Raw genomic sequence first — 141,528 nt, forward strand, 5'->3', positions numbered from 1 at the left:
ATTTGAAAATGGATTTCCCAGAGAGGACAGAAGTGCCAAGTATTTCTGCAAGGCTACCAAGAGGTAGCTCTCTCCCCTGATATCTGCGGATGGGGGAGGGGGCAACAGGTGGCTTTTCAGTTCCCTCTTCTCCCCTGGGGATTGCTTACTTGCTGGGGCTCCTCCCAGTCCCCATGACTGATACTCAGGCCATGAGATGCATAAGTGTGCTTCAGTGCCTCTCTCACTCTGTCCCCAGGGCTCCATTCTGAGAACCGGGCCTTGGTCTCACACCAGCTCCACTTTTTGCCAGGATCCCTGAGGATCAGGCCTCTGTAGCTGACACTTCCTCCATTGCCATCCGCTCAGTGGCAGGCCCATAGCCCACCGTGGTGATGGCATTCTTCTGGGTCCTTGGCCCTGCCCCAGTCCTGCTGAGATTGGGTCTCTGAGGGATGGCTCCTTTGATGTCTCCCATTCCCCCAGTCCCACAGGAATGTGCCACGTTCCTGCTCCCTTAGAGCCCATTCCCCTGGAGCCTCAGTGTACCAAGGAGCTGGCATCAAGTGGTTGTAGATTTTTTTTTAATTTTTATTTATTTATGATAGTCACACACACACACAGAGAGAGAGAGAGAGAGAGAGAGAGAGAGAGAGAGGCAGAGACATAGGCAGAGGGAGAAGCAGGCTCCATGCACCGGGAGCCCGACGTGGGATTCAATCCCGGGTCTCCAGGATCGCGCCCTGGGCCAAAGGCAGGTGCTAAACTGCTGCGCCACCCAGGGATCCCCACGTGGTTGTAGATTTTGATCCATGCTGGCAGCAAATGCCCAGGAAGGACTCTGTCCGGGGAGGGGAGGGACTTGAAGAGACTACGGACATCAGTATGGGACAAAGGAGCAACTATAAGGCTCTAGACCAATTAGGAGACATGGGGAGAGTGGGAGGCTGACTATACCCAGCTAGAGACAGACATACCTGGTGAGAAGTAGGAGAAGACCACATGTGGTGGCTCAGGTCCACTCCCTGAGTCCAGAGTTATGGGTAGCAACAGGGGCCTCTTTGGGTTTGGGGTCCTGTGCTCATCAGCGAAGGGAGTGGTGTCATCTGCTATGTGCCTTTTGTATTTGGCTTTCGAGGGAGCCTGTGGGGCTCACAAATTCTCCTTTCTGAGCTGGGCTGGTCAGAGACCATGGCTTGTTAATTCTGTGTCTATTGCATATCGTATATTAGAGAACGATCAAGAAGATAAAAAATTTGGGGTCCATTTGTACCCAGGATCAGCATCTGGGCTTTAAGGCACCAGACTCTATCACCTGGGCCAGGGCCTGCCTGGCCTTGGCAAAATTATGTTGCCGGGTGAGGAGGGGCATGCAGTTTGCATTTGCTGTTCCCCCACTCCTCTTCCCAAGCCCTGTGTCATACCTGAAGTTCTCTCCCATCCCTGACATCCGGAGGCTGCCCCAGGGAGCCCATTGCAAGGATGCTGTTCACAGACCAAACAGGGGTTGCAAGTTCAAAAGGGATTAAGCGACCTGATGACAATGTAGACTCAGACAGCAGGGATTGATGCGTGAGGGCATGGGGTGTGTGTGGGGTGGTCTGTGGGGGACTATGGAATCTGTACCTCAGCTGAAATCATTCAGATGCAGATTGTTTAAAAATTGTATCTGGGGATCCCTGGGTGGCGCAGCGGTTTAGCGCCTGCCTTTGGCCCAGGGCATGATCCTGGAGACCCAGGATCGAATCCCACGTCAGGCTCCCAGTGCATGGAGCCTGCTTCTTCCTCTGCCTGTGTCTCTGCCTGTCTCTCTCACTGTGTGCCTATCATAAATAAATTAAAAAAAAATTGTATCTGCCGGACACTTGGGTGGCTCAGTGGTTGAGCCTCTGCATTTGGCTCAGGTCATGATTCCGGGGTCCTGGGATCGAGTATCGCATTGGGCTCCCCACAGGGAGCCTGCTTCTCCCTCTGCCTGTGTCTCTGCCTCTCTCTCTCTGTGTCTCTCATGAATAGATAAATAAAATCTTAAAAAAATTGTGTCAAAGAAGATATATCTGCTGCTAGAGTCTGGCAACTGCTCATGTTGACCTTTCTCTTTCGTCCTGCCCTTACCCTAGAAGGGAGCTCTCCAGGTCTGGTTCCTCTTCGGGGTTCCTCGCACACCCAACCGGGGACTCCAAGGAAGCGGCCTTCACTCACACTCCAGGCAAATACTCGACCTCTCTCCGTCTTGCTTTACTTATCTGTCAAATGGGTATAGTAACATGCTTCTAAATCCACTTTGAAGCATTGTTCTGAGGATGAGATGGAGTAGTATATTTTTAAAATTCACACCCTGTTTCATTCCACAGTGGATTTGAGGCAGCTTCTAAAAATACCTGCAATATAAAGGATAAAAATAAATAATATGTGAAATCATTTTGCGATTGTACTGTAAACACGTTTTCCTTATCGTTCCTGGGAGCAGTGCGAAAGTGATAATAGATATATTATTTCCCAGACTCATTTTCAATTTAACCTTGGCCTTCAGGGCCTTAACTGAAAAGCTGGGCTGTGGGGGTGGGGGGCTGGGGATCCTCAGACAGGGAAGCCAGCCATCTGCCGATCCCTCAGGCTGGGTTTGCCTGGGGGTGCTTGGGGGTGCGCTCAGTTCTGACTCTTCGGCCTCTTGGTGCTCTGTGCGGAGGCTTTCCTGGCGGCCCCGTTATCATCAGTGCCACGCCTTCCCTGAGCATCCCCTCTGCGCCCTGGCCCTGGCCTGGGTGTGCAGACGCAGAGAAGAAAATGACCAACTCCGGTCCTACCGGGGCTGGGACGGAAGGACCCTGGGAGGGAAAGTCACACTGGGCTTAGCTTGATTGGGAAAAGTTATTAATTCAATTCTTTGTCCCTATGATGGACACCATAACCCTCCTCTTCCTCCCTCGGAGCCATGCTGGAAAGATGAAATAGGAACGTGCTCTGATAAAACAAAATTGCTATGCAAATGTAGAAAATCATCATCTCTGTTCAGGGCTGCTCTGAAGTGATTTTGAAAATAACGGAGCTGTTAGGATTTTGGAGCCGACATGACCAAGGGGGTTTGCTTTAAACACTCTGCAGTAGAGTCTTTCAGGGACTGATGCAGGACTGGGAGCTCAGGCCGCAGAGATGAGCCCTTTCCCAGAGAAAACAGAATGCCTATCAACTTTGGAGCATGTTTTGAATATTTAATATGTGCCTGGCACTGAGGTAGGCATTATGAGGGGAGAGTTGTTATGGGCTGAATTGTGTCACTGCCCCCTCTCCCCCCAATTCCTACGTGAAGTCCTGACACTGAGGGCCTCAGAATGTGATTGTATTTGGAAATAAAGTCTTTAAAGAGGTAATTAAGTTAAAATGAGGCTGTTAGGGTGGGCCCTAATCCTATTTTATGTATTTTATGAGGGTGTCCTAGTAAGAGGAGGACGTTGGGTCACACGCAGAGGTACCATAGATGCTCACATGCAGAGGGGAGACTGTATGAGGACATAGAAAGAAGGCGGCCACCTGCCAGCCAAGGAGGGAGGCCTGGGCACAAGCCAACCCTGCTGGCACCTTGATCTTGGACTTCCAGCCTCCAGAGCCGTGGGAGAATTTAAGCCTCGTAGTCTGTGGCATTTAGTTCAGGCAGCCTGAGCAGACTAATGCAGATTTACAAAGAAAAGTACAAAGTATTCACTCCTTTAATGACTACTCAGTGAGCTGGGCACGATGTGGACAGGAGATACAAGTGTGAAGAAGAAAGATGTGGTGGGCACTCTCAGCAAGCTTGACGTCTGATGGGATATCCTGGCTGCCTTGCGATGGGGGAGACATAGACCAGCGCTCGGAGAAAATACAATGGCATCTAATTATATGTGTATACGTGAGGTTTAAATTGAGTGGTGCTAACTTCCAGTGGTGGAAGCACAGAGAAAATAAAACTGAAAGGAGATCATTAGGGGAGGTTTCGTGGGGCGGGGGCTAGAAAGGCTCAGGGGATGAACATCTAGGCTGCTCTGGCTATTTGCAGGGGACTTCCAGGTCCAGCAGGGGTGTCCTGTCAGCACTGCTTCCTTGGAAGGCTCCACCCTTGGGTGCTTCTCAGTGGGCGCTTCCCGTTTGTCCCCTGGGAGCCCCTGTCGCTGCCCTCGGGCCGAAGGCTCCTGCTCTCCGGCAGCAGGGGCTGGGCTGGCCCTCGTGCGGTCCTTCGCTGCCATTTCTCCAGGCAGATGGGGACTGCTGGCTGTTCATCAAGTTAGCAATTAACAAGTAATTCATTAGGCGCCTAATGAACAAATTATTAACCTGGCAAGCCATGTCCAGCTGCTGACTGGGCGGGGAAATGGCTATTAATAAATGGCAGCTGTGGTTTAGTGGTTAAGGCATGGGCTGGGCAACAGGAGCTGTGGGTTCTGGACGTTTGGGCCAAATTGCGTTGCCTCTCTAGGCTTTAGTTTGGCTGCTTACATGGTGGGAGTAATAAAACCCTATTAGCGGGCAAATGAAATGTCAGAAACAGTCTGTATAAACACAGGGCATTCAAGTTATATAAACTCCAAGGCCCCTTCATTCTAACTTCTTGTGATTCCACTTCCCCAAGCCAATGTAAGGTATGCCAGGACCATCCCTATAACCCCGTAACTGGTAAGGGTCGCACACAACTTAGTGTGTGCCTGGAGCCTTAGTATATGCAAGGACGATGCAGGGTAGGGCAGATGTGAATAATGGGTCCCTGCTCTCATGGAGCTTACAGTTTGTGGTTACCTGACATTCATACACAGCAAACTCACTAGAGTGCAAAGCAGTTTGTGATCGCGCCAAGAGCCACAGAATTTCAGGGGAGAAAAAGAAGTGTAAGCCCAGGTGAGGGGGAGCCTTGCAGGAGGGCAGGGACTTGAAGCATGACTTCATTGTGTTTTTCTGATTATAAAAATAACATGCACTCATTCTCCCAAATCTCCAAATAGAGAAAATTGGAAAGAAGAAGATAAAGATAATCTGTAATCTCATCAGCCAGAGATAACTGCTGTTGACATTTTTGTGTGTATCTGGGGAGGATTTTGACAGGCGGAGATGGTGAAAGGATATTCTAGGTGGAAGAAATGTCTTGAGTGAAAGCTCTGGGCTGGAGGAGGCTAAGACCTGTGGTGGGGGCTTTGAGAGATGGATGTGCGGACTGGGCAGGCTGGAGCAGGGGTCCTGGACCAGAATGGAATTGGCGGCCGGAGGCAGGGTAAAGGGGCGAAGAGGGCAGAAGGGGCCAGACTGCCGTGGGGGAGGGTGTGTGTGTGAGAGACGGTGCCTTGTGCATCAGACCAGAAGCCCCAGCCAGCAAGCCAGCCAGCCCTCTGCTCTTCAATCACACTCCTGATGCAATGGAACTTATTGATGTAGCTGTCCCACTTAGGAGAAATACTGCAAAAACCCCAGCAGGAAAAATAAACAAATATGAAGCTGTAGCAGAGCTGCCAAGGGGAGTGTGGGACCAGAGGAAGAGGCACAGAAGGCCTGCCTCTAGTGGGACTGGCTGGGGCTGTTTCCTCCGTGTGGGCACGTCTGCTCAGGGGATGAGGAGCCTGCCCTGCTTTGTCCTCACCCGGCAGGTGGGACCTCCCTTCAGACTCCTGCCTCATCCCCGGGAGACATCTGATCCACAGATGTTTTTTGTCTTGTAAGAGCAGAAGAGTTGATAGTTGACAAAAGTCTGTCCTCTGAGATACTTTAAAGGGTTTTGCAGGAGGCAGAGCTTTTCTTTGGCCCCCACGACAAAGACATCGATGCTCAGCACACACTCCACCTTTCTCCACATCTGCCGGTCCCCGTGCTGTCCGATGGGACTGCATATTTGTTTTGACCCATGGGCTGTGGGTGAAAGTGACCCGAATCACTCTGGCCAGCTGTCTACACTCCAGCTCTCTCTGCTCCTGCCTCAGGGACAGACAGAGGAGGTCGTTTTGTTCCGGGAGGAGCAGCCACGAAACAATAGCGTGTCAATCAGTCTGGATCCCTGAGTGACTGTGTGGAGCGGAGTCCCTGCAAACCGGAGCTGAGCGCTTTTGTGAAGAAGAAAGAAACCTTCGTGATGCAACCCTCAGAGCCCCTGCAGGTGTTTTCTGCTGTAACGTATGTAGCCTAGCTTAACCCATTTTGGTTGGCTGAGGGCTGACATTTTATCTTAACAGTACAACTAATACCTCGCACTGGACTGCTGTCCACAGTTCATTGTAGACCAGGCTCACGCCATCATTTCAGTCCTAGGAGCAATTATATATATGGGAATTGGCCCCCGGCAAGAGCTCAGAAAGCGTTAATTCTTTATGTAATGACTTCCTGACATCCCCACTGCTACACACATCCGGTTTTTAATCAATCTCTCTCTCTTCTATGCTCTAATTCTACCACTGTTCAGCTTCCAAATGATGTTACACTTCTTTGTTCTTACATCTGCCTCCCCACAATCAGGGGGGAAGCTCCTTGATACTGTCTTATTCAAGACAGACAGCGTTTGTCGATTTTGTGCCTCAGTGTCTACTATGGCAGGTGCTTAGATGATGGGTGAGGGGGCCACAGCTGTGTGAGGGCAGTATAGGCCCATCGTCACTGTTTTCTGGAGATGCAGCTAGGTGAGGGGACTGGCCCAAGGTCACGCAGCTAGTCAGTGTGTGAGCCAGTGGTGGGCCCCATCTTCACAGTGACAATCACAACCCATTGACTGAACAGGCCGTTTTGAGAACTGAATGAGATATTACCAGGGTGCTTTGTGAGGCATTCTCATTATATTTGCATTTTCTAATTTAAAGGCCAGCGTGGAGTCCCAGTGGCGGGGTCAGAAGCTGGAAAGACGTTGAGAGGACTGGGACGGGAGCCCCTTGGGGGAAGAGGCCTTGTCTGTGGTACCTTCGGCAGCAGGGCATGCCTGGAGCGAGGTAGATGCTCAATCCAGTGCCCCCTTGAACAAGTGGACAGGAACCAGCAGGTGAAGGGAGGTGAGAAAGGAGCTGCAACTGGAATTCTGAAGGTACAGATCTGTGATGGGGGTGTGCAGGATAGGGAATGCACGCAGGCCCCATTGCCGCCTGCCCTCCAGCTGCGTGCATCCCCTGGGGCTCACGTTGTGTCTGTCTTCTGCCCCTGCAGAAATGTCAGGGCTGGGTTGGCTGCCAAGCAGGTGATATTATGTGTCGCTGGTTCATTGTTGCACCTGTGTAGTCCATTTAAGTGCTCCCAGAACACTCATTAGCAAACAGTATCAGCCACGGGGACTCCCCTATTCCTAGCTCCTCAGTGGGGTAGAGGGGAGAGGGGAGGCCCTTTCTCATCCTCTGGTGGCCTGAATCCCATCCAAGGAGCAGATGGATGGAACATCCGGGTGTGGTGGTCCTGCAGGGGCTGCGAGCAGCACCTCGGGAAGAAATGCCTGCTCCCTCAGAGCTGACAGCAGGTGGAAGCTCTTCTGTGGCAGGGATTGGTTTTAATCAGTCATCAGATTCCACCAGGGGCTGGTTGTTTTTCTTGGCACAGTAGGTCTCTTCCAACAGACCCGTTCCCTGTCCTTTAGGGAGTGGAAAGGGCTTTCTCTTTTGAAAAGCCCTTTGACTCCCCCAGTGGACACCCCTGGCCTGGCTGGAAACTGTGGGGTCAGCTAGGGTGTGATTTGAAGGGTGAAGGGAGCAGCTTCCCAGACACCTCTGAGAACCCCAGATCTTAGGACCAGAGGGCATTCAGAATTCATCAAGCAGCACTTGCAAATGGATTAGATGAACTTGCCTGCCCACTGCAAATGTCTGGTTATGGCTGCCTGGAGCGCTGCACTGAGAAGTCTAAGCTGCGATCAATTAACAGAATCTGCCATGGTTAGGAGAGGGGAGTGGTGCATGAATGCAGCAGATTTGCCTTCTCGGGTCTCATTTGAATCCCTCTCTCCTAGTGCCTGATTTCCACCATTAGAGAACCATTACCTTACATTAAGGCCTTGTCTCTCTCTTCATATTTCTTTAAAATGCATATGTGTCAGAGAGGAGTACCGAGAAGGTATTGAAGAACTCAATGATTGATTGATCAGGATTGACTGCAAAAAAAGACCGTTATCAGTTTTGCTAGTTCTGGAAAATGCAACGCACTGACAAACTTAAAATACATGGATTATCGCTTGGGTTAGGATCTGTTTATCAGATTGTCTTCTAAAGTGGCAGCTGGCTGAAAGGAAATGGAAGAGCAGGTCATTTGGGTGGCAGGCAAGGTTGAAATCTGCAGGCCCTCCTCCCCGACAGGGTGCACACTGAAGGGTGGACACCAGGGAACCAGAGGTAGGGAGGCCCTGACTGCTTAGGAGGGGGCATAGACCAGCTCTACTCTTCTAAGTACACTCTGCTCAGAAACCCTTGGGAGAGACCCATGTTCCTGACACTGTTGCTCATTCTCTGTTGGCTAGGTCTTCATCACCCATTTTGGGCGGGGGTAGGTTTGGGGAGAACTGAGGTTGTAGCTGCTTCATATCTTCAGAGTAGGAATTATTAGGGTTGCTGGGCTGAAGTGCAGGGGGTGGGGGATTACATGCCAACAAGTAAGAGCAAGGCAGTTCATTGTGTCGATCGGGATTCTAATGAACTGTTAACGTACTAAGTCTTTATAGAATTAGACTTTAAAGCGAAGAGTATAAGCCAATCTAGCTTGAATTAAAAGAAGTTAAATGGCAAAAAAAAAAAAATTCTTCGGTCAGATTTATCAATTTTTCCTATGGAGAACAGAATGGGGGAGGAGAAGCATTCTATATGGGTCAGTTAGACCCCAGTGAGTCCAACAATAGGCCAGTAAAAGAAGGGTTTTTATTCAGGTCAGTGATCCTGGGCCTGAGCCTCCTGCTGAGCTTAGATCAGGGAAGGGGCATCATTCATTCATTCGATTCATTAATTCAACAAGCACTTACCTGAATACTGATTATGTGCCAGTCTCTGACCATATGGAGATGAAGAAGATGTAGGTCCAGTCTGCATAGAGCTTTGGGTGGGGTGAGGGTTTAGACAAGAAAACAGGCATTGTCGGTAGAGTATGGTAAGTGCTGAGCTTTGGAGGCCTTGGTTTTCATATCTGTGAAAAGGGGATATCCCTCTTTACCACGGAGCTCCAAGTCACTGGAGTAGCAAGGGCTGTCCCAAGCAGTGCACCAGGTGTGGGCTGCTCACTTCTGAAGCAGATGGGGAAGGGCTGCCCCAAAACATAGGGTGTTCTTCATGCACCCATAGAACATTGCCACATGCAGCATTTCATTGGATCTTTCTCCTCTGTATGGCTGGTGGCGTAAGGGATTATCATCCCAGGGGACCTAAGGTTGCACATGGAGTGGGGGCAGAGCTGGGGCTGAAACCCAAGTACACCCGGCTGGCTCAGTGCATGGGGTGAATAGGGTGGAAGATGGACTGGTGATTTTGGGTGGTGATGAAGAGAGGACAGAGATCCTAACAGAGACTTCTCAACTTGATGATGGTCCAACTTACAAACACTCAACTTTATAATGATGTGAAAATAGTATGCATTCAGTGGAAACTGTACTTTGAATTTTGAATTCAGAGCCTTAACTAGGCTAGTGACATAGCATAAGCTTCTCCCATGATGCTGGACAGTGGTGGCGAGGGCAGGTCCCAGTCAGCCACGTGATCATGAGTGTCAACAACTGATACATCGACAGCCATTCTGTTTCCATCCGCAGCACAATATTCAATTACGTGAGCTAGTCAACACTGTATTCTAAAATAGGCTTTGTGTTACATGGTTTTGCCCAACTATAGGCTACTGTAAATGTTCTGAGCACGTTTTAAGCTAGGCTGGACTGAGCTGTGATGTTTGGCAGGTTAGGTGCATTAAATGCATTTTCTCCTTATGATATGTTCAACTTAGGGCAGGTTTATTGGCTGTAACCCCATTGTAAGACAAGGAAGATCTGTAGTACAAAGGCTGCTCTTCCTTCTTTCCTTCCTTCCTTCCTACCTTCTTTCCTTCCTTCCTTCCTTCCTTCCTTCCTTCCTTCCTTCCTTCCTTCCTTTATTCCTTCCTTCCTTTTGTTCTTTCTCTCAGCTAGGAAATCCTTACTAAGGGCCAGTTGTGTGAACTGTGCTGCTTCCAAATAGTAATGGGTTCTTTTTTTGAGAGACAGAGAGAGAGAGAATGTGTGCATGTGTGCCCAGGAACCGGGGGTGGGATAGGTGGAGGGCAGTGGGGTTGAGAGGAGGGAGGAGGGGAGAGAATCATAACAGGGTCTATACCCAGTGTGGAATCCTATGAGGGGCTTGATCTCATGACCCTGAGATCATGACCTGAACCCAAACCAAGAATGTGGATGCTTAACTGACTGAGCCACCCAGGTGCCCCAATACTGGACTCTTAAAGTTGGAACTCTAACCCTAAGCTGGCCTCTTTCCACAGTGCCACACTTGCCAATTGGGGTGTTGCCCCAGGAGCCAGGTTGCAAGAGTATGGAGAAGTGGGACCACCCTAGGCCTGGGAAGATCTCAGGATCCTGAAGCTCCCACTGCTCTCAGTAGTGCAGATCCCCTCATTTGAGACCATCCAATTATGGGGAGGCCATGGAAGGTGAGAGAATTCACCTGGGGCAGAGCAAAGGAGATAGAAGTTTATTGAATACATTGCAAGGGAGCAGTGGGCAGGACAGCAAAGGATAGGCTGTCTGCCAGGAGCCAGTGGCGGGAGAGCTATAGCTAAAGGGGGGGGGGAGTGAGGAGGTGTGGGAATGTATGGAATTTCCCTTTTTTGGCACCTGTGTCTGGTGTAAGTAGCCCATTGGTCAGCGGTGGGGTGGGGGGGGCTATGGCTATTTCGAAATAGGTCGCCTAATGAGCCTGTTTGCACTCACTTTTAGGCCCTTCTACCTTACTCAGGTTCCCATTGCTCAAGCCTGCTGCCTAACGTCAGCCTCTACACCTAGTGAAGTCATCCCTCCCCCTCCAGGGAGCAAGGCCTCACCCATTTTTGGAGTAGGGAGGCAGCAGGTGCCTGGACCTCTGAGAATGGCCCAACCAGGAGCCTGCTTTGTGGATATGATGACGCCTAGCACATGATGACTTGGGCTAAGGAGTAGGAGGTGGGGACTACACCTGCTGGCTTTGATGGGAGAAGCCTCTGCATCCTCTGCTGAAAGCAGACAGCTCCCAGAAGAGGCCTGCTGTCAGGGAGGCTGATGGCAGCTGGCTGTCCATGGGTTTGTGCAGTCTGGGGTGGGGGAACTCCTCCACAGGTCCCATCCTTGAGGACATGGGAGTCTTGGGAGACAGATTCCATCTTGGCATAAGGAAGAATGTCTCAATTATCCAGGCTATTTAGGACTCGCAATGGGAGGAGAAATAAACCCCCTGGAGAAATGAGCACCCAGTTATGGGCAATGTTTTTGTGAAGTTGTCTTAGTTTTTACAACTAAAAAGTATTTTATTTTTATTTTACTGAAGTATTTGAGCAGAAGCCACCTCACAAATAGGAAGTTTGGAATCAGTTAGGTCTGGGTACAAGTCCTAGGTGAGCAACTCACTATGTGATCATGCATAAGTCACTTGATATCTTGACTTTAAGCTTTTTTATCTGAGAAATGCCCACCTCAGAGGCTGTTTGGGGGGGTCCAAGGGAGATGAATTTGCAGAAAAAAAATCTTTGTAAGCTGTTGAGTGCTATGCATTTTTGGCTTTTTATTCTGGTTGTCCTGCAGCTTTCCTTCAACCCTGAGCTCCTGAGGGCTCATGATGATTGAAATTCTACCAATAGCAATTCATTCTTTTGGGTAAAACATTGCCTCTCCCCTTGGGAGCAGCATCATCCTTTCAGATTTTCCTACTGGGGCAAGAGAGAGAATGTAGGAAAGCACAGTGCATGGGGGCAGTGGAGATAAGGAGAGATCATTTTGGATGATGACAAAAGAAGTTCCAGGATTAGAGGTCAGGGTGAGGAAGGTGGGCCATGAGGGTAAATGTGCTTAGCTGTCCAAGCTCTAGGTTGGGTCCAGGGAAGGCATGTCTGTTCAGAGAAGGACATTCTGGTCCTGGTTTTCTGTCCATAGCCGCTTGTGAGTTGCCTTCCAGCCCCCTGGAGACGGACCTGGGCCCTTCAAGTGACAGTCCATCTCAGACTTAGCTCTGGTGCTCCACCCACTTCGCCAGGCTAAGCTAAATAAAGACATAGTCTCTGTGGGGAGCTGCTGGGTCTGAGAGCTCTCCTGGGGGCCACTAGCCAGCAGGAGCCGGCTTCCCACAGCTTAGCAGAAGTAATCACTGCCCCTCTCCCTGGATTCTGCCTCTGACCTTGGGTAACCTGGCAGATGGCCAGTGCCTGAGAGCTGGGGTGGGTGTGCATGCTCAGGAGAGGATGTGGGGTTGTTCCAGGCAGTTGGGGTCTGCCAAGCACAGTGCTGGCACCAGGACAACTCTGGGGGCGTGGCCTGGATGGTGCCAACACAGGCGGCAAGCAGCACAGTCAGGGCCATTGGGGAGGAGGCTTGACAGTGAGCTGGGATATTTTAAGCTGACGGTAGCTCACCAGAAGGGCCATTTACCAGCTCAGCTCCTGCTGCCATTGGGGAGTTGTGAGGGGGGCAGAGGAGAAATGGGGTTTTGCAGTTTTTTTCAGGATATCCGTGACTTCAGGTGAGAGAGGACTTTAGACAAACAGTCCTTCCTAGATCTGTCCTGGATGAAAGAAAGACACTGCCGAAAATTAGTGGGTGCCTTCTCCCTCTCCTCCATGATCCCCTATGGTGGAGAAAGCAGCGGAGAGGAGAGGCCCAGCACCTTGGCAGGATGGATGAATGCTTGGTTTCCGTGTTAGAAGAAACTCACTAGGTAAGAGTGAACTCACTAGACGAGAGTGTGGAAGGACCTACTTTTGAATCCTCACTCTGCCACTTGCTGGCTGCATTGTGACCTTGACCACATCGTGGGACATCTTCAAGCCTGAGTTGGTTCACTTGGAAGGGAAGCTAATTTTGCTATGCCCTCCTCCCAGGGACGCTGTGAGGGCTTCATGACTAGGGAGGAGAAAGCCATGAAACTCGGAGGTGCTATATCCACAGAAAGTGATTCTGATAGTTCCCTGCCGGGAGTAACTTCCCATTTGCATTCCTGCATCCCTGCATGAGCAGCAGCAGCAGCAGCAGCAGCAGCAGCAGCATCCTCCCCCTCTAATGGGTAACCCCGGGGCTTGGGGACTCCCTGGCATGGGTGGGGCTGAAGAAAGTTCTGGGAGGCCCTGGGGAGAGGCTAAGTAGAGCCAGATTCCCACCTCTTGCGGTGCCTACCTCTAAAGACAATGATGAAGCACAGAGAACATTGACCAAAATCAATTAGAGAAATCAATACCCCAGAGCACAGCATGCATTTCTTCCCTCCTAGCCTGGTCCCACCCACCCTGCCCTGCAGCCCAGTTCACTCTTGGGGATCAGATGGTTTAGTTGAATCCTTGCTAGTCTCCATTCCCAGACTAGTTCTCTCCTTCTAGGCCAGGCCTTGGATCTGGAGTGGCCCTGTGGGAAGAGAGGCGGCTGGAGCAGAGCTGGGAAAGCTCATGGATGAGCTGGGCACTGTGCAGCTGGGGCATGTTGGACGGGATCCTTGCTAGGCTCTCCACTTGAAATCCAAGGATGAGGCCAGGCAAGGGTCACAGGAAAAAGAAAGAAATTTCAGTTTTTACAATGTCTTCACACTGGTTGCTGGGCAGGGCAGGGAGAACGGGGAATACTGAAGATGCTCTGAATTGGGATGGAAAAACTTACAGGCTGGAGAGCCATCACTTGGCTTATTTATTTAGGACCATAGGTTACCAGAGAGGAAGCCTGGATCCCAACTGCCAGAGTTCGAAGTATGTTTCTGCCACTTAAAATATGACTAAATTAAAAAAAAATATGACTAAATTTAGACAAGTTAAATCACTTTTCTTGCCTCAGTTTTCTCATTTATAAATGAGGCTCTTAATAGTTAACTACCCTACAGAGTTATTATAAGAATTAAAGAAATAACATGTATCTTGCCATAAAGCTGGTTACTTAAATTATTTTTTCCAATTGACAAAGCCTGAGAAGTCAGGGCTGGTCACCTTATCCTGGCTTGACCACTGAGTAGAAAGCGATTTCTCTCCTCCCGGGCCTCTGTGATGAATCTGTTACCAAGAGCTTGCAAGTTTATCTTTACATTGCCTTTGACACCTCCTCCTATCCCTGCCCATCACCACCTCCTTGGCCACGCCCACTGTCACCTCCTGGCCCCGCCCACCACCTCCTGCCCCGCCCACCACCACCTCCTTGTCCACGCCCACTGACGCCTCCTGTCGCGCCCATCACCACCTTGTCCACGCCCACCGTCACCCTGGCCCCGCCCACAATCTCCTGCCCCGCCCACTACCACCTCCTTGTCCACGCCCACCGTCACCCTGGCCCCGCCCACCACCTCCTGGCCCGCCTACCAACTCCTTGGGCCCCGCCCACCGTCACCTCCTGGCCCCGCCCACCACCTCCTGCCCCGCCCACCACTACCTCCTTGTCCACGCCCACTGACGCCTCCTGTCGCGCCCATCACCACCTCCTTGGCCACGCCCACCGTCACCCTGGCCCCGCCCACCACCTCTTGCCCCCGCCCACTACCACCTCCTTGTCCACGCCCACCGTCACCCTGGCCCCGCCCACCACCTCCTGCCCCACCTACTACCAACTCCTTGGGCCCCGCCCACCGTCACCTCCTGGCCCCGCCCACCACCTCCTGCCCCGCCCACCACCACCTCCCATCCACGCCCACCACCTCCTGTCCCTGCCCACCACTGCTTTCTGTCCACGCCCACCGCCGCCTCCTGCCACGCCCACACTACCTCCTTGTCCACGCCCATCACAACTTGCAGTTCACGTTCACTTTCTCCACCACCCTCTGTCCCGCCACCCTCTCTGTCCACGCCCACCATCACCTGCCTCGCCCACCACGTCCTTGTCCACGCCCACCTCCTTCTGTCCCTGCCCACCACTACTGTCTACGCCCATCGTCATCTGCCACGCCCACCGCCACCTCCTTGTCTAGCCCACCACCTCCTCCGGGTTGGTGAGACTGTTAAAATTGCCTCCTAACTGTTCTCCTGTCTCCATCCTTCACAGGGTTGTCAGATCAATCATACCATTTTCATTATGTCACTTGCCTGCTCAGAAACCTTCGCGGCTTCTAGGGGAGCAAGTTGGAAGCCTTCGCTAGCTTGGTCCTCCACTGTGCATCCCAATGGCACCTTCCAGATCTTCTTCCGACCTGTGCCCATGATTCCTCCTCACTCTTGGATTGTTTCTCAAACCGTTCTTACCACTGTTTTTTTTACCTTTGCCGCCCCCTTCCCAGAGCTGTCTCCTCTGTGTTCAGCCCAATCCTACCCATCCTTCCAGTCCAGTTCAAATCCTGCCTCCCCAGCCAGTGCTGAAATCCAGTGATCCTAATTCTTTTCTCTTACGTGGCCCCAATGTGCCTTTGGAGTGCTCACTCTTTTCATGGGTACGTGCCTTAACTCTATCTGTAAATGTTTCCATGGCAGGGGCAGTCTGTTGCTCTGCTGGGGACAGAAAAGGGGTCCAATAAATCTGTGCTGGTTGATTGATTTCAGGAGACTCTGGTGGGCTCCTGTCCCATGGTGGTTTCTGACATGCCTTAGCTTGTCATTCCTGTTGGTTTTATTCTTTTTATTCCTGTTGGTTTTCATCTCCAGGGCAAGGGAACACTCACTCAGCCTTCTTCCCTCCACTGAAAGAAAGGAAGGGGTGAGATTCTGCTGGGGCAGCATGAATCTGGTCAGCTGAGCTCTGTGGCTAATGCATGTGTGCACATGCCTGTGTATGCATAAGCATGTATGTATGTGCACATGTGTGTGTACTGCACGAGTGTGTACTGCAGTGGGGCTGTAACCCCTTATCCCAGTCCTTCTTCTCTCCCTGCTACTGCTCTTGCCCTCCAGTGAATCTACTCCACAGGATGAGTAGGTCTAGAAAGATGAGGCCAAAGGAAGAAATTGAAGCCCTAAGTGTTCTCTTTCCCTCCCCTTTGCACATCATAACTTCTGGATCTTTAATGGTGGAGGGACAGGCAAGGTGGGTGGGAGAGCAGGAGGCTTACCAGCTGGTTAGCTCAGGGCAGCTGGGTTGGGCCCTTGCAGGTGGTCTGAAGGATATAGTACCTGAGGGTGTGTGAAAGTGCATCAGTGAGCCCCAGGGGCTTTTGTTTACACCTGCTGACTCTCCTTTCTCCCATGACTCCCTCTTGCAAAATCGCCTATCCCTCATCCTCTACAAAGTAGTCTCTTTTTCCCTTGGATCCCTGTAGTTTTTTTTTTTTTTTTTTTAATCTTCTCTTCTCATTTCCCACTAAGTTTTATGCCTTGTCATAGGTTCTCAATTCTTTTTCTGGATCCCAGAGGAAAAGGGTGACATTTTATGAATAACTTCCTATGAACCAGGTATTTGATTAGCTTCTGTGTGCACAGTATCTCATCTAATTTCTTCAAGATTGTTATTGTTGTTTTTTAATTCTCACTTTATAGAGTAAAAATTTTATAGATTAAATTGCCTATGGCTAGGATGTGTTCATCTGTATGTCCTCTGCAGATCTTGGCCAAGGGGGGGGGGGGCTTACATATAGTACATGCTCAGGAAATAGTGGTATGGCCCTTGGACTCTGCATATCTAAGGGCGGCTCAGGTTGAGGGCTGGGGTCAGCAGAGGGTGGGCTGTAGTGGGAGAGGCTTGTATAGATAGGGAGGAAGAGAGGGCCACAAGAAGCCAAATGTCGATCTGGCTTGTGTTGCTCACTGTCTTTATGAAGGCCTGGTGGTTCCATGTCCTGAAGGGTCCCAGCCATTTACCTCTTGCTACCAGATGCACCATGAAGGTGAGTCAGTGGGAGCCATTCCTGGGTGTCCATTGCTGCTTTTTCAGCCCCTTTCACCCAGAAGGGGCCCAAGCAAAGCTTCCACATGTTTTAGAGTTGTCCTTTATATACCCAGCCAGGGTAAAAAGACAGCTCAACAAATTTTTGGAGGAGAAAGAGGGATATGCTAATTTGGAAGCCTGGAGTAGAGCCCCTGGAAGAGGGAAAACCCACAGAGGACACCTTAGTGTTGGGATGGTAGAGGGTATTTCATTTGGGTGACCAGTAGGCCCTGAAGTGGGGGAGCAGAGGGAGAAAGTTTATTTATAGCAGGCTCCCAAGCTCTAGCCTACAGTCCAAGCCTCCCCAGCAGTGTATTTCCTATCGGCCTGTCATCCTTCCACCTATACTTTTCTAAAGCTGATTTCTTAAGTCCCCGAATTTTGGAAAAGAGGCCGGGAGATCTTGTCAGATGTGGTCTTTTTCTAGAACTAGAGAAGCCCGGTGTAAAGGCAGGGCGGCCTGCCTGGAGGAGGCGTTCCCCAGCCCCTATGCTCTAGCTTTCTTGGGCCTGGTCTTCCACTAACTGGCTAGGGCTGCGCCTCCATCGGACATCACTTAGTGGCCCGGGGAGGAGATAGGGCTCTGGCCTACGCCCCAGGGTCAGCCAAACAGGAGAGGCATTCGGAGGAGCCCCGCGCTGTGCTTCCCGGTCTGGGGAAGCCCGAGTTCCCGCCTAAATCCGCAAGATGGAAGTTGCTCCCTCTAGCTTTTCCACTAGGGAAGGCTGCTGGTTTTGTAAGTGACCCCTCCCTTCGCGCCCAGGTCGATTTCTAACATCTACTCTTTTCTGGAGTCTTGTTCATTTAAAAACGCACGGTAAAACACCACCAGATATGCCTTAGATGCAGCCCAGATCCGGTTTTGGGGTAGCGCGTAAAGTTTACAAGGCACTGGAGGTACCCCACCCCAGCACCCCGGGTGCGCAGAGCCGAACACAGGGATGTGTGCACCGAAGCCGAGGCACGCAGGCAGCTCCAACGCTGCCGAGGATGTGTGTGTGCGCGCAGGGAGAGGGAAACTGGGGTGCCCGGCGTGCGCGGGCGTGCGCCCCCCGCGTGTCCGGGGCCCGCCGCCTCGCCCCCTCTTGCCGAGACATGCCAGGAACCTCAGCTCTCCTTCAGCCCTTTCCCAGCCAGACGCTTCCTTTTTGGTGCCTCTGGGCGTTTACTGTAAATTCCGTGACTAAAACACGCCGGTGAGCCCGGCCCATCGACAGATGGATCAATCGCCCCCTTCTCGGCTGGGGGAGGGGACCCCACCCGCAGCCTCCGAAGCGGGCGGCTGCCGGCTGCCTGGGGAGAGCTCGGAGCCCAACACGCCGCCGAGCGCCGGCCGCCCCGCGTGGCACGGAGCCCTGGCCGCTCGGTCTCGGGCGCTCCCGCTGGGGTGGGGTGCGAGCCCCCGGCCGGTGCCTCCCGGGCGCCTCGGGCTGCTCAGCGGCCTCGGAGGAGGCGGTCAGGCCGCCCGGGCACCGCGGCCTTCCTCCCGCGCCAGGGGAGGGGAGAGGAGTGGGGAAGGGGGAGTCTCGAAGGGCTGCAACGCCGGGGCGTGCGGGGGCCGAGGGCGCGGGGGGCGTGCGGGGAAAGTTCTCGAGCTGCGCGTGGAGAGCACACGTGTGTGCGTGATGGGGGCTAGACCCAGGCAGGCGGGCTGCGCGGGGGCGCTGGAGGGGGGTCCCTCCCCTTGCGCTTTCGGGGGGAAGCTCGGCTTCGACTCCCCGGCTCAAGGACGCACCCGCCCAGGGAGGGTGGGGCCCCGCCCCGCCCCGGCCCCCGGCCCCCGCCCCCAGCCGGGGGCTGTCGAGCGCCCCTCCCCCACGCCCCCGGGATGGCTGGGGGGTCCTGGACTCCACGTCCTTCGGCCTGGCCTGAGCCTCCCCGGGCCTCCGGGACCCGTGGGCCGAGGCGGCGGGGGCAGGGGCAGCGGGGGTGGGAGGGCGCAGCCTGCCCGCGGCGGGGGGCGGGGGGCGGCGGGCGGCGGTGGCGCGCTGCGGGGGGAGGAGCAGGGTGCGGAGGGTTCCGTGGGTCTGAGCCGGAGCTCGGGGAGCCGGTCCGTTGGCGGCCGAGGCAGCAGGTCAGTCCCGGGAAGGGCGGGCGGCGGAGCTCTGCTCTCGTCCAGCGTTCCCGGCGCCGCCACCAGCGCCGAGTGGCCGCCGCCGCTGCAGAGCGTCGCTGCTCCGCCGCGCCCCGCGCCCCGCGCCCCGCGCCCCGCGCCGCCGGCCGCCTGGGAGCCCGAGCGCCGAGCCCGGGGCGGAGGAGAGGGGCGCGGGCGCGAGAGCCGCGGCGAGGGAGCCGCGAAGGGGGAAGGGGGCGGGCGGAGGGAGGAGCAGGGAGGGAGGGAGGGGGGGAGGGAGAGCTGGAGAGAGCGAGAGCAAAGAGCGAGAGCAGGGAGAGCGGAGGGAGGGACCGAAGAGGGAACGACACACGCACGCAGAGACACACGGTCACTGGAATTCCAGTAGAAAAAAGTGAGCCGGGCAAGGGTTAGCGGGAGAAGATTTTTTTTTTTTTTTTTGAATCTTTTCTTCGTCTTGGTGCGAAAGAAGCGACTCCGGGCTCTGGTCCTCGAAGCTCCCACTGGATTGTTCTTGGCGCTCACGCCCGTCGGTGGATTTCTCTCCTATTTGCATTTTATTCTGACCCCCACCCTCGCTGCTTTCTTGCAGCCCTTCACTCTCCGATCGCCTCTTCCCCACCTCCCCAGCCCGCTCCTGGGAAGCGCAGGGGAATTGGACCCGCGGGGACTCGCGCCTTCCCGGACCGGCGGCGGGGAGGACTGAGGGAGCACCCGGCGGTCGGCTCGTAAAGCAGATAAACCCTCATATACGTGTGCGTTTGGTTTTAGTGGGCAAGGGGGGCGTTGAGAGGCAGCCCACCGCCCCCCCCTCCACCCCCTCCAGCCAGAGGCGAGCATCGCAGGACTCGGGATCTTCACCGGGCTGGACTCGCTGGCATCTCCGCATTGGATTTGGGGCTGATTATCACTGCTTGGCTATTATTATTGTTGTTGTTGTTGTTATTATTATTATTTTTTTTTACCCAAGGGAGAAAGACAAAAAAAAAAAAAAACACACACACACAAAACTGTGGGATTTATTTAACATGATCTTGGCAAACGTCTTCTGCTTCCTCTTCTTTTTAGGTGAGTACCTGCGAGCGGGGAGGGCAGCTCGCCCGCCGGAGCCTGGGGGGCCGTGCGGGGCCGCGCGTTGGGGCGCCGGCGAGAGCCCGGGAACGCGGGGGGCGAGCGGGGCGCGGGCTGGAGAGCGGCGGGGAGAGCGCGCCGCGGAGCGAGCCGGGCCCGGGCGCTGCCGGAGCGAGCGGGCCCGGGCGGCCAGGCTGGGGGCGCGGGGACCAGAACCGCGGCTGGCTGGCGAGGCTGGGGGGGTGGGGGGGCCTGGGAAGGAGACTTGGAACACCCAGACCCCCGCCGCACACACGCACGCACACAGGCACACTCGCTTACTCACGCACAATGATAGCACTCATTTCTCTTAAAATAATGGGTTCAAATTGCGGCAACTTAAAAAAAGAATTCCAACTCTTCATCTGGAAGGGAAGAGGGCGGGGAGAACCTGTGTGTCGCGGGGAGAAAATTCGTGCCAGTTCCATCTTTCTGGTCGGCTCCCGGATCGACCCGGTTGGACGGCGTGGGTTTCTCCAGGATCTCCTGCTTGGACATCTGTGCGGGCAGCGCCGGCAGCCATCCCCTCACCTGCCAATCAGCCTCTGGGAAATGCATCCCGCTTCCCGCTCCCCGAACCCTTTTCCAGTGGCCCCACTCCCGACAACACTTTGCAAGTTTCTCCCCACCCTTTGCCGAGCCAGAGGCTTGGGCAGGAGTGGAGGGCGGCGAGCAACCGTTGACTACCTATCCTTCACCACCTCTGGCCTCCTGGGGCCCCTGTCCTAGCTCATGGGAGGAGGCGGGAGGGAGGTCAAAGTTTTCTTCCTTGGGTGAAGAGGGAGAGGAGTGATGGAAAAAAAAAGGGATCTGAACAAAGACCACTGCTCATTCTGTAAGCCCCTACCTCCGAGGGCCGAGAGGAGGGGCTGCCTGGCGCTCCTGAACCCGAGGGCAGCCTCTTTCCCACCCAGAATTCCCAGCCCCTGGCCCCCTTTTGTGCTCTGTGAAATTTCAGCTGCTTGGGAAATGGGTGTATATAGAGAGAGCATTCTGGGAGTGGAGGTGAGAAAGAAGGTGTTTTTGAGGCCCTGTGCTGACCCGGAGTCCCTGGTGGTGAGGCTGCTGCCCCTGGTAGGTGCGCTGGAGAGGGAGCTGGGTAAGGAGTGTGTTGAGGGAGCACACATCTGCCGTGGATGCTGTTCCTGCCACCCTGGCCTGCTGTCAGCCTGTGGTGAGCCAGGCTGTCTCTCTGGGTCATGAGTGTACCCTTTTCCTCCTGGAGGAGGGGAGAAGGAAAGGCCTGAGGGGGTAGGTGTCCATCACCGAAAGAAGAGGTGGGTGGGCTACGAAGTGCTCTTCTGGCTGGAATAGGGGATTTGAGTCAATCCTGGTTGGGCGCTGGACCCTATGTCTACCCCTAGCCTCTGCCCTCTCCCAGAAGCGCTAGTTCTGGGGGGGGGGGTGCCCTGCCCTGCCCTAGGGTGTGGCCTTCACAGGTGCTGCCCCAGCTAAGCCAGAGGCAGCTTCTCTCCAGAGTGGGAGGGGCTGTGGAAGGAAGGAAGCTGGGTAGGTGCTCCGGGCCCACTAGGAGCCTGCAGCTCTTCCTGGCAACCTACTGCAAGTGGACTCTCATTCTGGAGGGATTGTTCTAAAACCTGACCTTTTCTCTCACTGCTGGTTTGAAAACCCAGCTTTCTGGGGCCAAGAAGAAAAGAAAATTGTATTTCAGGAAAAGCAGCCTTCTTGCGTGCTGCTGAGCTGTGTATGTACCCCAGAGGTGCTTTCTGATGTCCTAAGGTGGAGAAGTGCGGTATGGGCCCTTTGGTACTGGCTAGGCCTGGAACCCCATGTTGCAGGCAGGCTTTTCTCAGCTGAGATGCGGAGTGGACTTCATTCTCACAATACAGGTGTGTGTGTGTGTGTGTGTGTGTGTGTGTGTGATGCACACAGTGTCTGAGACCCTGGGGGCCAAGGTGAGAGGAGTCAGAGCAGGGTGTCAGCAGTCTTTTGGCTGAAAGCCCTTCAGTTTGCTTCCCTTGAGATCCCCCTTTCCAAAGCTGGGGGAAGGCTTAACTGAGTGACCATTGGATATTAGGAGACTCTAGGTCAGCTAGCCAAGGAGGAAGGGATGGGTTGGTATGAAGGGAACTTCCGCCTCGGAACCACTTTCCTGGCACAGAGCCTACAGCTGGGAGTTGGTTGGAGATTCTGCTTGGGGGGATTTTGTGGGGCTGGAGATTGGGTAGCAGTTGCAGTGTGTGTGTGTGTGTGTGTGTGTGTGTGTGTGTGTGTAGGGGACACGGTGAAGTGTGTGGCCAGGAGCATGGGTCTTCTGTGTGCTCTTCCCCTCACCTGAGTGAACTCTGGAAAGCAGGTGGCCTTTCTGGCCCAGTCCTCCTGACCTGCAGGGTTGACATACCCAGGAAGAGAACAAGATGAGATGGGGAAAGTAAGTGGGAGGGCGGGCCTGGTCAGAGGCCTGCTGCCCACTGGTGTCCTAATGTGCATCCTCACTCTTGTGGGGACGTTTGTGCAGTCTCCTAGTCCCCCTTGTCTCTAGAAACTGTTCTGCATGTCTTTTTTTGGATGGATCTGAGTTTTCGCCTGATTTAGAACTGGGAGGCAGCAGGATACCTGCTGACCTTTACTCTTTTAGAATTTAGAACAGCTCCCAGTAAGCTGTTTCTCTCTCTGGCCGGGCGTGATTGGTTCTGAGGGTCGTGACGCCAAGCAGAAGAGCCAAGGATGGGTGCAGCCTGAGAGTTTGGTGAGAGGATACACTGGCTCTCTGCAGTGTCTTCCTGCCCTGGTCACACATGCTGGCTGGCAGGATCAGGGAAGCTCTTGCTTTGGGCACAGGAGCCCAGGGCTCTGTGAGGAGGACCCCACCTGTGGGGCAGGCTGGGTAAGTACCCTATCGCCCCAGCGCCTTAGGCCGATGTGCTGACCTTTCCACCTGCCCACAATGCTGCTTTCTGGATCGGTCTCTGATGGTGCCGTCTCAGGCACAGTCAAGGTGGGAAGGGAGGAAGATGCAGGGACGCTGGGGGAAAGTCTGGAAGCCCCAGGGCTGGGTCCTTCTTGAGGTTCTAGCAGGCAGGCAGGCTGGCTGGCTCGGTGGGGGCAGCAGGTGCAAGTGAGGCTGGGTCAGCTCAGCTGCTCCTGGGTGGCCCAGATGCCCTGAGTCCTGCTCAGGGACCTAGGAATTTGCTGAAGCTAGGAAATAAAGCTGCTGCCTCGGCTCGGACGGAGGACACCTCTCCAGCTGGTGCCCAGGCAGATGCCCCACCGTTGGTGCCCACACCCCATGCCAGATTCTTCTCGGGCCTGCCCCCAGCCCTCAGCTCTTCCAGTCCCGAGGCAGAGGTATGCCCCATGGGAGAAGGAATATCTTTTGCTCCAGTCCTTAGGCCTGTTCCACTCCTGGCCTACCCCTTGCTCTTCCACTTCCTCTTCTTGTGGGGCAGGTCTCCTTTCTCCAGTGGTGGTGGAGTCCTTCCCCTTGGCAGCTGTCGGGAGTGACACGCTCTCGTTGCAGGGCTCTGCCTCTAGGTGTCGCTGTCTCCCTACGGTAGCTCCCCCCCTGAGCTGGGCCTCCAGGGGGAAGGATTGAGAAGTGGCCTTTCTGGGTAGGGATGGGGGGTGGGGTGGGGAGGGTGGATTCTGTGGGATTCTGGGGAGAGGACTTCTGGCCTAGCATCTCACTGTGCCTTGGGCTGAATGGAATGGACGGAGCCTTCCAGCCCAGGTCACTCCTGGGTCTTGGAAAAGGCAGTCTTGGCTCTGGCCTATGGAAGGGCTTTTTCTCGGGCAGGATCTGGAGTGGACAGGGAGACTAAGGAGATGCCTGTGTCTGGAGGAAACCATTTTGGGAGCTTGATTTTGATGGGACCAAGTGAGCCCCTCCCTACCCTTCACTTTGGACCCTTTGTCCCCCCTGAGCCCCTTCCTTCAGAGAGGACTGTGGGTTTAGATGCTCTGAGGGTGGTGGGTAAAAAGGGTGGCCCAAATCCCGCTTGCTCACTTTTGGAGAGATGAGGCTCCAGGTGCAAGGCCAGAGTCCGAGGACGGAAGCTCTTTCTCTTTTGCAATTGGCTTATTATTTGGCTTTTGGAAAGAAGAAGAAGAAGAAAAAAAGGAGAGACTGGGGGAGATGGTTTTAGAGAAGGGTGGAGAGAAGAGGTAAGAGAGAAGTAGGAGGTGCTAGGGGGAGAGAGAGGAGAGAGAGAGAGAGATACGGGAAAGGCCCATGTGGACATACACGGAGGAAATCTAGTTGCTCGGCAGGCTTGCCTGCAGCACTTTTTCTTTAGGCAGGGCTGGGGTAGGACTTGGCTACAGAAGGCACGTTTTCAGGTATCCACCAGGTGCAGTTGGACTGGAAGGTGAAGAGGGCTGGGCTGCAAAGGGGTGACTGCTCCCTTCTGGGCGTGCCTCAGGCCATAGGTCAGGCTTGTCTCTCGGGGTCTTCTCATAGAGTCTGAGAACTCAGGACGGACAGGCCAGGGGTCTGAGAGGCCCTTTCAGCCTGTGTGTGACCTTGAGTTGTCATCTCCCTTCTTTCGGTCTCAGTTTCCCCAGGGTAGAATGGGGGGCTGGATGCTGTGGTCCTCTAAGGTCCTAACAGACTAGGAAAGTAAAATTATTCTCGGCCGTTTTCCCAGTTGAACCCAGCATATTGGCTTGGACCTCTGGCTGGACCTGAGGTTGATGGAGGTTTGGGCAGCAGGAAAGCCAGAGTCCCCCTCCGCACCCCGGCCCCCAGCTCTTGGTTGAGGCTGTGGCATTCTTCTCTGGCCTCGGGGTGTTTTGAGCCTCTGTGCTCTTGCACAAGGGTCTGCTTTGCTGTGCTCCGCCCTGGGCCCGGGGCTGAGGGGTGGCGGTGTGGAATCCGAAGAGAAGCTGGTGGAGCCGGGCACAGGGACAGCTCCGGTTCTCCTTTGGGTTTGAGGAGGGCCATTGATGCCTTGGGATCCTTTCATAGCTCTTCCTCTGCTCGCTCGGCTGCGCCGTGGGGAAGGCAGCACTGAGTCGCCTTGGTGTGCTTTGGAGTGGAACGGGTGTGGAGTTCCCAGCAGGGCCCAAGCCCCAGGCCTGCAGCTTGGATCGGAGGTCCTGGCGGCCCTCATTCATGCTTGTCTTCCCTCCCCACCACCCAGACGAGACCCTCCGCTCTTTGGCCAGCCCTTCCTCCCTGCAGGGCCCCGAGCTCCACGGCTGGCGCCCCCCGGTGGACTGTGTCCGGGCCAATGAGCTGTGTGCGGCGGAATCCAACTGCAGCTCCCGCTACCGCACGCTGCGGCAGTGCCTGGCCGGCCGGGACCGCAACACCATGCTGGCCAACAAGGAGTGCCAGGCGGCCCTGGAGGTCCTGCAGGAGAGCCCGCTGTATGACTGTCGCTGCAAGCGGGGCATGAAGAAGGAGCTGCAGTGCTTGCAGATCTACTGGAGCATCCACCTGGGGCTGACTGAGGGTAAGCCCTGCTGGGCCTCCAGGGGGGCGCGGTGGGATTGGGGGGAAGACAGGGGAGTGGTGCGTGGGGACCTAGGTCCTGGGGCAGACTTGGTAATGGATGGAACTGGCCAGCTCTCCACTGCTCCCTGCCAGCAGAGCTGAGAACACAGAGGAAGTAGTTGGCCCACCTGGGAGGGCAGGTGTCGGAGGTGGCCAAGGGAGGTGAAGGAGGAGGCTGCATAATAGCTGGGGAGGTGAGAGGGCTGGTGAGGGGAGAAGGAGAACAAAGCTGGAAAAAGGAGGGGAGTAGGGGGTCCGAGAGATGATGGATGGATGGATGGACGGACTTGTGAAGTGGTAAGAGAGAAGGGGAGGCAGGAGTACCCAGGCAGCTGGTGTGGGTCACGTGCATGCAGGGCTGTGGAAGCAAACCAGCCCCCGCCACTCTCCAAAGGCCTGGGCTCTGAGCTGAGCCAGGCCCATTTCTGCTCTTCCCGTTGCCACGGGGCCTGCTCTTCAGGTGGCTTCCTGACCCCAGGGCTGGCCCAGATACCTTCTACAGAGCTCAGAGAAGTGTGTGGGCAGCAGGCTCCTTCAGGTCCCAGGGTGGAACCTGTAACCGCCCCCTCCGCTAACACCCCACTCCCCTGTATCCTCTCCCTTCAGACTTCAGAGGGAGAATTTGCAAACAGTGCAGGAGGATTGGCCACTTCGGTCGGATGCTCATTTATTGATTCAATGATGATTTATTGAGAGGTTATCATCTGCTAGGCATTGTGGGAACACTTGAGAGAACAAGCTGGGGTAGCCTCTGCCTTCATGGAGCTCCTAGTTGGAGGGGCAATACAGATAAATGAGGGGCTTTTTGTTGTTTGGCGACACGAGTGCTGTTGGAAAGCACTGGTGCTATGGTAGCCCCAAGGCAACTTCTTACAAAATCTGAAGAGCCTTCCTGGAGGAGGCAGCTTCTAAGCTGAGACTAAGGAGTTTGAGCTACAGTTACACCAGGAGAGAGATGGGAAGAGTGTGGGAGGTGGAGGGGGAGGTTGGGCAAAGGCCCACAGGAGGGAGTCAAACTCACTTGCAGACCTAGCAGTAACCCAGTGTAGTCAAGTGAGTGGGGGATGAGGTGGGGGCAGGACCTGGGGTGCAGTAGGGAGCCCTGCAAGGGGAGTCTTTGCGATCTCTGCTTCAGGGTGGTGTTTACGTGGTTCCAGTGAGGAGCGTAGATTGGAGGCTGCAGCTGTGGTACGGGCCAGGAGTAGTGGTGGCCGGCTGAGGACAGTGGCAGGAATGAGGGGGGCTCTCAGGAAGTAGAATCAACAGGTCTTGGTGAAGAAAGAGGAGTCAAGGAGGGCAGTTTGCTGTTTTGGGCAACTGGGTAGGCCATGCGGCTGGTTCACAAGAAGCAGAGAAGGTTTCGTATCACGGGAGGGCGGGGAGATGCTGCCTTTATTTTGGGGCATGTGGTTCTCGTTGGCCATGCCCCTCATACAGCGGGGCATGGGGCTGGAGCCCAGGTGGAGAAGGAACATGGGACATAGGGATTTAGGAGCTGCCATCAGCCAGCCTGTCCCTGGCATGGGGGCCAAGTGTGCTGGGAGACGTACACTGAGAGGAGGGCAGGGACAGAGCCCCTGGGGATGACTGACATTTAAAGATGGGTGGGTGGGGGAGGGGGACCTGCAAGGGTGTGTGGAGGGGGAGGTGCTGGGAGAGAGGTGGAGGGACAGCAGGAAACCAGGAAGGAAGGAGGGTCAGCAGTCCCCAGTCCATCTGGCGAGCAGGAGAGGGTGGGCAGTGTGTCCCTGTGCCCTCGTGGTGAGCTCTGCAGGGGTGCTGGGGGAGAGGCCTGCTTTGGGGAGGGAATGAGAGCTGGGGAGGGTGACTGTGGACAATGGCTAGAATTTTAGTGTGAAGAGGAGGAGAGAACAAAGGATGACTTTTTTTTTTTAAGATGTGAGAGGGTCAGGCAGCTTGAACTTGAAGGCAGGCGGGTAGTGGGATGGAAGTGCTGCGGTGAAGAGAGGGGCGCGCGGTGGCACCGGGCCCTTGGTTAGCTGACGTGGAGGAGCAGCACGGCCTCAGGATGCTGGGGGGAAGGAGGACACCGGGACCCGGTGGGGGGGCTCGGGGAACGAGGGTTTTCTGACCGGCGGCTAAGATGGTTCCAATATGCCCTGAATACGGGAGCAAAGCTGGCATGTAATTATGAACAGTGTCACCACCGTTAATAGCAAAGTAATTCCTCTGAATCAGTCTCCCGTTCCTAGCAACCTCGAGTCCTGGCAGCGGAAGTGAGCAAAGAGAGGGACACGGTGCCACAAAGTGCGTGTCCTTTATTCTCTGCTGGGTGAGGAGCAGGCCTCACGGGGAGGAGGCCTCTCCAGTGCATGAAAACCGAGGCCCTGAGGCCCCCCCCACCCCACCGTGGGAGGGAAGCTCAGGTGCAGGAGGAGGGTTGGTGGGACCAGGGTCCTTAGATTCTTATTTTCTTTCCCACGGCCTTCAGGTTCAACCCGGGGGAGGTGGGGCATTGCTTTGGAGTGGGCTTGCTGAGGGCTGCAGGACACACAGGCGGGGGGGACAGAGGAACTGCCAGCTAGAAGGGCCGGGTGGGCCACCTGAGCACCCTGTCACCCGAGTGGCTCCCTCTGGCATCACGGCGTCAGAGGCCGAGGACCTTGCTGGTCGGAGCCAGGCAGTGAGGCGTTTGGATGATGATGGTATGCGTAGTGGGCCTTAGGGTGCATACTGCGCTGTGGCCTTCAAGGCCCTTTAGACCAGGAATGCCGGACTGGAGAGGCCTGAGCTGGCTTGCGGGTTGAAGTCCACTCCCCCCCTCCCCCGTCCTTCCTCGGAATCCACCCCCATTCCTGGCTCTTGAGAGCTGGAGGTAGTTTTTGCCGAGGGCTGGCTAGGGGAAGCTGAGAGGCCTTTTAACAGCAGGTAATGTTCCTCTGAGTGACAGGATCCACCTGAGAGTTAATTATTCACGGTGTGGGATGAGTGGTCTCCCTGGGGGACGCTGTAAGCACTTCCTCCCTATTCCTTAATAACACTTAATAACCTGGCTTGGGCCTGGGGCGGGGTGGGGGGACTGTGGAGAGGAGAGATCTGTGTGGGTTTGGACTTTGATTGTGGCTTCTCCTTGGCCCCTGCCGACCCCTGCTGGCGGGGGTGATTCCCCTGGAGGCTTGGCCCTACCTTCCCCCTCCACCTGAGGCTGAGCTGTGTAGAGGCTGAGGACCTCAGCTGTGGACAGAGCTGGCGGTGGCAGGAATGTGGCTTTGCTGAGTTCCTAAACAGTCCCAACTGCAAAGGAGCTAGAGATTGTTCTGTCCCACTTTGATGGGGGAAACTAAAGTGCCAGAGAAGGGTTGGTGGGACCAGGGTCCCTGACTCCTTACCCAGACCCCTTTCCACTGCCCTAGGGAAAGCCTGTGGTCTGGGGCTCAGCTTTTCCTTCTGTCGCCATACCACAACCACCAGTATTTACATGGTGGCGCTGTCACTGACAGCTGCGCAGGGCACCGGAGACCAGGCTTCTTGCCTTCTCCAAGGGTGGCACTGAAGTTCAGGTCGTTCTCATACTGTAGATGTGAAGAGCAAAGGCCTCTCCCACAGGTCATGGCCTAGGGATCTGATATCCTAGCTTTTGGTCCGTCTGGTTGTGTGGTTGCCAGGATGCCTGGTGGCCAGGTGTCTTGATTTTCCACAGGTGTGTACTGCGCTGTGGCTTTCTCAGCCACAGCAGCAGACAGCATGAGTTAACTTAAATAAGGTGGGCCTTTCTCCCATCCCGTCCTGGAAGAGGCTGCTTCCCCCCAGATCATACTACAGTCAGCCCCCCAGTTGGTCATACTAGCTGATGGGCACCCAGTGCCTAGCTCTGCCAAATGCAAGAGGGAAGGACAGGCCCTAGCCTGGGGGAGCGGTCCAGCTAGCACAAGACTGCCCCTGTGGGAAGTTCAACAGCAGCAATACTTGTTTCGAAGTTTGGTTCAGTAACAAAAATTTTAATTTTAATTTTGGAGACCGTATTCGTGATGGTTAAGTATTTGGACTCGGAAGCCAACTGCCAGGGTTTGAAACCTGGCTGTGCCATTTACCAGCTGTGTGACCTTGGGCCAGTTACTTAACATCTCTGTACCACCTCAGGCCAGCTCTTTATCAATAAAACAGGGAGAGGAATAGCGCCTATCTCATAGAGAAATTAAGAGGATTAAGCGAGTTCATACACCTAAAACACTTTCAGTGGTGCCTGCACTTAGAGGGCTTGGTATAACATCATTTTTATTACAAAAATGTCTCCTAAGCTCTTGTATTATTTGGCCCCAACAGATAGCGGTGGCTGGTCACCCCACCACCCGGAGTTTGTCCAGTGCCTGTGGGTAGAATGGAGGACACTGAGATGGCACAGGCCTGGATAGTCCTGGGGAAGGTAGGATTGGAGAGTGGCCTGAAAGGATACGTACCATTTGGATGGCAGTCAGTGGGTGTGACTGGGGCACCCACTGTGCATAGTTCATTCGGTGTGCTGGGTGTTGTAGGGCATGAGGGGTGCTCATTCCTATGAGGTGAAGTAAAGGGTGGGGGTCATTTCTCCAGGGGGAGAATGAACATCTAGGGGTCTGTGCCATTTTGGGCTATACCTAGCAGACAGGGGCTTTGCTCTGAGAACCAGCAGAGGGCTGGATAAACCTTGAGTGCTGGCCTCTGGGTGACCTGAGCCCCTTATGGGCAGATTCCAAGTCCCCTCTTCCAGATGGCTGGCACCTTCCTGCAGGTGGCCCCCCCCTGGATGCCACCACACATGTGCGCTTCTTTAGGTGCTGGACCTGGGTGGATAGGAAATCAGCGTGTGAGACTGTGGGTCATCACTTGTCTCCCCCGCCCCTGCAGCGTGCACACACACACAGTCTGAGTGATTATTCATTGATTTCTCCTCACAGTAACGTCTCAAGAGGATATTTCCTCTCCCGCTGAGGTGTTGGCGGAAGGGGCGGGAGTCCTGATGAGGAGGTGGTGGGTCTCCAGGGCATGCCTGTGCCATTTATCTCCTGTCACTCGCTTGCTTTTCCATTCACCAAGGCTCTGATGCATCCCGAAGCCTTCAGGAGAGGTCTGAGAAGCAGCAGGTGGTGGGGAGGCCCGGCAGGGAGTGCAGAGGTGGGGATCAGTCAGACAAGCTGGGGGTCAGGCCTCCACTCAGCAGACTTTCGGCCCCTCCAATCAGACTCTTCTGATGACATGATGGGAAGCAAAGAGGAAGTTCTGTGCCCTTGGGTGGCCTGAGCAGAGCCAACCCAGTGTGATGGGAGAGAATGCTGGTGTGAGGGCCAACAGACCAGAGTCTGGTCTAGCTCAGCCGTGAGTAGCTGTGTGATTTCAGTCAGGTGGCTTTACCTCTCTGGGCCACCCAAGAGTCCTCTTGTGAAGTGGGGAAGTTGTACCAAATGGCCTCAGAGCGCCTTTGGCTTCGAATCCTGTGATTTATACCTGGCCTTCTGCAGGCTGTCCACCTCCCCGGTGCTTTCTTTCCAGAAGCATTTGGAGGGGCTTAGAAGAGGGCTAGACATGCAGGGAGGTCAAGAGAGGGATATGTTGGCAGTACTGAGCTGCTGTGGAAGACCGCTAGAGAAAGAACTCACCTGTATGAAATTGTCAGTATTTCCATGGTGGCTTGCTCTGGTCTAGCACCATAGGGAGGGTGAGCCTGTGCCTGACGCCGGTTCTCTCTTCCAGGTGAGGAGTTTTACGAAGCCTCACCCTATGAGCCGGTGACCTCCCGCCTCTCGGACATCTTCAGGCTTGCTTCAATCTTCTCAGGTAAGTGGAGTTGGGCTAGGGGCTCCGCAGTCCTCCTAGGCGCCCTGGCCCTCAGTTGGCTCTGCCTTCCACCAGCAAGCCCCTTGATGTTTCTGAGTTTCAGGTCTTCATCTGTAAAAGAAGAAACCCGTAATACCCCACCCCACCCCGAGGTTGTGTGTGGAGTGGAGCATTTCTGGGAATTGACTAGAATGTGCCTACCATGCAGTAGGTCTTGAGTCTGAAACCTGCTGTCATTCTCCTGTTTTGTCACTGATCTTGCCCTGTGGGTCCTCCTTTCCAGTTTTCAGCTCTTTCACTTTGGAGTTCTACTTTGATCAAGTTGTTCAACTTTTTTCTATGCCTCGGTGTCCTCAGTTGTGCAGTGGGATTGTCATGAGGTCTAAAATGAGCCAGTGGTTGTTAAGGGCTCAGAGAGCTGCTGGGCAGCACAGCACGGGGCCCCGACAGGAGCCCATAGCCGTGGCTGTGGGTGGTAGTATTACCACTCTCTGTTCCCCTTGGGGACTCCCCTTCCACCAAGGGCTCTTCTTCTTGAACTCCACTGAGAGGCCTCTGAGTGCCGGGCCACTCATGTCCCGGCCTGCACAGGGAGTGAGAAGGACTGTGTTGAGCTCTCACTTTGCTTGCCGTGGTCCCGCTTTAGGAGTCGGATGGGTTGGTTGGTTCTCTCTTCCTGGCTTGTTCCCTCTGGCATTTGGGAGACCCGTGGGCCCAGGGCAGCCGCCCCTGCTCAGGCCCTGGGGAGGGCCTTCCAGTCTTGGGAACTGGTCTGTGGGGCCTGGGGATGAGCTGCTCCTGAAGCCACCACTGGTGCTCAGAGGTGGCCAGGGGGGCCTGTTATGGTACAGGGCCCCAGACTTGAGGTTTCTAGGAAGTTTTGTGGCAGTATGTGAAGCCTTCTCAAGTTTCTTTTGCTCTAAACCATGGGTTCTCAATAACAGCACCGTTGAAGTTTTGATCCGGGTAGTTCTATCCTGTGGGAAGAGCTGTGGCCCATATACCGTCAGATGTTTAGCAGTATCCCTGGCCTCTACCTACTGGATGCCAGTAGCAACCCACTGAGTCGTGACGACCAAAAATGTCTCCAGACATTGCCAAATGTCTCTTGGGGGCACAACTGCTACCAGTTGAGAAGCAGCACTCTAAAACTGTGAAATGAAAGACTCTCCAGTGAGACCCTAAACCCTTTCAAATGAAGAATTCCCTAGGAGACTGTTTTCAAACTTTCTTTCCTGTTATTGCCCCCCTAAGGAGAAAAGTCAATACTCTGTAGAGAAATACTGTCTTCATCTGTTTTGGCAGCCATAGCAAAATTTCATGTTGGGGAGTTTCAACAACAGAAATTTATTATCTCATAGAGGCTGGAAGATGAAGATTAAAGCCTGAGAGGCTTTGGTTTCTGGTGAGAGCTCTTTTCCTGGCTTGCAGATGGCCACTTCTCCCTGTGTCCTCACAGGGTGGGGTGAGGGGTGGCACAGAGGGCAGGAGAGGGAGAGAGAGTGAGAAAGCTCTTTTTTAAAAATTTTTTTTATTTATTTATGACAGTCACACAGAGAGAGAGTGAGAGAGAGAGAGAGAGGCAGAGACATAGGCAGAGGGAGAAGCAGGCTCCATGCACCGGGAGCCCGACGTGGGATTCGATCCTGGGTCTCCAGGATCGTGCCCTGGGCCAAAGGCAGGCGCTAAACCGCTGCGCCACCCAGGGATCCCGAGCTCTTTTTTTTTTTAAAGACACCAGTTCTATTGGCTGTGGCCTTACCTCCTCACCTTTACAGCCTCATTTTACCTAATTACCTCCTAAAAGCTGTCTGCAAATACAGTCACATCGGAGATTAGGACTTCAGCATATGAATTTGGTAGGCACAATATAGTTAGTCCATAGCAAATGCCAAGGAATACCTAATTTTTTTTTTTTTTAGGCCTACTCAGGAGCCAATTTTTCCTCACTTGGTTCCACTGAGAGTATATGGGACTATATCTAAGGACTGATGTGGGAGGATACATAGGTACCTGGGAGGAGAAATCCTAGAACCCCACAAGAAAGGAGGCATTGGCCAAAGGGTGACCATCTAGATTTGCCCTTGGGCCCTGGTGGTGGTTGGGGGTGGTAGTGAATGAAATGGAGACTTCAGAGATGATCCTCATTGGTTTTGGGTAGAACTCCACCTTGGGCTACTCCTTTTGAGACAGCCTCAGGGCCCAGATGCAGGTTAAGAATATTCTCAGCACGTGATGCCATAGTGGGGATGCCCTGCCACCCCAATGTACCTGGTTCCCACTGTGCCGGCTGAGTACTGCTGGAGGGGTGGGAGCCATTGGATTTCTCTCCAATAAAGAAATAGTTTAGGCTTGCTCCTTGAAGGTTGAAGGTCAGAGGTCTGCTTCTTGGAATCCCACTAAACATCTTTCTAGCAGAAAATCTTTATGTGATGGACTAGATACTCTGTGGGATAAGGATATTGACAAGTGAGGAAATTATCAGGTCTCAGCTCACTGAATCAGCTTCCTTTACCTGCTGCCTAGATGAAACTGGGCCCCACATGACCCTGGATCCCTGGGCTCTGAGGGCCGCTCCCCGCAGAGAGGGCCTAGCTTCAAGGTCTGTGACAGCTCCCCCCTTATTGCTCCTGTTGACCCCACTCCACCCAGAGTAGCCCAGCTTAGAGTTGGTGCATGAGTGGCCATCTCTGGGAAGCTTGTGCACATAGCTGGGTGGAGGACCCTGGCCAGGCCACCAAGAAGCCAAGCGGGTGAGTGTGGGGCACAGAGAAGAAACAAGGCTGGATGCGGAACTGGGAGGCCCGAGTGCCATTGCATTCTCTGCCACAGACTTGTTTCTTTTCTGATAAAGGAAGACAGAAGCTTAGAACAGAGCTGCCTAATATTTGCCCATCAAGGCACACAGACAGCAGCAGCATTGTTTGGTGTACTAGGGTGAGCAGAGCGTCTTGGAGCTTAGGGGAACATGCATCCCTCTGTGGCTTCCCTGTGGGGTCAGCATCTGGGCCCCTATATCACCTACCTGTGGCTTGCTGGCTCAGAAGGCTGGGCTTGTGTGACCTAAGATCGGCACTGGTGCTTTAGGGTGGGTGATGAGGCTGCCACCCTGTAGGACTGTAAGGAGCCCTTCTGCACTTGCACATACTCATAGTTGTCTGTGCATTGCCTCCTCTATCATCTTTGTGTGGAAAGGCTGTGAGTGGGGACTATGTGGTCTTTTGCCCCTTCTCTAGGCCTTACTACCCCCACTCAGTCCTAGGGACTCAGAAGAGTGTGCTGTTCAGTTCCTACTGTCTCTTTAACATTTACTGTCTAAGAATTTGGGTCCCTGTCGTTGGGGCCTCCTGGAACATGTGTTCTTTATCTCTGGCCTCCTCTCTCTGTTGGGGTTCTCAGAAAGTCCTACTGGGATTCTATTGGCAAAAAAAGCTGCCAGAATTTCTCTAGCATTCTGATGCCAGAGGCCCTGGGGGAAGGGTAAGCCTGTTCCTTCTCTCTGCGTAGGCCCTAGGATCAGTAACTGGGTACATTGTACTAAAATATGTAGCTCTTTAAAACGTAGGGTGGATTCTCTAAGGGCAGATGACTGGCTGTGGCAGAGCTGGTCTGGAAGCTTCCATCTGGGAAATGGTTGCAAGGCTTTTGATGACACGAGGTTGCCTCCTACCCACGATGGTGCTTGGTGGGGGCTGGAGTGGGAGCTGACTGGTAATTTTCATGGGATGGTATACCCTGGGGACTCCTGCTGAGCCACCCTGACCTTGGTGAGCCATGCTGTGGGGGTGGTGGGGACACATGGAGGCTGGCAAGATGTCTGGGCCCGTGGCCTTTTGTGGGTTGGAAGAAGAAGCCATGGGCACTGTCTGCCTCAGTTGGCCAGTGAGCCTCTGGGATGGATGAGCTGTCTTGCTTGGATAGGGGTGGGAAAGGCCTAAGGATGTTCTTGTTTCAGGTTCCAGTGGTTCCGTTTTTGGGGGCTTAGGAGTGGAGGGTACCCTATCCCTGCCAAGAAGTCTGGCAGGTGGCCCCTGACAGATGAACACCACCCTTGCCCTTGGTACCACAGAAGTGTCATGGTTGTGGCATGTGTGTGATTGTGGGTGTTGGTGTCTGTGTCAGTGCATCTAGCCTCTCCATATTCCTGAGGGTGCCTTTCACTGCGCCGTGCTCCTAGTACATATCCACAGAAGATCCTGGAGTGGGCCTGCTAGACCTAGTTTGAATCTTGGCTTTGCCCTACCAGCTGGGTGACCACCGGGTGGGTCACTTGACCCTGCTGACCTGTAAAATGGAGCAATTGGGGCCTTCCCTGCAGGGGTTGGTGATGATGCATGTACAGCTCCTCATGTGGTGCTGGGGCACCCTGAGTGAAGGCCATGGGCAGTGCTGCTGTGGGCAGGAGGGAGCTAATGGCTTGGAGTGGGGTATTAGACCACATGAGGAAAGGTGTGAAGAGGTCCAGGCGAGTGTGAGGGGCCTGTGTGGGCTGCACCTTAGGAGCACCTGAGGTTTAGGGAAAGGCAGGGCTCCTAAGTGCTTCGTGGGAGAGGTGGGGCTGGGGCCCACCTGTTTAGTTCAGTAAACATTCAGCTTGCTGTGTTCCAGATGCTACATCAGACACTGCTTTAAACTGATGCAGACTCACGTCCTCACTGTCTGGTGGGGTGAGCAGACACCCACTTAGACACTCACCAGGAGGCTTAGTGGCGGTGGTGGTGGTGTAGACCAAGTGCTGCCTGGAGAGTTCAGTGCGCTTGGGTAGATCATGGAAGTCTTGGAAGGGGAGAGAGGGGTTCTGGAAATGCCATTCCTGGCAGCATCATGGCTTAGAGGCCTGGCCCAGCTGGGATAGTGAAGGAACCACACATCTTCTGGGCCTGGTGGGCTCCAAGGACAGTGAAGAGAGATCCTGATGTCAGACGGGAGATTGGCCTCTCTGGGGTCTCCTTGCCCAGGAGTCCTGCCCTGGACTTCTCCAGAACAGAGCTCACTCAGCATGATTACCTGACTGGGGAGGGGCTGAGGTCCTGGCCTCCAGAGCCAGGCCTGTGTGACAGTTGCCCGCATGGCCATAGGGGGGGCCTGGTTCAGCTCTGCTAGATGCCTCTGGAGGCCCCTTCCTTTCCCTGCTCCTCTGAGGGGGTGTCTGAGCCTTTCTGCCCCTAGCCCCTCCTCCCCTCAGGTTGCTTGGCAGAGACTGGTGAGCAAGGGCTTCACCGGCTTCAGCTGCTTGGCTGGTGAGTCTCGGAAACCTCCTTCTGGGGCAGCCCCTATGAGGAGGTGGGTGGGGGGGCAGTTTGGGGATGGAGGACAGGGAGGAACTGAGGAAGCAGGCGGCCTCTCTCCCTACCCCCCTGCATGGTGGCTTAGGCGATAAACTGCTTATCCTCAGGTTGTCTCCCTGAGCCGAATGCAGAAGCGTGTTATTTAAATTTCAAAATCACATTCTTCTTCTAACAGCTGTCAGAGACTCTGAGTGTCAACGAAAATTGGGCTTTAGCTGCAGCTCTATCACCTCTTCCTCCTCCCCTTTCGGGAAGAGCTCCTCTGATGGCCAGGGAGCGAGGGTGTGGGGTGTGGGGCCAGGGACTGTGGGACTGTGGGGACGGAGGAGGGGAGGTGATGGGTGGATCGGGTCAGGTGACCAGTGATTCTTGCCACACCGATCAGCAGTTGGGAGCACCTGGGAGGAGGCCGGCTTCGCCATCAAAGGGTGCCGAGGTGTCCCCCCTTCCTTTTTGTTTCCTGCTCTCTCCTAGCAGTGCTGTGATCTTGTGACCTCGGGCTCCCGTCAGTGGGTGGGAGGATCTGCTTGTGCTAAGGTGTGAGCAGGGTGTTGGTGACATCATGCTTCGTTGCCTTTGTGTCCAAAGAAGAAACTGCTGTGAGAAAAAAGGAAGGAAGGAAGAAAAGAACAGGAGAGAACAAAGTTTAACCCCAAAGAGAGGCTTTTTTAATGGTAGAATTTGAGATGTCATGGTTGGGGTGAGGTTTTTAGGGCGAAGACATTTTCTGGTACTTTTTATTAGGGGGGTAAGGGCAGAGGGAGAGGGAGGAAGGGAGTCATAAGCAGGCTCCACACCCAGTGCGGAGCTCGATGCAGGGCTGGATCTCAGGACCCTGAGACCATGACTTGAGCTGAAATCAAGAGTCGGACACTTAACTGACTGAGCCACGCAGGCATCTCTTCTGGTACTTGTAAAATAGCGTCTCCTAGGGGACTCCTACTTGCTTCCTCTCGGGTATGAAGACAGTCTCTGCCAGCAGCGTGGATGTGGGGTTGTTCTAGGCTGGGTCTCTCTGCTCTTGAGAGGCTCCTGAGATGGCTGCAAGATTCCGTCCCCCCGCGCATGCTCCTGGTTTAGCCATGCACTGTACTCACCTGATTTATCCCGGCATAAAGGCAGGGTTTGGGTAACTACCCTGGGGCTGCCCCTTCCAATCATATCTGTTGATAGACTCCTTTAGCCCCATGGCTGTGGAGAGAAAGGCATAGGTCTGACTGGGGTCAGAGTGTGTGGAGGATGGTATGTGTGGGGTGGTGCAGATGTGTGTGTGTGTGTGTGCTGTGAGCATGTGTGTGTATTTGTGTGTGAGGTGGTATGTGCATATGGCATGTAGGATACGTGTGTGTGGGTAGCACACGTCTGGTGTATATTTTTGTGGAGTAGCATGTATATATGAAAGTGTGTGTGCATATGGTGTGTGTGTGTGAGGTGATGTGTGCATATGGCATGTATGCTATGTGTGTGTGTGTGGCATGGGGGTGGTGTGTGTGGAGTGGTATGTATATATGAGGATGTGAGGTGGTGGTGGCGGTGGTGCATGGGTGCGTGTGTGTGCGTGTGTGTGTGTGTGTATGTGTGGCCTGAGTGGGCAAGTGAAGAGGGGTGATGGGGCCCTTCCCTCAGCAGAACAATCACTCTCTTCAGCCTTCTTTTTTACCGCCTGGGGAAACCCAGGGAACACTGGTCCAGGGCTAGATACAGAGGGGCATTTGAAGATGGGAAGTCCATTTTCACGTGATCAAGAAAAATAATTATTGGACTAAACCTTTATATGTATATTCTTGGGCTTCCTACAGTCTGGAGGCTTTGTCACTGAACTCTGGGCGCTTATGCCCCATCTTGCAGAGGTGGTGTGGGTGTGAATTCATCCTTCAACTCCAGGAGCGTCCTTTGCATGCTGTGCCTCGTTCTAGGTGCTGCGGATATGTTAGTGAACGAGACAAGGAAGTCTGTTGCTCTTATGGAGCTTATTTCAATTAGCCTGAGACAGAAAAACAGAAGACAAGCCAACAAACAAATTAACAGCACCGCCAACAAATAGATAGTGATGAGTGCCATGCAAGTTAAATAGGAGGATAGGACAGAGGTGGCTGGTGGGTCCTCCAGATTGGGAATGCCAAAATTGGACTCTCAGGAAGGATCCAGCCATGAAGTCCCCAGGAGGAGACACCATGAGGGAGGGTGGGACCTGGGAAGGCCATGTGGCTGGGACTCAGTGAATGAGGTGGATGTGGTGGTTTCGGGGGTGAGCACAGATGCAGGCAGGGGCCAGATCACTGGGATGCTACAAGCAAGTTAAGGACTTTGGATTTCATTTGAAGAGTGATGAGAAACCTTTTAGGCACTTGGGTAGCACTTAGGATTTTAGGCACTTGAGAAGCACAGTGTGATTTATACTTTTGAAAAGCTTACTCTTGAGCTGCGGGAGAGTGGATCATGGGGTGGGGAGGGGCACGGGTAGGAGTGGAAGCCGGAGAGCAGTTGGAGGCTGTTGCACAGGCTAGAGTCCTAAGACAGTAGGGGATGGAGAGGGATTTGTTGTGGGACGGAGCTAAGGACAACTCTGGTAATTTAGGCTTGAACAATGGTGGAACTGCCATATATTAGGATGGGAAAGAGGGAAGGAGAGGTTGGAGGGGCCAGTAATCTAGAGTTCTCTGTCAGACCTCTGCCTGGAAATGCCAAGTAGGCAGTTGGATGTAAGCCTGGACTTCTGAGGAGAGGTCAGGGTTGATATATAGACTGAGAGTCGTTAGCATATAGATGATATTTAAAGCCATGGACCCATGAGGTCACCTAGCAAGAGTGTGTGGACAAAAAGAGAGGGAGGCTGGGCTTCATGAGCAGGGGAGAAGAGTGAGCAAAGAAGTTGAGATGAGGGCCAATGAGGAAGGGGAAAGCAAGTCAAGGGTGCTGGGGGAAGCCAAGAGAGGTACAGGTCTCAAGAGAGAAGGGGTCAGCTATGCCCAATGTAGCAGAGGGGTCAGTTCAGAGAAGTTCAGACACATGACCATCGCATGTGGCAGCATGGAGGTCCCTAATGACCTTGACTACACTATCCTTAGTGGGGCCATGGGTTGGAAGGTTGATTTGGGGAGGATGGAAGAGAGGATGTGAGGTAGGAAGGTAAAAACAGCAACTGTAGATGGCTTTTTGGAACTTCTTTGTGAAGAAGGACATCTTAGGGTGAGAAAAGCATATTTCATAATCAGTAAAAAAATTTTAACTTATGTTTGGTGCTTCCAATCACGCATCCATTCACCACAAATAAAAAATGCTGGGGTAGCTCGGGTGGCTCAGCAGTTTAGCGCCACCTTCAGCCCAGGGCGTGACCCTGGAGACCTGGGATCGAGTCCCATGTCAGGCTCCCTGCATGGAGCCTGCTTCCCCCTCTGCCTGTGTGTGTGTCTCTCTCTCTCTCTTTCTCTGCCTCTCATGAATAAATAAATAAAATCTTAAAAAAAAAAAAACGCTGATAAAGGATTTAGGTGAATTGTATCAATATGAAATGCTTCAATTTTGTTTTTAATTGTTGTAAATACAAAATTAAAGCTGATGTGCCATTGTGGGAATTGGTGTGACCATGGTCAAAAACCTAGTTTAAAAAAACCCACTCCGATTACATTTGAGAAGACACAGAGCCCTCAAAAATGGCCGAAAAAGCCCCTTCAAATGTGAAATAATGAAATTTTAATTTTTAATTGCTTGCAACACAAATTAAGACTAATAAGCCCTTTGAAGAATTGGAGAAAGAATTCTGACAGTGGTTAAGGTTTGACAAAATATAAAATGATGTTTAAGAGCAATCGGTTTTTGGAATAGATTTTCAGTGAATTTGCCATTCATCAAATTAACTTTTGGTGTGTTGGTTTGCTTCCAAAAATATGGCTGACCCTGGAGGGTGCTGGGGTGGCTGTGTGCTGTGTGGGGCTGGAGGTGAGAGGAATGTCCCAGAGAAGGTTGAGGATATAAGGGAGCTTGGGACTGCTACTAGTTTGAGGAGGGCAGGCATCTGGAGCAGTGGGGATGAAGATTGTGGTCCCACTGGATGCCTGGCCCTTGAGTGAGGACAGAGGACTGGTAGGCGAGGCATGCTGGGATTGGCAAGGTCATCTCTTGGGGAAGCTGAGGCATTACTTCATGCAAATGGTATGGGGCTCCTGGCCACCACTCCAGTGGCGAGGAAGATTCTGGAGTTCCTGATCTCTTAGGCTCCTGGATGAGCAGAGAGCCTGTCTCTTGTTCACCAATGAGGAGACTGGGGATCCTTCTATCTTTTGGGGTGTGGTGTGTGAGGCTGGGGCAAGAGGTCCATGGGATGAGTCTCTTCTAGCAGAGTTATGTGAAAATGGAGAGATTGGGGGGGGGAAGATCTTTCCAGCTGGGGAACACATTCTTAAGCAAGCATTTATGGCGCATGTGCCGGGAACTGCGAGAGGCATTTTTATCTATATTATCCTGTCTCATCTTTAGCATCCGTCCTATGTGCGGGCAGCCTGGGTGTTTTATCCTCGTTTTGCAGATAAGGAAAATAAATGCGGCTCAAAGAGGTTGCATAACCTGTGACGCTTGCTCTGCTAGCTGGTGGCCCAGCTAGGTCCTCCGCCTCCCAGCTGGGCCGGAGTCCCTGCACATAATCATCAGCCCAGCCCCCAGCAGGGACGGGCAGGGAGACTTGTGAAGCTGCAGAGCGAGCTTCAGGCAAGTGTAATGTTCTCTTTGTTACTGGATTATAGTCTCACTCAAAGGAGAATGTAAGCTTCAGGAAGGCAGGGGCCTTTGTTGGTTTTGTTCATTTCTCCGGCTGGGCTCCACATGTAGTGGGTGCTCAGGATGCAAGTGTTGGGAATGTGAGTGAATCTTGGGCAACTGGGCACGGATGGCCCCATGAGGGTGAGGGGTATGGTGGTGATGGTGTGGGTGGCTACAGCCCATCGGGAAAGTGGGTTCCCTCTAGTTCCTCACCTGTCCTGCCTCCCATCCAGCCCCATTTAGGGTTGGTTTTGTCTGCATCTCATTGTCGATTGCCCCTCTGCTCACCCTTACATCCCTACTTCTTTGGACTGAGTTGATTGTCCTCTTTGGAGGTCTTGGCTTGGCTTCCATGACACCTGGCTTTCTACCACCTCCTGGTCCACTCCTTCCCAGTGTCTGCTAAATGATGGCATCCCAAGCCCATCCTGTCCTGAGCCCTTTCCTCTTCTTTGTCATCACCCTCAACTTGGGCCACCTGATTTAGTCCTCTGGTACCAAATAGCCTCCATGTCAGTCATACCGTTTTATGCCTTTAGCTCACACCTACCTCCTGCACTCATTTGTTCTTCTGCCCTTTCAGCATCTCCACTTGGACATCTAGTAGGCATCTCCAACTTCAGGGAAAACAGAATTGTGTGTTTAGTTCTGCCCTCCTTCTCCCCTCCAGGTCTTTCCTTTTTTTTTTTTTTTTTTAAAGATTTCATTTATTTATTCATAGACACAGAGGGAGAGAGGCAGAGACACAGGCAGAGGGAGAAGCAGGCTCCATGCAGGGAGCCTGATGTGGGACTCGATCCTGGGTCTCCAGGATCACACCCCAGGCTGCAGGCGATGCCAAACCGCTGCGCCACCAGGGCTGCCCCCTCCAGGTCTTTCCTGTTTTACAAAGTGATTTCACCATCCACCTGGTGCTCAAGCCCCAAACCTAAGAGTTTTCCTGGATTTCTCTTTCGTCCCATTTAGCATCCCACCTATCCTGTTGTTTTTATCTCTAAATTATATACAGAATCTTTGTAGTCACTACCCACCTGTGGCTTCTCTTCTCTCTTACTTCTGCTTCGTTAAGGAAGCTTCAGCCACTTTACTCTTCCTTTGGCACACACCAAGCTTATGACTGTCTCAGGGCCTTTGCACCTGCTTTTCCTTTTGCTTGGGATTCTCTTACCTTGGATTTTTTTGTGTGTGTTTCACTCCTTCTGCCCACCATTCTTTCTCAACTTGGATGTTACCTCCTAGGACAGAGCCTCCCATCCCCCAGTCATTCTCTTTTGAATTCCCTTAGTTTATTTTCTCTGTAGCATGTATTAGCACTTTAAATTACCATATTTATTTGATAATATGTTTATTATCAGTCTTTCTCTCACTAGACTGAAAGCCTCTGGAGAGAAGGGACTCTGTCTTTTCAGTTCATAGGTGGATTTCTAGAGCATGTCGTCAATACCTGAACATATTTGTTGGTTGACAGCTAGCTGTGTGTGACTGACTGCCAGCCGACAGGACCTTGGGGTCTGCGCATGGAGGAGGCAGGTGTGGCTGTGAGTCCTTGTTTATGCGAGTGTATTTCTATGCATATAAATGCTGTGTTTGCATGGGACCAGGGTAGACTCCTTTTAGCCTGTTTCTAAAGGAGGTGGGATGGGAATTTCCTCACTCCCTGCAGCCCTCAGAGTCTTACACTCTGTGTGTGTGTGTGTGTGTGTGTGTGTGTGTGTGTACCAGGGGGGTGAGGGTTAGCAAGAGAATCACAAAATATAGACCATATAGTTCAAAACCTGTCATTTTTCAGATGAGGAAGTAAGACCCAGAGAGGGTCAGGCTTTATCTGGGGATTGACACGTTGGGAGAGTCAGAGACAGAATTAAGCCTCCAGCTTCCACTTTAGTGGCAGAGCTGTGGAGTATGGCACAGAGGCCCAGGCTAGGCTTGGGGCTGGACATTGCAGCTAGAAGTGAGATTAGGGGCAAGTGACCAGGCTGGCAATTTCTTGGAAGGCCAGAAGGGGAATAGAAATACCAATACCCAGCACCCCATTGGATTACAAGTATCACAGAATGGTGAGCATCTTATTTTACTCCCACAGGGAGAGGCTTTTTGGTGGTTGGAGAGTCTACCTTGATGAAGCTTCCAGTTGGGTTGGGGGTGAAGCCTCAGGGGGTGTGCAATAGAGACCCATCAGTTGCCTTCTGCTGAGGGTGGGTTTGGTAAATATGCTGGATCAGATGTGTGTGTATTTGAGGAGTGGGCACTGGCAGCTTAGCCTCTCCTCCAAATCACTGGTTCTGCAAGTTGGGAAGGCAGCCTCAGAATCATGCAAGAGCTTGCAGAATCCTGATTCTCAGGCACCAGGCATAGAGTTTTTGACAAGGAGGCGTGGGGCCTGTGCATTTGCATGTAACAGGCACTTTAGGTGACTCACAAACGCACCAAAGTTGAAGAATCTCGACTGTAAATCAGTTATTTCCTTCTGACTGCACGCACCCTGCTGCTGGAATGGGAGATGGGCGTAGGAATAAATATTTTTATTTTAATAGCAGTGTATTTTAACACATATTAGAAAAATTCAGAACTAACATAGATATTATCATTTAGGATAAATCTGGTTAGGTATTAAAGAATTTAAAGGGGTGCCTGGGTGGCTCAGTTGGTTAAGTGTCTGACTCTTGGTTTCTGCTTGGGTCATAATCTCAGGATTGTGAGATAGAGGCTGAGGGCATGGAGCTTGCCTGAGATTCTTTCTCCCTCTGTCCCTCCTCCCACTTGTGCCTGCATGCATTTGCTCAGTTGCTCTCTCCAATCAATCAATCAATCTTAAAAAAATTTAAAAATTGACAATTGAAGACATTTAAACATTTTTAAAAAAAGATTTTATTTATTCATGAGAAACACAGAGAGAGGGAGAGGCAGAGACACAGGCAGAGGGAGAAGGAGGCTCCATGCAGGGAGCCCGATGTGGGACTTGATCCCGGGTCTCCAGGATCACACCCTGGGCTGAAGGCGGCACTAAACCGCTGAACCACCAGGGCTGCCCAAAATTTAAACATTTTATTTAAAAATTAAGAGATTTATTTAAAGGAGAAATTAATTCAACGTTCATATGTGTGGTACTGGTAACGTGCCAAAATTGATATAGGTGGACCAAGGTGACTGCGTTGTGATAAACCCAACTTGATATAAGTGTCACACAGATATTTCAGGATTAGCAGTTTGAAGATCTAGGGACAGATGGTCATTGGCTCAGGGCAGCACCCCAGGAGGGAAGAGGGGAGGCAGGGGAGGCTTGGCTGGGGTGAGGGAGCCCCTCTACAGTTGTTCCCTGGCCCTGCCTCATGGAGGGGCATGAAGAAGCCAGGGTGTGTACCCAGGGGCTGGACCTGGGAGGCTGAGTTCCCTGAGGTTCTGTAAAGTATCAAGGTGGTTAAATCCCCCCTCACCCTCCCTTGGCCCATCTGGGCTCCTCACAGCAGACCTGAGAGACCTGTGTAGGGAGGAGCAGAGTGAGTGTGGAGAGTAGGCTGGACCAGGCCTATGTGGACTTCTAGCTCCTGAATTCTTAAATATATTTTTTTTAAATTTATGCATGAGAGACACAGAGAGGCAGAGACACAGGCGGAGGGAGAAGCAGGTTCCATGCAGGGAGCCCTATGTGGGACTCGATCCCAGGACTCTGGGATCACGACCTGAGCTGAAAGCAGACGCTCAGCCACTGAGCCACCCAGGTGCCCCTAGCTCCTGAATTCTTTGCAGGTCCTGTGTGGTCTCTGCTGGGTGGTATGGGAGGCGGGTAGCAGGGGCCTCCCTCCCTCCCTGCCCTTTGGACATTTTAGTCAAGGGGCTGAGCCCCTCGCTGGGTGAGGCTGCTATTTGCAACCCAGCACTTTCCTCCCTCCTCCCCAAGTGGGGTCTCCTGAAGAGAAAAGCAAGCCTTCCGGACCCAGGGGAGAGGCGGTCAGTGGTGAAAGCGAGGGGGTGGTTGTGGGAAGGGGCCGTCTGGTGGGCCTGCCCGTCTCGGCCCCGGGCCTCCTGGCTTGGAAGGAGAGCTGAGCCCAGGCCAGCCTCCGGGGCCGAGCTCCCCCAGGGTGGGCATCCGCCCCGGGAGGGTCGGAAGGGGCATCATCCCTGTAACCAGGCAATTGCTGTTACTGTTGCCACATTTATTGTTTTTTTTTTCTAGGAAATTTACCAAGTTTTGGCCCAGGGGTTTACATTTCCCGCCCCCTAGCACAAGCTCTCACTATTCAAGTTCCAAATGGAAGGCACTGAGGCTGTAATTACAGCGGCATTAGCTCAGAACACGCTGAGAGGAGCAGGAACAGAGCACCTGGGGAACCTAAAAGCAGCCACAGGCCCAAATTAGCTGCTGCTCGGCGTGCGGCGTCGCCCCGCGCCTCTCGGGGGCCTGGCCGTCCTGGCGCTCCTCCACCTCCGCCCCAGGCTGCTTCGCTCGCTCTTCCCTTCCGCCCGCCAGCGTCCTGACAGGTGCAAGGAACGTGGAAGAACCACCTGGCTGGCGGGGGAGATGCCCCCAGAACAGCCTTTGTGTCGACAGGCATCCTTGGATCCTGGCCCTGGCAGGATGGTGTGGCCACAGCTCGGGGGTGCGGTGGGGACGGCCTGGGAGGCCGCACCCCATTGTCGACAAGCCTCTTCTGTGCTCCCCTGGGCTCCTCTTTCAGTTTCCATGTCCTGGCATCCTGAATTGCCGTCGGCTCCCCCCCAGCTTTTGCCCCAACTCTTTGTTCACTCGGCCTGGGGACCCGCTTTGCACTCTTTTTGCTTCCTCTGACTCATCCTGTAGGTTCAGCAGAGATGTCACCGCTGCTGCGACCCCTGGGCTGGGCACGATGCTTTCCTCTCTGCTCCTACAGCAGCCTGACTTCGCTGATGCAGAGTTTAGCACTGCCGCAGCCTGCCCCCTTGTTCCCAGCTGGGGCTCTGAGGAAGTGCTTGGCACCTAGTAGGCCTTCAGTAAAGATTTCTTTATCCAGTGAATGGGAAAACCATCCTCGATTCCCTCTCTGCCTTAATCCCCTTTTTGTTTTCACAAGAAGAAGAGAGGGAACTTCTCTTTTTCCACCTTTGTAGGGCTGTTGTTGGCAGGGTGTCGGGGTGAGGCCCAGTCTTTGTCCCTTGTCTCCTGACTTTCACATCTGAGCCCTTCTGGACCACATTGATACTTGACTAGACATGGCCTTGCATTGACCACTATTGTTGGCTCCACGTCAGTTTGGCTTCTTTAGTAATATTAGCCAACAGCTTTCGAATACTTGCTAGGAATTAAATATCGTCCAAAGTACATTTATTCTTTGACTTGTTAAATTTGTCTGCAACACCTACCACGTACCAGACATTGGGAAATATGGGTACTGCAGTGAGTACAACCAGTAAAGCCCCTGCTTTCACGGAGTTTGTATTTGACACAAACAAACAAATGACGAAGGAAGTGTATACTATGGTAGATGGTGATGAGTTGTGGGAAAAAGAGATCAGAGTAGAGGTAATGGGCGTGGCTTCTTATTATGTATAGTGGTTGGGAAGGATTCACAGATTTGAGCAGAGACTTGAAAGAAATGAGGAAAGGTAATGGGGAGGAGCATTCCAGGAAGAGGAAGCAGCAAGTGCAAAGGCCCTGAGGTCAGGGCATGGTCCAGGAAGAGCAAGGAGGCCATTGTGGCTCAAATTGAAGAAGTAACCAGGAGGAGTAGGAGGGGAAGTCATATAGAGCAGTGCTGGCTAACAGAAATATGAGTCACCTATATAATTCTAAGTTTTCTAGTAGCCACATTAAAAAAGTAAAAAAGAAGCAAGTAAAATTAATTTTAACAATACATTCGTTTAAAATATTTCCATAATATTATTGTTTCAATATGTAGTCAAACTAAAAAATTATTAATGAAATGCTTTACATTATTATTTTTTCTTAGTAAATCTTCAAAATCTGGTGTGTATTTTCAGAACCTGGTATGGACATCTCATTTCGAGCTAGCCACATTTCAGGTTCAATGGCCACATGTGAGTAGTGGCTACCATGTTGGATGGCACAGATATAGAGCCTTGAAGACCACCCCCAGGCCTGAGTGAGATGGGAATCCACTGGAAGCTTTGGGGCCCAGGAGCGTGATCTCTCTGCCTTAGGTTCTAGAAGGTTCACTCCAGCTGTGATGAGAGAGGATTGTTTTAAGGTAGAGGGTGGAGTGGGTGCAAGGACAGGGAAGGGAGACTAGGAACAGAGGCTCTTGCCAGCATGTGGTGATGATGGCTTAGACCGTGGGGGTGGGGAGCAGGGGTGGTGGGGAGAAGTGGTTGGATTCTGGATGTTTTTTGGAGGTGGAACTGCCTGGTTTTCCTGACGTAGTGTGTGAATACAAGAGGAATCATGGAGGTACTGAGATTTTTGGCCTGAGCTACTGGGAGGGTGAGTTATTTTCAGAGGGAGGAGGAGGCCTGCGCTGGGGAAGAGCCTCGCAGGGAACATATGGGCTTGATTTGGGGCATGTTAAATTTGAGATGCAGGTGTCAGCCTTGTAGGTAGAGTGGGCAAGCAGACAGTTGGACATACAGATCTGGGGTTCAGAGGGAGGTCTGGGTGGGGGCCAGCCATGAGGGCCATAGAGAGTGGGTGCATATAGGAGGAGGCTGAGCCCTGGAAAAGGTGGAGACTGCTCAGACAAGTGCAGGGTGGCTGCAGGAAGACCACAGAGAGGGCAGGCCATGAGGAAAGGGAGCCATAGGGGGCCACCCACTGTGGCCAGTGTCCTGATGGGCTGAGGAAGAGGATCACTAGCAGGAGGGGGAGGTAAATGCCAGGCTGCAGCAGGTCTAGGTGAGACCAAGAGGGGAGAAAGAGACTGCTGGTATGCACAACTCCATTGAGGGGTTTTGCTTTCAAGGAAGCGGAAAAATGGGGTGGTACCTTCACGGTGGGTCATGAGGAGGCTTTTTTTCTTAAAGATGGGTGGTGTAACAGCTGATGAGGATGATCTTGTAGACGGGGCAATGTTATCATGTGGGAGAGAGAAAAAAGTGAGCCATCTCATTCATACTTACAAGAATGCTATGTGGTAGGTACTGTTTTGCAGGTGGAGAAACTGAGGCAGAGGAAGTTGTTGTAGTTTTTTTTTTTTTTTTTTAAGTCACTTGTCCAGAGCCACACAGCAGGGCCATCCAATGCAGATGGCTCAGTTCTAGAACACCCAGTCTTAACTGCTGTGCTCTTCTGCCTCTTGCTTTCCTAGCTAGATTTGTGAGCTCTTCAAGAATGGGACCACCTCTTACACATTTGTCTCTGCCCCAGCACCTAGCAGAGAGAGGGCTGTGCAGAGGTGGGGTTTGACAGATGGTTAATGACCCAGAGACCTGAACACAAGCAGTGGTATTGGTAATGCTCAGGCACCTGCGCTGGCCATGGGAGGGGGGCATGGCATCAGCCTTCCTCATTCAGTGTCCTTTCCACCACGTTCCAGGACCTTCTGTAAGGTGGGTGGTACTCACTAAGTATTGGCAAGCATTACTGGGTGGATGAAGATTGAATAAAAAGGCTGTGGCTCCTCCATCCTAAAAGCTAAGCTGATGTTGTACACAGTGCTGGCATGACTGGGTTCCTGCTCTGGTTTACCAGCCAGTGTGCTGGGGGACCTTGGGCAAACCCTTGCCCACTTAGTGCCTTAGTTTCCTTATCTGTAAAATCAAGAGGTAGGATTAGGTGATCTCCCATCTGGCTCTCACCAGAATGTCTCAGGTGGGCACGTGCAGACTGGATTCCTGTCTCCCTCCTCTGTCATCAGGATGGACAAGAGGCTCTCTGTAGGTGAGGGTCAGCTGGCGGTGGAGGATCAGGTGGTCCTTAGAAGAGCTGAGACTTGTGGGATGATGGAGTAACCACCACAAAGGGAACCCCACAATTCCTGAGAAGTCTGCTTTTTGTCCAGGACATTCCACTCCATGGACAGTGGTGCAAAACTTAGAGCCATGGCACTAATGCCAAGGTCACAACCTCCAGCACATATACCCTTTGGCTGATATGTGCTCAGCCCTGTTAGAGTCCGAGGCTGACCTTTACCCTCCACCTCATGGTGCCAGGGCTTCCGCCTGGCAGAAGAAAGAAATGGAAGAAAACCTTTCCGTTTTCGTGGTTCTTTGTACTAACTAGCCACTGTAGAGCCCCTGCCTTGGGACAGTTTGAAATGTGTAGGGACAGTTTCAGTGGCCATATGGTGGGTGTGAGGATGGTGTAGTGGTGCTATTTGTGCTCCGGCTGCTGAAGATGCCTTGATGAGAATTGTCCCTCCCTAAATGCCAGCAAGACCCTTGACCAGGAGCCTGCTCCAGTGTGCTGCTCCTGGGTGCTCAGGGGCCTGGGAACCCAGCCTGCCATAGGTTGTATGATCTTGAGCCAGTCATCTTATTTTCCATTACTCACATTTATGAACATGACTATGAACGCCTAGTTGCTTGCCATTTTGGTTGTTATAAGTTTTAAAGAAGACTGAATTAGCAGTCCCCATCCTCATAGCTCCCTGCAGGTATACCAGGTGTTGTCCTATAAGCCCATTGTGGACCTGCTTATTCGGTCATTTAAATCCTAACTGCCTATTAGGTGTCCCCACTTCACAGATGAGGAAACTGAGGCAAAGGGCTTTTTGAACGCTGGGAGGTGTTCCCAGGGAGCAGGTGCTATGGTCTTCCCATGCTTGTGCCGGCCTGTGACCTGCTCGCTCCTTCCCCTCCAGGGACAGGGGCAGACCCGGCGGTCAGCGCCAAGAGCAACCACTGCCTGGACGCTGCCAAGGCCTGCAACCTGAACGACAACTGCAAGAAGCTGCGCTCCTCCTACATCTCCATCTGCAACCGTGAGATCTCGCCCACCGAGCGCTGCAACCGCCGGAAGTGCCACAAGGCCCTGCGCCAGTTCTTCGACCGGGTGCCCAGCGAGTACACCTACCGCATGCTCTTCTGCTCCTGCCAAGACCAGGCATGTGCCGAGCGCCGCCGGCAGACCATCCTGCCCAGCTGCTCCTACGAGGACAAGGAGAAGCCCAACTGCCTGGACCTCCGCAGCGTGTGCCGGACCGACCACCTGTGCCGGTAAGCCTGCCACCACGCTACCGCTTTGCAGCTCGCGGGCCCAGCAAAGAGGGGATTCAGGTATCCGCCGACTGAATTGCCGGCCACTCATTCATTGGGTGCAGGTTCATGGTTTCTGTGCCTGCTCCGCGCTCTGCTCATGCTTAGCACTGTGGGAAGCTGCAGGGAGCAAGCCCAGGAGTGTAGAATTTCAAATCCTAGACCTCTAGAGCCTGGACTAAAGGGACCTTCAGTGGATTCCATCCCACCTCTGCAGGAGGCCCCCACCTGATGTCCTCGTGAGGTCACGTGGCCATCAGGAAGGGGCTCTCAGAAATCACAGAGGTGGCTCTTTGCACCCTGGTGGCAGAGCCAGGCTGGTTCCGGCCTGCAGCGCGGGTCCGGGTCTGGCTGCCTGGGTTGGACTTTTCCGCTTCCTAACTGCCTGGCTCGGAGAGAGTTGTAAACATTTCTTGAGTTGCCGTTCCTTCACCTGCAGACAGGAGTACAAATGCCCACATCACAGGGTTGTAACGTGAGGATTAGATGAGGTGACGTGTGCCCGAAGCTTGGCACAGAGCCTGGCCTAGAGGAAATGCTTAGTGAGTGTAGCCTAATCATTAGGAAGGTTTTTTTGATCGTCGTTACAGGGAGTTGAAATTTGCTTCTTTACAGTTCTTGTTTGTTGTTAAGCATTTATCAAGCGCCTGTTGCACCCAGCACTAAGTTGTAAGGCCTGGGCATGCAGAGGTGAACATCGTGCTCTGCGAGGAATAGCCAGTCCAGGGGGTGGAGACAGAGAAGACAGTGATCCCTGTGCAGTGGGGCGAGGGCTGTGGGCTCTCAGATGAGGCACTGCAGGTGGAAATCGTGGAGGGACATCTGCCTGGGGGTCCAGAGGAGGGGGCGTTGAGCTCAACCTTGAAAAATAGGAAAAAGAAAGCCAGAGAAGGTTGTCAGCTGGAAAAGCATATGCAGAGGCTGGAGGGTAGGGGAGAGCCTGGCCTTATGGAGAGCTGCGGAGGGTGGGGGCATGTGGAGGGAGGGCTGTTGGGGTGGGGGGGGGGAGGCCACAGGCGGGGCTGCTGGAGGAACAGAAGTCACGGTAGTGCAGATATTCAGAGATTGCTTACTGTGTGCTGGGCGCTGGTTTGTTTTTTAAATTTTTTAAAAGATTTTATTTATTCATTCATGAGAGACACACACAGAGAGAGAGGCAGAGACACAGGCAGAGGGAGAAGCAGGCTCCATGCAGGGAGCCCGATGCGGGACTCGATCCCGGGACCCCAGGATCACGCCCTGGGCTGAAGGCAGGCGTCAAACCACTGAGCCACCCAGGGATCCCCTGGGCTCTGGTTTATTATATGGTTTATCTAATTTAACTCTCACAATAAAGCTACGAGGTAGATAACTATTATCATCTTTATCTGTCACACAAGGAGATCGAGATGCAGAAAGTACATCGCCTAAGGTCACACGGCTCACACGTTTCAGAGCCGGAATCCATCAATACTGCTGCTTACCAGTGTAGCGTACTGGCCTGGACTAAGCAGCTATAGGAGTGGAGAGAAGTGTATCATTTCAGATATGATTTGTAAGTAGACTTGCCCGGACTGGGTGATTGGGTTGAAAGTTCCCTGGAGGCAGAAGTCATTTCTGTTTTGTTTACTCCACGCCTCATCCTGCACAGAGAGCCTGGCACATGGTGAACACTCCACAAACATTACTTGAATGGATAAATGAGCGGTGACCGTCATGTTTCCTAGTTAAATACTCATGGGACGAAGGACCCATTCAGTGTGGGGGGCGGGTTTTGGATGTGCAGCATTTGTGGTACCTGGAGGACCAATGCCATCCCCTTGGCAATGTCTGGGGGCATGCTCAGTAAAGGGGCTGGGGTGGAGAAATGGGCTTGGGAGTTGTTGGGTGCCTCGTTGGTGATTAAAGCTCCAGCAGTGAGTGAAATGGTGCAGGGTGGGTTGGTGGAGTCTCGGCTGGAGATGCCTACAGACTTGGGCATCCTCAGTGTTTTGGTGATAAGAGAAGCCATTAATGTGGACAGTGAGGTGGAACTCTGCCGAAAACACAAGTTCTTTGAGGAAGTGCAGAAGAAGGGGGGCTTGTGACAGAGAGGCTCGCAGGTAGAGAGTGAACCAGAATCCAGAAGAGACGGGGGTTCCTGAGGGAGGGAGGGTGGGAGACATGGCGTCTCATGGTGTGTGTGTGTGTGTGTCCATGGGAGGGAGTGTGTATGTGTATGTGAATGCAAGAGTGTATGGAAGTGTGTGTATGCTGTGTATATGTGAGGCGGTGTGTGAATGTAAGTCTGTGTGAGTGAGTGAGTGAGTGGAGGCGGAAGCTAGTTGCAGTTGATCTAGGTCTGGCAGGAGGCAGAAGTGGAGGCGAACCTTCTTGTTGGGGACTTGCATGAGAGGGAGGGAGAGAGACAGAAACAGAGAGAGAGGGCAGCCTGGGTGGCTCAGTGATTTAGTGTCGCCTTCAGCCCAGGGTGTGATCCTGGAGACCTGGGATCGAGTCCCACGTCAGGCTCCCTGCATGGAGCCTGCTTCTCCCTCTGCCTGTGTCTCTGCCTCTCTCTCTGTTTCTCATGATTAATTAAAAAAACCTAAAAAACAAAAAACAAAAAACAAAAAAAAAAAACAGAAACAGAGATACTGAGACAGAGCCTGCAGAGGGAAGGGAGGCCTCTGTGCCATGGGAATATGGGGGCCATGCTGGATGAAGGGGAAGCGCTTAGTTGGGTTTGGAAAACAAGCCCTGCCTGAGTTCAGAGATGGGCCTGATCCCCAGAGCTAGCTGCAGGCTCTGGAAAGCTGTGTAGAAGGTGGGCCTTTCTGTTTTGCTTACTTAAAAAAAAAAAAAAAATAGGTGTCTTATCACCTACAGACACTGCTTGAGGCAATTTAAAAGAAACTATGCGGGGGCACCTGGCTGGCTCAGGGGCACCTGAGCGGCTGACTCTTGATCTCAGCTCAGGTCATGATCTCAGGGGCCTAGGATCCAGCCCCGTATTGGGCCCCATGCTCAGCAGGGCGTCTGCCTGAGGATTCTCTCTCACTTTCCCTCCCCCTGCTTACACTCTCAATCTTTTTCTCTCTCAAATAAATAAATGAATCTTTAAATAGTAAAATACAATAAAATGAATCATACATACACAAAGAGGATGGTCAGAAGAAGAAACCAAGAGCCTTGTAAAGGAAGTTGGGAGCAAATGCTGCAGGTGTCGGATCTAGCAGTCACTGAGCGGAGCTCTGAGCCTCGGGTAGCTGGGATAGAGCAGGACCTTGGTGAGCCGCATGAGTCCCAAAACACGATGGAAGGGAGCAAAGCAGTTCTTGCATGGAGATGCATTCTCTCCTTCTTCTAGGTGCTAACATGACCTGCCAGGCCGCCTCACACAGTGTATTTGCAATGACAGCAGTGACCACAGGACCCATGAACAGTACCGTCTCTAGATGTTTGAATTGGGTCAAGAATAGAAATTCTAGGTGCTCCAGGATGTGATAGGGTTGCCTGCATCCAGGATGGGGCTAGTAGGGCCTGGGGCATTAAACAGCATGGCCAGGTGTCCTCTGTGGAACTTTGCCCATGACTCAGAGTTGAGGCTTAAGGCAGGGTTGGGGAGGTGCACGTGGGTGAAACAGACTGATAGGTGGTGGATGGAAGTGGTTGTCGTGGACACCCTCGAGCTAGAAGACATACTCTTGGTCTCCTGGGTGGTCCTGGATGGCCCATTTCACTCGTTATGCCTTCCTTTTCTTCACTGATCACAAGGGGATGCTCACCCATCTCCAAGGACCCCTCCACAGTTCTGAGTCTGTTGGAGCAGCCTTCTCCCCCTGCACCTCCCCTTGCGGTTCTGTTCTTGGAGAGAGGAGCTCTTGGCACAAGAGGACACAACAGAGACACCTCCTGAGAGGGCCTGGGAAGGCAGATTTGAAGGACCTAGGGGCAGGCCTGGAAGGAGAGGGGCTCATTTCCCCCCCATGCTCTTGCAAGCCTGACATACTGACCCATGGACCCTTCCCCATGTCTGCGGAGGAGCCCAAGGAGGTGACGGGTGGCAGGAGGGGGCATGTGGAGAAGAGGCAACCCAGGCTTCATTCTGCACTCTGCCCAGGAAGGAGCGCCCTCCCTGGCATTGGATCTTTTTAGGTTTCTGCCCTCCAGGGTAGGCACCGCAGGTGGAAATCTTCACTGTGAAATGGGAGAGCCCATTGCTGTGGTGTTTGGGCGAGGAAATGGAGACTTTGAGTCTTCCTTTTCTGGATACTTTAATGGACAAAGCTGGCTTTGATGGGGGTCATGACAAAGCTTCTTTGAGCTAACTCTTTGGGAATGAGGCCCTTGCCTGCAGGCATCTCTCAGAACATGCCCTGTGCTCCAGTGCTCTAGCACCCAGTCCTCACTTTGCCAAGCCTGCCTCACCCCCTTCACTTTCCTGCTGGGGGTGTTGGCCTGGCTATGCTTCTTCCTGAGTGAATCTTGGCCCAGGGTTTCTGGCAGGGGGCACGGGGGTGGGGGACAGCTCTGCCAGAGTTCACCTCACCCGGCACTACATTAAAGCAAGTTTGTTAATCTGCTTTGGGGCATACCCCGGGGCAGGCCTTGTACATCCCCAGTGTGATATTTAACAGACTCTTCTGTGCCATCTTATGAAATGTCACTAACCACAAGGTGTTGGGGTTTGAAGAAGCCTTTGGTTAAGCAAAGACATCTCCTTACGGGGCTGGGGTTCTGGGCAGCACTTCAGAATCTTCCCCTGATTCTTTGGATCAGGATCAGCATGGAAGCTTCCTACTCCAGCCATGTCTCTAGCCTTTGTCTCGTTCATATCCCATGAGCCTTCAGAACTGTAAACTTAAGACAAGGGGAGGCTTTTCCTTTTAAAGTCTCCTGATACGGAGTCTGAAAAGCCCGGAGAATCTCTTGGAATGAATCCATGGAATTTGGTCGAATTCTCTCACCCCAGCTCCACAATGGGCCATGACCTACTTTTTTCTTTTCTTTTTTTTCTTTTTTTTTTTTTTTTTAAACCTGATCTTTTGATTGCTACCCTCCACTTACACTCATTATGAGGATGGTCTGGACTATATGTGTGTGTGCATGGGGGCAGGGTATATGGGGCTGGAAAGTTCTGGGAGGATGATTCCGTTGTCTTGTAAACCGTGTCCCCTCTCAGGCCTTGTTTGGAAGAGGCTGTCTGAAATGCCGTATTCCTCTTGGTCTCCCGAGAGGACATAAATAACTCGGTGCTGGCCCTGTGCCATATCCTGGGCTGTAATTTAACCTCTGGATGCTGAGGATGGGTATAAATAGATTCCAGCCTGGGGCTACCCTGGCTGCCTGGGTTCCTTCATGCAGTGGATGCTGTCCTGGTCTGGGAGGAATGCTGGGAAGGCAGAGGGATGGGGTCCTCTCCATCAAGGTTATCCACACGGAGTGGGGAGGAGTCCCTTCGGCAGGCTCGCCCTCTTGCTTAGCTTGGGGGCATGTCTGGTATCTGCAGGCAGGCAGTATATTTGGGCAGGTCTGGATTTGATTGGTGTGGCCCTTCAGCTTCTTTTGGATTCTTTATAAAATCTGTTGGCTGACAGTTTTAGCGGGCTATCTCTACACAGCAGCAAATGATTATTTGCAGGGGGTGGTGGGCTCTGGGGCTTCCAAGCCTTTACTTCTTTTAAAGGAAAGAGTCTGGAATATCGTGAAATCATATGCAAAATTTCATGTGTATGTTTGAGAGGGAAGTACGGTGCTTTCATTAGATTCTCGAAGGATTTCTGGACTCCTCAAAGCTCTGTCTTTTCTAGATGTCCAGCTTGGATTGGCTGCCTGGAGGACTGTGAATGACTGACTGATTAGTGATGTCTGCCACAGGCATGGGTGAGGCAAACTGGACGCTCTGCGGGAATCCAACCAGTGTTCCAGGGCCCTGTGGGTCACCTGGAGCGGAGGAATGTGGGTCTTCAGGACTTTCCTTTATTCATTTGACAGCTATTTATTGATCATCCACTGTGGGCCTTGTGCTGGGATTAGAGTTAGTAAAGTAGGTGGAAGTCCATGCCCTCAGGGTGCTTACGAGTCTAGTGCCAGCATGCTGTCATTATTGCCTCTGCAGCGAGAAGAGAGCCACACAATCAGCTAGATGGTAGCATTTCTGCTCAGGTACTCTTGACATCACAGTTCTGGTCTGCTACCTACCAGGTCTTCCCTGGGTCACTTTGGTAGCACTGAGGGCAGCCCTTGTGAAGAGGAGCCACATACACATGAACCTGGCTTAGGGCCTGCCAGGCTTGAGCAGAGCTCGGAGCCCCAAATCCCAGTCTTTCTCCAGGAGCGCCATGGGGTAGAGAAGTCACCATCTTCCTGAAGAAAACCTAACCAGCAAGGTTGCTAGTGGATGGAGACTCTACATGCGGGCAGCATTGTGGGATCTTCAGCCTTGCCAGAGACCCCCAAACCCATCTTCCTACTGGGGATCCCATGCTGGCTCCTGCTGCTGGCCTCAGTGAGGGTCCTGCTTGCCCAAGGATGCCCAAATGACTCCTCTTGGAATTTCCTGTGGCACATTGAGACCAAGCTGGAATGTTGAATGTCATTTTAACTGAAGGCTCTGGGAAAATAAATGCGGTGGGAAGCCACTGCCTGCATATCTAGTTTACATCTTCCAGCTCTGCCCACTGCAGGGGTCTTAGCATGGCTGGGCAAAGAGTGCCTTAAACCTTTATTGTCCAGGCTTGCTGCATGGATATCTGGGCTCCGTAACGCTCACACCCCACAGAGATGTGGTGGTGCACCCCTTGTCTAGCAGAGGCTCCCACTTGTGGCATTCTGCATGAGAACCCCTCCATTGCTGGATGAGCAACAGGAGGAACGACCATTTGGAGGAGACGCCACTAACGCAGAGAATCGGAGTACAAGTCATTAAGGTTTGTCCACACCAGAAGCATCACCTCCACTTGTATGTGTGTTGCTTACATAGGACCAGGGCACACTTTCAGCTGCTATCATCTTGCATCGTTCACTGAGCTCCTTTTTAAATAAAGGCACAAATTCCATCATGGGGGCTCTCCCCTCATAACCTAATTACCTTCAAAACCATCACACTGGGGATCAGGATTTTAACATATCAGTTTGGAGGGACATGAATATTCACTCTATAGTACGAAAACTTACCTTCCTTCAAAGCCTGTGTGGTCCTCATCTCCTAGCTATATCTTTTACTGATACTTTCTAGAACTTGTCTGTATCCTTCATGTGCCACTGATCACATGACCTTCCTTTAATACTTTATTGTCCCAGTTAGGTCTCTGGTTTTTTCCATTCTTCTATTACTACTGTGTTGACTTATATATTTATCAAATATTTACTGGGTGCTAGGCACTGTGCTAGACATGAGGTACTTACTGGAGGATATAGTTGAGATGGTCCCTGTTCCCCTGGAGCTTATTGTCTGATGGAGGAGATAGTAAACAGATAAATATATAACTGGCATTTGCAAAATGAGTGGGACATAGAAATAGAGGAGCTACTTGGACAGCGGTCAGGAATAGTTTATCTGAGGATGTGATATTTATATGGAGACCTGAAGAATGGAGAAGCCAGAGGTAAGGCAGATAGGATAGGAGAGAACATTTCATGCAGAAGGAATAAATAGCATGTGCAGAAGTTTGGAGCTGGGAGGGAGCCTGGCATTGCTGGAGAAAATTAAAAGAGGCCAGTGTGGCTGGAGCGAGGGGGCCCCAGGAGGGAACAGGAGGGGGAGGTGAGAGGAGGGAGGCAGGGCCAGCTCATGCAGAGCTTGCTGGCCACTGCAAGGAGTTTGGATTTAGTTGTAGGTTGAAGTATAGTTGACATACAGTGTTTTATTAGTTTCAGGTATGTGACAGCGATTTGACAATTCTATACATTACGCAGTGTTCACTAAGATAAGTGTAGTCACTCTCTGTCACCAGACAAAGTTATTACAATATTATTGACTCTGTTCCCCATGCTGTACATTACATCCCCGTGACATATTTGTTTTATAACAAGGAATTTGGATTTTTTTTTTTCTGAGCACAATTAGAAGGAAGCTTTGAAGCCAACTAGGGACATTATTAAAATTAAGATTACTTGGGCTACTGTGTGGAGAGCCACGGGAGGAGGCAAAGAGCCCGGGAGGAAGTTATCCTACTATCGCCAGACCAGAGGTGATGGCAGCTCAGTCCAGGGGGTGGCCGTGTGCAGGGAGATAAGTGGGCAAATGTGAGATATTTTGAAGATGGAAATGATATACCTTGATGTGGGAGTGAAGAGACGAATTGAAGGATAACCTGCTGGCTTCTGGCTGGAGCAGCTTGGTGTGTGATCATGCCATTTTCTGAGATGGTGAAGGCTTAGACAGGGAGATAAATCAGGGATTCCATTTTAGGCATGTTAATTTTGAGATGCCTTTGAGACATTCCTATCTGGAGCTTGACGGGGGTTATAAATTCTGGGGGTCATTAGCATATTTCTGGTATTGAAAGCGAGGGCAATGGGCAGGGTCTCCTGGGAAAGGCTAGCCTGGGCAGAGGCACTGAGAATGTACCTAGCACCTATAAGTGCCTGGTAAGGGGTTGGGGGTGGTGTTATGGTGCCCCAAGGTGTCTGAAGGAGATTTGTGAGAAAGAGGGAGAGGACAGCTGTGTCAGATGCTGTGGAGAGGTCCAGAAAGATGAGGGCACACAGCTAATTATTGGATTTGGGAAAGTAGAAGGCACTGGTGACCTCTTCCACAGCGGTTTGGGTGAAGAGGTGATTGCCGAAGCTTGATCAGACTGAAAGAAATGTTTGTCAGTTGGTTGGTCAGAGCTTCTTGGGAAAGATCCTCCAGGAAAGGAAGCAGGTGCAGCATGGGGAAGTTGCTCCTCTGTTCAATGGAGAAATGGCCAAGGGGACCCCAACCACTGGCTTGGCTTTGAGAAGTATAGGGTGGGAGTCACTGCCACCATGGGCATGCTCAGGCACTCCCATGGCACTCTGCAGGGCCACACCCTGGGCCAGAGTGAGGCTGTGATTCTGAGGCTGCTCAGCCTTGGGGAGAGCCCGTGTTGTGAGCTCCATTTGTGTCACGGTCTCTGATGCTGACTCTCACACTGCAGTACGATTAGGACTCTAATCCTCACCTTGCATGTCCTCCCTGGGCTCTGAGGGGCTGTGATATGGTTGCCATTGACTCAGTTTTTCTAGCTATCACCAAAAGCGTCCTTAAAATACAAGAAGAGACCTTTCTTTAAGCCCCTTGCCCTTTTGAAAAACCTACATGAACACCCTCCCAGAGAAGACAGGCTGGGCTGCCCGAGGAAACTTGCTTTTTCAGCCTTCTTCGGCAAGGAGGTACATGCTACAACATTGAGGAACGTTTGAGAAGTGCCTCTAGGGCTACTGCATGGGAATTCCTCTCTGTGGTGCTCAGGGGTGGGATGTGACTTTTCCCATGGTCAGCTGGGATTTGTTCTTTGTCTTCTTGGGGTGATAGCCACAGGGGTGAGGCAGCCCTGTTCCCCTTCTTCCTGGTATCCTAGAGCTGGATGTCCACATGGGGGCCCATGGAGGCTTTTATGGAAGACTCACAGCCCTCATGCAGGTGGCGCAGTCAGCCCAAGGTTTCTGAGGTGAGGAAGCATAAAACCATTGGTGCCCTTACCTGGAGTAGAAGCAGGACAATGAGGTATGCATAAAGAGTAAGATATCCACTCTTCATTTTGGAGCAATGGGGAATCTTGGGATAGTGGTTCACAGCTTGCCTTGCCCAAGGTGCATTGCTTTAGTCTGGCAGGGGTCATCTCAAGCGTGTGACTCCTCCACCACTTGGCCTGTGGCGGGTGCTCTCTGAGCTCTGTGACTTGCTCAAGAAAAGATTCCCCAGATTATATTCTTCAAAGGGTGGAATGAAGCAGCTGGAGTCACAGTCCTGGCTTCAGATCCTCACCTTGGCAGTTGTGTGAGCTTGGACAGTTTCTTTAACATCACAGAGCCTCTGTGTTCCTCATCAAAATAAGGGCAGTAACATGATGCCACGTTGAAGCCTGGTAACCCATTCAGTGGAACTATTGTGAATGCTTAGCACCCAGGACACTCAGGTAAACCACAGGCCTGCCCTGTACTGGATGTGAGATGGAGGGCTTGCCTCACTGAGGCTGGCAGGGGCCATTGTGGAGGGCAGCTTTGGGTGGGGGGAGATACCTGAGGCAAGTTTGAGGGAGGAATAGGGCCTACACAAGGAGGCAGGCCTCGTCCTTACAGGGGGAATGAGTATGTTATGAAGTGCAGGCTGAGAGCCAGTTTGATTTTCTCCAGAAGACACTGGGAAGTCATGAAATGTTTTAAGCAAGAGACTAACATGATCCCGCCAGTGTTTTGGAAAGATTTCTTTTGCTGCTGTGTACAAAGTGGTTTGAGGAGAGTGAGGCTGGAGACAAAGAGGCCCCACTGGGACCGTGTTGCGATGGGGCCTCTGGTCAGGCCAAGGCAGAGGGCTGGTGCGGAGAGACCGGGTCAGAGACACTTCGGAGATGAGGTCAGTCCCAGGAGACCTACAGGATAGGGACTGGAGGGAGGGGGGAGTCCAGACTGATGCCATGGTGTCCGGTCTGGTGGTCTCCTGATTGGTAAAGCCATCACCTGAGAGAAGAGAAGAAGACGAGGTCTAGGCCCAGAGGGAAGATGCCTGGGTTTCAGAGCTGTTGTCGGCAACAAGTGGAAATCCAGTGAAGTGTTTGTGTATGTGGGAGTTCCGGAGGGAGGCCGGGGCTTGGGATCAAGATTATGGAATTAAGGGAAGTAATGCAGGAGCGCAGTGAGCGTGGGACCTGGCACACAAGCATAAGGTAAACATTAGTTCCTTCAAAGAGCATGTAAGCTCATTTGGGGAGACAAGTCTCACACGTGTGAAAACATTAAATATGAAGAGGAGGCCCCACTTAATTAGGTGTTACAAGGATTAAACTGCATGCCGCAGGCATTCAGAGAAGAGGAGCCTTGGGGCTTGAAGGGCCATGGAAGGTGCTGTGGAGTCAGGGTCTTACGGCTGGGGTGGGAGGGAGGGCAGGGTGCTGTAGGGGCAGAGGCTTCCAGGGGAGGGGGACAGGAGGGAGAAGCAGGTTTGGGCTTGGCTTGTTCTGGGCAAGGAGAAATGTTCTGTTTGGAGCAGAAGGTGCTGCAGGTGGAGGGAGGAAGGGGTGTGTGTGTGTGTGTGTGTGTGTGTGAGAGAGAGAGAGAGAGATATTGGAGCTTTGAGATGCCCTGGGGAGACATAGAGCACATAGGGTCTCTCCCAGCTCCTCCCAGGCCTTCCTCTGTTGATCCCAATTTCAACAGACTCAGGGTTTTCCAAACTTGTTGCTTAGTAAGGGGAAGAAATAGAGTCAGGTGAAAAGCGTCCTGGATTAGGAGTTATATCCTAATACTGTTGCAGTCCTAGTACGACGTTTTGCAGACACTAGACTGTGATCTTGCTGAAACTGGGATGGGTTGCTTTTTTAGGTAGTGAGTTCCCCATCCTCAGAGGTACCAAGCAGAGGCTTGAGCTCCCTCGCCAGGCTCAGATAAGTATCAAGTTTGATGGGCTTTGTAGGTTCCTTCTGAGCAGGTGTGACACAGATCTCCTGTCTCTTGGGGCCAAGTGAAGAGAATGGATTATTTGAGCCAGGAGGCTCCCTCCCTTCCCTTTTCTTTCTTCTTTTTTTCCTCCTGATTTTTAAAATGGAATTTGCTTTACCATTTTTGCTGATTATAAAAGTGATATGCACTTGCTATAACACATCGTTCAGGCAAGATAGGCATACTAAAGAAAGTAGGAATCATCTTTGACTCTAACACCCTGAAATAAGCCATGGCAAACATTTTGGAGAAAATATACTTCTAGACTTTTTAAATATGCATACACATATTTTAGTAAAAATGATGTCATGCAGTACATGCTGTTTTGTAAGCTATTTTTTTCCTCTAAATATATTGTTAACAGTCAGCCTTTGTTAACATCTCCATATATGCAGGTTTACCCAATTTCGATGGCAGTCTGGTTTTCCCCATGGGTTTGTGTCCCTGGGGATGACATGCCCCCTTGGTTCTTTGTACACGTGTGCATTCACTCTTATTATGGGAGAACCTTGTGTCCGGATCCAAGCCTGCGGGACGGTAAGGGACGGCACATTCTAGGCCCTTGGAGAGGAAGGGGTACCAGACAGCAAGGCCCTCAGAGAGCTCTTGGGTCCTGGACTCAGGACTTCCTCAAGACAGAGGGAGGGACTGGTTTGTGGCTCGTTTCTCTTTGTGGGTTTGGGTTGCGTTCAGCTGGAGTGGGTCACTCATGAGAGCGTGGTCTGTTTCCTCTAACTTCTCAGAGGCAGTATGTAGGGTGAGGACTGTAATGGAGCAGTGAGTTTTAGAATGGAATATGTGAAGGCCTCTTTAGCAGCTATCCAAAGACAAGGAAGCATGATGCCCAAGGTGGAGAATTTTAGGAGTCGGTATGGGTGTTGGCACCATTAAAACGTAAGCTAGCTGGTGGTGTTGAGAGTGAGGGTGGTGGGGCCCACCAGTGAAGCCTGGACTGGAGAGTACTGGCAGGCCGAGCCTGGAGGGAAGGTCTGGGGCGGTGGCATATTTTCTCCACTTGGTTTTCCTAAGTGCTTTGCTTCTCTGGGGGAGTTTTAAGTAAACTAAGCAAGGATCATTGCCTGCTGCTCGCTAATCCTCCCCTAGTTCCAGCAGGGATGATTGGAAATCCCTGAGAAATCAACTAGTAGCTACCGAGTGGTAACCAGTGAGCTCAGAAGACCTGGGGGCCCCAGCAGCAGAGGCAATTAAGCTGCCAGCTTGCCCTGCTAATGGACCGAGATGCAGAGCTGTGCTTGGAGCACAGGTGGGCTCTCATCTCCTAGAAGGTAGGCAGGGCGAGAAGAAAGCTGGGCAGGTGAACAGGTCTGGGGGGGCCCCTGCCTCCTTCTTCCCCCTGCTAGGAATGTGTCCACAGAAACCCTGGGGGTGGAGGAGGCACTTGACCACCTCTTCTGCATGTTCCTCCTTTTGTATTCCAGTTGCTTTAATTAAGGTCTATGTCTTTAAGGAAATTGGGCTGGTAGAGGGGTCCTCAGAGAGAGAACCAACCCCAAGCACCTTCACTGGCCCAAAGGTGGGAAAGGGAGAGCCCTGAAGGTCCCTGTCCACTGGCCTGAGCATCCTCCTCCCTTCTGTGCTGCTGGAAGGAGGGGTGGCTTGGAGGAACCCTGGTGTGATGGTGTATAACAAGGGGATTGGCAGGGGTAAGGCCTTGGTTTCCATGTCTTTAGTGTTCCTCAGCCTTATTCCCGATGGGAGAATGGTGTGTTGTCTGGAAGGTGGCAGCTACAGGAAGAATAAGACATTGTACCTGAAAATGTGTTTTTGTAGAGCCCCATAAGATCTGTGAGTTCAGGGGATCCCTGGGTGGCTCAGCGGTTTGGCGCCTGCCTTTGACCCAGTGTGTGATCCTGGAGTCCCGGGATCGAGTCCCGCATTGGGCTCCCTGCATGGAGCCTGCTTCTCCCTCCTCCTGTGTCTCTGCCTCTCTCTCTCTCTCTCTCTCTCTCTCTGTCTATCATAATAAATAAGTAAATGAATCTTTAAAAAAAAAATCTGTGAGTTCACTTGGAAACAGAGCTGTAGGAGCTCTTGAAGCTTATCTCAACAAAATTTCATCTCTGGATAAAGAAACTGAGGTCCAGGGAGGTAAAGTTATCTGCCCAAAGCCACACAGCTCAAGAATGGCAGAGCCCAGGCCGAAGGGCAGGTCTTACCTCCCCGGGCAGGGCAAGGCATCTTGGCCTGGCAGTGGGTACATTGGACAGGGAGTCAAAAACCGGGGTCCCAGGCTTCAGACATGGACCATTTCTGAGCCTCAGCTCCCTTATTTAAAAGAGTGTCTCCCTTACAGGGCAGTTGTAGAAAATAAGAGATCAGTGAAGGTGCTTGTAATGCTGCAGAGAATCCAGCCCCGATAGCCCCTCCCTGCATGTCTGAAAGTGTGATGTGGGGGTGTCCAGGTGGCACAGGCGGTTGAGCTACTGACTCTTGGTTTCAGGTCGGATTGTGATCTCGGTGTCATGAGATCGAGCCCCACTTTGGGCTCCTTGCTCAGCGGGGCGTCTGCTTAAGATTCTCTCTCCTTCTGCCCCTGTCCTCACTCAAGTGCACACATTCTCTCTCTCTCTTTCCTCCCTCTCTCTCTCAAATAAATAAAACTTTTTAAAAAGTGTGCTGTGTTCACCCCCACCCCCAGACAGAGCCCTGGCCTCTAACCTGGGGAGGAAGGTGGGCAGGGATGGAGACACTGGGCAGATCCCTCAGACCTGGGAAGGGGTGGAGTACAGGGAAGGCTTGGTGCCTGAGTACTTGCAAAGCCCTGAAATCGCTTTTGGCTTCTGGCCGTGGACAGAAGGTCGAAGACCAGTTGGATCATGGGCTAGACCAGACCTCTGCTTCTTTCCTTTTCCTTTCAGTTCTTTCCCAGGGAGCCCATCAGACAGTCCGGAGCCCCTGTAGTCCTGCCAGAAGCCCAGCCAGTCCATGGGGGACTACAGGCTGAGCAGGAAGGGCTGGTGGGGGGGTGTCCAGTCAGCGCCCCCTTCACCCCGCCTTTCCGCATAAGGACTCATTCCTACATTGCTCATGTCCCCCGCCCCTCTCTCCCCTTTGCATCAACATCCTAGAGGTCAATGGCAGAAAGGAGGAGGGAGAAACAGAAACGATGATGACTTGGATTTTTTTCTCCTGTCGGAGCCTGGGGAGGGTGGTTGTTTTGCTTCCTGGACCTCAGCGGAGAATTCTCTGCCAGACAATCATCTCGGCGCTTTCATTGCTTTCTGATGCTCCTCTAACTGCACAGGGTCGGCTATTAAATGGTCATCAAACCTCAGCCTCTATCCCATCAATAGTCATAAAGTTGGGGAGATAAAAGCCATGAGTTTTCCATTATAGCTGAAAGCAATGCTGTAGATAGCTATTTTCTGAATGCTGCAGATAGATGTATTTTAACTAGAGCAGGGTTTCCAGTGCCCCCCAGCTCAGCCGTGGGCCCTGCTGGGCTTGGATAACCTGCCAGGTAGTTAGAATGGGGTGGGGTGGGCTGGGGGTGGGGGGAGCCAGCGTGTTCTCTCTCTTGTTTCTTTTCTCCTTGGAGACTTGAAAGGGCCCATCTTCAGGTGTGGGGTGCTGAGCAGAGGTCACAGTGGTGGGCCTGTGGGCTTCAGCCCTTCATTCTAACCACATGCTGTGGGTAAATGCAGGGGTCATCATCTGCTCATTCTAATGACGAATGACGCTCCTGAGCTTGGGCTGTGGGCAGGCCAGGTGCCTGGTGATCTGTGGGGCTTCTGGGGAGGGGCAGACTGGGTCGGTGTGGAACGGGAGTGGCTGCTGCCCGAGGAAGCTGGGAGGCGGGATGGGATGCGGAACCTTAGGAGGATGGCCGTTCCTGATATACAGTCCTTGTAGCTTCTCACAGACGAGCAGGCCATTTGGAAATGGATTTTGCAATCAAACACCTTGGCAGTGAGCAGCCATCAGATAAGTCCTCAGAATGAACTTTTCGAAGCACTCAAAGCCCGGGCCCCTCCTGCCTCACGTTCCCGAAGAGTCTAGGATTTGAGGCCCCTGCTTCTGGTCCCTTTCATGGCACTCCTTCTGGGCACCTGGGCTCAAGCCTCCCTGGGCATGTAAGTTGTCTCTGGGATCTTGCACGGGTGGGCCCCCCTGCAGAGGATGTTCTCCTGTGAAATGGAAAGTGCTCATTCATCTCAGATGACCCTCGGAGGTCATCACCTCTTCGAAGCTTCTCCGCCTTCCAGGAAGCTGTGTTCTGTTGCCTGTGTTCCAGCACTACTTTGTCCCAACCAGTCAGAGCTATTCTTAGGATGCATTGTACTTGTAAAGTGTGTGGATTTTACTCCGCAGCACTCTGGGGTCAGATCACATTTCCTGATCTTTCTAAACCAGCTATAGCTCCCCCTTCCCCCCACCATCCTGGTTGGCAGGAAATGCAGTCCCAGTGAATTGAGCTTCCCTTGTCTGTGGCATGCTGGGGCCCCCGGCCACCGCAGGTGGGGGAGCCTCAAGGGGGGGGGAGGCTGGTCTGCGGCCTGTGGTGCTGCTCCTCCTGCCAGCCCCACTGACCATGGGTCCTTCAGCATTGGCTGGGTAGCCCTGGGCCATCACCCCTGTGAACTCTGCTGACTCCAGACTGGCCCAGAGAGGCCCTGCAGGTACTTCCCTCAAGGCTGTGGGGTTCCCTGACCCGCTGCCTCAGCTGGGCCCCGGGGCCACGGCCCCAGGTTTCTTCTAGCCCGGGGAGGTGGCCTTCTGTCTGGCGCCGCTCACCAGGCCTGGGCACCTCTGGCTCTCAGCCTGCTTTCGCAAATGAAAATAAGGCCTTCCAGTGGCAGGGCCACCCAGGCCTCCTGGCCTCCGAATCCTGCTCACCTTCTAGAAGGGGCACGTGAGCGTGTGGGGAGGAAAGGGAAACACCTCTCATCGTCATCATTCATACTGTGCTGCGCCTTCCGTAAGGAACGTGAGGCCCAGCTGCCTGTTCCAGGGCTTTCACCTGCGTGCACGGCCCACCGAGTGCGTCTCTCGAGCTTGTGCCGGCGCTTGTCCGTTTACCCCGGCATCCAGCCCAGGGCCTGGCACGGTGCAAGGTGCAAGAAGTACTTGAGTTCTTGAATGCTCTTTGTCTCCTGAAACAGAGATTGTAGAAGGTAACTTAACCTTTTCTTGATGACACAGTGCTCTCGTTGACGGGCGGTGACGTCGTGCAGATGGCACGCGCTGATGCCTTCAGGTGTTCCTGACTTGGAGACATCCGTTTGCCCCTGCACTAATTAGCCCCAGATACTGTGAATTTTGAGTCACTGTGTTTTGCTTTTCTAGTAGTTCTGTCTCCTTCTTCGTGTTTGCTGTCATTTCCTGCTGAAGGCTCTGGCTGCCCCTGGGAGTTTCCTTCTGTCACCCTTTCTCGTTCTCGGGCTTTCCGTGGAAGAGAAAACCAGATCACCTATGTTTTAGAATTATGTATGCACCAGGACCGATTAGACTCTAAGTGAAGAGATAAAGGATTTTCTTAGGAGTAAAATATCTGTTTCAGTGTGCAAACGTTATACTCCATGCAGGCGGCTTCCTTGTTCCTGGCAGGCTGCCAGATGAGTGACCTACAGAAGTGCTGTTGTGCTGGGGCCCTTCCAGATTAAAAATATATATTGTAGGATGACTTTGGAAAAGGGACAAGAGAGCATATTAAGACCTTTTGGAATTAGAGTTGGCTATGGAGATGGATAAGGATAAGCAAATTCTCTGTTTTCTCTGCAAAAGAATGTGACCAAATCCTCATTGTTCTGTTTTCCCTGATGACCTTGGGTAACAGCACAATTTTCCCCTTTTTGTCACTGACTGCAGGCCCAGGGATTGGGATGAGGGCAGGTTTGGTCTCCCGTGGGGTTGGTACTTGCTTAGGCATCGTGGAGCTGTTACTTCCTTACCCTGTGACAGTGAGCACCATGCTGGTGACTGGGGCATTACTGCCCATCCTAAGCCGGGGTGCTGTGAGGACCAGATAGAAATAAGGCATGGTGGGCAGCCCGGTGGCTCAGCGGTTTAGTGCCGCCTACAGCCCGGGGCGTGATCCTGGAGACCCTGGATCGAGTCCCATGTCGGGTTCCCTGCATGGAGCCTGCTTCTCCCTCTGCCTGTGTCTCTGCCTCTGTCTCTCTCTTGATTAGATAAATAAAACCTTAAAAAAAAAAAAAAAAGAATAAGGCATGGTGAGGGCTTCTTTTCAAATATGAGGGAAATGTGAGTTAGGTTGGTGTCAGAGGCTTACTGGAAGGGACCAGGCCTTGGCCAGAGTTCCTGAGTCCTAAGCCGACATCAGCCCTTCATGCTGGGAAACCTCAGGGATGTTATGTAACCTGCTGGGGTTTGCGCCTTTATCTGAAAACAGAAAGGCTGAATGAAATGACACTTATCCCAGCTTTTGTGTTTCGTAAATTGGTATGCATTATTTCTAGAATTGAGGGCAGGGGGCAGAGGGAGTATGTGATCTGAGGAGAACCGTGGGTTCAGGGCGTTAATAAAGTTTCTGCCACCAGTGAGGTAAAAAAAAAAACAAAAACAAAAACCAAGGGCTTTGCACTGACATCTGTCTTATGATTCCGTTACTTTATACGAGAAGATGTGGGTGGTTAGTGTTTATGGCTACTGTACATGTGGTTATGTGAGGTGTGGGGGGCAGAAGAGAGATCTCGAGGGCATGTGAGACTGCGCAGGAGCTGCTGAGCCTTTGGAAGAGGGCCTTGAACCTTGGATTGTTCTACAAGGCTCGGAGTTTCAGCACACCGGCACACACACAGGAGCTGGAAGAGGGGCCTTGGGTTAGTGGCTGGCCCCTCTGGGCAACAGCTTCATTTCTGGAGTGAGGGGAGTGGGCTCACTGGTCTCTACGATCCCTCTTGTGCCACAACGCTGACAATCCGAGAAAATGCCTTTACAGCCCCTCCTCCTCCCTGCCAGGGTTCTGTCCCTGGGGCCCTTCCTCGAGTCCTCTGGGTGGTGTGGCCCGTGACAGCTCATCTCTCCAGGGCACCGTGGCTGCTGCATCTCTGAGTCTAGGTTTGCCGGCTCTGAAAGCATGTCTGTGGGCTGTTCTGTGTAGCATTTGGGCTTCCCGGACTCAGAAACATGTGGGCCGGACAGGGCAGGGTGGGAGCTGGCCTCCTCATTCTTGGAAGAGGAAGAGCAAAACAGAGTCATTCCCTGGTGACTCTGCCTGGGTCACTGTGCTCTTCGGGGGTGGCAGTGGGAGGGAAGAGGACTCACTGTGCGTGTTCTCCGGGGGATGCGTGTGTAGTCACACGAGGGGCATGAGGGGATGAATGTGTGTGTACGCAGTCAAGAGGAATTCCTTCTGTGAGTGGGTCTGTGTGCTGTCTCTGGGTTTTGTCAGCATGCTCCCCCGAAGTGTTTCTGCACGGCAGGGGCCACTTCTGTAAAGAATTGCTTTCTTCCATAATGGTAATGAAACCCACGCTTTCCTTTCCGCTTTCCATGGTTGTAAAGTGGGGAGATCTGAAATGCGAGAAGGAAAGGCAGGTGGGCCTGTAGGCCCCACCCTTGTCTCCTGCGGCTCTTTCCCTGGGAGATCTTCCCTGGAAGGCCACCGCCCCTCCCTCGGTGTGGAGGGGCTGGACAGGAGTGCCTCTCCACGTGCGGTACCCCCCGGTCACAGGGATACGGCTCACATGTTCACTGACACCGAATGAAGCCTCAGAGAGGCAAAGAATACACGTGGGGGGGTCCCCCACATTGGAGTTACTGCTTTTTGGGCTTAGCATGCGCCTTGGGGCTAGCCAACGCCCATCCTGCTCTGGTCTTGGTCTGCCGTACGTGGTGGGCACCACTTGGGATCTACCACCCGGACGCAGGCCTAAGTGCCCCAGAGAGCAAGGCTGCCAAAGGGACTTATCCGTCCCCCTGTGGTTGACGCTGGATGGCCACCCCTTCAGGGGGCCAGCCTTGCCCAGAGGGATGTGGGGTAGGTGAGAGGCACGTGACACTGATGGAGCTCTGTGTGTTAGGCACCGGGTCACTGTGTTAGGAATTTTCATGCCCAACCTCACGTGTTCTTCATGACCAACCCTTTGTGGCGGACGCTGTTGTTTCTCTCTGATCCGGTGGGGGACACCCAGACCAGAGATTTTAAGCCACTTGCCCAAGACCACATGGCTAATATGGTGAGCAGAAGCCTGAAGCAGGCTGGCTCCAAAGGCTGTGCTTTCACTCTGCTGCTGTGTTGTCTCCCCAGAGTAGCCCCTACTTCAGTCAACGGTGGTGGTTATTAAAACACCGATTCCTGGGTCCCTCCTAAAATCTATTGAAACAGAATTCCTGGATTTGGGGTCCAGAAATCTGGTTTCACCTGGCTCTCCCTAGATGATTATCTTCCCAGTAGGGTTAAGAACCAGTACCTGTAGGCACACCGTGCCGATGGTCCGTGACGTATGGGGTCCTCTAGAGAAGGTCCTGGGACGTGCAGTCTGATGAACCTACTTCCGAGATCCACCACTGAGGGGCTGTTTGTTTGCCCGTGTTTTCTCCTTCTCTGCCTTCCCTAGAGCTCCCTTCCAACGGCAGATGGAGTATGCTGGGGCGACAGAGTGGTCCGGATGTATCTGCTGTTTACTTGTGTGGAGCATCCAAAAACTTTTGTTTTAATATCCAGCTGGCATTTTTACTATTAAAATGACCTCTGTTTGTTTATTCTCTGGAAAACAATCCAAGTGTTTGCCGTGAGCCCAGACAGTCATTGGAAATGGGATGTCGGTGCAGAGAGACACTGTGGTGTGAATGGAACAGATGGATGGGCCCGAGCCTCCAAGACTGAGTTAGGCTGAGTGTGGAGACTAGTGCTTGTCGTCAGACAGAGAGTGGTGGTGCTTCTGCATGGGTCTGGCTGACCCATTACAGCGAGTTGGCTGCCAAATGGCATCCTGCATGGTCTGTCTGACTGCAGTGCTGGGGTGCACCTGGCCCTTGGAGGACAAGGATTGGAGTCTGAGGCCCTGAGGAAGGAAGTGAGGTGAAGGCCTGTAGCTGTCTTTCCCTGGCAGGACACAGAGAATGGGGAAAGCACAGTAAGAATTGCTCCCTTGGGGTGTCGCTGTAGCATGTGGGTCCTGGGGACCTGGTTCTGGATGGGGCTCTGACCCTCTAGGACAGCTCCTGAGGGCTTCCCAGAGATGGCCCTGAGGAGGGAGAGAGGAGCTGGCTGTCCCTGGGTGGGCAGCAGAGTCTGAGATCCTGGAGAGTCACAGCTGCCCTTGGAGGAGTGGTCAGCCAGGCTGGGCACTCGGGAGGCTCAGCCTGCATCTGAAGTCAGCTGGGGGGCGGTGGGAGATGAGATGAAGCATCAGCCACAAGGGGAAGGTGATTGATGAGTCTAGGTGGGTTGAGCAGCGTCCCTCCAGAAATTCATGTCCTCTTGGAACCTAGAATGTGGGCTTGTTTGAATAGGGCCTGTGCAGAGGTAATTAGCTGAGGCCATCCTGGGTTAGGGTGTCCTTATGACAAGGGGAGAGCTACCCTAAAGGCATGCTGGGAAGAAGCCAGTGAAGACAGGCAGGGGCTGGAGAGATGGAGCTACAAGCCAAGAAACACAAGGACTGCTGGGAGCCACCAGCCCCTGCAAGAGCTGAGAAAGCCTCCTCTTCTGGCAGCCTCAGAGTGCTGACCTTTGACCTCAGATGGCTAGCATCCAGAACTGTGAGGGAATTAATTTCTGTCATTATAAGCCACTCAGTTTGTGGTGATTTGTAACAGACTGAGGCAGGGTCTCCCACACTTTTCCGGTGTGGTCATGAGGCAGGGAGAGGCTGTCTTGCTGCTGTCATTTGACCCTCAAGGCTGGGGGACCCTGGCAAAGGCCATGACAGCTCATATCCCACTAGAGGCAGAAGGAGGGGGACTCAAATGGGCAGCTGTTGTTTAAGAAAGGCTGGGAAATTCTGAGGGAGTGGGAGTGAGATGGTGGGTGCCAGGTGGGTGCTTGGCTGGGCTAGGTTCTGTTTTGGGGTGAGGTGTGGCCTCTGAGCTGGAGAAAGACCATGATTTTGAGGCCAGAGACCAAGAGCAGGTGTGCTGTAGCCCTGTGAGGGGCACGCCTTCCTCCTGGCAGCAAAGCCCAGTGCCCTCTGGGTGGAGCCTGGGTATGACTCTTGGTGGGGAAGGGGGCAGAGTGTGTTCAAGCTCAGGCATCATTGGCTCTGCCTTTGTGACTGCCCTACCCTGGAGCCTCTTTCTTGGATTCTACTGCCACTCTAATACCTACCCCCGGAGGACAATGTCCACCCCACATGGGAGCAGCAGCCAAAACCCTAGGAAGACCCAGAGCTTCGGGCTCATCTGGGTTCAAGTCTCCACCCCAGCACTTCTCAGCCATGCCTCGAGTCATTTCATGTGTCCAAGGCTGGGTTTCCTTCTATGGAAAGTGGGGTATTGCTTTTAGAGGTGCTTAGCAGACACGTAGTAAACACTGCAGATTGTTAGCTGTTACTATGTACTATTAGTTTGGTAGGCCTCAGTAAATGCAGAGGCAAGACTGAAAGGAAGTAATTATAGAAAACATAAACAGCATAAAAATATAGGTTTCCAAGGTACAGGCAAGTTTCAGATTTCGAGTGCCTGGGCTGGCTTGACACTGTCCTGGCTCCTTCTTTCTCTCCCTGGGCTGGGTGCTGGGCTTCTGTGTAGTGATCTGGCCCCTGACCTGGAAGCCAGGCAGCCTCTTCAGGCTCCTATTGCTGGTCACAGCAGCCCCTATCCATGTAGGGGGAGCAGGGCTGCTAGCTCTTTGGTGGGAACTGGATTAGAAGGACCCAGCTCTGAGGTCTCAGTTTTGGGAGAAGCTCAGAAGTCTTCTTTGGGGTGACCTAACTGGTCTTAACCCTTGACTCTTCAACTTCTCCAAGCTGGCTGGCTCTGCTCTGAAGATGGAAGCTTGGGTGGCATCCTGTTCTCTCTCGTGCCTCTTGCTGTCCTCCTCTGCTCCCTTTCAGAGCAGGAGGGCTCAGAAGGGATGGTTTTTGAGAAGATCTGCTCTAGGAAGGTGAGTGGGAGCATCTTCTGGCCTGGAAGGCTGGCGTCCAGAAATTATGTGTGGGCCATGGCCCCATGGCAGCTGGCCATTGCAGCCTTGTCAAGATGTTGACTGTGTCACAGGGACATACCAGAAGTGATGCTCTGCGTGATGCCATCAGATGTGCTACCTGTATTTGAGCCTAGAGGGGGTTGGAGGGCTAAGGAGACTATTGGATCCTGTAAACTCCTAAATGCCTTCTGGGGTAGGACAAGTTTTTATTTCATTTATGTTCAGTTCTGTGCACTTACTAACCATTGTTTGAGCATCCTGGACACCTTCATTAAAATAGCAGCTTGGGGATCCCTGGGTGGCTCAGCGCTTAGCGCCTGCCTTTGGCCCAGGGCACGATCCTGTAGTCCCGGGATCGAGTCCCGCATTGTGCTCTCGGCATGGAGCCTGCTTCTCCCTCCTTCTGTATCTCTCTCTCTCTCTCTCTCTCTCTCTCTGTCTATCATGAATAAATAAATAAATAAATAAATAAATAAATAAATATTTTTAAAAAATAGCAGCTTATACCCTTTGCAGATCCTTTGCCTACAGATCATCAGCCACCTGATCTTAAATTGCCATTCCCAGTTTACTTCCTGGTTTGAGAAGTCTCTGTTGAAGGCCTTCAATAGCTTGGGTATCACTAAGTATCCACTACTTCAACTGGGTAGTCAACTGTAGAGTCAGCTCTACAACTGGTGTACCTTCCTCATTACCATAGACCAGATATATCAAAACTCGTTGTACCCCATTCCAGTGCAATGGTAGGTTGTACTCCCTCTTTCCTTTCAACACCAGCAACATCACTAGCAATATCCAGATGAAATATAGGTTGCCTGTAAGGATGTCCAGCTGGCCAAGTGATAGCAAGAAAGAACATAGTGAAGCACCATGTCCCCCTGGAAGACCATCCGTGGATGGACACCGTCAGGCTACTGGGAGATGCTGCGTTCCTGTGCAGGAAGCTGGAGGACTGCTCCCTAGGGCCCGGGGTCACATGTATCAGCCTGATTGACTTGTGCCCCTGTGGTGTCGTTCTCTTGTAGCTCTCCCGGAGCAGAACCTGACTGCTCCCGGCCCCTCTTGTTTTCTGTTAGGTATGGGCGGTGGTTTGTGATGTGTCACCAACTGTGCCTCACCATCCTAATGCAGTCATACTGGGCATTAAGTTTCGACATACACATTTTGTGATGACCCAAACACTCTTCTGTAGCAGACCCCTCAGGGGCTTCCTTCTGTGTGGGCTGGAGCACAGGTGGTCTGGAAAGCCCTCTCTTTGTTACATCCAGACTCTGGGACCTCACTCGAGAATCCACTCATTCACACTCATTGCGGGATCCAGGTCCTACGCTGCATCCGCCATAGGCTGTGATGGCCTTCCCTTCCTTTCTGGTTCTGCCCTTACGTGTATCTCATTTTTGACTCAGGCTTTTCTTCTCTCTGTCCTTTGTACTCCTGTGCCCTGTCCCCCATCCTTTGAAACTCAGCCTTGGCAGAGCCCTGCAGGGTATGTGTAAGAGACTCACTAGAAGCAGTGAGGAACTTGACTGGGCCCCAGAGGCTGCTTATTCTAAGATGAATTCATTTCGATGCTTGATGAGCTCACGAAAGGTCTTCTCACTCCTCACCTGGCATCGTATCATCACATAGGAGTCACCATCTTTTTCTTGCCACATGGGAATGTCTGTCCACACACTTTATCTTCTCAGATGAAGCCAGAGGCTTCCGTTCAAATTCTCAGACGCTCCAGGGTCTTGATATTTCATTGATTTTCAGTAGGGGTTTTCAGGGTGCCAGTGACTAGCCCAGGGATACCCAGTGGCCATCTGCTTCCCTGAGCAGTTTGCCGAGTCCTCTCTGATTTTTGTCCTGCCCATTCCCTGTGGGAGACATGGATATGTGCTGATCCATGGCAAGCCTGCAGCTCTGTGGGCTCAGCACTGATGCACGGCCCACACAGGAGGGCATGGCTCCTGGCTTTCTGATGTCAAAGGGAAACTTGAGGTCACTTGCTTTGGACTCGGAGGGCAGCAACAGGGAGGACCCACACAAGTCAAGGCATAGGGGAAGGGCCTGTGGTTGGGGGGATGTGGTGTGCACCTGTCATGGTGGCAGGGCCCTCACATGGGTGCGCACGTGAGGATGTGCATGGTGAGAGTCCTGTTGTGGGTGACTCAGATGGCCTGTGTTCTCTCCTCCCTGGATGCTGCATTCTGTGTGCTTACCTTAAAACTGACAGGTTGGAACCCCCTAGTTTATAGATTTTATTTTTTTAAAGCCCTTTTTGTAAAACACTAACCTCAGCGAAGGAGAAAGATGGAAGAAAGAGAAAAAGAGCTGAGTTCAGCAACTACAGTTTGCTGTATTTTTCATCTTGCCTCAGCAAGTTGGGACCACAAATAATCTGGTCTTCTATGCTTCAGTGATGCTGCTGCTCAAGACTGCGCTCTCCTCCTAAGGCAGGGTATTCCTGGGAGCTGGCATTGGTCTCCTTCCCCAGCCTGCTGGCTCCGATGGTGGTGGTGGTCCGGTGGTCTGGTTGTGGGTGGCCAGGGCAGGGGTTCCAGGGGGAGGCAGAGCACAGAGGGATCCCTGAGCAGCGAGAGGGTAGGTCATTAATTTCAGAATGATTTCTGGAATCAGCTAAACATTTCCTTTTAACCAGTTTCCCCAGCCTCACATTCTTTGTTAGTTCAGGAAAAATGTCATTTATAATGGATGTTGCCTTGATAAATTGCTCCCGAGAAGCATAGCGTTCTCATTAGTCTATATAATGAGAAATACTCTTGGTGGTGACATGACTGCCCAGATATTTGCCTGATTGGAAGAATATTTGCCTATGCGGTCCTCCCTGGACGGCCTAGAATTGAGGGCCGGTGGGAAGGGGCTCAGGGCCCAAGGCTCCCTGCAGGCTCTGTGGCTCCAAGGGTGCTCTTCCAGCATTCTCTAAGAGCAGACCCCAACCACACGGGGTCCTTCCTGCTTCCTGGTGGGCACAGGCTGTGGTGTGCAGGTTCCTTACCTATGTTGACACACCAGCCCTCTCCTGTCCCCTGTTCTGGCTGCCTGCATGGGGAGCTGGTCTTTTGAGTCAGCCGAAGAAGAGAGTTTGTATGCTATAGTCCTGCCTTCTTTTTTTTCTTCTTCTTACTATTCTGAAAGAAGAAAAAGAATATACATATATATAGTGAATTCTGTTTTTGCGAAGTACTTTTGCATATGCGGATATGCAGTTTCATTCCAACTACTCTTCTGCGTAGGTATCAGAGCCACTTAGGTACTGAGAGATTGCAGTGAATTCCAGGGTTTATGGCTCGTAAGCGGCGGCATTTTGACCCAAATACTCTGCTCTATCACTGATTCCTTTTGCCCTTCTGCTTGTTTGAGAATGGACAATTTACCCAGCCTTTCTCCACAGGGACCCATTGTGTTTTTCTCTCTAGGTCCCCAAGGCACTTCTTCATCTTAAGAGTGGTACTTAAGGATGTGTGTTAATTCTTGCAGGCCACTGGGGCCTCCTTTAGCAGATGGCTATTACCAGAGATAGCAAAGATACTTTTCCAAATTCCTAACAACCACCAGGCAGGATTAGAGGAGGAGGAAGACAGACCCACCGAAGGGCATTTTGGGGAACTGCGGTATCTTACTTGGTGCCTAAGTAAGATACTGATGCTGATGCATTTTGCTATGCTGTCAGCTAGGAGCTGCTAGTAATTTTATTTTTCAAGACAAGCTATTAGGAGAGTTCTTGGCTCTCCTCCTACTTTGAGGAAAGTCTTCAAGTCCTCCACAGTAGTCTCATCCATCCATCCATCCATCCATCCATCCATCCACCAACTTACCCATTCATCCACTCACCCACCCATCTAACCATCCATCTGTCCACCTAACCATCCATCCATCCGTCTGTCCATCCATCCATCCATCCATCCATCCATCCATCCATCCATCCATATTTTCCTCCCTCCTTCCCTTCCTCCTTCCATCCAGGGGCTGTTGAGTCACCATTTGGTGTCAGGTACTACTCTGGGCATTGAAGATTCAAACATGAATAAGGTTGTTTCTGTTCTGGGATCCCTGGGTGGCGCAGTGGTTTGGCGCCTGCCTTTGGCCCAGGGCACGATCCTGGAGACCCGGGATCGAGTCCCACCTCGGGCTCCCGGTGCATGGAGCCTGCTTCTCCCTCTGCCTGTTTCTGTTCTGAAAGAACTCATAGTTTAATGGGAGAAACAGATATGAAATGTATACATTATGATATACTTGATGGTGCAAACGAAGTAATTGGAGTTTGTGAAACATGTTTGGAGTTGGAGCAGAACATTGACAGAAAGTGTTCTGGAAGAGCTGGCACCTGAACTGGGCTTAGAGGTTTAAGGAGGACATGGTTGGGGGATGGCATTCCTGGTAAAAGAAGCTCCACAGGATAAAGATCCATGAAACATCATGGTTGGGGAATGTGTGCTCTTTGATATTGCTGCAAGGCTTGGGTGGGAGAGAGGAGTGTGAGGAGAGATGAGATGATAGACATTAGTGGAGTCCGGATTATGGGTGGGGATCAGGGTGGTACATGATGGGCTGAAGAAACCTGGGTCATGAGTGGGTCTGTAGTCGTTCGGGTCAGAATGGACCCTTCATAAAAGCCAAGGCTAGCATGCAGGGCACAGCTGTAGGTATTAGATGGGAATCTTGGTTATCTTCTCAGAAACTACTAGACTTTTTTTTTTTAATGGGTTGGGAGGCTCACAGAAGGGAGAGTGCTTGCCCAAGATTGTGCCCCTTGTAATTTGCAGAGTTGGAGTTTGAGGGTCATTTTGCTCTTAGTCATGATGCTGTCCTGCCTCTTCTGTGGCTCTGAAGTTTAGGTGAAGCATCCTAAAAAGGAAATAGTGGATTTTTCTCATATGTTATGTTTCAGGAAATGTTATTTGATGTAAGAATCTATCTGAATATAACAATATGCCATGGAATAATAGGGTTTGAATGGATTGCAAAGGCTGAGAAACACATTTTTTGGAGAGGAAATGCTGAGAATAACAAAGATGGGGAGGGATCTGGGTCTTTGAGTAGGAGGTCCTCATTGTCAGGAAGGGGAAGAAGAAAGGTTGGAGCTGCTAGAACAGAGAAGAGAGGAAGTGAGCTAATGGGACTTCAGGTGTCAGTGTCTCAGGACTGATTCCTGTGGTTAGGAAGACCATGTGAGTGGCTGGCCACTGGGAACTGGGACCTTGCCTGCTCCCTGGCATTGCAGGATCCCCTGCTACCCCCAACTGGAGGGAGATGGACCTGGAGCTTTTTGCTCTGGAGTAGGAGGGAGGGCGGTGGTGGGAAGAGAGAGAGATGGAAGAAACGTAACCTCATACCACCAACGAGAACCATATCAGCATTCAGAGAAAGTTGAAAGAAATCTTTCAGCTGGCTGGCTACCTAGCTCAAGGCTAACCACACTCTTAACACAATAATAAGTCAATCCTCACTGAATAATTAAATAGAGAGCCTTCATAAGTATTGACTTAATGTGACAGCAAGTCTATAGTGACTCGGGGTTTGCTTATGTAAACACAATCTCTTGTTCAGCTTACTTAGCAGTTCAATGAAATAGAACAGTCCTTCAATTAAAATCAAATGATGCATATGTTTAATTCTTTTCTCTTCTTACTGGATAATAATAGGTTTGGAACATAGGTGAAGGGATTGGGGAAAAAATGGAGAAAAGGGTATCTGCCCTTCTGCTTGTGTGTTTAGAGGCCAGTGGTGGTCTTGGGAAGAAGGATATGGTCTTGGCTCCCATGTCTGGGCCCTGGGTGGGAGGTCCATCCAGACCCTGCTGATCCTCTCCCAAAGCAGCCTTGGTTGGCCACTGTGGTTGGTGTAGCTGTCTCTTCATGGTGGACTGAGACTAATTGCTTTCTTCTGGTCAGTTGGAGGTGTGGCGGCTCCAACCACAGAACTCTCCAGGCCATTTCTTGTGGATGCCCTCATGGCTCACCTGGAGGGGAGAAGGGGATGCTGTGCGATCTCTAGGCTGGATGGCAGGGGGTGGGGGCCAAGGAGCAAGGTGACATGCCAATGATTCCCTTGGGTGACACCAGAGAGAAATAAACCTCCCTCGTTCTGTGGCTTCAGAATGCTGGGAGAAGGAGAGGGGGGCCGGCTGCATAGCAGAAGGGAAAACCCATTGGCTTCGGAGCAAATATTTGAAGCTCAGTCTTCTGGCTTTGCTTCTGAGATAGTAACTGAGTTAATTAACCTCTCTAGGTCTTTGTTTCCTTATCTGTAAAGCAGAGGTAATAATGCCAGTTTCAGATAATTGTTGTCAGAGTAAAATGTGGGGATGTTAGTAGAAGTACTTCGTGTGACACTGTACAAATGCAGGAGATGCTTGTTAATAGATCAGAGATGTTATGTGGCTGGGCCTGAAGGGAAAGGGCTCATGCCTTCTACACTATGTTCCATGCTCAGGAGTGGATAGTGGGGTCTTGTGATCTCAACAATAGTGCAGTGAGTATGGCTGGGGCATCTGCTACACGGCAGACATTGTCCAAGAACTCACATACCCTTGCTCGTTGGACATCTCATTCCGTCCTTGCCATGACCATATGACATAAATACTGTTACTACTTCAATTTTCCAGGTGAAGAAATGGAAGCCTGGAGAGGTTTAATGACCTATTCAAGGTTACACAGCTAGTGAGTAGCTAAAGCCAAGCCTCAGACCCAGTCAGCAGACAAGATGTCAGAAATTGGACCTTCCAGCTGAGTGTGCTTCTGGCTGGGTGGAGGGGAGAGGGGCTCTCGCAGAATTCAGGACCTCCTGTGGGAGGACAGCAAACATTTCCACTTGTGGCAGCTTGTGCTGGGGTCGTGTTCATGTCCAGAAGGGCCTGGTCTAAGTTTCCCAGCTTGGCACCTGTCTTCGACCTGTAAGCTCCTAGGTATTGGAGCTGCTCTGGAGTAAGGAGCCGGTTCCCTGAGGTGGTAGCTTTTCTCTCTTTGTCTTGGGACAGAGGGACAGTGAAATTTGCTGATGCTCCTGGAACCAGTAACACATTCTCTAAGCAAAGGCTTAGAAAAATCATTGTTTATCATAGCTCAGGATTCATGAGGCCTCATTCAATTAAACTTGAAGAAATAATTACAATCTTAAAGAAACTTTATTAAAAGAGAACGAAGTGAAGACTGTATTCTATTAGTATCTTTGAAATTTACTTCTGGATCTCGTTGGTTTATATATTTGCCGTTTTTTCCTGTTTGCAGCCAGAGTGCACAGACTGTATTGTCTCCTGATTTTTAATCCCTTCACGTGATCTCATGTTTGAATTTTCATATGTTGGCACAATCCACATCCTTGTCATTTTTAATAGCAATGCAGCTTTCCGTGGCTCATCTGTCTGAGCCATTCCCCTCTAGTTAAGCAGAGGAAGGAATCCAAGGCCAGGTCCATCTCCCTTTGTGAATTTTGTTAGCATCTGTTTCCTAAGTTGCTCTTACTAAGGTGCTCCTGCAACGCTGGCTTTTTCACATGGGTTATCAGACCTTTTGGGGTTTGGTTTTTGATCTGTGTCCTCTTCAGCATATGCCTTTTTTTGATTGCTTTGAACTTGGGCAGAGAAGATCCGATAAAATCAGAGAGTAAAGCTAAACGTTAGTTAAGAATTTTCTCCTTTAAGTATCAGAGCCCCAACTACCTTAGGAAAATTAGAAAGGAATTTATTGGCTTCCAATAAAATATAGAAAGGGCAGGAGTATATTCCAGGACTCAGATACAAATAGGCCTGTCTCTCCTTGTCTCTCGTTCTGTTTCTCTCTGCACGGTAGCTGCATGTTTATTCTTATTGTGACCAAGAGGCTATAACTGTGGTCCTGATTTATCTGGGCTCACATCTATGGTGTCTCATAACCAGAGAGAAAAGAATGTCTCCTTCCTTGCTGGCTCCATTAGGAAAACCTCAGGGAAGGACCGTGTCTAGCCTAGCTTGTGTTACTTTCTTCTCCCTAAACTACTAGTCAGTGTGGGCCAGGGACAGAGATGTATGGCTGACCCAGCCCAGGTCATGTGTCCACTTTTGGCCCAGGAGGGTAGAGTACCATGGTTGACAGCCTTTCCTAGAACTACCTGGCTGGAGGAGGAAGTCCCTTCCCTCAGTCCATCCCCAGGGGAGTTGCTATTCTGGGCAGATAGAATAAATATTCACTACACACTTGAAGAATAAACAGAAGGGCAGGAAGCCAGGCTGGTACTTGAGTTCATGAATAAGTGGTGGCAGTGTCCTGGAGAAGAGGAAAGGACAGAGGATCAGGCTGTCCATGGTGAGCTCTGGAGGTGTCAGAAAGCAGCCACATGGGTGAAATCCATTTTCCCCTTTCTCAATGTCACATAATTGTGAACCCACTTAACCAAGCTCTGCACTGCTGGAGGCACCTCAGAAAACCATTCCAGAGGCACTTGGGTCTATTAAAGCCATTTTCTTGCATTCCCATAAATTGTCTATGAGGTCTATCATAAGTAATTTGCACTTCTTGGGAGCCCCTTTTCCCCTCTATGAAATATTCAGGTGCCCTGTTCGTTTGCATGAGGCAGTGCTGGTGGCTGCCTCTGGAATCATCCTCAGCAGTGGTGGATCGTAACAACAGAGCCGAGAAAAGACCGTGTCCTTGTTAGCAGGTGCCTGGTCTTGGTGTGCTGGCTGTAGGGTATATAGTTGTGCGGCCTACCTCTCAGAGCTGCTGTGTCCTTGCTGGGGAATAAGTCTACTTTGTAGGATTGTTCAGAAAACTAAATGAGGTAACAGTTTTTGGCACATAATAGATTCTCAATAAATATTAGCTTCTTTTTCTCCTTCCCCACTTCTAAGACCAATAGAAACCTGTTGGTTTCTGTGGCAGCAGCATAACAGGTATGATCTGATAAATGGGAACTTTGGGAAACTGACAAGAACTTCAAACCATAAAGCCACATACTGGCTGGCATTGGGATGCTTTGGGATTCTGTGGAGCAATTCTCCTTGTATTATTTTAGGGTAGACAGATTTGAGAAACTCTCTGTGTTTGGGAAGGTATTTATAATTTGGATCAAGGGTGATATGGTGCCTATATTTTCTCTTGGCTAAGACCAAAGTACAGAACTGAAAGGCATGTATCGTGTAGATGTATGGCTGTGTGGGGATAGGTGAGTGTATGTGGGTATGTGTATAAACACGAGCACTCTTTGCCTCATGACCACGAGCCTTCTCAGGCCATGGTCCAAAGCATCACTTTCTTCCCTGGCTAGGTGGGGATAGTCAAAGCTGAGATCAGACCAGGGAGTGGGGTCTGAAGGGCCCCCCAGAAGCCCAGCTCTGCAGCCTGTGCAGATTGCCACGTCCCCAAACTTCAGTGTGCCTCACAATCACCTGGAGGGGTTGTTAAAGCACAGATTGCTGGACTCTCCCTCTAGGATGTCTAGAATGTCTGTCTCCATCTTGTATGTCTGGGGTGGGCCTGGAGAATTTGCAGGTTTTCTTTTTTAAGATAGATAGATACATAGATACATAGATTAATTAATTAATTAATTAATTACACAGGGAGAGAGAGAGAGGGAGAGAGAGGCAGAGACATAGGCAGAGGGAGAAGCAGGCTCCCTGTATGGAGCCCGATGCGGGACTTGATCCCAGGATCCTGGGATCACGACCAGAGCCAAAGGCAGATGCTCAGTCACTGAGTCACCCAGGCATCCCGAAAATTTGCTGTTCTGAGTTCCCAGTTTATGCTATTGCTGTTGCTCTGTGGACTATACTTTGAGAATCACTGATCTATAGGTCTACCCCACCTCTCTAGTCTGGGTGATTTCTTCTTGTTGATCTTTGCATGTCCAGCCTTGCCTCTTTTTCCCTCTGCAGGAGCACATCTGCCTGTCAAATAGGGTTGCCAAATCTAACAAATAAAAATTTGGGATACCCACTGAAATTTGAATTCCAGATGAAGAGTGAAAACCTGCGTAGTACTAGTATTGGTTACATTTAGCTTAACATTAGTATGTCCCAGATATTGCATGGGATATACTTACACTAAAAAATTTATTGTTGACCTGAAATTCAAATTAAATAGACATCCTGTATTTCATCTGGCAACTGTTTCATCAGAGTGGGGGTCAAGTGTCTCTCTGTGCCTCTCCTGCCACTTCCCTGTGATTGAATAGGCTACAGCTGCTGGTGAAACCAGCCCAAAGAGGGTTTGTGTTTTTCGGACAGAGCCACCTGCTGCCCCTGAGCTCATTTGGCAGTCTTCACTTGGTCTCTCTGGGATGGACTTGGCTTGTGTTCATATTGGTTCTCTTGCTGGCTCTCTCTGCTTTTCTTTGTCTGTCTCTCTTTCTCTTATACTTTCTTTTATGCCAGCCTGCTTATGGGGGTTCTTAAAGGCAGAAATTTGTAAAGTGATGGGGATGGGCCAAGGAAAAAGTCTGTTCCTAGCAGTGAGAACAGCGTCTGGAGAGCTGACCTCATGGTATCTGCAGGGAAGAGCAGCAGAGGGCCCCAGCTGGCTCGCCGTGCATTATGAAAAGGATAACATTTGCCTTGGAGAATGCACCTCCCAGGGCCGGGTAGGGAGTGCTTGTGTGGCTGGTTTGCATGGTGGTTGGAGTCCAGGATGTTGCCAGCTTGATGGAAGTTGACATCACTTGGTCTCCGATGCTGACAGAGGGAGCCAGTACCATGGACATCAGCCTGTCTTGAGGGGCAGAGAGAATCTGAGCAATCAGAGGCCTTCTGGAGACTTGGATGCAGCATCCCCAGGACTGGCCCCATTTGGCTCTCCTCTTGCCAAGGCCACTTTGACGCTGAGAATGGAGGAACGGTGGAATGTAAGGCCTAGCCATGGCCCTTCCCTTACCTGCCCCACTGCTGGGCCTGCTCCTCTCTTCCCTTGCTCTGAATGGAGCCAGTGAGTCTGCTTAATAGGAAGTAGGCCACGGCCTTCGAGGGCTCTGGCAAGGGAGCCTTGTGTATGTGGCCTGGCTTCGAGGGCCTGTGCTCCTCCTCCTGTGTCCTCAGAGTGATGTGGAGAGTAACAGTGTGGCAGGGAGGCCATTGCACAATTGGGACGAGGGACAGGGTGAGGGGGCCATCTCTCCTGTGTTGCCTTGTATGGGATGCAGACCCACCTTAGCAGGTTGAACAGGTATTTTTCCTTCTGGACACAGGAAAAGCTGTTTCTTGCTTGTACTTGCCGGTGCTTGGCAGGCACAGTGCTGGGGACGAGGTGTCCAGATAGAGAAGGAAGAGAAGGTGACGCCTTCTGCCAGTGCCCCAGCTAGCATACAAATCCCTGCGAGGAGGATAGGCAGGCACGGCTCACCCAGTTTGCTAATTGGGGCCACCAAGCTCAGAGACATGACAGGCCTGCCCAAGGTCACACAGCCGGTGAGTGAGAGAGAATGGCCATGGGACAGATACTCTCTCCTTTCCCAGCAGCTGGATCTGCCCTTCCCCCCCCGCCCTCACTTGGAGCTCTATCACCGTCACCTTCCAGGTCCCAGCTTCCTTTTCTCTCTTTTGTCCAATGGCCTTATCTCTCTTTGTGGACAGTCACATTCTCCTTGCTCATGCTTTGTGCCTTCTCTAGCCTGTGGGGTCCAGTGACGTTTTGGGGCCAGGCAAGATCCTCAAGGTTCCTAGTGCCAGTGAATGGAGAACTTACCTTGCAGAAGGGAAGGAGGCCCCATGTGCCCCGCGGGGAGTGGAGTTGCCTGGAAGGCTCCCCTCTCATCTGCTGCAGTGGGCCCTGTGGTGCTGCAGGAGGGTGAGCCAACACTGACCTCTCATCAGGCCCTGGATCCTGGCCTGGGGGACACTCTACCCTGACCCTGTTAGCTGGGATTTCCTATCTGACATTGCAGTGACTTGCAATGCAAGGGTATCCTTCCCATCCTTAGTCTGTCAGTCACATGGCAGGGGCTCAATCTGTGTTTAGAGGAAGGATGAAGTTGGTAAAGTCTGCCACTGTGGGAACACACGTTTCAGTTGGAGAGGCCAAATGGAGCAATAGCAGTAAGTCTCTATACAATTAAGTATGAAACTGCATGGTCCAGACTTTTTGTGTAGCTGGAGTACAGGGGCGGGAGAGATCCACACAGCTGGGGTGGCCAGAAAGTGCTTCGTGCAGGTGGGTCTTGGGGAGGTACTAGGAGGGGGTCAGGCCTTCGGGTGATCAAATGGCATAGGAATGCTCTCCTGTATTTTGGCTAAGAGATGACTTGGAGGCCTCTTTGATGGGGAGGAGATGGAAACAAGGGGCTTTGCTTGTTATCTAGCAGCTTCCTTGCTCACAGCGTGCAGGAGCTCCGTTCTGGTTGTGTGCTGCCCATCTGCAGTGCTCCTTAGTGCTGGGCCTGACCTTGTGCCCTTGGCTCCTTCTAGAGGGAGGCAGTTGGCCAAAACGAACAGTGAAGTCTCTGGAGGGGCTGGATGAGTTTCTTGTGGCCGCTGAAACAAAGTCCCACCAGCTGGGAGACTTGGAAGAGAATTTTATTCTCACAGTTCTGGAGGCCAGTAGTCTAAAATCAAGGTGTCCGCAGGGCTGTGCTCCCTTTGAAGGCTTCAAGGATGAACTTGAAGAAAGAACCTGTTTCATGCCTGTCTCTTAGCTGCTGGTGTTGCCTGCAATCCTCGGCCTTCTTGGGCTTGTAGATGCGTCACTCCAGTCTCTCTCTCCGTCTTCACATGTGTCCTTGTGATGTCTTTCCCCCTTTTTATAAGGACAGCAGTCATCGGTTTGAGGGCCTTGAGGGCCCACCCTAATCCACTCTGACTTCCTGCTGGTCACATCTGCAAGGAGCTCATTCTGAAGTCAGGTCCTATCATGGACACTGGGAGTCAGGACTCAATTCAGCCCACAGCCCGTGCCTGGAGCTTTTGTGTTGCTTGCCTCCAAGACAACTGCAGATTTCCTTTCCTCGGGGATGCTGAATGTTGGCTCTGGAAGGACCCTTCCAGGGCCTTTGCTCCAGAGCAGTGAGACCTGCCAGAGAGAGCTTCCACCCCGTCGTTAGTTCCGGAGCAGAGCCCTGGCTCTGCTGCTCAGGAGCTCTGTGACCTTGGGCAAGTTATTTAGCTTCTCTGAGTGTCTGCTTCCTGCTCTGTAATGTGGGACCGTAACGTTGACTGCTTGTCACAGCTCAAAGAGTCGGATCTCAGTGTGAGGATTGAACGAAAGACAGATGAATGTGCAAGTATCTCTTCTTAAATCATTTTTTATTGTGGTAAATTATGCATTGCGTAAAACTTACCATTTTAACCGTTTTTGAGCGTGCAGCTCAGTGGCATTAGGTCCATTTGCATTGTCATGCAGCCAGCACCACCATCCCACTCCGGAACTTTTCATCTGCCCAGACTGTGAAAATGCCTTTTACAAAGAGCACTTTCTACTCATTTGATAAATAAGGAACCCGAGTCCCTGAAAAGTAAGAGCTTGAGTCGCCCAGTGAATTAGGGGCACAACTGAAGTGAGAACCTCAGTCCCCTGCCACATAGTTTGTGGTGCTCATCTTCTTCAGTCTCCCACCCCTCTGGGCTGCAGGGTCTGGGGACACAGGAGGCATTACTGGGGTTGAATTCCTCCAGAGAGCTTCCTTTGCCCCAAACCACATCCCCCCCATCCCCCCAGAATGTGTCCCGAGGTGGGACACACACAGCTGCCTCCTCTCAACCTCTTGACTCTCTCTACCTTTGTCTCCTTTGTCAAGTGGGACAGAGCTCCTCTGGAGGACTGGGGGAGCTGGATTTGGGGCAGCCTTTGGGATGGCTTCGTGAGGTACCTTGTGACATGGAGAGAGTAGGGGCAGGGAGTCAAGGGCTGGGTTCTGGCCCTTCCGGTAGCTACCACAGTCTTCTCACTGACCATGTATTGGTTGAGGGCCTACTGTGTGCCCATCATTGGGGAAATACCAGTGAATAAGACCCTCCTCGCTGCTTGGAGCTGCTGTGAGACACAAATGGTATGATACATGACAACCCCATGGCAAAGGGCACTCACTACAGGAGGTGATGACGAGGGGTGGGGGGAGGTGAGCTGGCCACTCCCAGCCCAGGCCGATGGGAGTCTGGGTGCTGGGACAGGTTAGACTTGGGTGCCTGGGGTTCCATGTGACCTTCCACATCAGGTACTGGAGACAGACCCGGGTCACAGAGCATCCTTGACCTTGATGTGGCTCAGGGTCGAGGAGAGAGGTGCCCAGGTAGTTATGAAGTAGTATCATGGGTGCCAACAGAGGGGAAGGGGTGATGACACCAGGGGAAGAAACAGCAGACTCTGCCCTTATGGGACAGAGGAGGAAGTGGAGGGACGACAGCCGGGGTGGGGGTCCTTTGCTCTGACCCAATCCAGAAAAGGCCAGTCAAGAAAGCCCTCAGGTGTCTCCTGGTAGGGGGACTCTTTGTTTAGCTGCCTGGGGGCTGGCTCCTGTGGCCCTCAGTGGATCCTGGGAGGTGGCTGGGACAGGGATTATTGTACACATTTTGCAGGCAGGTAGAGTGATGTGTTGAAGGCCTTGGGCAAGGTCACCCAGGAGCGGGGCCAAGCAGAGAGCAGAGCCCACTTTCCTGCCTTGGTCCCAGGCATTCTTGGCAAACCCACCCCAGATTCTTTCTGTGTTCCTCAGACTCAAGATCCATTCACAGCCTGCCATGCCTCAGCTGTGTCCCTGGTCCTCCAGGAAGTCCTGCCGTCAAGGAGCTCCCCGCATGAAGCCCCCAAAGGCTTGAGGACTCTCCTTTTCCTCCTCTCCATCTTCCTAGCTTCCTCCCGGCCTGGGAACCTGTGGGGAGGAGCTGCTCTGCCGCAGAAAAGGTGGGAAGGCCGCCAGACTAAACCGTTCTCTCTGTTGGGTCTTCTCCTGACACCAGGTCCCGACTGGCAGACTTCCATGCCAATTGTCGTGCCTCCTACCAGACGCTCACCAGCTGCCCTGCCGACAATTACCAGGCGTGTCTGGGCTCCTACGCTGGCATGATTGGTAAGCCGCCCCCGCGCACCTGTGCCCACAGTGGCACCTGGCTGTGGGTAGGGGGCCTGGCTCGGGGCCAGAGGGTGGACAGTCTGAGCTCGCTCCTCTCTTCAGAGAAGCCAGAGGAGAGGCCAGGCCTTTATCGTGGGGAGAGCAGGGCCCTGGGAGCCTTATAAAGCTTTTGAAATGAGAAAGTAAGATTTATTGCATGGTTTGGACATTCCAGGCACTGCCCTGAGCGGTAGACGTGGACTGTCTTAATTCTCACAACAGTGCTTCCTAGGGAGGGGTTGGTATCTCCATTCTACAGATCGGGACACTGAGGCTTAGAGAGGCCAAGGAACTCGCACAGGTTCACCTTGCTAGTAAATGTTGGCACTGGGGTCTAAATGCTGGATGTGAACCTCTGTCTCCCTGGCTCTAGAGCACACGCTCTGCTTGCTGGCAAAGGAGGCAAAGGCCCAGGCTCCAGGAAGCAGGGGGCAGGGTGGTGGCCCCCGATATCTCCTCTGCTGTCTGGCTCTGTCCTCGGTGTCCGTGTCCTTCTGTCCCATGTGGTCACTATCCCCTGGTTGCTGGGATAGTAATGCTCAGACTTTGTGAGTTGGGATGTATGTGTGTTTGAGGGGGCAGTTGGGAGGGAGGGGGTGTTCCCAAGCTGCTTCTCTTCCAGAGAGAAGGCCTTACTGTTCCTTCTCCTTTGCCTTCCCCCTGCCCAGGGTTTGATATGACACCCAACTACGTGGACTCCAGCCCCACTGGCATCGTGGTGTCCCCTTGGTGCAGTTGTCGTGGGAGTGGCAACATGGAGGAGGAGTGTGAGAAGTTCCTCAGGGACTTCACCGAGAACCCGTGCCTCCGTAAGTCCCACCAGTCCCTCCCCGAGATCCTCACATCCCACAGGGGCCCCACATCGGGAGGTCCCATGGCATCTATGGGGCTTCCCCAGCAACCTGCAGAGACCTTGGGTTTTGTGTTCTTGGAGACTCATGCTACTGAATGGTCAGTAGGCCAGCCTCAGTTTACCACTGGAGACCTTGAACCTATGTCAGGGCAAGGTCAAAATTTTCTGGCCTGTTGTCCTGACAGCTTCAGCCAGGTTCCAGCTGTCACCTGTCCCTTTAAGGATCCATTCCCCTTTAGAATTGGTGACTTTCTTTTCAAGTCATCAGACTGCTATTCAAAAGGCTACAGAGAGAGCTGAGCCACAAATCCTGCCTGCCTTGATCTGCTCAGTCTGATGCTCTTGCCTTCCACCCACTTGAAAATCGCCTCCCTCCTTCCCTGTGTCCTGTCTTCCTTCCATCCACCCTCCCTTTCTTTATAGCACTGGGGATTCAGAGAGATGAGCGACAGTGCCTGTCATTGAGAAGTTCGTGGTCTGATGGAGGGACGCTGTCAGGGGGTTGCTGCGATCATAGTACGGGGTGAATGATGCTAGGGTGGAGGTCTGCGCAGGGCTCTCCTGTCAGCCTGGAGAAGGCCCTGAAAGCTTCTCACACCCTGGCCCATTGAGGGACAGTGGGCGTCTGTCAGCTGATGAGGCAGGGAGGGCATGCCAGCCCACCCGGGCAGAGGTGCTTGTAGGAACTGTAGACTACCTAGTCTTGCTATAGGGCGTGAGGATGCCTGGAGTTACCTGGACAGGGACGGAGAGTCCTCCTCCTGAAGGACCTCGCAGTCCTGAGGATGTTAGGATCTTACGGTCCTGCTGGTGGTGGATGTGGGCCACTGAAGGAGTGTCAGCAGGTGGCATTGTGGGCGGACCTGCATTGCAGAAGGCCCGCTCTCTGGTTCTGCTGTGGAGGGGTGGGGATGTGGGTCTGACAGGTGGCCCGACAGAAGTCTGCTCAGGGGGCGGAGAAGCTGGTCATGGAGAGGATGGTGTGACTGAACTGAGCAGCGGTGGGGAGGGGAGAAGAGGGAGGGGGTGGACAGATCTTTAGGAGGCTTAACTGGTGGCAAGTGGGCAGTTAGAGAAGCATAGTGGGGGACCTGGGTGGGGAGAGATGACCCCCTTCAAGACTGGAAACATGGCCAGAAAGCAGTGATGCAACGGAACGGAGCCATGCCTAGTTGGGACGTAGATGTGATGACCTGGAGATACGTCTGGGACTTGGAGTGGAGGTTTCTCTAGGCACTTGGTTCCAGCGCCAAGTCTTGAGGACAGTTTTGTTCAAGAGGTCCCATTATTTCATCCTTAGTGCATTGGTGCTAATGGTGTGGGAGTGGGTGAGGCCACCCCAGGAGAAGAGCTAAGTCTGGGGCTCTTGGAATGCCGGGGGCGGGGGGGCCTGGCACCTGTGCTGGAGGGCGTGTGGGAGGGGTGGGGGGGTCGTCGGTGTGGAGGAAGCCTCTGGAGGGGGAGTGGTCTGCAGCACGGGATGCCCTGGAGACACCAGCACCCGCCGCCCTGGGCCTGCCCTGCTGCCCCCTCCCGGCTCTCCACATGCATGTCCCCTCTTCCCTTTCTCTTCCACATTTCTTTCTATTATGGTTTCTTTTCCAACCTCCCTCTTGCTGTTTTCTTCTCTACGTGTGAGCTGTCAGTAGCATCTGGAAGGAGCTGCAGAGAAGTTGAGTTTGGACAAGCCACACCCCGTCCTCAGCTCTAGGTTGATACAGAGAAGGCGGTATCGGGATGTGAGGGGCAGACGTGATGGAGGCAGCCCCTGGTTTCTCTGTGACCACCTGCTCTCTCCCCCCACAGGGAATGCCATCCAGGCCTTTGGCAATGGCACAGATGTGAACCTGTCCCCCAAGAGCCCCTCATTCCAGGCCACGCAAGCCCCTCGGGTGGAGAAAACACCTTCTTTGCCAGATGACCTCAGTGATAGCACCAGCTTGGGGACCAGCGTCATCACCACCTGCACATCTGTCCAGGTGAGGGGATGTGTCTCTGCAGCCGGGGAAAAGGAGTTGGGGGTGGGCTGAGGGTCTAGAGAAGCACCACGACACCCCAGGCGAGTATGGGAGATTAGGTCAGGGATGGCGCACGCAAGGTCCTTCCTTTGGATCGGGATCCAAGAGGCAGGGAGGAGCTGTTGGGGGTTAGTTTTTTTGTGCCTACGTACCCTGGGCATTCACCTTACAGGTACGAAGCACCCGTCCTCTCAGAGGATTGTGTTAGATGCCATGGGGCACCAGAGAAATGTAAGGGGTACCATTACTAGCCATCTGCTAATTACCAGGTATATGCCAGTGACTGTCTACCTACTGCATCGAATTTTCACACAGTAAAGTGTTGGTCTTCTTGTTCTACGCATAGGAAAATGGCCCGGGAGGGTTAGGGAGGCTACCCAAGGTCACACAGCTGGCTGGTGATAGAATAAGATTACAAACCTACGTCAGACTCCAGAACCCATGATGTTCATTTGTTTGTCCATCTGTCCATCCATCTATCCATCCAGCATGTGTTATGTTGCGTTGTGTGCCAGGACTACTGTGGGGTGTGCAAGGGAGATCTTGATGAATAAAACTGACACAGTCCTGGGTTTTGAGGTCCTTATGGTCCTTCCCAAGATCAAACATTCAAGAAGCATCGGGCATGGACTGTGGTCAGGGCTCCCCACTCAGCCTTTCTCTGCTGAGCTGCCCTCAGGCCATCATGCCATTGGCTACAGCAGATTCTTGGCTCTAGTTAGAACACACACACACACACGCACACGCACACGCACACACACACACACACTCTCACACCTATACTACTCTTACGTAACACACACAACACACCCACACACTCTTACTCATGCACTCTTCACATAATACAGTCACTCTTTCTCTCACGCACACATGTGCATTCTCATACACTCAACTTACATATATACGTTCTCTGTGTCACACACACATACACACACACACTTTCTCTCACGCATACACCCACCCACCCCTAGAGCGAAGTGTGAAATAGGACCTCATTCCGAATATCAGAGCAGAGCAAGGGGATCAGTGAGATTGAGGGTGTGGGGTAGAGTGGGGGTGGCCCTGGAGTTACCAAGAAGGTTGGGGGGCTCTGAAGTACCTTTCATGGGGGGGCACAACCTAAGGAGAATGGGTGAGGAGAACAAGGCCTGGCTGTGTGTGTGGAGGGGGGCAGTGAAGACCACGGTCTGAGTGGGGCAGCACGCTCACGGCACCCCCAGTGCACGTTCTCCACAATGTTTCAGTCACTCTGGACAAGGCCCTTCTGGAGGACCAGTGTACAGCCGTGTGACTATAGCTGACATTGTTGTGCTCTGTGCTTGAAATATGCTGAGAGGGTAAACCTTAGGTGTCCTTACCACAAAAAGGGGGGAAAAAAGCAGAAAATGGTAAAGATGGGAAGTGATGGATACGTTGATTGGCTTGTGAGCATTTCACAAGACGTGTATACGTACATTGGGTCATCAGATTGTACACTTTAAATATATATGATTTTAATGGTCAATTATAACCTCCATAAAGCTGGAACAAACCCCAGTGTGAGGAGAACTAGATCAGGGACGGGGCCTCAGGGAAGCGTTCAGGTCCCCTGGACCTGTCATACTGGAAGAGCCGGTGGGGGTGCCCGTCCTGGTTGGGAAGCTGCTCTCCCTTCCGTCCTGGCAGGCTCCTTTGTGCCGGAACAGCTGACCTCCGAGTACCCTCACGTCAGACTCTGCGTGGACCCTTCCATGCCCTGCTCCCCTCCATTAGGTCACCCCTCCAGGTCTGGGCTGAGGTGCTGGTGTCACCCTTGGGCAGCTCCTAATTACACTAGCCATGCTTGAGTGACTGCCGGCGGGGGCTCGGGGGCCTGCTGCACGATTGCCAGCTCAATTTCATGCTAGAGTGGCAGGCAGCTCGCCGGTCGGGGCTGTGCCACCTGTCAGGTGACCATGCACTGGCACGGCCCCCATGTCCGTGGGCACCTCCCCCCACCCACCGCCTCCCTGAGTCCCTTGAGGCCCAGCTTACTCAGTAGTGGGGAGGGGGGGATGCTGATTTAGCAGGTAGCTGCCGACCTTTCCCAGACCCTTTATATGACTCACCGCGGGTGTGGACGAGTTCAAGGCCACCGCCTCTTGCCTCACTGCGGCCCACTCAGTGCCTGATGGCTCTGATTCCTTCCTTTCCCCTAGTTTCCCTCAGCGGTCTGCTAAACTGTTGCCTGGTTTCTTTTAGCCTCAGCCTGGTTTTTCTGCAGACTCACCATCTGGGGGCTTGTCTTACACTTGGTTTGATTCCAGTGGAGTTAACACGATCTGTGAGTGAGCTGATGTATGGGAAAGTGCCTGCAAGCCGAGTGGTGCTCCGTGTGTGTTAGGTGTTACGAATGTCGGGGTGCTGGGCTGGCAGGGGGCTCCCCGCGCCTGACCTCAGTGACCACCCACTCACAGTCTAGGAGCCACTCGGGGCAGCACAGCTGAGAATGGCCATCTCAGGAGCAAAGGAGGAGATGCAGGCCCTTGGTGGGGCGGGGGGGGGGGGGGCGCTGAACGTCACTCCTGGTTCCTTCTCACTGAATCCAAAGGGGAAGGGCCCCCCTTGCTTCTGTTTTCATCACGGTCTTTAGTGAGCACCGCCTCCTCCGTGCCAGGTGCTGGGAGTGCAGAGTCCAGCTGGAGGCTGGTGTGGGTGATTTGCCCCCTCCCCAGCTCATACCCTCTCCTTCAGCTCTGCAGGCTTGGAAGGGCTCCATGGTGGCCTTTGTGGGGGCTTTGGGAGTGACAGCCACCCATAGCTACAGACGGAGGGCCCTGTTGAGGGCAGAGACAGGAGGCTGAGGCCCGGGTGGGGTCAAGGGGACTAAAAGACTTGACTGATTTCTGTCCTGCCCCTCAAAAGGCCCAGGTCCTCGGGGAAGCCTCAGGGACCCCCTTCACTGACCCAGAAATGGCAGCCAGTTGGGGACCCCACATAAGTGATTGGACATCAGGACCAGAGGGCCTTCTGAGATCTCGTTCTCAAACCCCAAAGGATGGAAGCTCGGCGAGGACAGTTACTTGTCCAGAGCCCCCGGCCGCCAGCTCCTGGACAGTTTCTTCTGCGGGGCGATGGATCTTCCACCCCAGAGGGCTTTCCCACGATGGGGGGCAGGCTCTGCAACCCGAAGAACTCTTGTCTACATCATGGGGCTGCTGAGCAAAAACATGGGTGTCCACAGAGGAGCCAGGAGCTAGGAGACCCCCGAGTTGGCCCTGTGTCTGGGCATCCTCAATGCTGTTTTGAGTCCTGCCCTCATAGGCTTCCATTCCTGGCTGGGCCCCCACTCCAGGCAGCCCTGCCTGCCTGGAACTCTCTGGAACTTGGAGAATTCATGGCAAGATCTGCAAAATGGTCTCTCCCTGTCCCTCTGGCCTTGCCTGTGTGTATGTGCACACACACCCCCCTGTGTGAATTCCCTCCCTGATCTGGAGGCAGCAGGTCAGCCGTGGACTCTCCTCCAGGGCCCTTTGTTTCTGAAGTGCAGTCAGCCCCTCCCCAGGTGTAGACCCGAGGACGGCGGTGAGCAAGTTGCTGGCCCGTGCACCCGTCAGCTCCTTGGAGTGAAGTGCCCATCTTTCTTCTCTCTGCATGGCAGATCCTACTTGGATTCACCTTCCAGAGTGTTCCCCTGGCTCTGCTCCTGCTTCGCCTCCCTTGAGCCCCCATCATGATGTGTTCTTCTTGCTCTCCCAGCTGAGCATCCCCAAGGATAGGGGCTGTCTCCCCCCTCTTAGTTGCTCTGTGTACCCCAGGGCTCAGTGTGTGGCATTGAGTAGGTGCTTCAGAGATGTTGGGGGGAAGAACCCAGAGTCCCCAGTTCATTGGAACATCCTGCTCTCTCCATTCTAGAACAGGCCTTGTGTGCTTTCTTGCTTGTGGGCCACTCTGCTCGGCTTATGTCCTTCTCGTAGATGCTGCCTGTGTGCCTGCCATGAGGGTGGGTAGGTGAAGCAGTGTTTCTGTGGAGGATCCATGAAAATTGGGTCCAGGCCCCACCTTCTGTCACATGATGAGGACTGGACCAGGGTGGTGCAGTGGCTGTGGAGGCTGGGAGACTGGCAGCTGGTTCTTGCTTCCTCTGGTGTGGTTTGTTTCCAGCGTCCTTGGCATTCCCGGTGGTTTTTTCTGGGCCAGTTTGCAGGGACCCATCAGATCAACTGGAGTCTCGCCTTTCCCAGGGCTGCAGGGCCCTGGCAACACAGTCTCCGTTGCTCTTTTTGTCTCTACCAGCTAATTTTGCTCTTATCCTTGGACTTCCCATCACATCTGGGAGAATTTGAAATGTATTTGGAGGGGTTAACGCAAGCCCCCCTCACCACACACCTGCAGTAGGCCTGGCAGCCTGCAGATGCTCTTGTCTCCTCCTCATCCTGCCTGCTGTCTGGCTGGATCTCTTACCTAGTGCACAAGCCCGTGGGCATCAGATTGGGGTGCTGAGAGGCCTTTCAGTGGGTTGTATAGTCCTGATTTATAAATATGGCTCATTTCCAAGCTTCGAAAGATTTGAATACATTCCCTCTTTTCTTCCCTTGGTCTTGGCCCCCTTGTAGTGTTCATTCATTTGTTCATTAGTGGCTTTATTCAACATAAGTCCTCACTCCATGTTACTCTGTTCCAAGCTCTGAGGCTGACCAGCTCACTAGGCCCATACCTTGGTCCCATGCAGGTAGGATGGACAGGATGCATGCCAGATAATTGAGGGGGGAAGCCATAGGCACACTGGGAAAACCGATAAAGTGATGTGGGATCCAGGGGTTGGACGGCTGCTTTGGATGGGAGCGGAAGCAGAGGACTCTTGTGCAGAGTTAACCCCGCTGCTAGGCCTGGAAGAACAGGGAAGGCTGAGTAGGTGGCGATGTGGAATGGAGTGGAGTGGGTGAGGGTGTGGGTGACGGGCAAGTAGGAGCAAGGGCACACAGTCAGCATAGCACAGAACAGGTCTGGTAGGGAACCTGCTGGCCACATCTGGCCTGCTACCTGTTGGGATAAATCAAGTTTTATTGGAACACAACCACGCCCCATTGTTTACATATTATCCATGCGCTACAGGCAGAGTTGCCTAAAATCCTTACTAACCAGGCCCTTTGTAGAAAGTGTTTGCCTGCCCCCTGGTCTAGAGAAACAGCAGGCTCTGGGTTGGGTGAGAACGCAGGGTACTGCCATGGGGAGGATGGGTGGGAATACAATCCGATTAGCAGGCTGAAGTGGGGAGTGGGGAGGGGCCACCAAAGGCCTTTGACCGGGGAGTGTGGTGATGGGAAGATGGGTGCTGCAATTTGGGAAGATGCTGATGACAGATAGAGATTGGTTGGCAAGGGAGATGCCCTTGCAGACCTCTGTGCTCTCTGCCATAGTTGACAGTCACAGGTAGGCAAGATAGGAGGGCTGGATGAGGGGATGGCGAGGAATGGAGGGGATGAGGAGTGAGTTACCAGGCGGGCCTGTCAGGAGGGAGGCGGCCAAGGACATTGAGATTTGGAGCTGGGGCTGGGACCAGAAGCAGAGGACGCAGTGTTCCCACAGATGCAACGCTGGGCTTGGCCCCTGGGACCCAAGCCACATGGGCAAGGTCCTGGGACAGCCAGACCTAGATTTGGGAGTAGGGACAGATGTGGGCAGGGAAGAAGAGGAAGATAATAATTCCTTCCAACTGTCTGGGCAAGAACCCCCCTGGGAGAAATTTCTAGAAGGATGAACTTCGCCTTTGCTGCCATTTTCCTTCTTCTGTGTCTGTGCCCCTTTCCCGGGTGAGGTCCCTAGGGCCACCTGCTCCTTCTAAACTTCTGGAGGCAGCCTGCAGTATAGCCAAGAGCCTGCCTCCATGTCTGAGGGCTTTACTCTTAAAAGCTCTGCTCCCTGCCACCCTTGCAGCCCAGACCTGTGCCCTTTGAGATACATAACCCCACAGTCTCAGGGCTTGCCTTGAGGGAAGGAGAGGCTCAGGGTTGGGATGGGGATGGGGCAGGGGTTGGAGCAATTAACCTCTGTTCCCCTGAACTTCCTACATAGGAGCCCAAGAAGATTGGGTGAGATGGGCCTCAGAGGGCAGCCTGTAGCTGGGGGGATTTGGGGAGGGAGGTGGCCTCTTCTCCTGTTTTCTTAACTGACACTGAGGTGACCATGTAGATGTTTATTCTCACAGTAGGGTGTGAGCAGACTGTGACTCGTTCATCTTTGGAGCCCCTTGCGAGAGCCATGGGGAAAGTTAATAGTGATGGAGAGAGGCGGTGGATTCGAGCCCCTGATGGTTTTGTCATTAGATGGTGGAACCTTCTCTCCTCACCTTGCTCGTAGGCCGCTTTCAGAGAAGTCATCTGGTGGGCAAAGGCCCGCACTGCTCTGTGTGGCCAGCACTGGGTGAGGGTCTCAGGGTCACCACGGGGGACCTTCACTGACTGCTCTGTGTCTGCTGGAGGTCAGGTGGCCCTGTCCACCTGGGGCGGAGACTGCTCTCTGCCCTTTGCTTTTTGAGTGGTGGTCAAGCAGGGTCTGGGTAGCCCCAGGCTACAGCTGGCCCTGGCTTTCCCCTCAAAGCCTCTTCCTGGGCCCTGCCTGCATTTCTCATGGCCCTGCCTTAGGGTGCAAAACTAAGCTTGGCTCAGCTTCGCACCTTGTGGAATGAAGGGACCCTTACGGGTGTGCGGAGCCTTGCTGTGCCAGATGCCCTGCCTTATGTAGTTGTCACGGTGGGTCAGGGAGGTACGTTGGTCTATCCCTATTTTATAGATGATAAAACGTATGTTACAGTAGATGATGTGACTTGTCTGGATGAATAAGACTTGAGCCCAGGGGCCTCTCGGGCTCTTCCTTGGATCCAGGTATTGTCCCGCGGTGATGGATACCAAGGATTAGGACCCTTTGGTTTAAAAGGCAAGGCCGGAGGGGTCTGTGAGGATAAAAATCTGTAAGCTAGATTTCTGGGCACCAGAAGGAGGTACTTTAGGACAGCAAGAGGAAGCCTGATGTCACTGGGCCATCAGCACACATTCAGTGTGTAGCTGTGGCTCTGGGGCCTATGGGACAGACACGTCATTGGTTCAGAAGGACTTAGTAAATGCTGTGGATGATGGATACACAGTGGGTGACATGGGGCATGGGGAGCAGGGAGGGGTCCTATCCCTGATCTTTGTGGAGGCCCATCCTTCTCTCTCACCAGAGTCCCTGTGGCACCTGTCAGGGATTGCCTTGGGGCCGGCCCAGGGAGCTATGTCACTTTCTCCCATTTCTGTTAATGTGGGTCTGATGAGAGGATGGAGACACTCCTCTGCAGCTTCCTCTCCTTGTCTATCCTCCTCCTCCTCCTCTGTGCCCTGCCTTCCTCTCTGTTCCCTGCCTCCTACTCCCTTCTGTCCCCCTCTGCCGCCCCATCACCCCTAACCTCCCTGCCATGTGCTCCTGGGCTCCTGGGCTCCTGGGGTGTGCCTCTCCTTTTTCTCTCTACTCTTCTTCCTCTCTTACTTACTTCTTTCCTCTTGCTCCTCCTCCCCCTCCTTTTTCCTCAAATATTTGCCATCAGCCCCCTCTCCTCTCTTCTTTTAAGAGGAACCTGTCAAGTCCTCTCATTCTGAGGAGCACAATCCAGCCAGAGGCCAGCTCTGCAGGGTGTCCACCTTCAGATCTCACCTCCTCCCCTGCTCCACCCCGTTGGTTGAACCCAACTCCAACATATAAAACAAAAACAGTTGCTTTGTTTGAAGTGGGGGTGAGGACGTTGATCCTGACTGTCTAGTTCTACACAGGTTGCGTAATTCGTGACATTGTGGGGAGGGGTTGCACAGGAGGGGACAGGGACCTGCCACCCCTAGAATCAGTGAGAATGGGAAAGAAGGCCAGGAGAAGCAGGTACTGGGCCATGTGGCCCAGGATGTCCCTGGTGCTGTGAGTCCCTGAGGCAGGGGTGGGGGTGGGGTGCCTGAGGTAGGTGGTGAGGAGGAGGGCATTAGGATGGAAGACAGTGGTGACAGCACAGCCGGTAGGTGAGGTGGGCAGGCTCTGTCCCACCATGGCCTCTGACAGCCCTGGCTGGAGCTGCACTTGGTGGAGGCCGTAGAATCCAGCCCTTGGGTTCCAAAGGGTACTTCTGCAGGCACAAAGGTGGGCGGCTCGGCCCGGCTGGATCTTGGCACCCAGAGTCACTAGCTGGCACTGTAGTCTTGAACAGGATCTTCTTGGGTCAGGTCCCTGGTTCCATTCCTATTGTGTTCATCATCACTGTGGTCACATCTCCACCTTTGGTAGTGACTTAGATTTTGGCTGGCCTCTGTGTGACAGCTGGGGCCTTATTTAGCTGACCAGATGCCCTGGGTGGTAGATTGCGTATGATGTTTAAGGGATTATTGATACTTTTGACCAAGAGCAGTGATTTAGGAATAATTTCTTGGGCTTCCCGGTGCTTTTGTGGCCAGAGTGTCCCCACAAGTGCCTTGGGAACCAAGCCTTTCAAAGCCAGAAATACCATGTCCCCCAGCTGATTCCCATGGATCATTATGATGATGATAACAAAGGACGGTTCTCATGCACACTCCCTAGTCCTGCATCCAAGTGGTTATGCCAAGAGTAGAGAACCCTGGAAGCATCAGCAGGCCAGCCTTCCGTTCTCATTCCTCACCTTGGCCACTGAGCTCCCAGGTGTCACACATCTGTTTAGGGTGGAATGGCCAACACTTGCCCCCGTTGCCAGATGTCTTCCTAACATGCACCAGCGGTAGACATCACTAATCAATTACAGTTCTCTTCCCCACAAGCCCAGACAAAGCCTTATGAGCTTTTTGGAGCTGGCACTTGGATTCCTGTTCTGATCTATGACATTCATTCATTGATTCATCCTTTCCTGCATCTAGTAAAGCATTTACTAAGCTTATGTTATGAGCCAGACACTGCCCAATGCAAGGAAAAGAAGCCACGATCCCTGCCTTGTCAAGAGGAGCTCCGAGTATAGTAGACAGATATGCAAATGGTTTATGACTACATAATGCCTCAAGCGGGATGGCAGAGCTAGGAGTCTCCTCTCCAGGAGCCCTGGGGAGATAGGACCTAAGTGCTGGTGGTGCGAGAAGGGGACAAGGTTCTTATTTTGCTGCTTGGGATTCAGCCAACATCTTCTCATGTACCATGTGCTTGTTTAATGCTGCCAGTGGTGGGTGGCAGGGCCGTGGAGTATTTGATCTCATTCAAGTCATAGGACAAAGCTCGGCCAGAGAGCTGGCTCTGGTGGCCCGGCCTTACCAGCACCTTCTCTTCCACAGGAACAGGGACTGAAGGCCAATAACTCCAAAGAGTTAAGCATGTGCTTCACAGAGGTGAGTGAAGGGCAGAGTGGGGGGTGGGTGCTAGGGCCAGAAGGGGGGTGTTTCCCAGGGGAGTCTCGGACTTGGAGCCCCTAGATCCCGTTGCGTGGGCCTGACTAGTTGAGCTTTTGACCCACCTGGACCTGGGTGGGCACTCAACTGTGCTGAGCATCCAGGGCAGCAGCCAGCAGCACCCTCGGCCGTCTCCTTGGGTGAGACACAAGCAGCCGCTCTGAGCAGAGGCCATCTCCAGCCTTCCTGACTCTTTATGACAAGTGTCCTGAGCACTTGCTCTATGCTGGTTTTGCCATGTTGAAGAGGTAGTGAGATGGGAAAGACACAGTCCCTTCCTAGAAGGAGGCCCAACACAGGAGCGTCTCTTTGGCCACATCTGTAGTGTGTGTGTAGGTATTTATATATGTATAAAAAGGAAAGGAAGCGTAAGCTTCTAGAGGAGGAGGGAACTCAGACACAGATGTGCAAGGAAGCTTTATGGAGCAGAGGGATTCAAAGAAATTTAGGAAGAGGAAGGACAGAGTTTCTCCCGCCTCTCCTCTCCTCTCGAGAAGCAGGTACTTGTGGACCCTGGGACTTCTTGAGATCGAAGTACCATGGCCCTCCTCTCTGCTCTGTGTCCATAGGCCCTCGTCCTCACCTGGCAGCATCAGCCCATTTTCCTGGGCACTGCTGCTTTGGCTCCCGGAGCCCAGGGCCCAGCTCAGCTCCACAGAAGCCCGGCTCCCTCTGCAAGCGAGCACAGAGCAGGGTCCCTTGGGGGGATGGGGAGGGCAGGGGCTTGAGGACTCAACTTCTTGAGTCCTTTTCTTTGTCTGATCCCGGGCCTGCTGACTCACTTGGTTTTCTGTCTTTTGTTGTGTTCTTTGCTTCTGTTTCCCCTTACGCCGCGGCTGCAGCTCACGACCAATATCATCCCAGGGAGTAAAAAGGTGATCAAACCTAACTCAGGCCCCTGCAGAGCCAGACCGTCGGCTGCCTTGACCGCTGTCTCCTTCCTGATGCTGAAGCTGGCCTTGTAGGCTCTGGAAACCGTGTTGGGAGATTTCCGGAAACTACACAGATGAGAACACCCGCCTGGCAAAATGGAAACACACACAGACACACACACACACCTTGCAAAAAAATTTTTTTCCCCACCTTGTCTCTGAACCTGTCTCCTCCCAGGTTTCTTCTCTGGAGAAATTTTTCTAAACCAAACAGACAAGCAGGCGGGCAGCCTGAGAGCTGGCCCACAGGTCCCTTGGCAAGGGGAACCCAGCGCTGAGGATGGGTGCCAAGGGTCTAGACGTGCCCTTCACTTTCTCCTGGTGTTTTCCTCTCTGGATCCTGCTGACATAAGAGACCAAGATGACACCCCTGCAGCCCAAGGGACTTGTGGCTGTGTTGATGTGAACTGGGGGCAGGGTGACTGCCCTTCTCAAGCTTACCCACTCCAGGGACCTGTGGGGGGCTTGGCAGAGGGTGTCAGGCAGCAGGGCAGGGAGGCTGGCTGCTGGGGGTCCAGCTGGGTACCTCAGCACCCCCACTTGGCTTCAAGGATGGAGTTTATTTCACCCTCTCTGTCTGTGGGTCGTGTGGGTCTGCATCTGACCTGGGAACCCCCAGCGATGCCTGTGGAGGGTGTGGCACTGGGTTCCCTGACTGTGGCCTCGAGGGGGTGCTGGGGCTGGTTCCAGGGGGGCTCCGGAGCTCATTCCCTTGGGCAGAGGGAGCAAAGCTTGGGCACCAGCTCAAGGCTGCTGCTTCCTCTTTGGTGGCAGGAATTTTGAAATCAAAGAGAAATGATCCTTTGTTGGCTCTTCTGGTTTCTTATGGGTCCATTTGGTGGGTCTCTCCTCCACCCCCCGGGGAAAGGGGTCTCTGAGAGGGGCAGAGAAGAGCATGGTGGGATGCCTGGCGGCACCACGCTCTGGTGGCTGCAGCCTCTCTCCTCCTCTCTGCTCCCCGTTCCTCTTTCCCACGTTCTCTCCTCATTTCCCAGACGAACACCAACTGTATGTACATAACACGACTCCTTTCTCAACATATATGTATATACACATCCATATACATATATAGTGTGGTTCCCCCTTTTTTCCTTTTTTTAAGAGACAAAACTATCGAAATAATACCCCCAACAGATGAGCGAAAATGTATTATTGTAAAGTTTATTTTTTTTAATAATGTTGTCTATAATGGGAAAAAAAAGGAGATTGACTCCCTGTGTCTCTGCCTTCGTCGGGCTGACTGGGCTGTGGAGGGGGGTTTCTGATCCGTATTCATACGTAGCCAAGGCTCCAATAAACATACTAGGAAGCAGTTTGCCTTCTGCCTCACTCCCGGTGTGCCTTCTCCCCATATTTTGTTCTTGGCCCAGTGCTTACCTGGGCTCGTGGTGGGCCCTGGGGGGAGTGTGTGCACACGTGTCTACATCCGTCCTGTGTCTTTGGTGTGGGTGATGGAGCTCCTTTAGGAGATGGTTTCCACTTGGTGGATCTCTGCATCCTGGCTGTGCTGAACCTGCCAGGCCCGTCCTCTCCTGCCTCCCCTTACCAATCAGTGCCAAGGCCCGTTGGTCCCAGCCTTGAAAAGAAAGCAAGTAGCAGTGGGGATGGAAGGGTGGGAGACAACTTGACCTTGATGCCTCGGGTCTGTTTTGGTTTTAAGGCTACCTGGGTGGTCCCGTTTAGTGGCCCTGTTGGTGTTACGTAGAGGGAGGTGGTATCTTCCCACTGGGACTCCTGGTTAATTTAAGGTATGTGACTCTGAAGGCAAGGACCTGGCCTTCTGGGGCCCACCAGAGAAGGAAGATGACTGTGGTCCATGCCTTCATCTCTTTTTCTCCGTTTACCACCCAGGCTCCACCTGGACAGTCCTGGAGAGATTCTCCTTGGAGAAGACTGGGACGATGCTTACTGGCTGAGTGTGTGTATGTGTGTGTGTTCACAGGCATGTATGGGTGTGTGCACATGGTGAGAGGGGAGGAAGACTGCCATGTGGGGGATGTTCCCACTGTCAGGACCGCACATGATCCCATCCTGTCGCCATTGGGAGATGAGATGCTGTTTTTCAGTCTCCCAATTCTGGATCCTCCCCCCCAATGGCTCTTGTTTCCAGTTGCAGAAACATTGGCCACATTGGCCCATGGGTGTGATTAGTGTGGTGTACAGGTTCTAGCCCATGCACGGAGTTGACAGTGGGCCAGCCAGTCCTCTTCCCCAGCCACCACTGGCCTTACTCTGGGCTGAGGTGGTGGTGGAGTTTACTTGGGAATCCATGTTGTTTCTGGTTTTGTTTTGTTTTAAAGATTTTATTTATTTATTCATGAGAGACAGAGAGAGGCAGAGACATAGGCAGGGGGAGAAGCAGGCTCCCTGCAAGGAGCCCGATGTGAGACTCAATCCCAGGACCCCGGAATCACACCCTGAGCTGGAGGCAGATGCTCAATCACTGAGCCACCCAGGCATCCCAATCCATGTTCTTTGTGAACAGGGAAGACTGGCTAACTAAAAGGCTTTGGGCAGAAAAGACTCACAGAATCAGTGGAAGGTGGGGGCACCAGGGAAGGCCAGGGCAGGAACCAAAGGACATCTGAAGGGACAGAAGGCACGATCTACAGGGTCAGCATGCAGCTGCCTCTGAGATGACGGACCACCAACTGTTGTCCAACTGGCTGTACTGGGGCCTTGTGCCCACCTGCCACACTTCGGTGGGAGAGGAGAATATGTCATGTCTGACATTCCTAAGTGATAGAAGCCCTTAGCTTGTGTAATGGAGAGCAAATTTCCCCAAAAGGAAATGGAGGTGCCAGCTTTAAAACCTCTGTCTTGTCCTGATATCACATAGCTGAAATTTTACTATTAAATATTCATTCCTTTGGTTGAGATGATTCCTGTTCTCTGCAGTCCTCTCCAAATATATAAGTAAAACTGGGAAGAATAAAATATTACTACCTTAATGCTAATTAGTTTAATGGTTTGAAGGAATCTTAGTAACATTAAGACATTTGGGCTTAGACATTGAGATTCAGTTTGGGGAGCAGTTAAGTAAAGAGGATCGGGAACAAAATCAGGAGAAGATTGGTAGGGGCTCCAGAGGTAGAGCTGAACTTATTTTAGAGTTCTTCTGGGGAGAGTCAGCTGCATGAGGTAGGGGCTCACTGTGCCTTTACCCCATCAGCACAGTCTGTACAATGTGCTTTCTTTGCCACTAGCCCCTTGGGGATTCCTGATCTGGGCATGCATCTATCTGCAACTAGGCCTCAATACCTTGTCAAGACGATGACCACATAGGAATGCTTTTCCCCTCCCAGGGGAAGCTTCTAGCCTGGGACAGTTTTGCTCAGCCAAGACCCCAGACATCTGCTTCCTGCCTGGCTCAATGCCCTGCTGCCCTCCTCTAACTGACATAGCTAGAACCACTCAGACTGCGCTGAAGGCCCAGTGGAGACCTGTGATGGCAGTGGATCCCAGAAAGCCAGTTCAGGATCACAGAGGACTCCACATCAAGTGAGCTGTGCCCTGGTCCTGAGCTGACCTTGGTGGTGGGCTGCAGAGCTGAACTTCTACCTTGTTCTGAGACCAGACGCAGGGTCATTATCAGTTCCTTGCATCCCACACCCTACATTTATGACCTGCTTGCCAGCATAGGTTTCTCAGGACTGAGCCCAACTCTACTCTCTTGAGTCCTTCTAAGACACAAGCCCTGACTCCATCCTCATGCCCTAGCTGGGTCCTACTGTCTCCACGAGACCTTCTTAATGCCAGGCAGCTCCAGGGCTGCCAGGGTGGCCAACGGTCACCTGCGTCTTGGCACCTGTCCATGACTCACCTGCTTACTGAGATGCCCACCCAGGAGCCCTGGTTTAGCCTCCCTATCTGGTTAACTGCTGGTCCTTGGGTTCCCAGGGTCTGATGGTCCACCTGCAGTGGCTTAGCTTCATCCCGAGGGCCTCATGGGGGGGTGGTGTGCATGCACATGTGGGTGCGTGTCCCTGTCTCTAGTCGCCAGCCCTGTTCTAGGGACTCCCTAATGCCTATATGAGACAAAGATTTGCCTTTCCTCACATAAGCACAAAGCCCCAGTGTTGCCTGCCATGAGGGAAATTCCTTGCCAGTCTTTTCTAATTTGTGAATTGAGTTGAAGCTGGGTCTTCCCTCTCTTGTAGGCTAGGATACCAAGGGATAAAACTGGCCATACCTTCCGTGTTAATACAAGTAAATGTAGTCACAGTCTGTTGCCCATTCTTTTAAAGTCTCAGTGGGGAGTAGATATTTATCTTTTAGAAATAGATCTAATTTTTAAAGGAAAAGCTAATGTCATTTGGAGCCGAAATTGGTAAAATATTGATATCATTCTTAGTGATGGGTTTAAATAGTCTGGTTTCTATCATCTTGTTCAACCTTGGCTACCTCATCTACAAATTTCTCTTAGATGATAATTAAGGTCCTTCTCAATGCTGAGCCAGCTCTGGAGGGGGAGAGACACAGACAGAGGTCCACATCCAGGGGCTTTTCCTGCCAGGTGTCTGAGCAAGGCGGGCCCGGCCCCATCTGCCCACCTGACCACTTAGAATTTCTAAGTCCAGATGTGTTTTCTAAAAGCCCAGCTATGCTACTTCATCGTTACACTCCTATCTTAAAACAAGCGAGGGAATGGAAAGAGCTTTGAAATCTTCACCAAGATGCGGTTTATAAAACCAGGGTCGTGCAGAGCAGCATCAGTTAATCAGAATGCAATTTGCCACATTTTACTTCTGGAGTGAAGTGCTTTCTTGTGCTCTACCTTCCATAGCAGAGAAAGGGAAGTGAGCATTTTAGGAGGATTTTAATAGCATTACTCAAAACCGAAATGCAATGCGGATATTTAAAAATATGTATGTATAAGATTTAACTAGTGTCTACATAGCTCTCACCATGTGCCAGACACTATTCCGAAACTGCATGAGTATCAGCTCCTGCCATTCCCACGGGGATGCAGCGCCGTTGGCTCTCTTTCCCCATTCTACAGACTGGAGCATAGACAAGTTACGATCCTGCCCCAGATCGTGCAGAGGGAGGGTGGCTGCCCTCAGACGCAAGCCCAGGTGTGCCGCCTGGTCTGGGCTCAAGCTGCTGTGCCAGGCTGCTGCCCGAGCTGAGCTCCCGCCTCAGTGCCCTGCACTGTGCTGGCCTGATGAAGACTTCCCTGGGGGGCTCCAGTGGATCGGCTTCATTGCTGTGTTTTAGGGCGCAAGGTGAGGGAGCTCTGTCAACGCAGTTCATTAAATCCAATACAGTGTGGACTCAAGACAGGAGAGAAGCGCAAGGAAGATGCTGCTGTGGACGTGGCTCACCCCAGGGTCTTCCTGATGGGGAGCGTTCCACCTCTGGGTGTGCTGGGAGGGGTGTGGACCTTGTGGGGAAACAGCTTTGGCTGGAAGATGGCCTCTTGAGGATGGAGCCTCACCATCTAGGAACCTGCTCATTAGGCTCTGAACCTGCTCATTAGACTCTTGCCTTGGGGACACCATGGTGTGGAGGAAAAAGGATACACTGGGGGTCAGGCGGACCTGAGCTTGATTTACAAATCTGTCGCTGACCAGCTGAATGATCATGTCCAGGGTGAGCTTTAGATTTCTCATCGGTAAAATGGGGCAGGCTGTTCCTGCCTCTTAGCAACACTTGTTGAGATGAAATGGCCAAGGGCCTGGCACACAGTGGGCAGCTGCTCAGCCATGCCCCTCCCTTCACCAGGGTGTGCTACCCTGGACCTGCACAGATTCTCGGCACCTGTCTGGCCCACCAGGGCTCTTCCTCTTAGTAGCCAGATTCCTTGTGGCAAACACAGGAAAATGGTAGTCATTAGGCCCCTGGACTGCACTCTTTGAACCACTGTCAAGTGGGGTTGAGAGGGCAGGAGCAGTGGGGAGAGAAAAAAAGGGAAACTTGTTATTTGTAAGGAAAAATTGACTTGATTTATGAGTTACTGGGGACAGTGGCTATAGAACAGCCAAATGTCATGCTCTCTGGAGTCCTTTTGATTGGCCACCCCCTCTCCATGCATGATGGCAGAGGATGTGCCGCTGCAGTGACATCTCAGCTCAAGGGCAATAGGACAAATACATCTCAGGTCATCAGCCCCAAACGGAGACCAGGAAGCATTGATCGGCTGTGGGGCCTGAGGACGATGTCAGCACCCACAGGCGACAGGCTGGCGTGGAGTCCTGGTGGGCGCAAGGCAAGAGCAGAGCGATTTAGCGACCATGGGTTCTTGGGAACAACCTGTGGGGATGGAGCCCCAGGCTCCTCTTTTGAGATGAATTCTGAATTACCTTCATGCTTTCTGAGCGGAACTGGCTCACCTCTGTGATTTTCCTATAGAAACAAGGCTGGCAATGAGGCATGAGTCTGGGAATGTTCAAGCTCACAGGCTCTCTTCAAGAAATATAGGGTACACTTGGGTGTCAGGGGACCTGCACCCTGAGTCTGGCTGGCCATCCACCGGTTAAGTCCCTGAACTTCTCTGAGCCTCAGAAAGGTTGCTCTAGATCAGAGATCAGCAAATGTTTTTCTGTAAAGGGCCAAATAATAAGCATCATGGCCTTTGTGGGTCATGCCATCTTGGTTGCCAACTACCAACTTGGCCTTTGTAGCTTGAAAGCAGTCCTAGGCAATGTGTAAATCACGGGGCCTGACTGTGTTCCAATGAAACTGTATTTACAAAAGCAGACACAGGCTGAACTTGGCCTAGGGGTCGTAGTTTGCCCCTCCTCCCCTTGCTCTAAATAATCTCTGAGACCAAGCTCTCAATCGCCTGCAGGCTGACCACTGAGCTTTAGTGGTTGGGGGTGTTGATGAGTGATGGGGCTGGAATCATCCCGGGGTCAGAGAAAGAGAGCCAGCAGTCCACCACGGTGACAGGGGAGGTGAAGTTGGTGGTAGAGGGCACCAGAAGGAAGGGCCCCGGGGCTGGACAGGAGAGAGGAGAGGAAGCAGGTACCCTGGGGGCTGTGCTCACAGAGCTATGATCTGGAGCATGGGGGCTGCACTCGTGCTCTGCACAGGAGCTCTGAGTGAGGCGTGCAGATGGATGGGGCTGGAATTCAACCGCACTCAGCTCACACATCCCTAGGCCCTCCTGGGGCTGTGGAGGGGGCACCGCTTGCTGGTTTGCACGAGGGCTCCTGCACATACTGCAGCAGGGCCTGCGGCCTTGAGCAAGCAGCGAGGCTGCCGTTCCAGGGCTGGGAGGGGAGAAGGGTCACACACACACATCGAGAAGGTGGGTGTGGCAGCGGGGCCCCTGAGAGCCCCTGCGTGGCTGTTGGCAAGTCACTTAACCTGGTCGGGCTCCCCTTTCCTCATCTACAAAGGGAAGGGTCAGAGGCACTGCTCTCCGAGGTTCCTTTCCACAAATGGGATTCTGTGATTTTACGACTGCCAGCTATTTCTGAACTCACCAGCCCGGCACAGAATGACTTGGAAGGAGACGGAATTCATCTCTCTTTCAATAAACACCGCCACCCGCTTGGTTGCTCCAATTTTTCACCAAGTGTCTTGTGCAGAGCTTTGGACTGCTGCCGTGGGGCTCATTCTGGGTCTGGCGGATGGTGGCGCCCCTCGTGCTCTGCTCCATTTCTTCTTTCAAGGCAGCGGTTCTCAGAGAGTCAACACCTGCCAGGGCCACATGGAGCGATGCCTGCCGTGTCCTGGCCTCCCCACTCAAGTCCCCATCTCGACCTGGATGCTGCTCAGCACTCCGAGGTCACGGAGCTGTCTCCACTTGGACCATCCGGGCCCACAGTGACTAATTGTCATCCAGTAGGTCTGCAGGCGGCGTTGGCCCAGCCGCCACGGCCGGCATGATTTGGGGGTGCCCAAACTCTTGCAGCCAGAAGAGAGGCGTCTGGAGGAACCCCCTTCGTGATCTTTCCTGGGTGCACAGTGGATGCCCCTTCTCTCCTCTCTGCCCACCCACATGTAGGAGGTTGACAATTTAAAAGAAAGGCTATAGCTCTCACTCACCACTTCATTTAAAAACCAGAGTCTAGCCTGGTGGGCCAAACAAATCCTTGTGGGATGACACCTCTGGCCCAGTCCATCCTTCACTTTTATCCTCTGTGGAAGATGAAAGGCCTTTTTTTCAGGGGCCTCCATAACCTGAAATCACTCTTAATTCTCATTGTGTTAGAAAGCCGGGTGGGTGTGAGGCCACAGGACGTGAAGGACTCTAAAAGGCCTGCATCCCCCAAGTTTGTTTATAATATTTCGACCTGGAAGCTGCTGAAAGAACCTTTTCTTCCAATCAAAGAGGCAACTTAATTGGCTACTGGAAATGGTCCAGAGGGGCCATTATCCTGGTGATGGGGTGACCACTTGGCAGCCCCTCGAACCTGCCCAAGCCCGTGCATCTCAGTGTCTGGGGCCTGGGCACAACACTGGAGAGGACAGGTCTAGAAAGACCCCCCCACCCAATCGGAGGAGTGCTTGTGGGAGCAGCCACAAGTGCTGGGTCTCTGTCATGGTGGGACACGGCTGAGCTTGTGCTGTGGCCCTCATTCCTCCGTGGGCGTTAGCTGGCAGGGCTTCCTCCACAACCCCTGGCACCTGCTCCTGAGTCTGCTGGGCAAAGGACCCCATGCATCTGGGGAACAATTCAGCCTCGTCCTGGGCATCTCCATGTGGACTCAGCGATCCACAGCTCCGACATGAAATCCCATGGTGTCAGGACAGTGGGGGTGCTGGGGAGACAGGTTCTACCTCCTTCTGAACTGGGCTATGGAGTTAAGAGCTGAAGATGGGGGAATTCCTGGGATCCCTCCAACTTCCACCCTGGGGACTGCTATCCCAGAAGCCCTTTTCCCTTTTCTCTTCACTCCACCCTCTGTTGGGCAAGGGCTGTGGCCTTGGATGCTTCCTGTTGTCCAAGCCCTTCCAGAGTCTACACCTTAGATAGGCAAATGTGGCAAATGTTTGAGTATGGGTGGAGCTCAACAGATTAGCTAACTCTGAGGTGCTGTGTCCAGGAATTCTCTTCCTTTAAGTCTGTCTTTCCTCCTTCTCCTTTCCATCATCTTCTGCTGGGCTGGTTTTCTCTGGTGTCATCTCCTCACCCCAGAGTATCTGTTCAGCCTCTGTCGGCCCTGGAGAAGTAAGGGCTTTCCTCCTTGGAGTCCTCTGCTTCATGTCAGGTTGCTCTTTCTCTCAGCAGCTGGGTCCACCTGGGTGGCATCCGGGGATGTGTCCCCTCAAAGTCCTTGAACTAGCTTCTCTGCTTCCATCTCGATTATACCATCTGAGGGCTCCCACCATCCAGTCCCACCCCTTGGCAGCGTCCTCTCCGTGAGCTGCGGACTTGAGAGAAGAAACCATGGGTTCCCCTCAGCATGGCAGGCAGCCTCCCTCCACCCACGTGGATCACTCTAGGAACTCCATCTCCTGCTCTAGTAGCCTCTTCAGATTTTCCTGTGCATTTTCTTGCATCCTTCCATCAGTTGGGGCCATACTCTTTTCATTTGAATGAATTGGGAGGTCAAGGGAGACTCATCTAAATAAATAAAAAAAAAATCTAAACTTTAGAATCTTGCGTAACAAGTTATATGATCTCTTTGTAGTAGGCCAAGGCCCTTGTAATGGCCTGTGAGACCCACATGATCCGCGGCTGCCTTCCCACCTCCTTCCCCTGCTCACTCTGCTCCAGCCACAATGCCCTCCTTGCTGTTCTTTGAACATGTGGCCAGATGGCTCCCAGCTCAGGGTCTCTGCAGTGGCTGTTCCATGTGTCTCGAGTGTTCTTCTCCTAATCATGATAGCTACCTTCTCTGCTGCCCACTTCGGGTCCCTGCTTAAATGTTGTCCAGTTAATGAGTCCTTTCCTGTCCCCCTCCTTCAGGACTTCTCATTCCCTAACACTTTACTTCTCCAAAGCCCATGTCACCTCCTGACGGACTATACTACACATCTATCTTCACGTGTGTTTGGGGTGTGCGTGTGCAGATGTGTGTGTGTGTTGGATATTTATGACCCATCTCCTTCCACTATAATGTAAACTCCAAGAGGGCAGGATCTCCATCTGTTGTTTCTCCATGGCCGTATCCCAGCACCTGGAACAGTGTGCCTGGCAGAGAGGGACCTCAGCAAATGTTTGTTGATTGACTGATATAAAGTAGATGAGGAGTTTCGGTGGGTCTCAGGAGAACGTGCGGGTGGCACGCTGAGAGAAACAGGGTGTGGGAGGAACAGAGGAACAGAGAGAATCTTGAATTAGCATATCAAAGTGGAAGCCCAGAGAGCTCTGGCCTGGGACAGCTTTTCCTTATTGTTGAAACAAGTCAGAGCCGGTGCTCTCTCCCAGGCCACACAGTGCGTCCCTAACAGCAGGGCCAAGCCTAGACCTCAGGACTGTTAGTCAGATCCTCCTCCTTCCACCTTGAACAATGTTTTCTTCTATCAGGGGGTTGTATCCATCCCCTGTGATCTCACTTAAAAGAATTAATTTGCTTAGCGAGCTTTTCAAGTGAGTAGGACAAAGGGACCTTTCAGTGGAGCCGGCGAAGCACCATGATTCACACCTGGTCAGATTTGATGAGGGTGTCTAAAGAAAACCCTTGGCCGAAGACGGAGACTTGAACATCTGATTGAAACATATTGAGCGAAGTTCCTGTGCAGGAAGCATATTTGATCACCAAGCTGGCGCTCATCTGGATTTTTCCACCCCGTCCCTCCAAATCACTTTGTGTCCCGGTTTACCCGGCCTCACCCTCCTCGTTAAAACATTGGGAGGTTAGTGAGGAAAAATCTACCCAGGGTATGAGCCTCAGCTGGGAAGGGTTAAAGACGGACCCTGGCTCGAGAGGCAGAGGAAGGGGCAGGGGCTTATTCACTCTGTGGAGCTACTGATAGTAAAAGGGGAAAATTAAGTCTTGCTTGTTCAGGTATGTGATTGAGAAAGGCCGTCAGCAGAGGGACGAGGAGCTTGTTAGAAATCACCAGGCCATTACAGCCGATCAACAGCTGCCTCTTGAATCGGGGAGGACATAGATACAATCTCAGGAAGGCGATAAAATTGAAAGGTTCCAGCGCGCCCTGGCAAACAAACAGAACCTCATACAAAGTCGATTTGGGTGAGCAGCCCCCCCCCATCATAATTATCGCACCAGCCATGGGTGATGGGGCCTGAGGGCCCTCGGACACGGGGCCAGCGGCAGGGGTCGGAGGCCAAGATCCCTGGCCTCCCGTCGGGGTCACGAAGCTGCTGACTTTTTAAGACAAAGGAGAAGTCAGGGACCAGGAATGGCAACCTCTCAGTCTTAAGTTTTTAAAAGTTCCTGACAATCTACTTAAAAAAATGCTTCGTGTGCATGACAGCGGGCTCTCCTCTGGGAAGGGCTGGAGCTTTGCATCTGAGCGGCGGCTGCATGACCGTGACCGTGACTGTGACCAGGGCTGCCTTTCTCTTTCCTGTGCTCTTGTTCTGCTGTGAGGGGGCTGGGGGTGTGGGCACCAGTGGGAAGATAGATAGATATATATATAGACATTTCTTCTTGCAAAACAATGAGGGTGGGTGGGATCATTCACTCTGATGATGCTCTGAACCAAAGTTCCTTTGTGGGACGCTGACTGACAAATCAAAGGGCAATGGGCCAAAACATGGTGGGACCATAGAGACCCGTTTCGTTGGCCCAGCCCTGCAGCCACCCAGCTGCTTGTGGCCTCACATAACCGGGGGGCCCAGGGTTGAGCCTGGCAGCAGGCTGGGCCGGGGGAGCCCACGCCGCAGGAGGGGTCCTGCTGCCTGTCCACCTGCCTTCCCGTCTCAAATCCCAGCGAGAGCCTGTCAGTTCAGGGCATTTCCTTCCATGGCCCCGGTGATGGCACTCTTCATGTGATAATTTGCAAGTAGTGAAGAGTTTTGCTAAACCTTTCATTTGGCTTTTAAAAATGTCATTAAGTATTTGCACACGATCTCAGAAATCAAAAGAAGGATGGAAGGGGAGAAAAGCATCCACAGAGAAGGCTGCGGAGGGATTTCCCCTCTTACTTTAATTGGCTTCCCTGTGCATGGTGGAGATCGCCTTGTAATGGAAGATGGATAGGATTTTGACCCTGCATGCCTTTGGATGGAGCCTAGGATGTATTTTCTCTTTCAGGAATTGCGTGCACGGCCCTTGGGGCTGTACTGAAGTGGCAGTGTCCTTGGGATGGAGAACAGGCAAAGGGCAGAGGGGTTCTAACAAGTTCCTCATTACTGAGATGTAGTCATTGGTGAGGGCTTTTTTTTTTTCTTTCTTTTTTTGATTTCTTTACTTATTTGAGAGAGAGAAGGAGAGAGCATGAGTGGGAGGGGCAGAGGGAGAGGGAGAGAGAATCTCAAGCAGACTCTGTGCTGAGCACAGAGTCAGACACGGGGCTTGATCTCACAACCATGAGATCATGACCTGAGCCAAGACCAAGTATAAGATGTTCCACTGATGAGCCACCCAGGTGCCCCAGATGGAGGCTTTGGACTGGCTGCTCCACCAGGGCCTGGCAGAAAAGGTGTGAGGAGAGATGGTATCTGTCTGGGAGTCAGAAAAGCAAGGCTGCGGTCCTTGGCCTGGTCCAGGTGACTTCCTTATGTCTGCCTCAGTTTCCTCTTCCTTCAGTGAGTGGTTTGGAGCAGGTGCTCAGGCAATCTAGAATGAGTGGAATGGGTGAGAGCCGTGGGTGGCCCAGTGGAGAATGTGGACGGTCTCAGTGTAGGCTGGTTCAATTTCCAGCTCCTTCAACGGCAAGCTGCTGCTAAGTGACCTTGGGAAGCCACTGAACCTTTGTAAGTCTCAATTTGTCACCCGTAAAGGGGGTTGAGGGACACTTATTCTGAAGAGTTGGGAGTACTAAATGAGCAGTGTGAATGTGGTGCAGGGCCTGGCACATGGTAGGCTCTTAACAAAATAAGGTTCCCTTCTCGTGTCCTTATTTCCTCGTTGTCCACATCTACGTTTTTCTCACTCACTGGCTGTACCAGTGTTGAGAATTGGAAAGTCAGATAAGGCAGTGGGGTGCAGTGGGGGACATCCTGGCATTCTACTCTCCGCTCTCTTGGGGGATTGCTGTAAGTCACAGCCACTTGATGAAGGTTTGCTTTGTCTGTAAGCCCATTCTGGAAGACACCGCCCGTTATAGGCAATGACCCTGAAATACATGATCTCAGATTTTAGTACAGGAAAAATGAAGTCCTCCTTGATGTTAGACTACTATAGAACAGATCATATTTCCCCTTTTGGCCTTGGCTGTCAGAAAACTCAATTAAATTTTGTGCTTAGGAGCTATAATACTTGAAATACTTGTGTTACCTAACCTCTCTCACACATCCTTCAAGGAAATCTTCTCTGACTCCCCAAGTCTGGGAAATAGGCCCCACTCCATTGCTTCTGGTATTCATGCTTGCCTCAGACAGGACACTGTCAGGCTGACCTTCTTGCTCCCTTTCTCTCAACACACACACACACACACGTACACGCACACACATGCACGTACAGCACACTCAACACATCCATGCACACACGTGCATGCCCACACACATACATGTTGGTGTACATGCACACACATAGGCTCCCCCCTACCCCCAGCTGTAAGTTCTTTGAGGCTGGAGTATGTCTTTCAGCTCAATACCTCAGCACAGAACACCTGGCATCTGGAATCTATGAAATACTCAATTAACGCTCATCGACTAAAGGTGAATGGCTGAACAAGTGGTTTATATAAAATATTTTAGTTCAGGTGTCAGATATAATGATCTTTTCTATTCAATGGGGCTTGATCTTTTACATTTTGATCTTTTACAATTATTGTATACCTTTTATTATAAACACAACTCTAAGGCTTTTGGAATTATGTGGGGTTAGGGATGTGAACAAGGGAACAAATAACTAAGTTTCTCAGCCACAACACCTCCTGTGCCAACTCCAGCCAGCAAGCCCCTTGTGCAACAGACCACAGACTTTGGAATAGAGCAGGACATGCATTTTCTTGGCTCTGTCACTTAACTGCTGTGTGTCCTCGGGCAAGTGGCTCTGCCTCTCTGACCTTCTGTCTTATTTATGAAAATGGAGGTAAAGAAGTTTCCTTCATAGGGAAGTGGGAGACTAAATAGACCCCATAAGTGAAATGTGTCTCTTTGTTCCCTAACAAGTGCTCAGCAAATGTTTATGATGAGTGAAAGAGTCCAGCGCAGTGGTGTGATGTGCCTTACATGTCCTGCCATCCTAACTTCACCTGAAGCTCCCAAAGGCCAGGTACTTTGCTTGATGCTCCTTTTGTGTAATCTTGACTGCCTGGCTGGACACACTGGCTCTGCAAGTCCCCGAATAAGCTTCTGAACAGCATTAGAGACACTGTCCAGACAACTATTGGTCTGGTTCATGGACTTGTAACACGTGTACCTGGAAGGGGCCCTTAAGGTCAGGATCTGCCTCTCATTTTATGTGGGAAATGGGGGCCCAGACAGGCACCATGGTGGCTCCAGGCCACACAGCTGGGTGGGCGGCCAGGCCCAGACCCTGGGCTCCTGACATCAGGCAAGAACACCTTCCCTCCCCTCTGTTGTGCCCTGGCTGGGACGGACTGAACCTGGCCTGGGACAGTGGCTCTCCAGGGCACTGTCCTGAAGCCACAGTAATTACCCATGGTGTAGGCTTGGAGCTTTATGTTTCCAAAGAACTATTTCACAGCCATGATCTCATTTCATCCTCGCAGGGACTATGTGAAGCAGGCCGGCAGGCGTTTTCATCTGGATTCTCTGTGAGAAGCTTAAGGCCCTGAGAGGTCAAGTGATGGGGTGACAATCCCTCAGCCAGCTCGTGGCCCAGCTGGAATAGAAAGAGCAGCTGGGACCCTGGTTCAGAGCTCTTTGCCCTGTGCCTGGTAGGAGTGTCTCCAGGGGCTACTGTGTAGCCGTTGGCACGGTCTCTGAAGTTCACTCTGAAGAAGGTCGGAGACTAGATCCCAACCAGTCCAGCCTACAGAAGCTGAGAGGGCCTGGCCTCTTGGGAAGGCCACCTCTGCCCGTGGCCTACACAGGATGATGGCGTCAGGGGAGGACAGGGGGCTTAGCTTTGAAGGCCTTGATTTGTCTCTGAGGTGGATTCAAAGTCCAATGCTCTGACTGGCAGTGTTGCCAAAGACAGTATTAATGTGGTAAGGGTCGGGGGGAAGGCTGCATGTGGAGTAAAGGCCCTGCAGTTTGCCTCTGAAGCTGTATCATGTAGACACACACGCCTCTGTTCAGACCGGCCACCCAAGACACATGCACGGATTGGCATTTAGCAACTTTCCAAATTCGAATTGCAGTTTAAAATTAAATCCACATTTAAGGGCTTTTAAAGCATAGCCTATTTATTCAGTGGCTCTTTATGAAGCCCTCACCAATTTATAATCTATGCGGTAACTCACTCCACATTGCTGAGAGCTGGGTGTTAACCCTTACCTAGAAGAATCTTCTCTCTCCCCAGACAGAGCCAGTCTCAGTAACCGGAGCCTGTAAGATGATGGAGGGCCAGGGATTGCTGGTCACTCATGAGGCAGATGGGCACTTGCTAGGGGGAGGTGATCTGTTTGCACCCTCCTCCTCGGCTTGATGACCTGCTTCTTCTCCTGGTCGACTGGAAATCCCTGCAGGCCTGGAGCCTGAGATGCAGAAAAATTTATTCATTCAACATCATTTATCTAGAGCCTACTAGATGCTGACCATGGAGGAGCCCAAGGAGGACATGCCTTAAAAAGTCCCTGTGGGCCAGCCAGCAGGGTGGGCTTCCCTTCCGCATGCATGGGTACTGGTGCCATCAACTTTCCCCTAGCTCCTTCTCCACGCCTTCCAGGGGAATGCAGAAAGACGTAGCAGCCCCCCAGGGAGATCCCCAGGCCTCAGCATAGCTTCTTTTGGTGGGCAGGCTGTTCTCTGAAGCTTTTCAATTAAGTCTGTCCTAGGGAAGAAAATCCTTCCTGATACTTGGGCTAATGCAAGCAACTTTCTCTGCAATATCCTTCTGGAGAACGACTTGGGCCTTAGGGGGTGTTTCTTCCACTTCTGTTGGGGACCATTTGTGCTAATAATTTGCAGTCTCAGTTACATAACCGGGCCTTTGTCAGCGGTTTTCCGACGGGACCTTATGTGAAGTTGGGGTTTGCTGTTCAGCAAGCATTTCTAAGGAATGTTCCAGAAAGCCCATGGTGCTGTGATTGTGTCCTGCTGGGCTTCTTGTGCCCCCTGGGGCTCCAGCTCAGGTTTCTGAACTTTTGTGGTGCCCCCTGTCAGCAGCAGAGGCAGCTGCTCCTGAGCACACTCCATTCCCCAACCCCTCCAAGTGCATCTCACTGGCTGGTCCCACCACACCTAATTCAGGGGGAGCAGGGCAGGTATTGCAAGGGATAGAGTGTGGCAGAAGGACCTCTCCTGCAGGAAATGTGAGTCCAAGCCAGCCCCACACCTTCTTGTTAAATGTAAAGCTCAAACTTCAGACCTCATTAAGTAAGATCTCATTAATGGCAACGATAGTAACTAACATTAATTGAATGCCTTTTAGGCATTTCACATGTGTTATCTTATTTAATCCTATTCATGTTCCTATGAGGAGTCAGTTTCATTTTCTCTATTTTATGATCATGGAAACTGAGGCTAACAGAGGTTTAATACCCTGTCTAAGGTCACTTAGTTTGTGGTAAGTGATGGTGGCAGATGGCTGGGATTTGAACCTTCTGCTTATTGCTTTGCTAGCCTGTCCACTGGTGCACACACATACTGGATGTGTTCTATAAATCCAGTTCTGAAATACAAGCGAAGTCCTTGCCCTGGAGAAGCTCAGAGTCTAATGGGGGAGGCCTTCCTTGAAGCACGCCATGTGGGCACAGCCCAGGGGAAAGTGCTCAGGAGAAGGCAGGCAGAGCACACAGCACCGGAGGGCTCCTCAAGGGTAGGCTAAACATTAGCAACAGTTGGCACACAGAAAAGACTCTGCCTTTGTGGAAGCGGTGGGGTGCTTGTGCTGAGCCTCGAAGAGTGGGCAAGAGATGCCAGGCAGCCACGGGGAAAAGGAACAGCATGTGTGGATGCCCAGAGGAGCTAGCACTGCTGCTGAGCACCTTGACTTGTTGGGTGTGGCTGGAATATGCCCGGCCCAGGACCAACGACAGGCTCATTTGTCTGGAGGAAGTCTCGTATGGGTGGAGAGAAGGGCCTAACTGGAAAAGTTCATGGATCTCAGCGTCATGCCGAGGCTCATCTCTGCTATCCATCAATGCCTTTCTCTTTCACTTTTAAAACTTAAACCCCATTTTTCATATGGTCGCCTTTGGCATCATGCTGTAGGATCTTACCCCCTGCATTAAGCAGTTGCAAGCTGCTGAACCCAGCTACATGTTCTGGGGTGTCTGGGAATCTCCCTCTCCATGCAAAACCTCCTTCCTAGTCTTAGCACGTGGGAAGCACCTACTAAACTCGTAACTTGCCTTCCTCAGTTCTCCTCATTCCCACCAACCACTACCGTGACACCAAGCAGTCCCAATTCTAAATTGGATTTTCAGGAGATTATGAAATTAGTGTGTCCAACTAAACTTCTTCAATGCCTCTTATGTCCTCTCTGAAAATCTCAAGTGATAGGAGAAAATTAGGAACAGTTGGGATGAACGTTGGCCATAAACACTACCATAGCGGGTGGCGGGTGTGTGGGTGAGATCAATTCAGGCTTCACACTCACCATACTTATCATCTCATCCCACACCAGCCTCCAGACCCTGAAGCTGGAACTCATTCTCTCTTTACCCAGCCCCACCCGTGTTCTTGGATAGGAAGAGTCCATATCATGAAAAGGCCAGTACTCCCTGGGTTGATGGATACATTTAATATGATTCCAACAACATACCAATGGGTTTTGTTTTCCCCCTGGAACTAGACAGAGTATTTTAAAGTTTATATGGAAATTTAAACAAGCAAAAACCTGGGATTATAGAAATAACTTAAAAAAAAAAAAAAGAGCAGTGAGTGGAGACTAGCCTTACCAGGCAACTTGCAAAAACTATATAGCCTCAGTAATTAGAGTAGTGTGGCAGTTGGTATAGAAAAATAGGCCAAAGGGACAGAATGCTCCCAAGATAGGCCCAGAACATATATAAGAAATTATTAAATGATACAGCATCCCAAATCAATATGCTAAAGATCAATTTTCAATAAAAGATGTGGGGACCGCAAAATAGCCATTTTTGGAAAAGATAAATTTGGTTCTGTGCTTCATGCCATGCACTGGGAAAATCTTCAGGTGGAATGAAGATTTAAATGTTAAATACACACACATAAAAATCCCATAAGGGACCATGGAGATCACCTTTGACGAAGACAGACTTCCTCAATGTGATTCAAAATCTAGACACCCAGGAAAAGATGAGTAAATTTGACTATGTAAAATTTAAAAAGTTTATGCATGCCCAAAACACCATGAGTAGAGTCAAAAGGCAAATGACCAACCGAGAAAAAAGTATTTGCAGCACATATCACAAAGAGCTAATCCTTCTAACATGAAAAGATTTAGAAATCAAGAAGATCCATAACCCAGCAGAACAATGGACAAGGGATATGAACACTGTTCACAAAACAGAAATGCAAATGGTCCTTTCCCCTTCTAACAGATGCGCACTCTGTTCATAAAGGGAGGCACGCAAATGAAAATGACGCGGAGAGATACCAGTTCTCACCTCTCAGCTCTGGCAAAAATCCCAAATCTCGACGAGACACAGTGCCGGCTAAATTGTGGGGAAGCACCCATCCTCCACCATCGCTGGCAGCGTGTCGAGAGTAGTGTTTCCCTGGGTGAGACACCAGGGATGTCTCCCCACATCACAAATGCACCCACCCTTCCTCCCAGTCGTCCCACTCATGGGGGTCTGTCCTACAGATACAGCTGCACAGGTGTGATGTCACATATGGACAAAGCCATTCAGGATGCCAGCGCTGCTGAAAGCAGAACCTGGGAACACTCCCATGTCTGGCAGCAGGGGAAGAGATAAGCATATTATGGTACATCCACCCAGTGGAAAATTGCAGCGGTGAGAAAGAAAGAGGGAAATCTCTATGTAGGGGTGTGTGGAGAGCTCCGGGATATTTTTGTGAAGTGAAGAAAGCTAGGTAGAGAATATGTAAACAGTATCATATCTTTTGTGGAAAAGTGGGAAGAAATAAGAATATATGTATTCTTTTGTGTTTATATTTGCATGGAGAAACATTGGGAGGATAATAAGGAGTTGATCAAAGGGTTCTCTGTGGCGGGGAGCAGGGGAGGTACGGAGCAAGGCTTCTCTGGGTTTCTTTTTTTACTTAGTTTGGGCTTTTGGTGAGTACATTTTTTTTATCTGACTTGTCCTGGAAGTCTGTATGTTCTAATCCAGCTTAATCATAAGAATCACTTGGGTCACTTGTGAACATTAATCCAGATCCAGGCCCCTGTCTGTCATGGGCCCTGGGAATACGTGTTTCCCCACAAGCACCAGGTTACCCTGCGAGGGGAGCTAGGCAAGTGCGGAAGCCCCTCCGTGGCCACAGGTGCCAGGCAGACAAGACCGACCCTGTGTCATGCCCCAGGTCCTGAAAACCCAGGGTCCGATCGGATGGGCACGGAAATCTCGCTCCTTGCCCTGGGGACCCTGCTCTGCTCCCCCATCGAGCCGGTCCTCCCATCCTGCAGAGAAGCCCCACCGTTACATGCCTTTCTCCGGCAATCAAATGCACGTTGGATTTCATTTTCCACAGTTTGCATTATGAAAATGACATAGATTTGTTTTTGTTTTTTAAATATGAAATATTATGCTCTTGAAGATACTTTTTCAAACTATGCCCACCCTGGCCCATTCCCCGGGGAATTCTGAAAACTCCAATGGACGCACCTATCCACCGACCCAGCAATGTCCCTCTCCTACCCTCAAGGATGGAAGATGCTTAAAGTCATCCCTCTGATCCTTCCTCTCCCTCCAGGAAGCACTGCCTCCACTTCTGTGGAGAGGATAATGCAGAGGGAGCCGCTAGTCCTGAGAGGCGGGCAGTGGGTCGCTGTGGCAGCCCGGTGGCCCTGGGGGTGTCTCTTGGCACCAGGCCATCTCGCCTTTCTCTCCTTCTCAAGCTCTCCTCCCTGTCCCACAGACTGTGTGTCCCCAGGGCCATGTGTTCCCACAGGCCTTGTTCCCATGGGCCATGTGTCCCACAGGCAGGTCACCTCTGCTGCCTCACCTTCTGGCTGACATAAGCTCCCCCCACTTAAAGTTTTTTTTTTTTTTAAGATTTTATTTATTTATTCATGAGAAGCACAGAGAGAGGCAGAGACATAGGCAGAGAGAGGAGAAGTAGGCTCCATGCAGGAGCCTGATGTGGGACTCGATTCTGGAACTCTGGGATCATGTCCTGAGCCGAAGGCAGACGCTCAACCACTGAACCACCCAGGCGTCCCTAAAGGGTTTTTATAATTAATTAATTAAGTAAGTTTTTAGAGAGAGAGAGCACATGAGCAGGAAGTGGGGGGGCAGAGGGGGAGGGAGAGAGAGACTCCTTAAGTAGTCTCCATGCCATGCGTGAAGCCCAATGTGGGACTCAATCTTATGACCCTAAGATCATGAGCTGAGCTGAAATTAAGAGTTGGACGCTTAACTGACTGAGCCACCCAGGCACTCCCATTTTTAAGGGTTTTGTTGGTGATCTTCATGGGGGAGCAGCAAGGAGTAACCCAAGCCATGACCATGAGGGAGTACAGAGGCTGGGGAAACGACATGACCATGGTTTGGGCCCCAGGCATCAGTTTCAAGGCCCTCTCTGGGATGCACTCTGGAAGTTAGGGAGTTGTTTCTGGAGACTCCATGCCAGGCATCAGCCCTTTAAGCCTGTCGGCTGCAGAGAACATGCCAAGGGGACCCGGAGGGTCTCTGGCTGAGCGGTGTCCAGCAAGGGCTCTCTGTGGGCCCAGAGCCAAAGGGGCAAGACACGGAAAGGAACATGGGCTTTGAGCTGCCTGGCCCTTTGCCCCACCCTCTCTTGGCTGCTCTTGCAACTTGATTGTTTTTGTGTTTTTGTGTGTGGGTTTTGTTTTTGCTTTTGGTTTGTTGTTGTTGTGTTTTTCTTTTCTTTCTTTTTCTTTCTTTCTTTTTTTCTTGTATCAGGAGGAAAAAGTCTGTTTCCTTCCTGTCTCTCTCTGAAGTCCCTAAGGACTCATGAGAGTATGTCCTGGAAAAACTTGGGCTTTCCAAAATGTGCTAACAACAAGGAATTGTGAGCCAGAGATTACACCCGCCAAACCCGGCCTGTGGTAGGCGTTGGGAGTGCCGTTCTGGCAAGGGCAGCTCCCCCTCTCGCCAGCACCCTACCCTGCTTGGATTCCACCTGTGACCCCTGCACCCCATTAGCAGAACATCTTCTTGGAGGAGGGCCATGCCCCTTCTCCTCTGCAGGACTCAGTTCCCTCCCCAGTGAAATGGGGGAGCTGCTCTAGGCCCCTCTCCAGAGCCCCTGCCAACTGGTGTTCCTGCCTAGCACCTGCCCTCCCCTGGCACGTCTCTGCAGCAAATCTTTGCGGTAAAAGGAAGCCCCTTTGGGAGGCAGCATCTCTCAGCCCCTTGCCCTGGGGGACAGAGCAGCTTTCACTGGCCTTCCTACAGTGGCCAGAGCCAGGCATGGACCGGCAGGCTCAAAGAAGCAGCTCCCTGACACGGTGGGCCAGCTGTCCCCAGGCTGACAGCCCTGGCATGCTGAAGGCAGGGTGGCCCAGCTGCCCACCCACCTCCCCCTGGTCTGTTCTCAGTGTGGCTTTGAACCTTCTGCACTAAGGGAGGATCCACGATGTGTCGAACTTCAATCCCCTGGAAGCAGACACTTTGCTCCACTCTTCTCTTCACATTTTGCTGAATTTCAGGCTCCATTTCCTGCCGCCCCTCTCACTCTCCCTTGACTGGATGGAAAGCAGCCCGTTCTCCCAGGTTCTGGAGCCAAAGCATTACATGCAAGCTGATGACCCCAGCGTGGTCATCCGGGGGCCAGGGAGGGAAGTCTGGAGAAGCTTCAGACACCGGAGCTCTTAGGAACATTCTCGTTTTTATGGGCTCGGAGGGCTCTGACAGAAACAGACGGACTGGCACGTGTGCAAGGTGTTTGGCGGGAACTGCTGCCCGCAGAGATGATTTTGTGGCAGCCAAGGATGTCTTTGGCGGGGTCCTACTCTCCTTTGTGTAGCCCTCCCAACCTCTTAGGGTGTCTTCTCTCTTGCGACCCTGTCCCTTCGCTCACGTTGGCTGCGAGGGAACTGAGTCCTGCAGAGGAGAAGGGGCATGGCCCTCCTCCAAGATGTTCCGCTAACGGCCTGCTGTTTCCTGAGGTCCCGGCCACAGAGCTCTGCTCCCCGTGTCTTGTGGAACTCGGGTGGGCGCCCGTCCCTCTGTGCTGAGCACCCTGGAAATGTGGCGGCCCTGCCCTTGAGGATGGTCAACGGAGCCACGAGCGCTGCCTGGCCCGCACCCAGTCCACCCAGTTCAGCAAAGGCTACTCATTCTTTCCCTTCCTCCGAGCTCATCCTTCTCCAGCATCCTGATGTTTCCAGGAGAGCAGATAAAAGGCAAAAGTTCATGCCAAGACACGAATCCCCACTAGTTCTCCCTGGGGTTCCTTCCACCTCCCACAATTGCATGCCCTGTGGGGGTGGGAGGACCTTTCCTCGTGGCTCTTGGCTCCTCTCCTCTCCAAGTCCTCAACCTGCACCTTCCCGTTGAAAAGTGGCCAGAATCTCATGTCCATGATCCACATGTGGTGTGCATGCACGCGCATGTGTGTTTGAACACTATTTTTGGAAGGAGGCCGGTGCTGGGAGTCCAGAAACCTGGCTTGAGATTGCTGTTAATTAGCTTCGTGACCTGGGGTGATTCATCACACCTCTCTGGACCTCACTGTTTTTACAAAAGAAGGTAATGCTGTCTGCCCTGTTGACTCGCTGCAGAGTAATCCTGGGAGAGGTTTGGAGGGTGTCTGTAGAGGTTTCATCAATGCTTGACAAGGTGCCTTCTGCAAACTAGGGATCAGCCCTGCTCAGCATTACCGGTCTCGCACCATTTGGCAGCCTGGAACTGCTCAGGAGCTGGGGTTCCCTCCGCCCACAATTCCGTGGACACCCACTCTGTGAATGCTTCTCTGAGTGCTTTCCTGGCTGCAGTGAATTTCCAAGGCCCACCCTGATGGGGGTGGCCCTGGGGGTTTGGGAGCTGCTTCCCCCAGTGCCAGGAACCGCGCCTCCTCGAGCCCTTGCTCCGGGCTCTTGGTCCATGACTGGAGAGGACAGGAGTATAAGGCTCACTCCGGGGCCTCACCATCAGGACGGCTGGGATGTGTAATGAACCCCGAGGGACCTGCTGAGGTTACCTTCCTGGGCCTGAAGCTGCACTCACCCTGGCTCCGTCTTCCTTACAGATTTCTCCTGGGAGCGCACCCTTGGGAAGTCACTCCCACGTGAATCCTGGCTCCGGATACTAGGGTCCGTTTCTAGGGAGCTTGACCTAGGGGAAAACTTTCTGGAGATAATGAGCCGTTATATTTTAGCAGGGAAGGAAGAGTAAAGAGGAAGAAGTGGCTGAATAGTTATTAAGCACCAAGTGTGTGCCAGGCACCATGTTAAGTGTCTAATATGTCATTTGATCCTCAAAAAAAAAAATCTGTGTTATTGCTATACTTTCCATTTTAGAGTTGGAGAAACAGAAGGTCAGAGAGTTTAATACTCACCCAGATAACAAAGTTAGCAAGTGGCACTTGAACTCAGATTTCACACTTTCTCTGCTTCATTCTGTTGCCTCCCTGCTATGCCATGATTTGGGGGTGTGTGTGGCTGGGGCTGACTTTGGGGGGCATCTGTGAGCAAGGCATCTCCTTGGGCTAGACTGGGCCTGAGTGTAGCCCCCACAGTCATTTCTTTTAATGTGGACAATCTTGAGAACCTTTTGATTCTCTTCTAGAGAGCAATGTGTGTGTGTCCGTGTGTGTTTGTGTGTGGGTGCATGCACACGTGTTCACACGTGAGCATGTGTGCACATGTATGCATGTGCATGTGTGCGTGTTTACAGAGGTTGGGGCTGGGGAGGAGGGCGTCCTTTTACCTTGGTAATGAGATTAATTATCAGCTGCCTTTCAAGGGCTTTGAGGGTGACAAACTGACTTCCCAAGCTGGTCTCTAATCTCATCTGTCATAACCTCCTCTAATACCAATCAGATGCCTTTTGTCTCTCCATCTTCACTCTACATGGTGAGTTCTCTGTCTCAACCAGGCGCTGACACCCTGCTACACCTCCTGCCAGTGGGAGGCAGATGCTACCTTTTCTCCTTGCCCTTTGTCAAGAAAGAAGATAGGATGTCCTCCTAGGGTGCAGAACAAATGATGAACAAAAAGCTATGTGACCTTGAGCCAGTCTGCCCGTCTGCTTTCTGGGCCTCTGTTTACTCATCTGTAAAACGGTTATAATGACACCTGCTTGGCCTTCTTGATGGAGTTGGTTGAGGAAAGAGTGAGAGAGCAGCCAGGGAGACAGCGCAAAGAAAGTCGGTACCTCTGCCTTCCGGCGCCAGTGTGAGAGCGCTGGGCCCTCCCTGGAGCCACCCGTGGGGTGGGAGTTAGACTCCATGCTGTAGGGGTGGATCCTCCACAGGGCAGGGCACCCCCAGCTGCTCTGCAGTCTTGTCCACAGCTTGAGTGTCCCCTGCCCGAACAGGCCTGTAAATTGCCTGGGCTGAATTCTGCACACACCTCGGTGGAAGGGGAATTATTTGTCAGATATACAGTGTCTGCGAGAAGGGCCTCTTATGAGTCAGTGTTCAAATATGTTACCGGCTCAATAAACAGAGGTTTGTTGTAAATTAAGGGAAGGAAGCAAGGTGCAAGCAACAGCCCTTGTTCATCTACTGCTTTCTATTAGCAACACTTTCCCCTTAAGTAGTGCATAATTCCCCGGGAGCTGCTGGGCAGGCAGCTTAGCAGGGGGGAGGTAATTACATTGCAGTTGTTAGGTAGTTAGACCTACACAATAAGTTCAAAAGAGGAATGGGGCAGCCCCTGGGGGGCTTGGCTGGGCTCCCCAGACAGGAACATGGGTTGCCCGACATCCTTTGAGCAAAATTTGGGCTGGGGTGGTGAGGGGCAGTATAGGCTAGTGGGGGCAGGAGCAGCCGGGGCAGGGTGCTGATCTGGAAGGCAGGGCTCCGACTCTCATCACCAGAACAAGGTGGGGTTGCTAGGTTGTGCTGGTTGATTGGCAGGCTATGGGCAAGATGTAGCTGTTGCTGGCAGAGACAGTGGGTTGGCACCAGGACTGCCAAGACACAGGGTTCAACCTGGATGAATGAGGCCTGCTGGGAGTATGGAGTGGTCTAAGGAAAGGAACACTGTGGGGTGAGGGGAACCCAGGTGAAAATCCAACCAGGCTGTGGTTGCCTCAGAGGGAACTCTCCAGGGAACTGGCTGGCTGGTGAGTCTCACCCCTGGGAGCATTTTCTGGCATGTGCCACTCTTCAGCTCTTTCTGGGCAGTCCCTCTAGGTCCCCTTTCCACTCACAGCCCCAGATTCTGAGCCAATCCCGCCTGAGGCAGGAGGACTTAAGTATTCCAAGCTGCCCTCTCCCTTCCCTGCTCCCTAGCCACATGGGATGCCTCACGTTAGGCATCCTTGGCTTCTGAAATGTATGTCAAACCCATGTGGAGCCTGGGTCCTTGACATAGCTGCCCATGCAAGTGTACACTGAGATGTCACCATCTTGGCTGTCCCTAGGCAGCCACCTGCTCCCTTTCAGACGTGCCCACGCACATGATCCTGGAGTCCCGGGATTGAGTCCCGCGTTGGGATCCCGGCATGGAGCCTGCTTGTCCCTCTGCCTGTGTCTCTGCCTCTCTCTCTCTCTCTCTCTCCCTCTCTCTGTCTATCATGAATAAATAAATAAAAAAATCGTAAAAAAAAAGGCACTTGGGTACAGCAGTGGACAAAACAGACACAGTCCAGGTCCAGCAAGGAAATGCTACAATGGAATCAGATTTCCTGGAGAAGGAATGAGAAAGGCAGGGAGAGCCTTCACACTGTGATGCAGGCCAGATAACCTGCAGACAGAGAGCGGGAAGGAAGGAGGCTTGAAGCAAATTATAGGACTGGTTTGGCCTGGCTGGTGGGGAGTCTTTGAACCAGATTTCTCCATCGGAGCCTTCTTGCATTTTGCTGGATTGGGCCTGCCTTAATACCTGCTGTGCTCAGCTACTGGTTAGGAGCAGCCTCTGAGGAGTATGGCCTCAACATGAGCTTGTGGTGGATCCCAGAGGGCAGAGCTCAGACTGTTGATCAGTTCCACTTCTCATGACAGAAATCTGAATAGCACATTTTTATGGCCACAATAGACAAAAGTTCTTATTCTCAGAGGATGAAGGAAGACAGAGTACTTCGTAAACAATAAATGAACGATACAAGTCTGTGACTATTATGCAGAAAGGGGGTAGTATGAAGGAGATTGAAAGTGCCGGGTGGGCATAGTTACAGCCTAAGTAAGATGGGCAGGTCACGTCTCCTTCTCAAGCCCTGAAGGCAATTCCTGAAGAAAGTGAGGTAGTAGTTGGGTGGATATGTGAAGAAAAGTGTTCTTTGAAGAGGGAAGAGTCAGTGAAAAGACCCTGAGTTAGGAGCATACCTGGTATGTGTGAAGAACAGTAAGGAAGTCAACATGTACAGAATGAAGTGAGCCAAGAGAAGATTGATAGAAGAGGGTGTTTGAGATGGGTGGGTCTATAGACCACTATAAGGATGTGGCTTTACTCTGAATGGTATGAAGAGACTTTGGAGGATTTGAGGAGGGGAGTGACAATGCTCTTACCTCTTAAAAGGATCGGTCTGTCTCTGTGTTGAGAGTAGGCTCCATACAGCCAAGATAGGAGAGTGGAGACCGGTTGGGAAGTGATGACATTAATTCAGATGATAGACAACGGTGACTTGGAACAGGGTGGTGTCAGTGGGTGAGAAGTAAGGCATCAGGTTCTGGATATATTTTGAAGGGAGAACCAATGGGATAGCCTGATGAATTGGTAAGAGAAAGAGAGGACTCAAGGATGTTGCCATTGTTGGCATGAATAACTAGAGGAACCTGGTGCCAGAACCATAAAAACAGAATGTAGAGCTTTCAGCCTAGCAGAGGAAAATTTACCTATCCAGCAGGAAAGAGGAAGGAGGGAAGAAAGAGTAAGGAAAATAGAAAAGGTGAGATAAAATAGCAAACAGAATCCTGAATATCACATCCATTTACAATGGTATAGATGGATTCAACTCAAAATCCAAAATAAAGAGACTCTTAAATTGGATTGAAAAACACAGGATTTAGAAACATACTTTTTACAAGAGACACAACAAGAAGATGGAAATAAATGTGAAGAAGAAGACATAGTAAGCAAATATGAACAAAAGAAAATTTATGAGAAAATAAAAACAGGAACACTCAGGAAGGAATAAAAGATCATAAAACTGTAACAATCATGAAAAGCGTATCTCCATCTACAATATCCTCCAATGTATATGGGTACTTACACACATGCACACACATATAAAAATAGCTGCAGTAACACAGGGAAAAATAGATAAATCAACATTTTAGTTGAATATTTTAACATATTTCTCCTGTAAGTGGATAGAGCAGACAGACAAAATTTGTTAAATTACAGAAGCGTGACACAATTTATTATTCAGCTTCCGCTTAAATATGTGTGTCTAGTCACACCCATATATAACTACTTAACAAACAGAAAATGCACATTATTTTGATTATATGTAGAACATTCACATTCACCATAAATCAGGGCACAGAGGCAACTTCAGTAAATTCCAAAAGGACATCATACAGATAATGTTCTCTGACCATAATATGATGAAACTCAAAATCAGTTAAAAACCCCAAAATATGTATGTATGGAAACTAAAAAATGGCATCTTGAAAAAGTCTGTAGGTTAAAGAAGAAATAATAAAGACAGCTACAAAATATAGAACTAAATGAATAAGTCATATGGCAAAATTTGTGGGGCAAAGATAAAGCAGAATGTAGGGGGAAATGTGTAGCCTTACATCCATTTATTAGGGTTGAAAACAAACAAGCTAAGTGCTCATCTCTGGGAGCTGAGAAGGTAGTGGCAGAGCGAGAAGGAAACACTGGGTGTAAAGGTAGAAACACATGAAGAGCAAATGACAATTAAGAATCACAGAAGCTTAGCAAAGCCGAATGTAGGTCTTCTGAAAAGTTTCATAAGATTACACAAACCCCTGAAAAGACTGGTTAGGAAAAAAAATAGACATAATCAAACAAAACTGAATGAGAAGGGAAATGACAAACATAAAAGATTGTTTAAAAGTAAGAAATCATATTATGAACAAATATAAAGCACCAATAAATTTGAAAAATTAGATGAATTGGATAGCTTTCTGGGAAAATGAGAAATGCCAAAATTGGCAAAGAACAAAAAAGAAAACTCAAACAGACCAGTGATGAGTAAAGAAATTAAAATCATGATGAACTCCTCCCTTTAAAGCTGGGAGCCCAGACTGTGTTCCAGTGGAGTTTTATGGAGCATTCATGGAGAACTAGCCCCCCATCTTATAGAAGCTGTCCTAGAAAATGGAAAAAGAGAAACAAAAGCTGTCAGATTCATTTAATGAAGTTGTTTAATTGTTCCTCTTAAACTAGATAAGGAGAGAAGAAAAAAACAGTAGGTGCATTTCACTTGTAAAAATAGATAAAAACAATAGTAAATAAAACATTAGCTAACGGAATCTGGTAGTGTACATATTAGAAACAATTGTTGCAGTTATGTTGGGTTTTTGTGAAAAATATAGGGGTGTTTAACAGCAGAAAGTCTAGCAATTCACCACACTAATGGGCCAAAGGAGAAAAAAAATCATATGATTAGCTTAAGATTTGCAGAAAAGCATTTGATGAAGACATGCATTTATAGCAATAATCATCAATATAACAAATTTCTCAGGAAATGAGGAACGGGAGGGAATTTCCTTGATTCTGGGAAGGCTGTTTACCTCCAAATTAACATCTCACTGAAGGGAGAAACATGAGCTTTCTTGTTTTATTTTTTAAGTTGACATGTTGCATCCATGTCTGTTTGGCCCCAAATCTCAAGTGGTTTCCCATGGATGGGGTAAAGCTGAGGTGTGGCCAGCTTTCAGGGATTTCTTTGGAGCAAGGCCGTTATGGTTGATTATAACAGAAAATCACTTAACTCAGTTCTGTAAGAAGTGGGGTCTTGATCACAGCTGTGACAGGGACACAAGTGTTAGGTTACGAACCTTCCTGGACAGCGATGTACCTTGCCTGTGCCTTGCCCGTGAGCAGGTCCTGTAAGTGACACTCACTGTGTGTTGGGCCGTGGATGAGTCATGAGTGTTTGGCATTGAGGGGAGAGATGGTGGTGGCTTCCACAAGAGAGAGGGTGTGATGTTCCACAGATGCCTTCTGGAAGCATTTGGTAGAGGGGGAAGGAGGAAGGGGAGGAAGGGGTGGAGAGGTCTGAGCAGTAGCCCTGATGTGGGGGACTCAGAAGAGAAGTCATTAAAAGCATTTTTAGAAATTTTGCTGGTACTGTTAGGCACAGCCTCCTTTCCCCTTAATCCTCAAGAAGACTTTTAGTCAAGAGCTATGGTTCATCTTTGGGCCTTTTGGTGTTTAGATATGTGAGTTTTGTTTTTTTTTCAATGTGTCCTCATAATAAAACAGGAGCTCAAAAACCCAAATTTTATTTGGGCCGCATGAAGATGGAGAATGTCATGGAACCCTAGTTCCTGGAACAGGCCCGGACTGGGCTCCATGCCTGTCCCTCCCCACTGTGTGTGCTCCCCTCACTCTGCCTCTCTTCATTCTCCTTCTCCCTCTTGCCCTGGTTCCCCACCCCCAAAGACCCTGTGCAAAGTGTGTGGGAATTTCACTTTCTTATTTCAAAGGACCAACAGAGACTGGCTGGTTCCTCTTTGATCTAAACTCAATTTCTCAGAGGAAGGAAATCTGATGGCCCCAGCGGGATCACTGCCCACCTTGTTCCAATCTGTGTGGCCAGAATGGGAGAGTGTGAGTAAGTGGAACAGGGTCATTGGCACAAACATGGCTAGAGGCGTCCATCCCTGTGGATGGGAGGTTGGAACTCAGAAGAGGGAGTTGTGGGTTGGCTGGATTCCCCAAGTTCATTCTACACCAGTCTTAAGAGACAAAAAGGACGTATATTAAAAGCCAGAGTTTGGCTGAGAAGGGTGACATGTGACCGTACCCGTGAGGCGGTCCCCGGACGGCTCTAGCTGAGAAACAGACCATGTAGTAGCAATGTCCAGTTGTCTGCCTGGTGATTTCTGAGGACACGGAGCTGGCTCTAACTAGGAAGAGGAAACATATAAACAAAATTCATAACAGCTTGACACCCTCCAGGCTGAACCCAGCGATTTTATTTTTACTTGCTCAGGAGGGGGAAAAGTCAGTGCTAATTCCACAATTACTTCATTCCGGAATACTTGTGAAAAATGACTTCAAGTGTAAAATATTGTCTACTAAAGAATTAACTTAATAGATAATTTGGATTCAATTATTGGCTCAATACTAAAATTTGCTGGGAAAAGTGCAGGCAATATTTTATGACCATCACATGATGCAGCGATTGTGAAATTAGTTATTAATAGCTTATGAGAGAGACACTTAAAAAAAGTCAACTGGGGAAGAAAATACATCACTTCGGCTTTTATAGGGCAGCAAAGATGGGGGGTTCTTTCTCCTCCATTTCTCAAGTGATTCCAATTTTGCTGACTGAACCTCTTGCCTTGGCTTCTGTCCTTCGTCTCCCCATGTGTGTGATTTGGAGCTTAAATCATACATGAATTCTTTGGGAGCAATTAGAAGCTGAAGGTTGCTGCCATCCATCACATGGAGGGGGATGCCATCCCCACCTGCCCTGAGAGCTGGGGCGACCTCTCACCTCGGCTCCACACCACTGATTATCTCTGGCCAGCATTGTGTGAGCACTGGGTGGACTTTTAAAATCAGAATGAAGTGCAGGCAGTTTATTACCATTACTTCCCACCTATAAGTTGCTTGCTAGTCAAAGGGGAGATTTTGTTGAAGTCCCCTGTGTTCTCTTTGGGGGTGAAGATGATATACCTTCATTAGCTCTTTTAAAGTTAGCGCAGAAGCTACCTTCTAAATTAAAATTATATGACATTTGGTTCATCCTTCCCACTAGTACTTATTGGGCTCTTACTCTGTGCCCAGTGCTTGGGGAGTAAAAGAAACATCTAAAATGGTCTCCATGTTCTCCTAGAACCTGAGGGGTAACCCATAAAAAGCACTTTCTAGGGAAACTGTCAAACCAAAAGGCCGATACTAAGCGGATGCCTGATACAACATGTGGCCTCAAGGGTGGGATTCCAGAGACAGGGAGGGTCTTTCCCAGAGGAGCAGTGTGGGAGGCCAGATTCTGTGTAGTATCCCAAAAAAATATGAGGGAGAGGTTAATTCATTCCACAAGTACTGTGTTAGGTCCATCATGTGCCCAAAGATCTCCATATGGATCTAGGTGCTAGAGACACAAAGCAGACCAATGTCTTGTGCAATTCGTGTGTGTATGTGTGTGTGTGGTGGGGCCAGAGAAGATGACAGTGGTCAACAAAGCATTCCCCTCAGCCAGTGGGAAGCCCTGCACCTGGGAAGTTACACCTTCACCTCTCCCAGCTGATGTCTGGCTGGTGCTGGGGACACAAGGCCAATCCCCTTGCCTCATAGTGAGACCAAATCTCTGGTACAATTCCTGCCCCTGCACTCTCTGTGGACCCTGCTGAAGCCAGTGCCCGGTTGAGAGCACATCCTTGCCTAGCTCCTTCCCTGCCCTGTCTACTTTCCTCATGCTCCTCCTGAGAGCGCCCATCCATAGACCAGTTATACCAGGGCCCCAACTCAGGCTTTACTTCTAAGGACCCTGAATGAAGCTGAAAAACTCTGTCCAAGTGAACACATCTGTGGAACCACCATCTACAACCAGGAATTGACCACTGTCAGCACTCCTTCGAAGGTATCTCATGCCCCTTCCCAAAGACTGCCATAAATCTGAATTAGAACACCATAAATTAATTTGGCTTGCTTTAAAACTTTCTATAAATGCAATTACACAGAATGTACTCTTTCTTTTGGTCTGATGTCCTCTCTTGAAATTATGACATTGATTCATGATGTTGCAGGTAGTGATCATTCACTCTCCCTCATTGCTGTATTGCATTGTGTAACTACACCAGGATTTCTTATCCTATCTAATCTTGATGGGCATTTTGGATTGTTTCCAGGTTTTTGCTATTACAAATAATAATTCTATGAGTATTCTTGTGCATGACTTTTGCTGCATAGGTACGCATTTTTGCTGAGTATATATTACAGCACGGAATTTCTAGGTCATAGGATATACAAATACATTTAGCTTTAATAGATACTGCTAAGCAGTTTTACAGTGTTTGTACCAACTTATTCTCCTATCGACAGTGTCTGAGTGTTCTAGTTGTTCCACATCGTTATTCACATTTGCTAATGTCTGTGTTTTTCCATCTTAGCAATTGTGCTGTGTGTAAAGCAATGTCTCATTGTGGTTTTAATTTGCATTTCCCTGATAACTAATAAAATTGAACAGATTTTTAGGTATTTATTGGTCATTTGCATATGTTTATTTTTGTAAAATGCTTGTTCATATCTTTGGCCCATTAAAAAAAATGGGTGGCCTGTCTTTCTCTTCTTGGGATTGGGGAGGTTTTTTTTGCTTTTGTTTTTTTTTTTGAATTCTCAGCACAAGTCTTTTGTTGATTACATTCAATGCAAATACCACTTCCCACTCTAGATTGCCTTTCCCTTTCTTAAGGTTTTTTTTTTTAAGATTTTATTTACTTATGAGAGAGAGAGAGAGAGAGAGAGAGAGAGAGAGATAGCAACCGAGATAGCACAAGCTGAGGAGCAGCAGAGGGAGAGGGAGAAGCAGGCTCCCCATAGAATAGGGAGCCCAATGCTTGGCTCGATCCCAGGACCCTGGGATCATGACCCAAGCCAAAGGCAGATGCTTAACCAACCAAGCAAACCAGGTGCCCCAAGGATTTTTTTTTTTAAGAACAGAAGCACTTATTTTTAATGTTACCAGTATGTCCTTTATGGTTTTTTGTAGTAGGAAATCTTTGCCTAACCCAGAATCCTGAAACTTCTCTCCTATATTTTCTTCAGGAAGGCTTTTAACCCAAGCAATAGGAAGGATGGAGTCACTAACACCTAAGATGAGGAAGACCATGGGTAATAGGATCTTGAGGGGATGGGGGGAAGATAGAGAGTATAGTTTTAGATATGTGAAATTTGAGATGAGTGTTAGATGTCCAAGTGGAATTTCACATAGGTGCTCGTGTATTTGGATATATAAGTTAGAGTTCAGGAGTTAGGTCATCAGAAAGACACTATTAAGACCTTAGAGGGCAGCCCGGGGGGCTCAGTGGTTTAGCGCCGCCTTCAGCCCAGGGTGTGATCCTGGAGACCTGGGATCGAGTTCCATGTCGGGCTCCCTGCATGGAGCCTGCTTCTCCCTCTGCTTGTGTCTCTGCCTCTCTCTCTCCCTCTGTGTCTCTCATGAATAAATAAATAAAATATTAAAAAAAAAAAGACCTTAGAAAAGAGACCAAGTACTGTGAGCCCTTAGACATAGCCATGTTGAGAGTCCTGGATGAGGAGGAATCAGAAAAGGTTGAGCAAGGATCCAGCAGAATGGGAAGACAACCAAGAAGGGGGGTGTCCTGGAGGGCTGGTGGAGATGTGGATCAGGGACAAGGCTGAGGTCCACATTGGGAAGAATTCAGATGAGGATGACTTGGATCAAGTAGAAGACCACTGACAGCCCCCCAGTGTGGCCCAGATGCATGAGAACTTGGCCAGGCATTGGTGATCTTGAAGCAAGGGAGGTACAGGGAAGTCACAGTCAGGGCAGCCGATTCAGTGTGACCAGTTAATCCTGCCAGGTTGCAGGGCTGTTTTTCTTGAGGCAGGTCCAAGACCAGGCCCAAGTACCCAGCTCTACCGCACAGCTCACCATACTACATTTTTTACTACCTGGTCCTGCTTTGGCTCTCCAACCTCATTCCTTCCTTTAATCCTTTCCTCCTGGTTTATGTTCCCTGGATGCCAACTTTCAGTTTGGGGTGTCCTATAGCTTCTGCTGCTTCATACTCCAGTCTTTCTTTCTTACTTTAAAAAATTTTATTTATTTATGCATGAGAGACATACAGAGAGAGAAGTGGAGACATAGGCAGAGGGAGAAGCAGGCTCCATGCAGGGAGCCCGATGCAGGACTCGATTCTGGGACTCTGGGATCATGCCCTGAGCCAAAGGCAGATGCTCAACCACTGAGCCACCCAGGCATCCCATTCTCCAGTCTTTCATTTAGTCTGTTCCCTCTCTTAGAATCTCTCCCACTGTCTCTGCTTGACTGATTCCTACATGGCCTTCTAGACTCCGCTCAGGTACCACCTCTTCCAGGAAGTCCTCCGTGATCATTTAGCATCCAGCATCTGTCTTCTTCACAGCACCCTCCTCATTGGGTTCAACATGACCACTTCATCTGTGTGTCTGCTGCACTAGAGGCTGAGCTCCTTGTGGGCAGTGAGTGTGGGTCTTGTCCATTTCTGTTCCTGGTACCCAGTACTGGCCCAGAGCAGCCCTCACATGGTTTGGGCTGGGAACTGCAGGACCACTTGCACGGCGGGTAGGGTGTGCCCTGGTAGACAGGAGGGGGCATGGCATTCCAGGCAGAGGAGTAGGAGTGCACCCTGCAGTGCAGTGAGCCTGGTGTGCGTGAGCCTGAGAGCGACCCGGCCGAGGGTCTGACTTATGAAAGTCAGGGATGGTGACAGCTCTGTGGGTGCCGACCACATCCGAGGAGACAGCAGGTGTGTGTGCGTGCGTGCGTGCGTGTGGCAGCTGAGGAGAGCAATTATGAACATCAAATCAAGCTAATTTACATGGGTAAGTGCAGCCAGTGAGGCTTGGCTTGCGGGGTCTGATTTATTTAGGGCAGGAGGGGATCCGGCAGGGAGCTCCCTTCAGGTGAGTGAGCAGCAGTGTGGCCACGGGTATAAATAATCCTGCTGTCAGCCCGAGTTAAAGCCTCCCTTATTCTGCTCAGTGCCCAAGGAGGAAGCATCCCGGTGGTTTCAGACAGAGAGCCCTCTTCCCTTCTCTTTCTAGAACACTGGAGGACTACTCTTTTGTAAATAGGCTTGATTGCTTTCAATTTCTAATAATGGTCAATGTATTACATTTGAAAAATGCAGAACAGTTTAAAGACAAAAAGTGAAATTACTACAATTCTACCAGACATAGCCACTGTTAGCATTTGAAAGAATTCCTCTAGTCTTTTAAAGAAAATTTACAGAATTCTTTACTTATTACTTTTCCATGCTGCTCTGATGTTTTAAAAGTTTAAGGTTATATTTTGCAACTTTTCTTATACCTTTGATCTTAAATCATCCACCTTGTGGGCACCCTATATGTTTTTGAACAGTCCCTGATTAGTGAACTTTAAGATTATTTCCAGTGTTTTGTTCTTGTAAATACTACTTCAGTAAAAAACATTGCTTATAAGTCTTTACCTGTATCTCTGATTATTTAGGATAGTCTTTGAAGTGAGGTTCTTGTTATACTGTCAATTTACTTTTCAGGACATTTATGTGTGTGTGTGTGTGTGTGTGTGTGTGTGTGTGTTATGTGTGTGTTCTTTTTCGTTTTGTTTTAATCAACTTCTGCTCCTATCAGCAGTGATTGAGAATGATCATTTTATGGCACAAAATATTATTATTAAAAATGTTTAATGGCCATTTTTTTTCTGTAGTGTTCTACATCTTTTTCCTATTTTTAACTGGCTGTTTTTCTTTTTCTTTTTAAATACAAGTTCTATAAATAATGTAAAAAGGATTGTTTAATTATATCCTTATTTTAGTCTAATGTGTCATTTGCCGGTTTGTTTGTAACAGGGATTTTGACATTCACAGACTTTAATTTTGTGTGTGGAGCACTTTCTGTCATTCTCTTTATGCTTAGATGGTCTTCTCCACCCCAAGGTAAATTAAGTTTTCACCTATATTTTTCTACTTATGATTTTATTATGAGTTTTAGGTTAAAAAAATCATCCATCCATTAATTTAGATGAAAAAAGATTATATTATGAGTTTTAGGTAAAAAAAAAATCCATCCATCCATTAATTTGGATGAAAAAAGATTTTATTATGAGATTTAGGTAAAAAAATTCATCCATCCATTAATTTGGATGAAAAAAATTTTCAATTATTAACCAAATAATTAACCAAATGTCCCAAATAACACTTTTCTGATAGATTGAAGATGGCATCTGCTTTTAAAATACATTCATATATGTGTGTGCATCATGTGCTTCATTACACACTTGAGTTTTCTGTGAACCATGTGTTGATCCTTCCATCAGTTCCACGCCATTTGATCTCTGTTGTTATGGTCAGTTTTTAATACTTACCACAGCAAGTTCTTCTTATCACTCCTATTTTTGTAATTTTGGGGGGGAATTAATGCACGTTTATTTTTACAAAGGACCATTGAGTCACTTAGTTAAGCTTTAAGGGAAAAAATGTCCTTGGGATTTTAATTGGAGTTGCACCAAGCTTATAAATTACTATGTGAAGAACCCAATATTCTTACAACATTCAGCTTTCCCATACTGGATATACCATCCTTACTCAAGCTTTCTTTCAATAGGATATTTGTCATTTATACAGGATAGGGTGGCCCTCCTGGCTCATCAGGAAGATGGGGGCAGGAAAGAGAGGTATTAGAGGCAGAGAGGCTGGATGCAGCGTGTTATCATCGACCCTCACTTTGACCCCATGCCTATATAGCAGGCCTGGCCTCTATTTCTAGATTTTTTTTAAATTTTTATTTATTTATTTATTTTATTTTATTTTATTTTATTTTATTTTATTTTATTTTATTTTTTTTGCTGCTCAGGTCTTATTTCCACTCTCTTCATTTCTGATTATTTATCTGGCTCTGGGTTTATAGTTTTGCATAGCTCTGGGCAGATGGCTGGTTAGCAGGTACTTTGTTTTATTTTAGAAGAGCACCACAGTAGGTATGAGGCTTGATTTAGTACATATTCTATCTAGAGTTGGCAAGATACAGGCTCTGATTGCCCAAAATGATGCCCAGCTGTGATTTCCTAACTCTCAGTGTCTCTAGTAAGTCACTAAATTAAGAATCCAGCTTATTCCTTGACCACTGCCTGCTAACTCGTCAGTCTCTCTTTGATCTCCAGATAAAGCCAAAGTTGTGCCTGTTAGCGTGTATGTGTGTGTGTGTGTGTGTGTGTGTGTGTGTGTGTGTGTTATTTAGGAAATCTGAGCCTACATAGCCTCTGGTCTCTATTCGTCATCACTAGCACCCTTAGCTCCCTAGTTCCTCTCTCCTTAAGGTCTCTTTGAGTAGAGAGGCCAGTCTCGCTGGGGCCAAGGGCTCATATTGGAAATAGGAGCAATACGCTGAACAGTTTGGGTGAGGAGACCATTCTGGTCCTGGAGGTTGTCTTGAGACAGATGATGGTCCCAGGGAGCACCCAGGCATTCAAAACCCTCCTGGAATTCCAAACTAACAAGACCTTAAGCTAGGTAAAACTCAAATAACCAAACCCTTATGCTCTAGGCATCCTTGCTATCCTGATCTAGGGTGAGGGGGGATTTTCCAGGATTGCTTGCAGCAGAAAGATGTGTCCTCATTCTATTGCCAGCTCCATTCATCCATCCTCCACCCTCCAGTCTGCTCACCCTCACCCCTGCTCACTTTGGGTTGGTGGCTGGAATGCCCTCACCGCTGGTGTTTACTCTCCTCAGTGTTTCCTGGTCTTGGCAAGAGGGAATTGTTGTAGGAAGAGGGCAAAGCAGAGTGAAGTGCTCCAGGCTAGCTTCTTGAGAGTTCTTATCACTCCAAAGAAAACTTCTCAAAAGGGTTTGTCCCCTTGAGAAGTAGAAGGAAAGAACTTCTACAGGTAAAAGGAGAGGGATCAGAAAGGAAGAAGTCCACTGCTATGTATTTCCTCTCTTACCTATAATTTACATTTCTGGTTTTGGTGTGAATTTCTTTTGTGGAGAGGAATACTTCTTTAAACCCTCTGTCCACCCCATCTCAGACCTTACTCAGGCATTCCTGGCCATGACTTGTTGACCTTCCTCTGATCCTCAGACCTCACCTTTCGTCTTCCTGCTCATCTCTTGCCCTGTTACCCCCACACCTATGGGGCACCCCACCTCTCTCCTATTTCTTCCAAGAGTTGGCTCCGTGTCAGAGTCATCCAGAATTGTCTAATTATAACAGATTAATCCATTAGGATTTATGCTTTTCTATTTACTGGCTGGAACTATCCATTTCACAGCTGTGGCTCCCACATCTAACCAGCTAGCAGGCAATTTAAATATAGAAAGCAATTTAACCTAGTTGGATACCGAGGCATCTTGCTTAATGTAGTGCATAAATTTTGGAGCTCTTTGCTCTCAGCCCTCAAAAGGGCAGCCAACAGTTTCATGTCCTGAAAAGATCTGGCTTTTCAGGGAATTTACATCCCAAGAGGGGATCCTGGGCATCGGGCTGAAAAAAAAAGAAGTCTTTAAATGAGGTCAGGGGTTACTTTCAGGTCGATTCAGTTTTCTCTCTTCTTCCTCTTTGGGGACAATAATATGCTTAACTGAGCTTTTGGGGAGTGTGCTGTCAATTGGAGGGTATCTGATTTTCTTCTCTTTTAAATTTTCACTTACTGCCTGTTTGGGTAAAGAGTTTTTATTTTTTCCCACATTGTATCAACAGTCCAGATCCTCCTGCCTACTAAGAGCTTGAAGTCTGAATGATATTATGTCCTAACCTGCTGGTACTCCCAGCCCCTACCAGTGACTACCTTGTAATAGACTCTTGCCAAACGTGAGCAGGGCTGGGAAAGGAGGTGGAGGAGTGGTTGTGTGACCTGACGAACCCCACTCTAGGCCCCAAACCAGGAGAAAATGATGACCAAGACACATGGGCTAAGTAAAATGCTTCCATTATGTGTGAACAGGTGGCCACCTCCCTTCTAGAAAGAAGGTGAGTGGGAAGAGATGTTTTGTTGAGATACGAGACTAAGGGGGACACATTCTGTCTTCAAGAACTGGAAGAGCTGCCAAGAAGATGTGGGATTGGATTTTTCCTTTTCTTTTTCACATGACCCCTGAGGGCAGAAATATTATGTTAAGGGATGAAGTTACAGGAAGAAAGAGCTGGACTTCTGTTTAGAAAGAACTTGCATTGATCAAAGTTTGTTGTTTTTAATGAAATCTTCAACTTAAGGAGATAATACATTTTGCTCAACTGTGCTTAAGCAAAGTTGGACAGCCATTGGCAAGAAGGCAAAGTGGACTTTAGAACTAGGTGGGATGGGGCAGCTGGGTGGCTCAGTTTCCTAGGCAAAGTGGACTTTAGAACTAGGTGGGATGGGGCAGCTGGGTGGCTCAGTTTCCTAGGGCTGCTGTAGCAAAGTGCCACAAACTGAGTGGCGTAAACAACAGAAATTTATGGTCTCACACTTCCAGAGGCTGCAAATCTGAGGTCAAGGTGCCAGTAGGGCAGTGCTCCCTCTGCAGGTGCTAGAGGGGATGTATTTCAGGCCGCCATTCTGACTTCAGGTGCCTTCTTGGCTTGTGGCAACCTAACTCCAATCTCCCTGTGTGAATGTCTGTGTCCACATTTCTGCCTTTTAAAGGACACCAGTCACGTTGGAAGAGGAGTCCCCCTCCTCCAGTATGACCTCATCCAAACTAATTACATCTGGAAAAGAGCTTCTTTTCAAATAAGTTCACATTAAGGCAGTTAGAGCTTTGACATGCACATTTTGGAGGGACACTATTCAACCCATAATAGAGTGAGAGGGGGTGGGCTATAAAACAGGTGGTTTGGTCACAGCACTCAGTAGGGGCTTTGGATGTTTTTTTTGATAGGTGTGAAATAACTCTAGAAGGTTCAAGGCTAACTACTCCCGAAACCCATCCATCTGCTTCACACAAAGCCCTTAGTGGGTGTTTGCTCTTTTTTTGAACTCTGAAAGTATAT

At 51.3% G+C, this 141,528-nt stretch overlaps 1 protein-coding gene across 3 annotated transcripts; it reads left to right on the top strand.

Annotated features, from left to right (window-relative positions):
- The first annotated feature begins 18,929 nt into the window (after nucleotides 1–18,929).
- GFRA2 (GDNF family receptor alpha 2) lies at nucleotides 18,930–102,668 on the top strand. 3 transcript variants are annotated; one of them, XM_038573910.1, is made up of 10 exons: nucleotides 18,930–18,995; nucleotides 19,588–20,063; nucleotides 25,208–25,522; nucleotides 31,252–31,335; nucleotides 50,108–50,462; nucleotides 88,019–88,128; nucleotides 88,839–88,979; nucleotides 90,830–91,002; nucleotides 100,311–100,364; nucleotides 101,267–102,668. In XM_038573910.1, exons 2-10 carry the CDS (start codon nucleotides 20,024–20,026, stop codon nucleotides 101,387–101,389), a joined length of 1,395 nt encoding a protein of 464 aa, XP_038429838.1. In that variant the 5' UTR covers nucleotides 18,930–18,995; nucleotides 19,588–20,023; the 3' UTR covers nucleotides 101,390–102,668. The 3 variants fall into 3 exon arrangements, with proteins under 3 accessions (XP_038429838.1, XP_038429837.1, XP_038429839.1); XM_038573909.1 differs by lacking the exon at nucleotides 18,930–18,995 and adding an exon at nucleotides 19,283–19,389; XM_038573911.1 differs by lacking the exon at nucleotides 18,930–18,995 and having other exon boundaries at nucleotides 20,047–20,063; nucleotides 25,249–25,522.
- The last annotated feature ends 38,860 nt before the right edge of the window (nucleotides 102,669–141,528 follow it).

The sequence above is a fragment of the Canis lupus genome, chromosome 25 (genome assembly GCF_011100685.1).
Source record: "Canis lupus familiaris isolate Mischka breed German Shepherd chromosome 25, alternate assembly UU_Cfam_GSD_1.0, whole genome shotgun sequence".
Classification (NCBI taxonomy): Eukaryota; Metazoa; Chordata; class Mammalia; order Carnivora; family Canidae; genus Canis; species Canis lupus.

Coding starts and splice junctions, on each gene's coding strand:
- GFRA2 (XM_038573910.1), top strand. CDS start 20,024: ATGATCTTGGCAAACGTCTTCTGCTTCCTCTTCTTTTTAG. Junction 20,064..25,207: donor CTGCTTCCTCTTCTTTTTAG/GTGAGTACCTGC, acceptor CCCACCACCCAG/ACGAGACCCTCCGCTCTTTG. Junction 88,980..90,829: donor CACCGAGAACCCGTGCCTCC/GTAAGTCCCACC, acceptor CTCCCCCCACAG/GGAATGCCATCCAGGCCTTT.